At 40.5% G+C, this 144179-nt stretch overlaps 2 protein-coding genes across 2 annotated transcripts in view; both read left to right on the top strand.

Moving 5' to 3' along the window:
• LOC145397115 (ionotropic receptor 21a-like) overlaps positions 1-25374 on the top strand; it is a 114301-nt gene extending 88927 nt beyond the window's left edge. The window contains exon 11 of the mRNA XM_080270316.1: positions 25129-25374. Coding sequence (XP_080126442.1) covers positions 25129-25374 — 246 coding nt within the window. The remainder of the gene's footprint in view (positions 1-25128) is intronic.
• Positions 25375-54702: 29328 nt separating this feature from the next.
• LOC145397114 (ionotropic receptor 21a-like) lies at positions 54703-143402 on the top strand. The gene is made up of 11 exons (XM_080270315.1): positions 54703-54804; positions 74788-74931; positions 76514-76746; positions 81879-82007; positions 85257-85443; positions 88408-88590; positions 91576-91841; positions 98024-98161; positions 115496-115682; positions 122351-122551; positions 143157-143402. Exons 1-11 carry the CDS (start codon positions 54703-54705, stop codon positions 143400-143402), a joined length of 2016 nt encoding a protein of 671 aa, XP_080126441.1.
• The last annotated feature ends 777 nt before the right edge of the window (positions 143403-144179 follow it).

Below are 144179 nucleotides of genomic sequence, written 5' to 3'. Positions count from 1 at the left end.
ACATGTCGCACCACGGTCTCTCCAAAGATGATATTCAAGCTGCCCTTGATGCCTTCACAGGCGACAGTGATTTCCCAGTCGATGATGATGCAGAGGACAAAGATTACATGGTGCTGGATGAAGAAAGAAGCAGCAGTGTTGAGGAGGTCCCATCGCCAAGGAAGGTGTGGTATGTTATGTACTGTAGGGCTAGGGAAAGCCTGCCTGGACCCCAGCCATGTGCAGGCACCTTTCTCCAGCCTGCGGAAAAAGAGTCTGATGAAGACGAGGATGAGGACAGAGCCGTAGGTCTTAGTGTTCCCTTGTGGTTGGGGAGGGAGAGGATCTTGCGGTGGGGAGCTGAAGGGACGATGAAGAAAAAAATAAGTTTTGGGCCTAGTGCTTTGTCTGGGGAAGGCATGAGTGATGGGGCAGGTATGTGTGAAAGGGAGAGTGGTGGTGGCGGGGAGGCAGCTCCCGGACGAACACGTGGTGCACCTGGGGAGTAAGCAGGTGAGAAGGAGCCGTGTGCCAGCACCTCTTTCCCTCAGCAAGCTTTCCACATTTCCTCCCCACAGCCCCATGATGTGGGAAAAGGAAGGAAAGGGAATGGAAAGATGGGAATAAGGTGAGCAATGAGGAGCACGAGCAAGAGTCTCTTGTTGTGGTGTGGCAATATTTCTTTTCACCAGTACATACCCACCAAGAGACACCGTTTTGGGTTCAAGATCTTCGTTATGTGACTGTAAGACTGGTTATGTGCAAGACATAGTCTTGTACACCCCGGCAGACAGATAGACACAACAGAAGATCGGGGCCGTGATGAAGACCATGATTGAGGAGCACCTTCATCGTGGTCACGTCTTGTAGCTGGACAACTGGTACACTAGCCCCCTTCTTGCTCGGTACCTCCTCCTTCATGACACTGGAGAGTGTGGCACAGTCAAGAAAAACCGTCAGCGTGTGGCCAAGGTTGGAAGGAAGCTTGACAAGAAAGAGGCGGTTTTCTTCAAGACGAATACTATCCTAGCCACTGTATTGAACCACAACAGGGAAGTTTTCCTCCTGTCAATGGTACACCACCCCTTGATGTGCCACACTGACTCTATGGATTATCTCAGTGAGAGAAGGCTCTACTTTTGGAAACCGGAGTTAGTAATTGACTACAATGTCAATATGAGGCAAGCTGACCAGTCTGACTCCATGATATGCAGTGTGAAATGTGCTAGGACCACGTTGAAATGGTACAAAAACCTATTTTTCCCCTTGCTGGACATCACCATCCTCAATGCCCACTACCTCCACGCCTTGACTACGGATGCCTCAGAGACCTTTCAGGAGTTTGTGAAGGAGCTGTCCCAGGTAATAATCTTAAAATATGCAGAGGACAGGCCCCACCACTGCCCTTGCCCTGCCACTGCCAGCCAGACTCCCCTGCACCTCTCCAGACGCCACTTCCCCACCACCATCCCTCCTCAACCGAACCGTCCTGGACCCCAACGCTACTGTCACGTATGCAGTCACTCAAAAGTAAGACCAACCACTCGGAGAAAAGACACGAGATATGATTGTGCACACGACGAGAAAGACTACAGTGGTGGGGCCTTCTGAGTAAACTTGGAGAAGACGAGGCCAACTACAGTGTTGGGGACGTCTCAGTACAGGATGGAGATGAAGCAGACTACATTCTTGGGACCTTCTGAGACACCTTGGAGATGATGATGCCAGCTACAGTGTTGGGCCCTCCCAAAAACAACATGGAGACGAGGCAGACTACAGTGCTGGTGCATTCTGAGACAGATTGGACACGACAAGGCAGAAAACAGTGTTACGCCAAGGCCGTTTCTATTTGAAGGCCTGGGTGTTCTGGAGGCAGCTGATGATGCAAGGGGGAGTTGGTTAGTGGAAGTCAGAGGGTCACCACGCAGAGGGTGACTGCTCTGTTTTCCAGCTCCCCTATTATTACAAGTTTATAAGCAATTTTCATGGCCTGATGTGTCTCCACATATACCAGGCAATACATAAGTGACTAGTGATCGTGTTGGGCAAGAGTTTTGTCATTACTCTGGAAGTTTGTGCTCGGAGGCCGGATGCTCAAAACTGGTCATATCTCAGTCCTGCCGTCGGTGGTCGCTCCTCTAGTCCCGTCTTAAGTTATTCCCGCCTTATGACTGACCACCTCCACCAATGTTCAAACGAGAAGCGGTCAGTCGTAGGGCGGGTATAAGTGTTAGTCCCATCAAGTGTCAGAGGGCAGGCAGTTCGCCAGCTGATCTGATAGCAACCAATGAGAATCAGTGTAACAAAAAAAGGCACCCAATGAGAATCAAGGAGGTTGTTTCTAAACAGACAACTCGTGCATGCTGGTAACAACAAATATCACCGCCACAGTCAAGATACTCGCCACACGGCTCTCTGTCTGCTAATACTAACCTACTTCACAATGGAAGGTGAACCTAAAGCCAAGAGACCTCGGCGCCCAAACTTTACTGATGCAGAGCTGCTGGGTATGGCAACAAGTGTTGCAGAGAAGCAAGACTTTATATTGGGAAAATTTTCCTTTGACAGTGCCTCAACAGGAGTCGGGATGAAGGCGGCAGCTTGGCAGTATGTTACTGATGCTGTCAGTGCTGTCAGTCGAATTCAACGTGATGTTTCGGACGTAAAAACTAAATTCAACCATTCAGTTTAGTCAATAAACTGGAAATTTTTTCCTTAAGACCTGTTTTGCAATGTTTTTCTTTTCTAACTTATAATCTTTGACAGATTTTATATTTGTTAATAACCGTTAGGCCCATCCAACAAAGTTTTAGCCCCAATCTAACCTAATCTACCTAAATTAACTAACCTAACCTAAACCCCAAACCTGCTTGGAGGTTGTCAAGCCAAGGCCTCATGATTACGGTGATAAGTTGTTTTTAGGTCAGTGGGGTCCAGTTAAGTAATGTTAGATTAAATTTTTAAGCTAAGTGCAAAATGGTGGTGGGTTTTTGTTGATATCTCAAAGACTATTATTTTGCCATGGATGATTCAGAATGATTTGACGCATACATCAAGATGTATCTATTGAGCTATATCAAATTCATTACCATGAGGTAGGTGCACTTGTAAACAGTTACCCTATACTTACCTAAAGACCCTAACTTATCACTTCACAGCCCATACTGGTCATAATAAAATTTTGAGCTAATGAAAGTCCCTAAAGGAAAAAAAAAAAGGTAAATTAACAGTTTAGGACACCTCTGGAATTCAATATGCATACTCCAGAGAATGGAGGTTAAAATGTGAAATTCCAGTAGTGTCCTAAACTGTAATATACCGGAAAAAATACCAAATCTGCCCACATCTAACTTAGAACGAGGGTTTGTAGAAGAAAAGCTGTTCACATGCCATACCTAATGAAAATATATGAGTAGCCTACATTTTATAGCAAGTATGTGGCATCATAGGGAGGCTTTCACAGTCTCATGAAATAAAATTATGCTGCACATCTACAGTTCATAAGAGGCCTCCATAGCGAATCACTTAAAACTCGATAACCAAGCACAAATCATGCATGAGAGAGTTCCCTGGGATCCTTGCCATAATAAAATACCGCTATATGCTTGTATGTATTACAAACACCTTAACTAATGTTTTGAGGGGTAGATAACGCTGATGAGAGGCTCAAAGCTTCCTTACGACCGTGCTGAATGGGCTTTAGGACTGCTTGGTACCAGTCTTAAATTTTGATGGAGTTCCGACCAGAGATAGTCCCGCTGATGTCACAACATGGCGCCCATACTGTTTTGAACATCGCAGACGGCAGCCATTGTGAACACAGGTGATGACTTAGTCCCAAGCTGGCGAGCAACGACCGGGACTAAAGTTTTGAGCATCCGCACCCTGAGGTATTATTTTTGGTGAGGCGTCCCTGTCAGCTGGGCTGAGCCAGCGGAAATGGCGGACTGAATGTAAACAATGATGGGCGGCTCGTTTCCAGCTGTGACGAACTTCTGTCTCTGGCTTCCCTTGGTACGACAACCCTAAATGGAATTCCTGAGATGGTCAAACGTACTGGGTATGGAAGAAAATGAGGACGAAGTTGCAGGGTAAGATCACGGTGCAGAAGGAGGCGTTCAAAACTTCTTCTACCAATGTGTGTGTCAGGCAATGTCTGCTCAGTAAGGAATAAAGTGAATGAACTGGCGGTCCACTTCAAATGGAATTATGCATCGTGAAAAGCATCCACTATCTACTTAACAGGGACTTGGCTTGTCATAGCGAATGGCCAAGACTCTGCTTATCAAATAGGTGGCTTTGAAATAATTAGAAGTGACAGATCAACATAACGGGAAAAGCGGTGGTGGTGGTGTTTCTGCTTGTCAACAATCGATGGTGCTGGGATTTAACTTGTGAACAAGGTCTGTAATGACAATACTGAATTCATGTCATTGTCTTTGAGGCCATTCTATCTTGATAGTTGTATACATCTCATCTGGTGCTAATGTGAAAACTGCTGAAGAACACCTGTATGATGAAGAGTGCAAGATTCAATCTAGTTCTCCAGATGCAGTTAAAATAATAACAGGAAATTTTAATGGCTTACATTTTGAGAACTGTATTCCTCATTACCAACAATATATTCATTTTGCTACAAGAGGTGAGAGTAACTTGAATCACTGTTATGGGATTGGAAAACAAGGGTGTATCTAAAAAACCCAAACCATTAAGACTATCGGACCATGACATATTTCTGTTAACACCCATTTGTAAGCAAAAGCTAAAAACTTCCAAACCTGCAGTGAAATCTGTCCAGACATGGAGTGCGGATTCATGTGAAAGATTAAAAGTCTTTGGGGCTGTTCAGATCAGACTGACTGGAGTGTACTGTATGATGTAAATGCTGCTGATCACATTGTTGATGTCCTAAATTCATACATTTCTTTCTGTGCTGATATTGTGACTGCAAGTAAAACAGTGAAACGCTACCCAAATATACCCTGGATCATGTTGAGTCGAGGTCCGTCATAATGGTGGATAACAAGTACAAGGTGCGGGGAAGAGGGAAAAACGTGATCTTCCTCCGTCAACCGTTTATTCAGCAAGCTTCAAGTACACACGAATACCGACAGGGGGCAGGCGGCAACACAAACAAAAATATTAAGAGAGACATAGGTTAAACGTAAATTTATATCACTCAATAATGACTTATTTCTTTACCAAAGTCTTAAGAAACAATGATAATAATAATAATAAATTTCATATTCAATAATCCTGTAATACCTAAATAATAATAACCCGTAACTTACTTGAGTTTACTAATACAGTTTAATACACATCTTAACACCCCCTCTTAAACTCAAGTTATTGTACTGTACAGTACTGTTCCAATAGCTACTATACTGGTACTCCTCTGATAACACTAAAATCAGTTAGTTTCCTCCTTGATACAGGTTTAGTAAATAAATCAGCAATATTCTGGTCAGAAGGTACATACGTCAAATCAACAATTTTATCTTCAATTTCTGACCTAATAAAATGAAACTTAATATCTATATGTTTAGATCTTTGATGGTGTACAGGGTTCTTGGATAAGGCTATGGCACCTTTGTTGTCAACATGCAGTATTACAGTGTCCCTTTCACAATCTGTCATATCAGAGTACAGTTGTCTTAAGAAATTTGCTTCTTGCATTGCATGAGTTATTGCTACATACTCAGCTTCACATGATGATAATGCTACTACCCTTTGCTTTTTGCTCTTCCATGAAATTAATGAACCTTGGTTACTTAACTGGAAACAATAACTTGAAGTACTTCGTCTATCTTCCGATCCTCCCCAGTCTGCATCACAATAACCAATTAATTTCAATGGGTTTTCAGACTTAGAGTATCTCAAGCAATAATTCAAAGTACCCTTGATATACTTCAATACATGTTTAGACAAATTTAAGTGAGCCTTAGTAGGTTTAGCCATTGACTGTGACAATTTTGTTACAGCATAACTCAAATCTGGTCTTGTCCCAATCATGACATATATTAAACTTCCAACAATTTTCCTGTACAGTTTGGGATCCTCCAACTCAGTGGAGTCACTAGAAATTATATTGTTCACACTCATATCACATGGGATAGATTTTGGGTTACAGTCCTCCATATGAAACCTCTCAAGAATACTCTCACAGTGTTTCCTTTGATTCATACTGACACTACCATCTGGATTAAATGTAAATTCTATTCCCAGGTACCATGAAAGTTGTCCTAGATCTTTCATCTTAAATCTATCCTTGAGAGTTTTCTTTATGGACTGGAGTGCACCATCATTGCTCGCTGCTACTATTATGTCATCTACCCAAACTAGTATCATTGTTACATTGTCACCTTCAAATTTAGTATACAAGCAATTATCAGCTGCAGACTGGTTAAACTTCTGATCATTAAGAAATTCCTGCAACATACTGTTCCAATTTCTACCACTCTGTTTCAGTCCATACAATGATTTCTTAAGTTTACAAACTAAATGTTCACCCTTTTCATTCTTCTTGACAAAACCTTCTGGCTGCTCTAAATATATCTCATAATCTATCTCTGCATTTAGATAGGCTGTCTTTACATCCATTTGGTGTACCTTCATTCCTTCTTGGGCTGCTAATTGCATTAACATTCGAATAGAAGTATGACGAGCGGTTGGTGAAAATGTTTCTCCATAATCTACATCCTTAACTTGGGAATAACCTTTAGCTACATACCTCGCCTTATGTTTTTCTGTGTTGTTCGGGCCTAACTTGACAGCATATACCCATTTTCCACCAACTACTGTTCTCCCCTCAGGTAATGGTACCAGATCAAAAGTGTCATTCTCATGCAAAGCGTCCATTTCTTCCTTCATTGCTCCTTGCCATAGTTGATGCTCGGATGATGAAATAGCTTCCTCATATGTCCTTGGAATGTCAGCAACGCGATAGCAGTAATCAACCGAGTATTTTGCTGCATTTACTTCGTCTTCGTCGTCCAAGATGTAGTCTTCTAAATGCCTGGGTTTGGTCCGAAGTCTTTCAGGGTATCTTCTCTCTTCTCTTTCTTCTTTTGAATCTCTTTCTTGCTTAATATCTTGATTTCCTCTTCTTCTTTAATGTCTTGGTCTTCATCTTCTTGAGCATGTTCACCTTCTTCTATCTTAGGTACTGGCCATGCATACTCTTCTACAGCATCATTCTTCACTCCCTGTTCTTGATTGAATTTAACACATCTTACTCGCTTTATGTTGTCTTGTTCTGGAAGATATACAAGGTAGGCTGGACTCTGAGTATCATATCCAACAAATATTCCTCGTTCACATCTTGCATCCAGTTTCTTCTTTTCTTGAACATAAGCATAACATAGACTCCCAAAAATTTTCATATTCTTAAGGTTGGGTTTCTCTCCAGTCATCATCTCAAATGGCGTCTTTCCTGTCCGAGGGTTGTAACACCGATTTCTGATATATGCGGCAGTCTTCAGCGCATATGTCCACTGCTTCTTCGGTAATTTGGCTTCAAATAACATGCATCTGGCCATCTCAAATAGGGTTCTCCAGGAGCGTTCTGCAGTACCATTCTGATGGGGGGAATATGGTGCGGAAAACTCATGCTTGATACTTTTCTTCACCAAAAGAGACCTAAACTCAGCTGAGGTAAATTCTGTACCATTGTCAGTTCTCATTTTCTTAACACGACCATACGGGGCGCTGTCAGCCAAAAATCTCTCAGTGGCCGCTACTGTGTCACTCTTATGCTTCAAAAAATACACCATAATAACACCTGAGCAGTCATCTACAAAAGAGATTGCGTACTTAAATCCTTCTTTGGCAGGGGGGTCAATGGGGCCAGCTAAATCACAATGAATTAATTCAAGTTTCTTAGTTGCTTTCTTATCTGGCTCTCTGTTCCTGTATTGTGTCATCTTCCCCATTGTGCATGCTTCACAATCAAATGTCTTTTTACCAGAAATTTTCATCCCTTCTACAACATTCTCCAACCTAATGACATCCTTTAAGTTACAATGACCTAGAATCTTATGCCATTCCTCAACATTGTGGGTACCTGTATTACCTTTCACATTTACATTATTTAGGAAATATAACTTCTGATGTGTCTCGATATCAAATTTTGTACCATCTGGGGATAACAACTCTGCATTCTTTGGGGTAAATGTGACAGATGCACCCCTCTTTGTAGCTGCTTTGACAGAAAAAATATCCTGTTTATATGTAGGTATGTATAATGCATTCCTCAACTCAACATTATGATCATTGCCATTAGTGTCACATAGCTTAACACTTGCTACACCTCTGCCTAACACTACACCTGAAGTTCTACTACCATCAGCAAGTTCAATAGTATGGTTCATAGCTTCAAAATCCTCATCAAATTTTACAAATTTGGATTTGTCAATGATAATGTGGGATGTTGCACCACAGTCAACCAATAACTTACCACAGTCATCATTAATACCTAGGTTAGGCTTAGTGCAAAGTTACCTTAAATGCAAAACTATGATTAAAATTTACATCCTCTGTTACTGCTTCATCTGACTGACTCACAACTTTTGCATGATTTTTCTTCCTACAACTATTAGTGTCATGTGTATGGGATCTACAAATATCACACCAACGGTTAGGTCTTGGTTTTCTACTAAATTTAGGTTCACTGTCTTTCTTCTTCTTCTCATTACACTGGAAAGCTTTATGACCTGGTCTTCCACACACAAAACATTTTAGGTTACTGGTGCTCTCCCTAAAATTTGCTTTCATGACAGTATGATCATTATTTTCACTTGTCTTATGTGGCCTACAGGCTTTTTCTGATTCCTCAAAGCTTCTCAGTTGCACCTTGAAATCCACAAAAGTCCACTCTTTATCCCTTTGTGTAACAACTGTTGCAAACGTCTTATAACTAGGGGTAGACCTTTTAGTACCATTGCCACAAGTAAACTGTCACTAATAACCTCATTAGCATTCTTCAGGGAGGTCGCTGCTTTCTCTGCCCTAATTAGGTAGTCAGTCACACTCTCGTTTCCTTCCATCTTCAGTGACGTCAGTTCAGTGTACAAAGATATTATCCTAGGCTTGCTTGTCCCCATGTAATACTCACGAAGGATCTTCATCGCCTTCTTCCCATTATCCTTGGCTTCTCTCATTACCAAAGAAAGGCTTGTGTCATCTAGGAGTTGAACTAATTCAGCGTACACTCTGGCGTTTTTCTCGGCGTCTGGAGTTGTGGCCGTCAGGACATCGTGGAGCTTCCGTAACCTTAGGTGGCCCATAAACTTAACTTCCCACAACTCGTACTTTTCCTCATCACCATCGAAGAGTAGGCGATTCCTGGGCCCATAACCTGTTGAGTCGAGGTCCGTCATAATGGTGGATAACAAGTACAAGGTGCGGGGAAGAGGGAAAAACGTGGTCTTCCTCCGTCAACCGTTTATTCAGCAAGCTTCAAGTACACACGAATACCGACAGGGGGCAGGCGGCAACACAAAAATATTAAGAGAGACATGGGTTAAACTTAAATTTATATCACTCAATAATGACTTATTTCTTTACCAAAGTCTTAAGAAACAATGATAATAATAATAATAAATTTCATATTCAATAATCCTGTAATACCTAAATAATAATAACCCGTAACTTACTTGAGTTTACTAATACAGTTTAATACACATCTTAACAGATCACAAATGAACTTCAACAATTGCTGAATGAAAAAAAAAGTTGTGTTGTAGGCAACGATAGGACAGATTTAAAAAGTTAACAGTAAGAAATTGATATGGATGTCTAATGCAAAGAAGAGAAAAAGACACAGAGAAAATTCAAAACTTATTTAGGTATGACACAAAGGCAGCTTGGAGTGGTCTTAGGAAAATCATTGGTTTTACAAAGAAAGCAGGCATGCCAGACGTACCGAATCCAGAAAATTATTGTAATGACCTAAATAACTTCTACCGTAGGTTTGACATCCATGACTTTTCCATACACCAACACACCATCTCTGAATTCTTGAAAACCAAAATTGATGAGCAAATAGTTTTAACTCAGAATGACATCATGGACAGCTTGAAGAGGGTTGTGGTAAAGCGGCTGGACCTGATAAAATATGTGCAAAGGCGGTTTCTTTCTGTAGGGAACAACTAGCTCCAATTCTGTGTGAAGTATTCCAGTGCTCTCTAAACAAGGCATACATACCGGGACTTTGGAAAATTTCTGAGACTGCACCTGTTCCAAAAACCAGGACACCAAAATGCCATAATGATTATCTACCAGTGGCTTTCATATGCATTTTTATGAAATGTCTTGAACATGTTATCAACAAATTTTTGTATGGGCAGGTTAAGTATAATATGGATACTATACAGTTTGCTTACAGAGAGAAAAGGTGTATTGAAGATGCCACACTATCACTCATAGATTTTGTTCTAAACTTTATGGAAAATGTCAACACCAGATCAGTTAAGTACTTTGCAGAAATATTATTTGTTGGTTTTTCAAGTGCATTCAGCACCTTACAGACCCATCTTTTGATGAAGAAACTAATTTCAGTGAATGTCAACTCTTATCTTGTGGATTCATGATTTCACATACCCCTGTACAAGTATGCAAAATTTATGGGTAAAAATTCCAAACAGTCAGTTGTAAACACAGGGGCCCCCCAGGGTGGTGTGCTATCACCATTTCCAATTACTCTTATATGGTACAAGTGATTGGAGATGTGTACATGACTCCTGTAGGCATTTTAAGTACATTATGCTAATGATACTGCGTTAGTTTCATTTTGTATGAACAGTTATCTTATTTACAGGCAGGAACTAGACTGTTTTACTAAATGGCGCAAGGGCAACTGCTTGGAGCTCAATGTCTTCAAAACTAGGGAAATGGTAGTTGATTTCAGCAAGGCACTAATAGCAGAGCAACCCTTCATAATTTGTAACTATACTTACGCTGTTCACCGAGCCCAACGTAGTTATTCTGAAATACCTCATAATAAGCTGGTGGCATCCCTACACATTCTAGGTGATACCAACTTTGACATAAATTACACTATAGAAGTTGTCATTTCTTTTTGTTCTTAGTTTCTTTTCTTCCTGTCTTGTCAGAGTAAACTAGATATGACTAGACTGTTTTTGTTTTGTAAAATTCTATGTTTCTCTTCATACAGTAGTCGTACACCCTTTGCTATCACTTCTTACAATAAAAATGCTAAACTTCAGTAGCATTATTAATTTCCTTTACAGTGTCAGTATAACCTAATTTAATGAAAAGTATCATACTTGCCAAAGGTAAGTGCTGACAGAAATAATTATAAGAAAGCAGTCAATAAATGTAAGACGAAGGAATGAGATAGGTATTATGAGCCTAAGTCTACTAATACCAAGTCGGATCACTTCCACCTAAAACGGGTCCAAGCTGGCACAGGGGGCGGAGCATTGGAATGACGTCAGCTTGCACGACACTCAAGTTCAGTTGACGCCTGACCGTGGTGGTGAGTGGATGTATACTAAACTCTCCAGATCATGACACATTTTCAGTCTGAAGTGAGGGAAGGGACTGAAATCTGTGAGGGAAGGCATGGGGGTGTGAGGGAAGGCATAAGGGTGTGAGGGAACCTACTGCAATGTTATACGGTTAAACGAGTCCACACTTCTTCCCCTTCTTCTTTTTCCCTTTTTATAAATGTTTAATTTGAGTCTGCCTTTTTATACATTTTCTGTTACTTAAGTCAACTGATATCACACACAAGCCACGCTTCCCTGCGCCCTGAGGGAAAGTGAACAGACTCAGGTATGAGCAACAGGAGCAAGTGAGGGGCAGTGCGGTGGTCCGACTCATCCCTGTGATGTCACCAATCTCACACCCATGCCTTGACATAGAGACAGCCTTGGTTATGCCCAGCACCTGGCAACACTATGTTCTCAAACTTCTCGATAAGCTCGGTAACTATTGGTCGTACAAGGTTCCTTGACATACCAATCGAAAGCATGTAAAAAGTTCTATAAGGTATCCCAGGCATTCCATTCTCCTCCCCCCCCCCCCCGTTCGTGCACAGAATGTTTGCAAAGTTGGGGAAACTTTGAGGGCCGTTTTCTCAATATGTAATTTAACGACCTAACGACCTTTGAAATCGATAAGCTGATTTACTGTTGGCCATACAAGGATTCTTCATATACCAATCAAAAGCGCATAAAAAGTTCTGTCAATTCAACTCATCAGATCTTTATACTCCTCCCCGTTTGTGCACGGCATCTTTTCAAAATCTGAATACAAGAGAACTAATTTTACCTAATTTCCTCACCTAGTATCATAGTTAGATATATAAAAAACTTACGCATTTCAGTTCAAGACACATCTGAGAGTTGTGTGAACTCCAAAAATATAAGATACAAGGCATTTTTTAGACTACATAAATTTTTAGCAATGGTATTCTGTTTACCCTAATTTGGAAATAATTCGATAATCTACCGATTTTCAGTTGTGAGGTACCGATCGTTATCTTTAATAGCCCTCTGTATGTGTGCCAAATTGCATTGAAATTGGACGAAATCTATCGACACATTCAGGGCAACAACCGGACAATCCCATTAATGGTGGAAACGACTGCTGTTATTCCACCCAAATCTGAACTGAAGTGTGTTTGCCATAGTATTACGTAATACTTGGGCCGTACCACCTAGAAAATTCCTGTCTCCTGAGAACTTTCACAGAAATTCTGTTTTAAACTTCTCACATGTTATAGCTTGCAAGAACTGGTCTGATTTGAGGTAATTCCCAGCTAGGCAGTGTTCGTGATTTACTCTGGTTGATAAAGTAGCTATCTTTTCCTTCTCATATGTGATATTATTTTCTAACGAAATATTGCTGACATTCATCTATCACTGTCTGAATATCGATTCTTTCTCAGTACCTGAAAAATTTGTGAGATTTATATTTCATGGTATTATACACTGACACTGGATAAATACAGGAATTTTGTGGAGAAGGTACCACACTGCTACTTGCTCCCTCTGTGTTAGCCATCTTTACTGGATTTTCCTTGCAATTGTCATTTATAGGTACTTTATATGTTTTTTTTTTTTTTTTTTTTTCTGGCCTGAGTACTCTAGGATTTAAGTTGTCAAGATTATAATACGTGCGTGGTAAATTTATATAAATTTCACTGTCTACATCTGAAAACATTGACCAGTTATCATCATTATTTACTTCAGAATCAATTACATCTGTCTGCTGTTCTTTATCTACTCTATCAGTTTTTTTTTTTTTTTTTTTGGATTTCTGCTTGTCCCTGTGTCTCTGATTGTGTTTGGTTATTTGTGTTTTGCTGATCGTTTTCTGGTACTTGTTTTGGGCTATTCGGCGCTGCTGATGGTGTTTCTTCTTTCAGTAACTTTTGGGGGATTGAAAACATAATGATACTAAATCACATTTCCCAGTTCTCTTGATTACACACACACACACACACACACACACATCAGTGTAGTTTGTGTATAGTTGGTAATACTGAGATATAAAAGTTATATGCTGGAGAAATATAAGTGAATGGTGATGATATTATATATATATATATATATATATATATATATATATATATATATATATATATATATATATATATATATATATATATATATATATATATATATATATATATATATATATATATATACATAATGTATATGTGTGTGTGTGTGTGTGTGTGTGTGTGTGTGTAATCATCATCATCAGCCATTACAGGTACACTGATGAACAAAAGCCTCCCCCAACCTTCTGCAGGAATTACTTAACTTAGCCGATCTTTTGCCATGTTTTCCCTGCAAATATCTCTATCTCATCTCTTGACCTCCTGTCTGGTCTTTTTCTGCTATGCTTACAATCTTTTGGTGTCCAGTCAGGCAGCCTCTTGCTCCATCGGATATCTGTTATTCTTGCTACATGGCCTGCTCACCTCCATTTTTTTTTTTTTTATAACTTCCACAATACCTTTGACTTTAGTCTGCTCTCTCACCCAAGTTGATCTTTTCCTGTCTCTTAAAGTTATTCCCAACATTGACCTTTCCAATGCTCTCTGAGAACGGATTAATTTATTTTCCATTGATTTTGTCAGTTTCCAGGTCTCACAACTGTGCATCATAGGTGGACTTATACATTCGTTATAGTCTTTTTGTTTCATATAAACTGGCAAGCTACCTTTCATAATGTCTCTGTGTTTACTGAAAGCTTTCCAGACAACTGTAATGCATCTTTTTAATTCGCTACCATGATTTTTTGTTAATTTTAGTATTTGCCCGAAGTAATTGTACTCCTCAACTTTTTCAAGGATATCTTTACTAATTCTGATAACGCTTTTGGTGTATGTGGATTAAACATTAGTTTTACTCCAGTTCATCTTTAGCCCTACTTTGAGTCTTTCTCTGTTGAGGTCATTTAACACCTCTTGCAATGCCTCTGCTGTTTCTGAGATTAGGACTGTGTCATCTGTAAATCCTAAATGGTTTAGCATTCCTCCATCTGTGTTCACTCCTTTCTTTTCCCAGTCTAGCTTCCTGAAATTACTTTCTAGGCATGCTGTAAATAATTTTGGGGAAATTGGATCTCCCTGATGCACGCCCTTATCAGTCTTAAATTTTTCCGAGTCATTATGTAATTTAACTGTAGCACTTCACTCTTTATATATGTTTTTGATCAGTTTTACAATGTTCTCATTCACTCCTTGTTCTCTTTATAATTGCTCTGTGCTCCCCTGAGTCGAAAGCCTATTCGTAATCAATAAATCGATAGAGAAGTGGCCTGTGGTCCTACCGGACCCAGGTTCAAATCCCCTCTGGGGCAGGGACTAGTTTAAGGATTAGAATTTCGTTAAATCAGACTTTACTGATCTACCAGAAGACCTGCCGACATGTCGTAAAAATACCCCCGCTAATACCAATACACCGTTCCTGTATGAGACAGCCCAAGCATGTAATCAAAATGCACGGTGGGTGTTAGCGCCGAAGTGGTGACATGTAGAGGTGTATGGTATGTAGGAGAACTACTGGGCCTTGACAGAAGGCTGTGAAGCCTATGCCCAGAGTCAGACACACACACACACACACACACACACACACACACACACACAAATGTTTATTATATTCTGTAGTTTTCTCAGTTAGCTGATTCACTGTGTGTAGATGGTCAGTAGTCAAATACCCGCTTCAGAATCCTGGCTATTCACGAGGTTGGTTTCCTCCTAACTTATTATTCTGTCGGTAAAGGCTTTAGTGAAGGGTTTGTAAATGACTCATAAGAAGCTAATGGGTTGTCACAGGGTTTTTAAAGAGTATGCAGTATTAAAGAATATTATTCAATAATACTTAAGAACAGGACAATGAATTGTCTTGTGAAAATCAAGCAATGATTACTTTATGCCAGCTTACTTCGCCGATTCTCTAAGGACGAGAATTTATAAACTTTCTCAACAGTACACAGCAGAGACTAATTATTCACACGTGCTGTTTATTAATACTGTTGGCCTCTGGAGAAAATGACTCCACCCCTGACAATCAATAATGCTATTAATGATAAACAGGTTCTTGCTGGTGCAATTAACTCCTAGATGGCACAAAGGATTTAAGTTAATAAAAAGGACTGGCCTAAGTACCAGTTGTGAATAATGCAAAGCGTTTATGCAAACTAGGAGCTATAAGTGAAATAAGCATGTGGAGAAATAAAACACAAATTAACATTACATTAAGCTCAAGAAAATGAACTGTTAATTTATTGATTAGAATGAGATAAACTTACATTACATGTTTCAAAATGAATTCAAAATAAGATCACACTCACTCGGTCACTCAAAAGCTAAACTCTTAAACCTAGGAAAAACAAAAAGACATACTGGTCAGAGAGTGGACTAAGTGGATGACTGGGCGTTGTTGCTGAGGAAGGACGCTGCACACGCTAAGCCTCTCGCCAAATCACACTAGATGGGAATTCAGGAACCGGACAACGGCGGCAGCGGGAACTGGGAGGCGGCTAAGGAAGGACGCTGCCACACACACTGCTAACCTGCTTCCACGGCGCTCAAATCCTGACTGACTTCAAATCGTGAGAGAGAGGCGAGTGTTGAGCCACACTTCGTAACGGCTAGAATGAGCGAAACACACCCATAACAAATCACTCAGCGGAGGTGCTAATGTTGCACACAAAGACGATCACTTATGAAACAGTGAAAAATGGTTCTGAAAACACTCCCGATCGGGTGAATACGTGGCGGTTGACTGAGTGATACATACTGGGATTCCACTAGAATTTGTGCTTTCCCACCAAAGTTTAATGTCACTAGTTTATTTAAATACTATAGAAAATCGCGCCGACTCGTGACATTACGCCCCATCAAAATGAATTTTTTTTCTCAGGGAAAAAAAATTTCAATATACATACATATAAATCCTAACTCAGTCACACAAGATTCACAGTGTGGTGTGTGCATCCCATCCTGCTACAGGAGAAAGTCACAGTCGCCAGTGAGCGAAAAAAAAACTCTTATTTACGTTAATAGAAGCAAGCTTGAGGGAAAAACTCCGTGACGACGGTGAACAATCCTGTACTCAGGTCAAACTGAGCGAAAAATTCGCTACATTTACATTAACAACTAATTGTTATGTAGCGTGATGTATATAATACATGGTGTAGGTGTGACAGCTGTTGTTTAACTGTACCTAAGTGTAAAATCACGTAATACAAATTTATAGTAAATATTGACGACGAGGCAGAAGAGAAGAGGCGGCAGCATGCGACAGGGATGACCAGCTGATCTGCATGACAATGCTGCACCCACCAGCTGCACCTGCGAAAGGAATCGAGGTGGAGCATCAAAAGTGTCATTTCTCTCTCTCTGCCTAGCAATCAGTACTTATGTCATTATTAACCAGGAAACATAGTCTTAGGATTTACAAATCTCTCAGGACCCTTGTAGTTTACTGGTTAAGCTAACTTATTAACCAGGAAATGTGTCAGTTCTTGAATTGCTCAAATCTCTTAGAACGGGCAGTTTACTGGTTAACCTAACATTATTAACCCACCGCGTCCCGGAGACGTGAATTCACATCCTCACATGATATGCACTCATATCCCGGAGATGTATGCGGCAACATTGCAAGGTCCCTAATTTGCACAATTTTCAATTTTCACGAGTGATTTCGCGAGTGATTTTTGGCACTTATACACGGGACACCTTCCTCTATTCCTCTACAAGATGCCAAGCAGGGACAATGCCTTAAACTGCATAACCTCTCCCACCCCCTGCACGCCATTGTCTCGGCAATTCACCTGTTACCAGTGACCTGGCCAATAAAGACATTCAGGGCCAGAGTGATTCCCCAATCGATGACAATGTGGAGGACAAAGTTTACATAGCATTAGAGGAAGAAACAGTCAGAAATGATGATCAGGTAATGTGCGAAAAAAAGGTCAGGAATGGTGATGAGTTAGTGAGTGAAACAATGCATATAATGCCTATATTACTGTTTGAAAACCAATATACTCTTGTACTACATATAAATTCGTACCAAGTAAATAAATAAATACTGTTTATGAGTGGATAAAATAGTTACCCTCTCATAGAACTTTTCTTTGGTGCCAGCCTGTTAGAAAACCCAGTCAGGTAAGGAGGTATTCGTACCTGGATCGAGTATTTTAAACCTCAGGTGAGCAATTTCTCTATGGATTTTCGATGTTTCTCACCAAAAGCGGATGTTTGAACCAAAAAAAAAAAAAAAGGTCCAAAAATGTCGGGACTGGGGCGTACCACTGCCCAGAAAACGTTGGGATGGGGCGGGTTAACCAGGAAACGTGTCAGTTCTTGAATTCCTCAAATCTCTTAGAACGGGCAGTTTACTGGTTAACCTAACTCTACATTTACAATTAATGACAGGAAGCTGAGAGTCCCTATACAATCTCGGGCACGTCACATTTTAACACCCACCGTGGGTGTGAACTCTCATGTGGATAATGTGCATTCTCCGGGAATCCTGAGAGAGGCCCACAGCTCGAGACGTTCCACAAGGTAATTCATACACAGCCCCGGACTGTCTCTGCGGGGTTCTTGAACTTCCCCCTTAACTTATGGTATACATGTACGTACAGTCCCTGGACATACTGTGTCCTATGGGGCCAATGGGTGAGACGTCAGGTCTGCACCCATTTCACCACTGCCCTGTCCCTCAACTGACTCAGAGATTACAGGTGTGGCTTCAAACAGCACAGGAAGGACATGTCCCTGATTGGTGTTACATGGACACATGTTGCAGGAACGCACAAAACTATCTATCTCTCGTCCCATCCATGGCCAGAAAAAGTCAGCTCGGATACGGCCCTGGGTTTTCCTTTTGCCCAGGTGACCTCCTGAGGCTGAACAATGACCCCATTCTAACACTGCTTGGCGGTACTTGGTGGGAACGACAAACTGCAGTCGAACCTCACCCTGGGGTGTTCGTGACTCATGGTAGAGCCGTCCTTGTTTATGAAGGAACTTGGCTTGACCTCCCCGTGAATACTTTATCACTCTACCCTTTTGTTTCTCCGCACGGCAGCAAGTGTCAGGTCAGAATGTTGTTCTTGAGCAACAACTTGGCTACACATCAGATCTTGCGGCAATGTAATGGTCACAGAGGTGACACAATTTGGAGCCTCAGCGATGGCTCGTGTTACTGCAGCTGAAGTCTGAGTAGCATTATCTTCGGTGCAACTATACTTGGTACCGGGAATATTGCGTATGATAAGGTCAAATAAAGGTTCTGACGTGACAACTGCGACTGTCATGCCAGTGTAAAATGGAGATGCCACCTGGATATGTGCCTCAGGGAACAATCTCACTGATCCATCAATAAGGTTAGCTTGGATCTGTCGACCTGTGTACTCATGCCGAACTAGACTCTGCCTGACAGAGCAACCTAAAGACCCATTGTCTCTCAGGACCTTCACAGGAATGCCTCCTACAAACCCTGGCTGAACAAGGAAGGCACTGTCATCTGTGGGAGGGCCTGTGGAGGAAGCAGCTAGCCACTGATTAGGCGGCTGTATAAATGATGCGGCAAACATGGTGCCCTGAAAATTAGATACTTGAGGGTTCATACTCACTGTCGGGGGAGATGGAGCATTGACCTCCTGTGGCAGTGTTCACTATCGCTGTGGGACTAGAGAACTGTGGGGAAGTACCCATACAGGTAGGGACGACACCACTGTGCTGCTGCTGAGGAATGAAGGCTGTGTTTGCCTCCTGCCTCCGAGGGGCTGGTGCTGAAAAGCACAGTCCCGATGGTTGGTTGCATGGCTGATACTGCTGTTGGTTAGGGTACTTGTAATACCGCTTCCACTCAGGTTTCTGAGTGTTTTGCTCCTGGTCCTTCCTCTGTGGTTCTGGACCTTGGCCATTATTCAGAGAACGGCCTTGTTGCTGGGGTTCAGTCTTAGACGATTTCCCAGATTTATCAAGTCTCCTGTTCCAGGTATGCTGCTTGCAAGTTTGATACCCGTATGCAGTGAAAAATGCATTAGCCTTCTTCACCATTTGACTGGCATCCCTTACCTGGCAGATCTTAAGCTGAGCCCTAAGTTCAGTAGGCCATGACTTTTCTAGCTGCGTGCGCAGCATAAGGTCGATTATCCTCTCACGTGTGGAAGGAGTTTCATCTTTCTCCATCCACTCATCAAAATAAGCAGTAAGCCGGTCAAGAAACTGAATGGCAGTCTCTTTCTCCTGTAAACGTGCCCTCATGAACTGACTCTTGGCCTCGCCAACTGTGAGACCGTACGCTTTGACGAGTGCGGTCTTCATCATCTCATATGTGAGATTGTCTCCACGAATTCTGTGGAGAATATCGAGGGCAGGGCCCTCAAACAAGCTAAGAAACTGCAGCCTCTTAGCTGCCTCAACCAGTTGGTAAAGTTGAGCCATGTCTTCAAAACGAGCTATGTATGGCTCGATTCGCTCACCTTCCTTGTATGGAGGAAGCTTGATGTGTGGGGTCGCCATAATATGTGCAGGGATAGCGATCGTGGAGCTTGGGCCAGCTGCACCAGATGTGTCTGAAGCCAAGGAATCTCGCTTGAGCTTCAACATTTCAAGTTCATGTTTTTCGTGTGCTTCTCACTCGGCACGTTCGTGTTCTCGTTCTCTGTCTCATTGTTCACGCTCGTATTCGTGTTGTTCTCGCTCTTGTACTAATTCGAGTTCGCGTTGTTTTTGCTCGTATTCGTGTTGTTCTCGCTCGTGTTCATGTCCTCTCTCATGTTCTTCATGAGCATCTTTCTCATGTTGTTGCTCGTAATTAAACCGTGAGAGGACGTAGTTTTGAATTTTTGGGGGGTCACTAAGCCCCATATCTCTAGCTTCCTGTACATAGACGTTGGCAGCCATGATGCTAACTCAATCTAAGTGAACTAGCGACTCAGTACTGACTGCAATTTTGCAGAGAAAGATGCCAATAATCGAGAATTAAGAATATAGGCACAGGTTAGTGGTGACCAGTTTTATCTAATTAAACTGGTAAAGAAAGAAAATTAAACAAACAACTGACTGTGAAAACTATTACATAAATTAATAAAAATGAATTAATAATCACCAGTAAAATAGTGCCTCTAGACTTTAATGATAAATACCTAAGTATGAGCGAGTGAGTATTATCTCATGAATAGCTTTAGAGCTAGGAGTTAATATCCTGGTGGGGTCGCCAAATGTCATGGGGTTTTTAAAGAGTATGCAATATTAAAGAATATTATTCAATAATACTTAACCCGCAGCATCCCATCGACGTTCTTTTACGTCCACACGTTTTGTCACTGCCAATCCCATCGACGTACATAAACGCGAAAAAATTGCAAGGTCCCTAATTTGCACAATTTTCAATTTTCGCGAGTCATTTTTGGTACGTATACATGTGACACCTTCCTCAACAAGATGCCAGGCAGGGACAATGCCTTACCCAGCATGACCTCCTCCCCCCCCCCTGCATGCCATTGTCTCAGTAATTCACCTGTTATCAGTGACCTGGCCAGTATAGCCATGTCATGCCACGGTATGAAATTCAGGGCCAGAGTGATTCCCCAATCAATGACAATGTGGAGGACAAACTTTACATAGCATTAGAGGAAGAAACAGTTAGAAATGATGATCAGGTAATGTGGCAAAAAAAGGTCAGGTATTAGTGAGTAAAACAATGCTTATAATGCCTATATTACTGCTTGAAAACCAATATACTCTTGTACTACATATAAATTCTTAACAGTAAATAAATAAATACCGTTTATGAGTGGTGTGAAATAGTTATCCTCCCATAGAACTCGTTTTCTTTGGTGCCAGCCTGATAGAAAACCCAGTAAGGTAAGGAGGCTCTCCTACCTGTAATGAGTATTTTAAACCTCAGGTGAGCGATTTCTCTATGAATTTTCGATGTTTCTCACCAAAAGCGAAGGTTTGAGCCAAAAAAATTTTTTTCCTAAAATGGTCGGGATTGGGGGGAGTCAGTGGTGGAAAAGTGGTCGGGATGGGGCGGGTTAAGAACAGGACAATGAATTGTCTTGAGAAAATCAAGCAATGATTACTTTATGCCAGCTTCGCTGAGTCTCTGAGGACGAGAATTTATAAACTTTCTCAACAGTACACAGCGGAGAATAATTATTCACACGTGCTGTTTGTTAGTACTGTTGGCCTCTGGAGAAAGTGACTCCACCCCTGACAATCAATAATGCTATTAATAATAAACAGGTTCTTGCTGGTGCAATTAACTCCTAAATGGCACAAAGGATTTAAGTTAATAAAAAGGACTGGCCTAAGTACCAGTTGTGAATAATGCAAAGCGTTTATGCAAACTAGGAGCTATAAGTGAAATAAGCTTGTAGAGAAATAAAACACGAGTTTACATTACATTAAGCTCAAGAAAAAGAACTGTTAATTTATTGATTACAATGAGATAAATTTACGTTATTTGTTTCAAAATGAATTCAAAATAAAGAGATCGCACTCACTCGCTCACTCAAAAGCCAAACTCTTAAACCTCAGAAAAACAAAAAGAAATACTGGTCAGAAGGTGGACTAAGTGGATGACTGGGCGTCGTTGCTGAGGAAGGACGCTGCACACGCTGAGCCTCTCGCCAAATCACGCTAGGTGGGAATTCAGGAACTGGACAACGGCACCGGCGGGAACTGGGCAGCGGCTGAGGAAGGACGCTGCCACACACACTGCTAACCTGCTTCCACAGCGCTCAAATCCTGAGTTCAAATCGTGAGAGAGAGGCGAGTGTCGAGCCGCACTTGCTAACGGCTAGAATGAGTGAAACACGCCCATAACAAATCACTCAGCGGAGGTGCTAATGTCGCGCACAAAGACGATCACTTATGAAACAGTGAAAAATGGTTCTAAAAACACTCCCGATTGGGTGAATACATGGCGGTTGACTGAGTGATACATACTGGGATTCCATTAGAATTCACAGTTTCCCACCAAAGTTTAATTTCACGAGTTTATTTAAATAGAAATTCGCGCTGACTCGTGACATGGGTCGATAGTTACTAAGATCTTTTGAGTCACCTATTTTGTAAAGTAAAATAAATATTGCATTACACCATGTTTTGGGATTTTTTTTTTCTATATTATACATTGAGTAAATAAGTGAGCAAGCCTATTTAGTACTCCTACTCTTGCATCCAACAGTAAATCTGCTACTATTCCATCTCCTCTCCGAGCCCTCCCTCTTTTCATATTTTTAAGAGAAATATTTACTTCGTCTGGTGTTACCTAAGGTTATTCACTTGTGTCAGCTGAAGAGTTAGCTATTGGCACTATGGTCTTCGATGAATACAGTTGTTTGAAAAATGCCTCAACTCTCTTCACCATCTTATCTGCATTTTATGACTTCACCGTTTTTGTCTTCCAGTGACGTAATTTTGTTGCTTTTCTTGTGCCATTTTACTTCGGACGTGTTTCAGACTTTTTCCTGTTTTGATGGTTTATTTTATCTGGTCCATGTTTCTCCTTTTTTCTTCTCTTTGTCTTTTGTTGATAAGCTTATTTAATTCTGCTCGTTCTATTTCATCTTTGTTTTTGCTTCCATTCCTTTTTTTTTTTTTTTTTTTCCCATAAGCTCGAGTGTCTTTTCTGAACACTTCTTGGCATTGGTTGTATTAGGTTTCTCTACTACCTCTGCTGATTCTCTTAGCACTTTTGTTAGTTTATCATTCAGCTCATCAGTGTCACATTCAACATTACCTAGAGCCTGAAGTCTGTTCCTTATTTCCAACTGAAAGGCAGCTCTGTTTTCATTTATTTTTATTGGGCATATCTCTTTATATTTAATCATCTTTTTTCTTTCACTTATGAAATTCAGTCTTGCTGTGCAACCCGCCATTCTATGGTCACTTCCTATATTTACTTTGTTGATAACTGTAAAATTTGTGATTGTGTTATTCTTATCTGCTATAATGAAGTCGATTTCATCTTTTGTTTCTCCATTTGGGCCTCTCCAGGTACACTTTTTCCCTGTTCTTTTGTGAAAGAATGTGTTCATTATTCTCATGTTAAACATTTGAGCAAAATTTACCAGCATTTATCCTATTTCTTTCCTTTCTCCCACTCCAAATTTTCCCATACATGCTTATCCATTTTTCGACTTCCCGACTTTTGCATTGAAGTCTCCCATGGTTATAGTATATGTGGTATTTTCTTCTTCCATAATCTGGGAGATGCCAAAATGTTTCTATTTTGAGAAGCTGGTGCATGTTACTTTTAGGGTATATTATTTGCATACCAGTGCTGCTCTGTCAGATACACTGCTGGATTTAACAATGTTGTCTGCAAGACTTCTGTTAATTAGAAATCCTACACCAATAACTCTTTCATTTTGTCTTCCTCTGTAGTAAAATAGGTGGCCACTGTCTTCAAGCTGAATGTCTTTTTCTTCTTTTCTGTGGGACTCGCTGAAACCAACAATATCCCAACTAATGTTTTCCAATTCAGTCATTAACCCGCCGTGTCCCGGCAGATTTTTCACCAGTTTCCCTCCACAGTCACGGCAGATTTTCAAAAAGTTTTTTTTTTTTTTGGCTGAAACCTCCACTTTTTATGACAAACATTGAATATTCAGAGAGAAAGTGATCAGTTGAGTTTAGAAATACGGTAGAAGTAAGAGTACCTTTACCTTGTTACAATGTTCTCTCAGGCCAGCCTTGAGAGAAAACGTTTTCTCTGGGAGGGGTAGCTATTTCAAACCATTCATAACTGGTTAGATATTTTTTTATTTGGTACGAAATTATATGTAGTACAGGAGTATATTGGTTTTCAGACAATAATATAGGCGATATAAGAGTTGTTCACTTCCTAAAAACATCAACATATGGCACCTTCTTTTACGAAGTTACCGCCTCATCACTTCTGCTTGTTTCTTCCTCTGGCTTATTTCTTCCTTTGTCCTCTCAGGAATCACTTTCGCATTGAATTTCATCATTGGAGAGACTGTTGTGCGACATGTCTTTACTGGCCAGGTCACTGCTAACTATATATATATATATATATATATATATATATATATATATATATATATATATATATACACATATATATATATATATATATATATATATATATATATATATATATATATATATATATATATATATATATATATATATATATATATATATATATATACCCTCTCACACACGGTAAGTTTCAGTAAGTTTTCCGGCGCATGACTTCTTTATCTGCGAAGCCGCCCGGCCTGGCAAGGATGTAGAAGCCTGGCTAATTAAATGTTAGTGCAGACACTTTCATGTAGTCATATTAAATTACTCCTATTTCTGTTTCTTTACTGTGGAGAGGATGGAGATGAGAGACTGACGAGGAGAGTGTATGTGAGTGAGGTGGAAGGAGAAAGAGGGAGGGAGAGACAGAGGATGCAGTTGAGGGATCTAGTGAATATGTATATAACAGAGAGGTGTGTGAGCGACATGAAGGCGATTTGCTTGTGGCCGTCCCTTCACGAGCTTGAGGAGTCTGGTTATCGACTGATAGATAGACAGATAGAACTTTCTTATTGTACGACTAGACCAAAATATTACAGACGTATTCCAAAGGGTTTCGCATGATTTAAGTTTTTTTCTAACTCTAGGCAGGACTGTATGACAAGTGGCATGAGGATATATTGGTGTTGGCTCGGAGGCAGAGTCAGGCAAGAAGGAGGAAGGCAGAGTTACGTGGTGAGGTAGTGGAAGACCAGGATGATTCAGACTCCAGCAACACCCTCAGGCCCCTCACCCTCTCGCAGCTGCTGGCACCCATCGTCCTCTTCACTGTCGGAATGACGGTCTCAGTACTCTTATTCCTTGTAGAGCTTCAGCTGCCTAACACATTTTAACTTACAGGTAGATAACATTCCTGGCCCATTATCCCCGTTCTGCACCCTATGTTTTTAAGTTTTCCTGTCATCTGAAAAATTTAATCTTTTCAAACAGGGAAGGAGATAAAGTAGTAGAAAAGTTAAAGCTAAATCTGATCTCTCTAGTTTGGAAACCCTCTCCTAAACATATTAAAATATTCCAGCAGTAGCGAGAATATAATGCAAATGTCGTTCTGGTAGTGTCTGGTTGAACTACTACAAAATTATCCTTCCTGTCTCATCCTTTCAATAACTAATGCATTTCTTGTGTTGGACATACTTTTCTAAATACAGCTTAAGTGACACTGACGTATGTTTTAGTATCCTTCTAACGAGAGAGAGAGAGAGAGAGAGAGAGAGAGAGAGAGAGAGAGAGAGAGAGAGAGAGAGAGAGAGAGAGAGAGAGAGAGAGAGAGAGAGAGAGAGTTGAGAGGCCACACCCCTTGCGATCTTCATAAAAGGTGTGGCGTGGTGGTGGTGTGTGCAGTTGTGGTGGGTTCCAGTCACGGGGTCGCGTTAGTCACCGGCTACACAATCACCACATACAGTACAACACATTCCCTGCACATAGTAAGTATGGCATGTCAGAAAGTGACTTGGTTTATCACTGTTGTTGGTATTGTCGCTGTTGTTGTTCCTCCACCTGTTCCTCTTCTTCTTCTTCTTCTTCCTCCTCCTCCTCCTTTTCTTGTTGCATTTGGCTGATAGGAACGAAATGGATTGCAATCTCAACTTGCATTTCACCTTCAGTACATATTCCTTTGTCGGTAAGATCTGAGGGACGCTTGCATAAAAACTCTTAAGTTATATGAATGCTTCCGTTTTCAGGCACTAGATATATTATTGAGCATATGAACATCAAAAACAATATTTACCGTTTGCTGGATTTCCCGTTTTTAACTTTTTCGTGCTCTGTGGACACACTTAGGTATTATGTATAGGGTAAAACAACATTGCATTCAGCTGAAGAATTTCATAATATTGATCGAATCAGTGTTCACATTTCTGCCTATTAGAATTCCCTCTAGCTCAATAAAACTGTCTTATTGTAACGTCATAAAGCAGCTTCAAATAACTTACTAAGCGCATAATAGGCAGACGGGTTAACGAGAATTAAAAAATGACGTGATTATATCAAGCAGAAGCTAAAGCAGCCTATAAATTCTTTCCCAATCAGAATTGAAGTCAAAAGCAAGGAGAGGAAGAAAAAGACGGCACAAGTATACTGTGTACTAAATATAGTAAAATTTTGTTGAGATGAAAAAAAATCCTGAATATTATACGGCACTCATCACCATTTTCATCATTATCAGAAACTTAAAGATCACAGCAGAACTAATGTTTCTCTAGTCTCTCTCCATTCTAATATAATGCTGATTAGTCTGTTCTTTCCTTATAGATTTAGTTGTGGATTTCTTATCCCTGTCATGTCCCCCTTTATCTCTCATCTCAGCTTTGGGTTCACACTCCGCTACCTTGAAATGACTAACTGTTGTCAGCTCTGTGAAAGACCTGACTAATTTGAATATCTGACTTTTGTGGGTTCCTTTGCAAAAAATCAGTCCTTGTTTTTCCTAGTAATTAAAAAGAAAACATATTTGCTTTCACTGCTTAATGATCTTTAGCTTTGCTCTCAAAAATTATAGGCTCTATAATCTGGTTCCTTAAGTAAGAGTATGAGACATCGATGGCTTACTTTACACTTAATCACTGAGCCGTACCAAATTTGACGACTCATTTTCTTGTTCTTTGCTTGACTTCGTTGTTATGAACAGCAACTGACATGAATATACGAGTAAACTGATCAAGTATATTTCTAAACACATTTCGAAGTTTTGTTTCGTTTTCTATTTTACTGGACGAAAAGCAACAAGTTTGCTAAGCATTCATTTCCCATAACTTCTCGAATTGTAAGGGTTAAATGAAGGCAATATCATATGTCTCCAGTTCGAAAAAAAAAAAAAAAATGAGATTCAAAAAAATAATCTGGATATAAAAATAATATACTGCCACATACGATGCCGAGTGATGAGGGTAAGGAAGGCTTTGTGCTGGAGAGGTTATTTTAGCTTGCGGTAACCTTTATGCAGTTGAAGCAGCTGCAGTGATCAGAACAATTTGAGGACAAGTTGTACAAGAATCTGATGTTAAAAATATTAGATAAATTTACAGAGATAGCATGGCCATCACAAAACTCCATAAGGACAGCCAATAAATATTAATTAATAAAGATGTTAGGCAAGGAGAAAGAATGTCACCCAATTTAGTCACTGCATGCCTAGAGGACGTCTTCAGAAATTTAGACTGAGGTGACAATGGAAATTAATGGTGAGCTATTGAGCAGTCATTGATTTGCAGAAGACATAGTGCTTTTCATCGAATCTGTAGGAATTACAAGAAATGACAAGTGATTAGAGCAAATTGTGTCTAGAGGAAGGCTTCACAGTGAATATGAAGATAGAGATTATGTTTAACAGACATGTTTGATTGCATCCTGTAAAAACAGGAGATACAGAACTACAGTACTGTAGAAGGTGTTATGGAATGCTTATCTTTGGGGTAAGAACTTCAGGCAGATCCAGTACATGACAGTGAAATCAAACGAAGGATAGGAATGGGATGGAGGATTTTTGGATAAACTGTGTACTACATGAAGGATAAGCAATTACCATTATGTCAAAAGAGACAGTTGTATAATCAGTGTGTCATTCTTGTTCCAAGTTATGGATATGAAACGTGGAGTCTAAGAAAGTCCTTGGAGCGTAAACTTAGGCGTGCTCAGAGGGGAATACAAAGGACCATGTTGGGGGTTACATGGAGAGAGGAAAACTGAGCTTCCTGGATAAGAGTGCAAGCAGATGATATCATCACTACAACTTGAAGCCATCTCATAATGCGATCTCACCACCACATACCTGGAAAGTTTTACCTTGGCACATAATTTTCCTCCTCCATTTCTGATTTGATTCAAATTCAGGATGTAAAACACACAGAAACAAACCCAGCCAGCTAACCTCACAACTAAAAACATTACCACTCTGTTCGCTGTGCAACGCGGGTGGTAAGCGAGCGAAGTGGTAATGTTTTCATTTGCGAGGTTGGCTGGCTGGCTTTGTTTGTGTGTTGGTAAGCATTATATCTCATGAACGGCTTGAGCAAACAACATGAGGCTGCCAAGACACGTTTACAAATATTAAGTCATTCATGCTACCTCCACACGGTTCAGGGTATTAAGAAATGGCCAAATTCTTAGAGGAGCTCAAAAACTGGCACTTGGGGGCAAGGTCACGGTCACCAAAAGTCAATTAATTGACAACTGGCTGCCATTTTGGTGACCTTGACCTTATCCCCGAATCCCCATTTTCGAACTCGACCAAGATTTTGTTCATGTCTTGATACTTTCAAAGTTTCAAGTTAATAGCTCAAGCCATTCATCAGATATCCTGTTTACCCACACACACAAACAAAGCCAGCCATCCAACCTCACAACTGTAAACATTACCGCTCGGCTCGCTTTGCAACGCGGGTGGTAATAAAAAGCATAAACGGATGTTGCCAGGCCACGTCCTTCGTAGACAAGATAACCAGTGTTGTAGGTCTCAAGCCCGGTCTTGGTCTCGAGACCAGTTTGATGTGGTCTTGGTCTTGATATTGGTCTTGCTTGATGTGGTTTTGGTCTTGATCTTGGTCTCGAAGCTTCTTGTCTCGGAGTTTCGGCTCGAGACCAGGTCGAGACTAGCATTACAAAGTGCATCGTGGCGTGGGGAAGGTCGGAATTTATGATCAAACATAGAGAAAAATCATGATTGATTTGATTCACGGCGCGCCATACAACGTTGCACTGTCTATAGATACTGCCTGGCTAGTGCTACGGTGATGATGCATGAGCTGAGCCCTGTGAGTGCCAATAGAGTGCATGCGAGTCGAGAGAGCATGCATGACGTGGCCATTCTCATAGTGATAATATCCATTTGCATGCATGCAAGTTTGCAGCCCTGTTCACCTCTGTGTACTTCATATACGTGTATGGTGTAGGCAATACCCACGCCCTTCGTACACGTACAGCACAGGTTTAGCTAGTTCGCTCGGAAAACGTAATCACAAAAAATGTCTATTTTCCTATGCTTGTTTCTTCATGCCAACGAAGCAATGAAAGCAGTAATATATTACCTAGAACAGTTTTTCACATATACTAAATTATGTAAATATATTTCCTCCCTTACCGGGTCGTAGCTAAGATTTTGGAACGATGTGGGCCAAGTCAGACATCAGTGGCTTCCAACCTTTCGAGTTATAACCCTTCAGAGCTTCCAAATGGCTATCACAGAGGCTTGCAGTGACTTCTGTGATAAAAATCAAAATATTTTCTAGCGTTGCACAGCCACCCTCGTCTTTCATACAAATTATTCACCTATGAGCGGGGGGTCATGGTCATGTGGCCCAGAGGCGTTTCTAGGCCCACTAAAGTGGGGGGGGGGGCCACCTGGGGGCCGATAAACCATCTGTAGTAGCAAGAAGGACAGTGACCAGACTCGATTGAGAGCCTGTTTCAAGAAGGAAAGTTAGTGAAAAGTGTTGTCCTAAACAAATAGTGCACCTCTGTAGCCCGAAACCCCTTCGATCTCTTGTGTAAATATCCTGAAAAATAGGTAGTCCCCCTCGACTGTTCACGAGAAGCAAATGAACATGTTGTGTATGGAACAACACAAGAGAGAAGTGCAAAAATTAGTCTTCCAAAAACCAGCTTTCACATGAGGAAGATACAGCTCTGCATGAGTACGATGACACTGACAAAGTATGCAACACCATACACTATAATTTCCAAACCGTACTTTCAATAGTTTAAAAACTTTAAAAAACTTTCCAAAGCCGTAACGTCTGTGTGCAGGGCCGTAGAGAGCTATGACCGCGCCCTGGGATGCCTGGAAAAGGTTTGACACTGGCCAGAAAAGGAAGCAGAATTGTCACAGTCGTGGTGTGGGACCTGGTCCCTTCATATGCTTGAGTTTTGGCCCGGGGAATTATCCCCATTGCCCTCTTCTCTCTTTCATTCAACTCATGTGCGATAATCAACTTCAATTCGTTTAAAAGGTGTTGAGTATCGCATCGATACATAATCTGCAACTGGGTGATTGGGATACTAGTGCATTCACTCGAGGGGCCGAGACGCCCATGAAAACTGACCAGCAGTGTAGCATCTGCAGGCTGCAGCTGCTTTTCATTCATTCAGCAGACACATATATTCTTGGTCTTGGTCTTAGTCTTGGTCTCGGAGGGACTGGTCTTGGTCTTGGTCTCAGGATCTGGTCTTGGTCTTGGTCTTGGTCTCGAGGTGCCTGGTCTTGACTACAACACTGCAGATAACAGATGCTTAACCTTGATAACCGAGTGGCAACCCAAAGGTGGAGTGAGAGGGTCAGACATGACGAGTTATTATAGTGAAAGGAAGTATTGAGATTCGCTAGGACTGGATGGAAGAGGATAGTAGTCAATAGGTCTGAGTGAAAAAATATAGTAGAGGTCTTTGTCCTGCAGTGGACTGACTCAGGCTGCTGCTGGTGATGCTGAGGAAATCCACATTACCAAAAATCCCTCACCAGTTGAATAACAACAAAATCGTCTGATCTGAACAGGATTTGAATATAACGGAGGACGTCGTACAGAACGTAATTCATTCGATACAGTGATGTCTGTTATTAAGTTCATGCTACTGTAAGATGATTTTATTGAGCTCTCGTAGAAAAGATGTTTACAGAGCGTATTACTGTAAGAACTGCTTAACTATCAAAGGTTTCTCTTAAGGTGAATACAATAATTAACAGCAAATAAGAACAAAAACAAGAATTAACTCACAGAGAATGCAGTAACCGCATCTGCCAATTGGTTTAAGGTTAAACATTTGAATTTGCCCCGTGACATTATTCCTTCGCCGGAATTGCTTCATTTAGCCCTCAATTTTAAACGCTTCCACCATCTATGGTCCAAATCAGATAAAAAAATTAAGTGACTGTCTGTGAGCTTGATATTTGACCATTCTAATACTAACTTTTTACTGCTTATTCATAAAATCGAATTCATCTTTCCTTGCATTACCCTTAATCCTTCCACAAAGATATGCGCAGATTGGGCAAAATCTGTTTAAGTTAACATCGTCATGTCACCTTGACCATTGACATACTGTTCTAAGAAACAGCAGGTCGACTAAGTGGTTGATCCTCATCCGTTTCAAAAGTTTGACGAATTACGATATGAACTACCATACCGGTACACATTTTGGTTACAGTCAGATACACAGTTCGAGCTTTGACCTGGTTCTGTAGCCTTTAACTCTGGCTGAATCTTTTTCTTTAATCGACCCAGAGATCGTGCAACCTCTCACCGCTGGAACCAAGTTTTGTCTAAATCAGATGAAAAATGTCTAAGTTGATCTAGGAAGCACAGACTTTTGCCCGGCCCTATGCCCTTTGATCTGCTGTTCTGAAAAACATCGGATATTTTTGTACACACACACACACACACACACACACACACACACACACACACACACACACACACACACACACACACACACACACGTAGGTGAATACATAACACCTGCTCTCGCTTCAGAATTCGAGGATGTAGCAAACACACGAAAACAAGTCTTCGTACTGAACGGGTAAACTCCTTCATTTCGGTCAGATGATTATATTGATTTCTGACTTGTATTTGTGATATGGGTTCTTTTCGTTTGTGTGTGTGTGTGTGTGTGTGTGTGTGTGTGTGTGTGAAAGAGAGAGAGAGAGAGAGAGAGAGAGAGAGAGAGAGAGAGAGAGAATTTTGTAAATCATCTCATGGATCCCCTTTTTGTATTATTTCTTCCAGCTAATGAAAACGACATTCAGCTATGGTAAAGTGACAATAAATATGGCACCATTAACCATTTCACTGAAGGGGAAATATCTAGAATTTTTTTTTTAGCTTGTAGAGTTCAGGGAAATCAAAGTGAGATGGTAAAGTAGGTTAGAGAAATTTCGTGCAGCAGTAATTAAGGTCTGATCTGTGATTACTTCTTTCGGTGGCATATTTCTGCCATCTTCAGACGATTTTATATATATCAGGAGAGCTCTTTCAACTAGAGAAGTTAGACATAGCCCACATTAAGCTCTCCAAAATGACTGGGTTTCCCTAAACTGTATAATATCATTTGAAGGTGACTAGACAGATCAGGATGCTTCATGTGTTCACAGAGTTCGAACAACTAGTATATACTCGTTCCATAAGTTGACAGTGTCCTTCATTTTATTCTTTTTATCTCCCAGTTGCTTCGTATATATCAAGAGGGATATTTCCAACTCGAAGGATTAGTTAAGTTACTTCCAGTAGGGGAGATGTTGCTTATGCTGTAATCCATCGCCAGGAGGTAGAGTTGTTAAGAAGTGACTGTAGTTGCCTCGTGACGTGTCATTTAGAGGAAAACTTTGTACAAAGCCATCCAGCAATAAAAGATTTGTGGCATCAGGAGATCATAACACTCTGGGGCTGACCACATGACCTTTGGACAAGACCTGTTTTACTGAAGCGGGTTCGTACCTTAAAACAAAACAGGGGCCCGGATATAATACTACGGTCAAGTATCATATCCTACAAAATTTTTTGGATATGGCGTTTGCCATTTTTCGCTGCCTTCAAAAAACTACAAGCGCATGTTAGGTCAATCCTTGAATTTTTATCCACTGAATTTCACTTCCTCACCACTAAATTCTTCCCATTTCCCTTTCCTGCTTTTTGATTGAGTGGTAAACTCGCCACCCCCCACCCCCCTCCCCCGACTATCACCATCACTACCACCTCCACCTCCCTTGAGGTACGGAAGAACTTCGGCAGGAGCTGAGTAATCACACACATTTTTTTTGCAACTAAATTGCCTATAATATAATTACCATCTCTCCACCTTCAGTGAGGTAACAATGGATTAACACTAAAACATCATGAGCCTGTACTATGGAAATAATGTAGATCTATTCTCTCCTAGTGACCCTCAGATACAGGATAAAAGCTGCAAAATTACGAAAAGCCTGGCCAACCAAAGGTAAACAGGGCATAGTATCAGGTCCATCAAGATACCGTATTTATGGTTATGCATGATACCGGTCGGCGATTTTCTTCATATTAAGAGATACGTTTCGAAGTTATAGGACTAATACAGCATTCCTAATCCTATTCATCTCGAGAAACCTTTCCAGAATTTTGTAAAATTAAGTTTATAAAGAAGACCAGCAAGAATAAACTTTTAAAACTTTAAGTGGCAAGTATGTTTCAGCAGAAAGTTCCGGTTTACTCGTATGACAGTCTCCTTGAAAGCCCTGCGGAAAATGAGAGTGACGTTCATATGACCATGACGAGAAGACAAAAATGGGGACTACAGTCAATGTTATATCATATGTACAGACGAGTCCCCAAGTATTATACATTTTAATCCACGTTTTTCACCGTAGACTCCACTACTGACGGGATATCATCTGGTACAATGGTGATCACTGCACCAGGTAATAAGTGGAATAATTCAACATCCCATCAACAGTGGACACCACAGTATACAACGCGGGTTGCCATGTATCCCTGCTTACGGACGTGGCTGTACGTTTTAGAATGAAAGAATAAAAACGGGTAAGGAAAAAAGGCAGGAAAATAACTTCTCCGACTACAGTGAAATGTATAAACAAGTGTATTTACTCAATGGTTACCTACCTTGACCATGTAGAAATTGCCAGACCAAATCATCGCAACAAGCCTAAAGTGAATATTATAGTATGGTTGTGTTATTTTATTTTAGTTATTCATTAATTAATTTATTCATTATTTATTTTTGCGAATTCAAATCAGCATTCATCTCGGCAACGAGACACAACTAATTTTTATGTTATGGTTGTGATGATTCATGTTTTTATTTATTTTTTTAATACCAGACATATGCGGAACAGATTATCGCATTGCCCATTCTTGGATTCTAAGGAAAACCTAGAGGATGCCTTGAATGTATGTAGCATTTTCACCGGCTCAAAATTGTAAAGATTTTTTTGAGGATGTGTATAAAAACGAACTACTTATTAGTTTTCTTATTCAGTCCTATTGTGAAGGATAACATTGTTTAACAATATACTTGATATTTTGTTATTGTTGAAATTATTACTTTGAAAGAATTAGTCCTTGAGGTAGATTAGCAGGAGATGGAGACGGTTTTTCAGAAAGTGCAGCACAGTTAATTGTTCATCATACTTCATCTAATCTTTCGCTTCCTCATCAAGAGCTAGGGGCCCAAAGCTGAGGCCCTGCATTTAAGGGAAGGGTGACCAGCCTCACTCTCAGTGAACGATGTTATCTGAGCAAAAACCCACACCTTCCCTCAGGTGTAAACCTTAACGGGCTCCATCGAGTTGAAGTACCTTAGCTCACTATATCGCCAGACGATATTTGGTTATACGGTAATCTTCCACTGTAGTAACTAGTTTCAGATTAACCAGAAACCTCTTGACTTGTCCCTCAGTGCGGAGTCAATTTAAGGTTGCAGTACATCGAGTGAAGGGATGGTAAGCGTCGCCGTTTATCAATTTTTTTTCTTGTGTAAAATTCAGCCGTGAACAAACAATAAATAATGGGCCAAACGGGTGCGGACGAGGAAATACTTGGGCTCTGAGGTAAAATCTGCTTAGAGGCCCTTTTAACGTAATACACACAAACTCATAAACAGATTATTGACATGTGACATACTGTCCCAGACGATGAATAAATCATTGCCACTGTATTCTCCATTTAGTAAAACACGATGAGGGCAAAAAGTATACTGTATTATTGGAGACCCTCACTAGACTGGAACCTGAGGCTTCAGCTTCACTGGACAGTCCAGGCTGACACATGGCTTGAATGTTCAAACTGAAAAGAAACTAGACAAAACTGTGCATCTCAAGTGGCCGATATTTAACATTTTATGTGCTCTTCAGTTGTTACTGGCTATTGTAAACAGCGTTGATCGGGAAACACCCATGATCGTGCATATGAGGATTACTGATGGCCCTGGATGGCCGCTCTTCCTGTAGAAGACCCCGGGTATTTACTGTTACCCACTGAACCTTTATTCTTCCATGGGAACATTTCCCCTAGCCATTATACACCATGGACTTCTTTCTACCATGGACTAGTTTTCCCACTACCTACCCACCTATCAACCAAGCCTATCCATATCACCTGCCCTTCACACCCCAGCAGTCCGTCCACCCATCTGATCAGTTGTAGCTCATTATGATATGGTTGTCAGAGTAAAAGAAAAGCTACTTTAATATGGAGCCATGTTTCCATCATGTTCAATTGATCATATTGCTAAAAATTTCCAATCTTGAACATCAAGTGCGCCACTGTAAGTACACATTTCAATCGGTCGTAAAATGTTACAACAGTTAGAGGTGCTCAGTGAGTTGACTATCCATGCCTCTTGATTTCCAAAGAAGACAGACAGACAGACAAACATTCTCCTTTATATTTTTACATATATATTTATATATATGTATATATATATATATATATATATATATATATATATATATATATATATATATATATATATATTGTTATCGGGGAGTATATTACGGTGCACTCTAAGCCCTTAATTAATCATCAAAAAGGATAAGGTAAAGCTTGCAAGAAAACTAACTTACCTTTACTGTACACTATAAGATACACAACCTAAGAAGAAGCCAGGGTTCGTTTTACAAAAGGAGGATTCATATAGGCCTCAGGATACAAATATAAAGCAAGTTATTTCTTACCTAACCAGAATACACTCAGTGGAACCTAAGTACTCACAAAGCTCGAGGAAACGTGAAGACTTCGAAGGTTAAATCCAGATATAAATCACACACTAGTGTAAATGGAAGAGTGAAATAAAAATGGGAAATGGTGCACAAACTGTGTGTTTTGTAATCAAAGTCACGTATTAAGTTGGAAAAAAGTGCAACACGATGTGACAAGAGTGTAACGTGACAGTAATGTGTACAAATGTGTACAAAAATGTATGTACAAAAAAACGAGACAAAAATGTCTGTACAAAACGAGAAAAAATGTGTCTCTTCACATTTTCCTCGACCTTATAAAGCAGACTTACTCCACCTTTCTCAGGTAATTAATCAATAGGCTGTCTTAAAAATAATCTCTGTCCATACAGAAACAATACAGGCACCGGCTACCAATGAGGGCCTCATACACTCCACACAGAACCAACTGCGTGCCATCAAGAACGTGACAAAAGCGCCATTTAGGCTTCTACTTGGCAAACATCCCTACTTTGCTCCTCCCAATTTGTGTTACATGCAGTATTTCAAGGATAAGAGGAATTTTCTGCATAATTTGTGAGAAAAACATCTGGTGTGTTATCAGCTCAGAAGGCAAAAGTTGACGCTGGGTAAATACACGTGGGGACTAGGGTTACCCTTTACAGGCAGGAAAACTGATAAGAGAAAAGATTTAATATTCTTAACGGCTCACTTCTCTCTCCTTTCATTATCATTTATCTTCTGTTTCACCCATTCGCTACTGGGGTAACTACGCCAGTGACACCTCCCTTCCTGAGAGAAGATATTTCCCAAGGGGAAATTTCTGGATACTGTACAATCGTGTTCTGGACAGGTAATCAGCTAAAACATTACTAACACCCTTTACATGTCTTACATCAAGGGAGTATGCTTGCAAAAATAGGGCCCAGTGGGTCAATCTAAGATTTTTGTCCTTAAATCAGGAAAATTTCAGAGGGTGGTGATCAGTGTACACTACAACATCACCTGACCCTGGACCAACATATACAGAGAAGTGTTGAAGGGCAAGTATGAGTGCAAGTTCTTTCTTTCTCAATAGTTGAATAATTTCTCTGGGCCTTATTGAACTTTTTGCTAAAATAGGACACAGGCATCTCAAAGCCTTCATCATTATCGTGAAGCAAAACTGCGCCGGCGCCTAGGCCACTGGCATCAACAACTAATTTAAAGGGTTTACCAAAATTGGGAGCTTGAAGCACTGGATGACTTGACAGGATGGCTTTGACTTCAGAATAGGCTTCCTTACATTCTGCCTTCCACTCATACTTGACTCCTTTTCTTAACAAATCAGTGAGGGGAGCTACAAGATCAGAGAAGTTCAGGACAAAACTTCCGTAGCACCCTACCATATCCAAGAATCGTTGAACCTCTGTCTTATTTTTGGGACAGGGGGAATTGACTATGGCCTGAACTTTAATATCAGGTGGACTCACATGGCCTAAACCGACCACATAACCTAGATACTGCACTCGAGCCCTTACAAATTCACATTAAGCTAAATTAAGCACTAAATTAGCACAGGACAGTCTCTGAAGCAAGGCATCAGGTTAGCTCAAGTGTTGTTCCTAGGTGTTGCTAAAAATAACATCATCAATGTCTATCTATATACCTAGGCTGCTTCCCCCATGGAAAGGGAGGTAGCCGAGACAGGACGACACACTCCCCATTTACTCATCCATTCAAACACAGTCAATCGCATCTTAGCCCCAAAGGAAAGAAAGGACAGATCCTCACCGCACCACACCACACGTGGGTCAACTGCGCAGTGCAATCAGTGACATCCGCAACAGGGCCCGACAGCAGAGCTGGTTTACCCCTGCCACATCATAGTAGACCCATTGCCTTACTTGCACCTGACCTGACTAGCTAATCAGACCAAATGCGGGAGAATATCCCCTTAGGGCTGTGTCATCATTTATTCATTCACAATTTCTCTCCATTTATTTCTGTCACGCACAGCCACTCTTCCTTGCTCAACAGACATCCCTCTCGCATCCAGCACTCTCTTCACACTGTCCATCCATCCTATTCATGGTCTCCCTCTCAGCTTTACACCTCTCACATCAGATCTAGTTATCTTTTTCACCAATCACTGATTATCCATTCTCTCCATATGCCCAAATCATCGCAACACCCTCTGCTCAACTCTACCAGCCATCTCCCGAACAACTCCAGTTCTCCTTCGCACTTCATCATTTCTCACTTGATCCATACGTGTCACTTCACACATACTCCTCAGACACCTCATCTCCATTACATTCAAACTTTTCCTCTCTGCTACACCCATATTCCATGTTTCAGCCTCATATAACGCAGTCGGTACCACAACACCCTCAAAAAGCCTTCTCTTTACATCCATTCTAAGCGAACGACATCTAAACACTTTTTTCATTCCTCCCAGCACCTTTCCTACTTCATTTATTCTAAACTTCACTTCTGCATCTATTCTTCCATCCATAGGAACATGCGACCCTAAATATTTAAAACACTCCACCTCCTCAAGCAACTCACCATTCAAAACTATATTCATCCCCTTACTATCTACCAACTTCGTACACTTCATCACTTTACTCTTATTCTCATTTACTTTCAATTTCCTTCTTTCACACACCTCTACCAACTGTCTCAATCTCTCCTCTGAATCAGCCACCAGTGCAGTATCATCTGCAAACAGCAGCTGCTTAAGATTCCACTCTCCACCATCGACATTGACCAGATTCAGACCTCCACCTAAAACACTTGCATTCACCTCTCTTACAGCACCATCCATATAAATATTAAACAACCAAGGCGACATCTCACATCCCTGTCGCAGCCCCACTCTCACGGGAAACCAATCATTCACAGCATTTCACACTCTTACACACGTTCTGCTATTTAGATAAAAACTTTTCACCCCTTTTAGTAACCTACCATCAAGTCCATACAATCTTAAAACAGTCCACAAAGCCTCCCTATCAATTCTGTCATACTCTTTCTCTAAATCCATGAATGCCCAAAACACATCCTTGCCTTTCGCTAAATACTTTTCACACACTTGTCTCACAGCAAACACCTAATCCACGCATCCCCTCCCTCTCCTAAAGCCACACTGCTGATCACCAATTACTCCCTCTGTACCCTCTCTAACTCTCAAAATTAACACTCTACCATACACCTTACCTACAATACTCAACAGACTTATACCCCTAAAGCTAGTACATTCATACTTATCACCCTTGCCTTTATACAACGTGACCACACAAGCACTTGCCCAGTCAGTTGGCACAATACCTTTCACAAAGCACACATTCAACAATCTTACTAACCAGTCAACAATAGTCACTCCACCACTCTTCAGGCATTCAACAGCACACCCATCCATACCTGCAGCTTTCCCTGTTTTCATCTCCTTTACTGCCTTCTCCACGTCCTCCTTCGTGATCAAAGAATCATTCTACTCTCCCAACACATTTATTCCTTGCACCCTTCCATCTGCCACAATCTCAGCTACCCTTTCCTCCTCTACATTTAACAATCTTTCAAAATACTCTGCCCATCTCTTCCTTACTGCATCAGTCTCAATTAACATCCTTCCATCCTCTGCTTTTATTCGCTCTTCCTTCCCCGACTCTCCCTTTCACACCCTTTTCACCTCCTTCCAAAACATTTTCTTATTCTGTTGAAAATTCTCAGTCAGCCGCCTACCCCACCTCTCATCTGCTGCCACTTTAGCATCACACACAGCTCTTCTCGCCCTATTCCTCCTTTCCTTATACCTCTCATATGACACCTCATCCTTCCTCTGCAGCCACACTTCATATGCACATCTCTTCTCTGCCACAGCCATACTTACTTCCTCGCACTACCATTCACTTCCTTTTCTTACACCACCACCCACACATCTCACACCACACACCTCTTCTGCATGCCCCATGACAGCACTCTTAAACAACTGCCATTCCTCCTCCACACTGCAATTTTCCTGATCTTTCACTGCGTTCCATTCATCTTTCAATTTCTCCTGATACTTTATCATTTTCTCTCTTTTGTCCAACTCACTCACTTTCAAAACCTCCCTGCCACACCTAACCCTCCTAGCTCTCACCCATCTCATACCTACTCTTAAGTTTCCCTCCACCAGGTAGTGGTCAGACATACCTCCACCCTCCCCTCTCAGAACTCTCACATCCAACAATCTTCCTATTACATTCCTAGACATCATCAATGTAAGTAACACAATTCTCAACATCCTTGGTGAGATCATTCATCAGCCTTTGGAAGGTGGTAGGAGCATTCTTCAGACCATAGGGCATGACCTTACATTTATAAGTCCTGCCACCAACGACAAAACAGGAAATTTCTTGGGCCCTTTCTGTGAGTGGGACTTGCCAATATCCCTTCATTAAATCTAATTTTGTGATAAACTTAGCACTGCCTATTTTCGTGTCCACACAATCATCTACTCTAGGAAGTGGGTACGTATCAGTCTTGGTAAGGGAGTTGACTTTGCAAAAATCAATACAAAAGCTATGTGACCCATCGGGTTTTGGAACCACCATGACCGGGGAGCATCACTCCCTTTGACAGGACTCGATTAACCCCTGCTACAACATGTAGTTCAGTTCCTCTCGAATGATGGTCTGCTTCTGAGGACTAGCCTGGTAGGGGGACAGCTTTACAGGGGTGGCATCTCTAACGTTCACGTCGTGCTGTGCCACTTCTTTCCGTCCTGGGGTGTCCTGGAAGACATCAGGGAACTTCCTGAGAAGGGCAACAAGCTCAGCACACCACTGTGCAGTCAAGTGGGAGAGTTTATCAGTCAGTGTACTCCAAGCTTCCTGGTTTTCTCTCCAACTGGTCATCTGGTCCAAAGTCAAAGGGCAGCCCTCATCCTCCGCCAACTCGACAGCCGACACTATGCATGCAGCACTAGGTGGGTCCGCAAACTCGACAGCCAATACCATGCATGCAGTGCTAGGGGGGTCCATGTCTTGCCTGTGGTACTCCTTCAACATATTAACATGGAACAATCTTCATTCCTTCCTCCGGTCTGGGGTTAAAATGACATAATTTACTTCACCTACCCTCTTTTCCACTAGATAAGGGCCTGCAAAACTTGCCTGCAGAGGCTGACTATGAATGGGAAGCAAGACAAGAACTTGATCGCCTGGGTGAAACACTCTGTGCCTAACTTTCTTAGAGTGGTCATACCACCTCTTCATCTTCTGAGAGGACTCCAAGTGTGCCTAGCTACTTCCATACTATAGGCCAGTCTTTCTTTAAATTTTGACACGTAGTCTACAAAGTTAATTTGGTCATCATCCTTGACCCATTGTTCTTTGAGGAGTTTAAGAGGACCTCTTACTTCATGGTCAAAGATTAACTGAAATGGGGAGTAGCCCAAGGACTTGTTCGGTGCCTCTCTGGTTGCAAAAAGTAGGAAAGGCAAACATTTGTCCCATTCCTTTTCATCAACACATAGTTTTCAGAGCATACTCTTCAAAGTTTGGTGATACCTCTCTAATGCACTTGACTCTGAGGATGATATGCTGGGTAAGTGATCTAGGAGATTCCTAATTCCTTAAGGGTTTGTCTGAACAGTAACACGTTGTTTGGCCTTAAATAATAACACTCTGTCAGTTTAGACTCACATTCATCTTCCCTAACTGCTGAGTCAATTAAAGTGGCAATCACTGGATCAGATCCTTGCATATCAGCTGACTTCGCACTTGCATCAGTCTGGGGAGAATCATCAAACTCTGAGTCATTTAACTGGGCAAAAATGGTATCACCAAAACCAATATCGTCATTGGCATTCCCAGTGACATTACTGCCAACATTCTCATGGCTGGCTTTTGCCGTCATAGCTATAGTTACAGCACATGCGGGAAACAATTTAGGACACGTATCTTCCATCTCTTTAGTCCTATCATCACTCAGGGGAGTTTTTGACAAGCAGGGAACAGCACTCACCTGTCCTCCCGCCAAGTCATTCCCCAAAAGGAAAGTGACCCCTTGTACAGAGAGACTTTTCCCTCGTTTTTTTCTAGCACCAATCCTCAAAGTGCCCTATTTTCTGGCAACACTGGTAAAACCTGACACTTTTTCTTGACCCTCTGGCAACTCTGTCCTCACTTACTTTCGCAGAACTAACATGCTCTGGGGTTGCACTGTTCCCACTAGTGTCACTTGACATTAACTTGCCTTCACCGGAAAAAGGATTCTCAAAAACTGGTTGGTTCACTTTCCAACCCTTAACATATACCTGAGGCTTACGGTCATGCCTATGAATTATTCCTATAGTTATCTGCTACAACAGCAGCCTCAGCTAGGGTACCTAAATCTTTCTCCACTACGTATGTAGCCACATCCCTGTCTATCTTACCAGTGAAGTTCTCCAAGACCGTTTATTATAGAAATCATCAACTTTCTTAGAATGCAACTATTGATCAAATAAATCTGTGAGTACTCTAGCATATTCCACATGATTCTGATCTTTCTGTTTAAAGGTGGATCTACATTTAAGCTTATATTCCTCTGGCACGAGTTCATATGCTTTGAGAATGGCATCTTTTAAACAATCATAGTTGGCACTTTGATCAACAGATAAAGAAATATAAGCCTCTTGAGCCTTTCCTTTCAAAACACTCTGCACCAGTACTGTCCAAGAGTCTTTTGGCCACGAAAGACGACCTGCCACCTTTTCAAACATATGGAAATACTTAGTGATGTCTTGCTCATTAAAGGGGGGTACTAGCTTAATGTTCCTAGCAACATCAAAAGATTCCTTGGCAGATGAAATACTAGCTCTAGGTAAACTATCAGGGTGCTTCAGCCTGAATTCGTGATCCATTTCCTTTTGTCTCATTTGAGCTTGTAATTCTCTTTCCTTCATTTTGGCATTCCATTTTTGTTCTCTCATTTTTGCTTGCACTTCTAGTTCCCTCAGCTTAATTCTGGCTATTCATGTTGCACTTTGTCACCAGTATCATGAGCAGAAAGATCACTAGGGCCAGGTATCTCCGATGCCAAAGGCTCAGTGTCAACAGCTTGTGTAGTGTCAAATGGTTCAGAACTAGCTATAGAGAACTCACTTTGCTCAAACATGGTGTCCAATATTAAATCAAGTAACTTAGTGATTGAGGCAGGAAATCTCAACTGTAAAGCCTGGGCAAGCAATATGAGCTCGTGTTTTGTGAGTGTTTTCACTCTGTTTGGGGATGGCTTAGAATCCAAAAATGCTTTCACATCACTATCACTCATTAGGGCCATGATTACTGATTATAGTTAAGTGTGAAGAGAGCGCTGGATGCGAGAGGGATGTCTGTTGAGCAAGGAAGAGTGGCTGTGCGTGACAGAAATAAATGGAGAGAAATTGTGAATGAATAAGTGATGACGCAGCCCTGAGGAGATATTCTCCCGTATTTGGTCTGATCAGCTAGTTCAGGTCAGGTGCGGGTAAGGGGATGGGTCTGTTATGATGTGGCAGGGGTAAACCACTTCTGCTGTCGGGCCCTGCTGCGGATGTCACTGATTGCATTGCGCAGTTGACCCTTGTGCGGTGTGGTGCGGTGAGGATCTGTCCGTTCTCCCCTTTGGGGCTAAGATGCAAATGAAAGTGTTTGAATGGATGAGTAAATGGGGAGTGTGTCGTCCTGTCTCGGCTACCTCCCTTTCCTAGGGGGAAGCAGCCTAGGTATATAGATAGATAGATAAACAGTTAAGTAGGTAAGAGTAAGCACTGTGTATGTGGCCAAGGTTGCCAATACTATATCACAGAGCTATCCTGGCAAGGAGGTCACCAAATTGTTATGAGGGTGTATATTACGGTGCACTATTGGCCCATAATTAATCACCAAAAGGGATAAGGTAAAGCTTGCAAGAAAACTAACTTAACTTTACTGTACACTATAATATACACAACTAAAGTAGAAACCAGGGTTCGTTTTACAAAAGGAGGATTCATACAGGCCTCAGGATATAAATATAAAACAAGTTATTTCTTACCTAACCAGAATACACTCAGTGGATGCTAAGTACTCACAAAGCTCGAGGAAACGTGGAGACTTCGAAGGTTAAATCCAGATACAAATCACACACTAGTGTAAATGAAGGAGTGAACCAAAAATGGGAAATGGTACACAAACAGTGTGTTTTGTAATCAAAGTCACGTATTGAGTAATGTTGGGGAAAAATGGAACACAATGTGACAAAAGTGTAACGTGACAGTAAACGTGTACAAATGTGTACAAAAATATGTGTACAATAAAATGAGACAAAAATGTCTGCACAAAAAGAGACAAAATGTGTCTCATCACATTTTCCTCGACCTTATTAAGCAGACTTACTCCGCCTTTCTCAGCTAATTAACAACTAGGCTGTCTTAAAAGTAATCTCTGTCCATATAGAAAATTGAGGCACCTGCTACTAATGAGGGCCTCATACACTCCACACAGAACCAATTGAGTGCCACCAAGAACGTGACAAAAGCACCATTTAGGCTTCTAATTGGCAAACATCCCTACTTTGCTCCTCCCACATTATGTAAAACTCAGTATTTCAGGGACTGGAGGAATTTTCTGCGTAATTTGTGAGAAAAACATCTGGGATGTTATCAGTTCAGAAGGCAAAAGTTTACCGCTGGGTAAGTACACTAGGGGACCAGGGTTACCCTTTACAGGCAGCAAAACTGATGATAGAAAAGATTTAATGTTCTTAACGGCTCGCTTCTCTCTCATTTCATTATTGTCTTATCTTCTATTTCACCCATTCGCTACTGGGGTAACTAAGCCAGTGATTGTATATATATATATATATATATATATATATATATATATATATATATATATATAGGTCATCCCTACGTGTCAAGTGGGGTTGGTGGAGGATTAGTGCCCCTCCCTGTAAAACAGTTAACTCTAAGCCCTTGGCCACCCCATTTGGGATACATGGCGTCTGGCAATGAATGAATGAATGAATGATATATATATATACATATATATATATATATATATATATATATATATATATATATATATAGATATATATATATACATATATATATATATATATATATATATATATATATATATATATATATATATATATATATATATATATATATACAGAGTGGTGCAAAAGTAGATTGACATTTACCATTCATTCCAACACAAAAGACACACTTTTAGTTTCGTAAGTGTTCAAAGTGTCCGCCCTCATCACTGACACATTCTTGGAGTCTGTCAGCCACAGTTCGACATACAGTAATGCACAGGCCCAGGTTGGTGTTAATTTCCTGGCAGTCCTCTGTCATGTCAACGTACTTTTGCACCACCAATATATATATATATATATATATATATATATATATATATATATATATATATATATATATATATATATATATATATATATATATATATATATATATATATCTATATATATTTACAGACGCCTATATCCCGTTTGGGGTGGCCACAAACAAATCTCCTCCAAGTCACCCTGTCCCCCGCCATTTCACTGCCCTGCTCCCAACTCACAACCCCCTCTCTCATATACCTCTCCACCCCATCCCTCCATCTCATCGTCGGCCTCCCCCTCCCTCTTCCCTCCTCCACCTCACTCACATACACTCTCTTCGTCAGTCTTTCACCCTCCATCCTCTCCACATGGCCAAACCACTTCAGTGTGTTCCTCATAACGCTTCCTATCACACCCACATCCACATCACAACGCTCCTTTATATCCTCATTCGTCAGCCTGTCTCTCCATGTGACTCCACAAGCTCCTCTTAAATAACTCATTTCCACTGCTCTCACTCTTGACTTGTGTCCTTCCAAAAACGTCCAAGCTTCACTTCCATACGTTAGAGTTGGTATCACAATACTGTCATGTAGTAAATTTTTCACTTCCATGCTCACTTCCCTGTTTCTTATCACTGCTTTCAAAGAACCAGCAACCATTCTTCCCTGCTGTACCCTTTCAAGCACTTCACCCTCCAAACCTCCATCCTTACTCATCACACTACCCAAGTACTTAAACGTACTCACATTTTCCAATTCCTCACCATCCAACCTCGCTGTACATTCACTGACTTCACTTCTCTCAAAGACCATCACTTTACTCTTCCCTACATTCACCTTTAGATTCCGTTTCTTACACACTCTCCCAAACTCATCCACCAAGCCTTGCAGCTCCCCTTCTTCTTCACTCAACAACACAATATCATCTGCAAACAACAGTACAGGGAGTTTCCAAACACTATCCTCTCTCACCAGGGCCACTCCAACATCCACTACCCTACCTTGTACCTCTTTTATTACCCCATCCATGAACAGATTGAACAACCATGGAGACATGACACATCCCTGTTTCAACCCAACTTTCAAAGAGAAAATTTCACTTAGTTCACCATCCACACGCACTGCAGCCTTCGCACCATCGTACATACTCTTCACAGCAGTCAACGACTTTCCATCTACTCCATATATTCTTAACACTTTCCACAATCCTTGTCTATCCACCCTGTCATATGCTTTCTCCCAATCCATGAAAGCTGCATATAACTTCTTTCCCTTCTCTAGAAACTTTTCCACTAAAGATCTAAGAATGAATATCTGATCTACACAACCTCTTCTCTTCCTAAAGCCTCCCTGTTCTTCTCCAACTAATTTCTCTGTTCTTTCTCTAACTCTGTCAATAAGTATCCTACCATACACTTTTCCTATTATACTAAGAAGACAAATGCCCCTATGATTACCACACACTTCTTTTTCCCCATTTCCTTTGTACAAGGGATTAATTATACCTGACTTCCAATCCTCCAGGACTCAACGTTCCTCCTAGGCCAATCTGCACATCTTCCACATCCACTCTACTACTATCTCTCCCCATGCTTCAGCATTTCACCACACACTCCATCAATTCCTGGGTCTTTCCCCGATTTAACTTTCTTCATTGCTTCCACAACTTCTATCCTACTGATTTCTTCCCGTCTTCTCACCTCCCTCCGTCTCCCAGCTATTCCCCAGCCACTTATACTCGCATTACTTCCATCCTCTATGTTCAACAATTCCTTAAAGTGTTCTCTCCATCTGCTCACTTTTTCTCCCTTCTCCACTAGTAATCTACCATTTTTATCTTTCACTCCCCTGCTAACTTCACATCCACCCTGTCTTACTCTTTTCACCTCTTTCCAGAACATTTTCTTACAGTCCCTACACTTTACACTCAAATTCCTTCCAAATTCCTCATCCACTCTCTTCATACTCTCTCTTACTAACTAATCTTTTCATCTCTCTCTTTCTTTCTACATGTAACTCTCTCTTCCGCCTCTCAACTTCTTCCACGCCCCTATTTCTCATCCATTCATTGTATGCTTTCTTCTTTTGTGCCACAGCCTGTCTCACCTCTTCAGTCCACCACGCTGTTCCTTGCACCCCCCTCCGTCTTCTTTTCCTTCCACACACCACATCACATGCTGCACATATTTCTTCTGTAAATATCTTGCACACACCTTCCACGTCTCCCATCTGCTCCAATTCATATTTGCCCAATCATTCCTCCACTTCTCTCTTATACTCTGCCTTTTTCTCATCCTCTTGTAACCTTTCCACTCTCCTTGTAAGTACTCCTTCCTCTTGTCTTTCCCTTCTTCTATTCCTCCATCTTACTTGAATCCTAATTCTGGCCACCACCAAGTAGTGGTCAGAAAGTCCACTCCCCCAACCTCTATAAGCTCTTGCATCCATTACACATCTTCGCATCCTTTCATCCACACACACATAATCAATCATTGCCTTCCGTTCATTCAGTTCACCACCCACCCTTCTCATCACTCGCCATGTATACCTGTGGATCATTTTATGCCTGAAGAGGGTATTGGCTATCACCAACCCCCTCCCAGCACAAATGTCCACTAACGCACTCCCATTCTCATCTATCTCAGGAGGCACACCCCACTCACCAACTATTCCATCCACCTTCACATTCCCGACTTTTCCATTCATATCACCGATCAAAAACACTCTCTCATTCCTTCCAAACTTTTCCATGCACACTTCTACATTTGTCCAGAACTCTTCTCTCACTCTTCTAGCACGATCTTGCATTGGCGCATACACACACACAATCGCCCACATTTCTATTCCACTTTCAACTTTACCCACACAATCCTTGACCCAACTGATCCATACTGTCTTATGCTCTTCTTCCATCTTTTACTCACAACTATACATACTCCTTCCTTTGCCCTTTCATTCTCACCTACTCCTGCACATATACCCCATCCATACTCCCATTCTCTCACACTTTCTCCTCTTCATTTTGTTTCAGTTATTCCACATACATCCACTTTCGCACCCTCAAGCACCTGGACAATCTCTCTCTCTCTTTCACCTCATCATTCGCTCCTCTTACATTCCATGTATATATATATATATATATATATATATATATATATATACATATATATATATATATATATATATATATATATATATATATATATATATATATATATATATATATATATATATATAGTGGCAGAGGTTGCCAGGCCATAAAGGCAAACACTTTAATCCTACTTTTACTCTAGAAAGACCACGTACCTCTTATGCTTTTGAAGGGGGATTATAAGAGGTCCAGGAACTTTCTCTTTCAGCTTTCACAGACTAACGCACAGTATTTGTGAGCACTTGTTTACTATTACTAGTGACCTCAACTGATCTCTGACAGGTGACCTCAAATGAATTTACAGGTCAACCTCACATAACCTATGTCCGAACTGGAGGTCATGTGAGTCTCCATGCCAAAAACTGGGCTGCTGGGTCCAGTCATTCAAGTGTGTATTACTGGTGACCTAAGAAGACGACCACGGAGGTCAATCTCACAAGTCTGTGTCCGAACTGGAGGTCATATGAATCACCATGCCAAAAACGGCTGTAGGGGTACGCGGCGTTGCTGGGGCCAAAAAGTGAACACTCAAAAGACCCAGATCTGAATTTTGACCCCCCTAAAAAATTTCTTGGGTTACCCTGATTCAGAATCTCTCTCTCTCTCTCTCTCTCTCTCTCTCTCTCTCTCTCTCTCTATGTATATATATACATACATATATGTATCTATCTGTATCTATATCTATCTATCTATCTATCTATCTATCTATATATATATATATATATATATATATATATATATATATATATATATATATATATATATATATATATTGTATATAAAAAGAGAAACACCAAAGCAGCAACAAACAGCATCTTTATTTGTAGTACCAACGTTTCGGCACAGAGGCTATGCCATTTTCAAAGTTTACTGAAAGTTAAGAAAAGTGTGTCACACAAAATAAAAAACATATCATAAAAAATTATTAAAACACTGGATATTTATGCTATGTACAATGGGCAGGCTGATGTATTATTATTTAATTGGGGGGCATATTTCTTGATGTAAAGTGACTCTAAAATCCTAATGTCGGCACCGCAACAAGAATCTAAGATAGTAAAACAATCTTTTTCCGGAGGCACATCACACTCTAACAAGTGTTCCCTTACCGCAGAGTGAGGAGGGACTAGCGGAGGGCGACCGGTCCTCCTCGACTGGCCCAAGTGTTCATCTGTCCTGCTTTTATAGGCTCGCACTGTGCTGCATATATACCCCGTCTGGCAACTGGGGCAGGTGAACTTATAAATGACAGATGACATTAGGTCTGTCGGCAGGCGGTCCTTGAATTTAAAAACTGAACCTATTCTAAAATTATTGACAAAAACAAATTTAAAGTTGATCTGAAGGTAGAAAGAACTTAATTTATTACATATGCAACGTTTCATCTCCGAGGAATCATCGCCTAAATAGGGCAGCCTAAAGAACATAGATTGCTTCGGAACCCTATGAACAACAGGCTTTTGCTGGTACCTCATATTTAAAAGTTTGCAGGCTAAATTATCAAGAACATGTGTCGGAAAGGCATTTGTTAAGAAAAAAGACTAAAAATTTTTTATTTCATTGTGAAATCTGTCTTAGGTTGAAGATAGATTATAAGTTCTATGTAGCAAGGTTTTGATGACGTTTATCTTGAATTTATGACAACAATAACTAAAATAACTAATACCAAGTCCCAAGAATGTCGGTTTACGAAAATTACTAAATTCTAGTTTACCGTTACATTTTTTTATCATAAAATCCAAAAAAGATAGTTTACCATTAACTTCACTGTCTATAGTAAATTTTATATAATTATGTTGTTTATTAATATACTCCAAAAATTTCTTAGCTTGACTCTTTATTTTCAAAAATGACGAACGTATCGTCAACATATCTGCAGTAAAAAATGGTTTAAAATTATCCGAACAATTTTGTAGCCAATTCCGTTCATGAAAACCCAAAAATATATTAGCAAAAGTGGGGCCTAAGGGGGAACCCATTGCTACCCCATAAGTCTGTGAGTAAAACGTCACGCTGATGTCGTTGTTAGTAGGCATGGCGGAAGGCACCGAGAAGTGCCACCAGCTCAGCCTGAAAGGCAGATTCCCCCAAAGAGATGCGGCAGGATTCTATATGTGTTCCAGAAACAAAAGTTGCTCCCGCTGAACCATCAGACGAGACTGAGCCGTCTGTGTAGTTGACTGCTGAGGCCATAGAGGTAAGAGTAGTGATGCTGCTGAGACTCTCCTGTCGGAGGATGGCCGGAATGGAGTGGCGAGGCTTAGACTCCGAGGGATAGACGACGGTGAAAGGGGGAGGCAACCAGGGAGAAGGAGGCGCCCAAGTGTTCATCTGTCCTGCTTTTATAGGCTCGCACTGTGCTGCCTATATAGCCTGTCTGGCAACTGGGGCAGGTGAACTTATAAATGACAGATGACCTTAGGTCTGGAGTCTCTCTCCTTAGTATCCCATCGGTTCTTACTCACCGCTGTCTATACGGTCTCTTCCCTCATCCAACAGCAAGGTGGCTCAGTGGTTTTTCACTGGGTCCCAGGGCATGTTGGGATTGGAGGAAATGAACTGACGGACAGAACTGCACGTGCGACCAGCTTCCACACTGAGGTCACGTTTCCACTTCGCCTTTGTGCCTCCCGGGTTCTCTCGTTTGTGGCTAGCACTATCTCAAGGCATACCAAGGATGACCGCCAACTTTGTATTGCTGATGGCTCACGCTTGGCTGCCTGGTATGCAACGGTAACGTCATATTCTCCTCTTTCCATACCGAATGGTTTACCCAACTACATCCTAGTCAGAATCCAACATCTCCACTTGGGCTTCCTGTGCTACTGCCAGGTTGCAAGCTTGGACCCTAAACCATGCCCCCATTGCTGCACGCGGTCCGCTGAACCACTCTGTCATAATCTACTTGATGGCCATGCAAGAGTCCTACTTCGTGCAACGACTGGCGGAGCCTTTCCTCACACTGGTGATGATATCCTTGATGCAGCTCGGGTTGTTAGCAGTGCACCCTACCAGAGGCTTTTACACACAGTTCGGGATTATCCCCCTCCTTGCTAACTGCATTTCACTTTGTTATTGTCTTAAATGTCTTAGACTTTTTTTTTTCTGCCTATCTCTGACGGGCTCTCAGTTTCCCCGTGTCCCACCAGGTGTGGATGAATATCAACAAACAAATAAAGAAACACTTGGGCCAGTCGAGCAGGACCGGTCGCCCTCCGCTAGTCCCTCCTCACTCTGCAGTAAGAGAACACTTGTTAGAGTGTGATGTGCCTCCAAAAAAAGATTATTTTACTATCTTAGATTCTTGTTGCAGTGCCGACATTAGGATTTTAGAGTCACTTTACATCAAGAAATATGCCTCCAAATTAAATAATAATACATCAGCCTCCCCATTGTACATTGCATAAATTTTCAGTGTTTTAATATTTTTTTATAATATGTTTTTTATTTTGTGTTACACACTTTCCTTAACTTTCAGTAAACTTTGAAAACGGCATAGCCTCTGTGCCGAAACGTTGGTACTACAAATAAAGATGCTGTTTGTTGCTGCTTTGGTGTTTCTCTTCTTATGCAAGATCCTGTTTCCCACCGACCAGCCTAATTATATATATATATATATATGGAAGGGTGCAAGGAATAAATGTCTTGGGAGAGTTGAATGATTCTTTCATCACGAAGGAGGATGTGGAGGAGGCAGTAACGGTGATGAAAACAGGGAAAGCTGCAGGTATGCATGGGTGTGCTGTGGAATGCCTGAAAAGTGGTGGAGCGACTATTGTAGACTAGTTAGTTAGACTGCTGAATGTGGGCTTTGTGAAAGGTATGGTGCCCATTGACTGGGCAAGTGCTTGTGTGGTCCCGTTGTATAAAGGTAAGAGTGATAAGTATGACTGTACTAGCTTTAGGAGTATAAGTCTGTTGAGTGTTGTAGGTAAGGTAGAATGTTAATCAAGAGAGTTAGAGAGGGTACAGAGGGACTTTTTGGTGATGAGCAGTGTGGCTTTAGGAGAGGGAGGGCATGCGTGGATCAGGTGTTTCCTGTGAGACAGGTGTGTGAAAAGTATTTAGCAAAAGGTAAGGATGTGTTTTGGGCGTTCATGGATTTAGAGAAAGCATATGATAGAATTGATAGCGGGACCTTGTGGACTGTTTTAAGATTGTATGGACTTGATAGTAGGTTATTAAAAGGCCTGAAAAATTTTTATGTAAATAGTAGGGCGTGTGTAAAAGTGGGAAATATTGTGAGTGATTGGTTTCCAGTGAGAATGGGCCTACGGCAGGGATGTGTGATGTCACCTTCGTTGTTTAACATTTATTTGGATGATGTTGTAAGGAAGGTGAATGCAAGAGTGGTAAGTGGAGGTCTGAGTCTGGTAAATGTTGATGGTAGAGAGTGGAATCTGAAGCAGCTGCTGTTTGCAGATGATACTGCACTGGTGGCTGATTCAGAGGAGAGATGGAGGCAGTTGGTACAGGAGTTTGGAACGACGTGTGAAAGGAGGAAATTGAAAGTAAATGAGTTTAAGAGTAAAATGATGAAGTGGAAGAGGTTGGTAGATGGTAGGAGGATGGGTATAGTTTTGAATGGTTAATTGCTTGAGGAGGTGGAGAGTTTTAAGTATTTAGGGTCACATATTGCTGTGGATGGAAGAATAGATGCAGAAGTGAAGTTTAGAAAGAATGAAGTAGGAAAGGTACTGGGAGGAATGAAAAAAGGGTTTAGATGTCGTTAACTTAGAATGCATGTAAATGGAAGGCTGTATGAGGGCGTTGTGGTACCGACTGCGTTATATGGGGCTGAAACATGGAATATGAGTGTAGCAGAGAGGAAAAGTTTGAATGTAATGGAGTTGAGGTGTCTGAGGAGTATGCGTGGAGTGATGCGTATGGATCGAGTGAGAAATGATGATATGTGAAGGAGAACTGGAGTTTTTCGGGGGATGGCTGATCGAGTCGAGCACAGGGTGGTGCAATGGTTTGGGCATATGGAGAGAATGGATAATGAGCGATTGTTGGAAAAGATAACTAGGTCTGATGCAAGAGGTGTAGGGCTGAGAGGAAGACCACGAATAGGACGGATGGACAGTGTGAAGATAGCGTTAGATGCAAGAGGGATGCCTGTTGAGCAAGGAAGAGTGGCTTTGCGTGACAGAAATGAATGAAGAGAAAATGTAAATGAATAAATGATGATGCAGCCCTGAGGGGATATTCTTCCACATTTGTCTAATCAGCTGATTAGGTCAGGTGTGGGTAAGGGGATGGGTCTATTATGATGTGGCAGAGGTAAATCAGCTCTGCTATCGGGCTTTGCTGCGAATGTCACCGATTGCACTGTGCAGTTGACCCTCGTGTGGTGTGGTGCGGTGAGGATCTGTCCCTTCTCCCCTTTGGGACTAAGATGCAAATAAATGTGCTCGAGTGTATGAGTAAATCGGGAGTGTGTCGTCCTACCTCCCTTTCCTTGGGGGAAGTAGCCCAGGTATATATATATATATATATATATATATATATATATATATATATATATATATATATATATACGAATTGACTCCTAGCCCTCTGCAGGCTGACCATTCAGTGGCTGACTCCATACAAATGCTTCTTGGTGTGTGAGTGGCGGGCCAGGATTTCACATCACTAACTCGTACAAGTGGCCCATACTGGACGAAGGAGGGTGCGGATGAGAACTTTATTTTTGGTTACCATTATCTTGAACTCCCTCCCACAGCCAACTGCACCAGCAAGCATTTGGCGTGAAACTGAACTTGGGGGCATAAATCTTGGCAAGAGAAAGAGGCTGATTATTTTAATATGGTTCTAATAATTCATATTTGAATTCTTAACGAGCTCATGTGCAAATAATATCTTCATAACCTGCCTCTAGGGACACCTAGTAAAAATTTTATTACCATCTACTGTGAGGTGTGACAAGTAATTGCATATGTAGTTAAATAACTAAAGATGCCAAGCAACAGATTCCTACCGACTTTGCATACATGAGCTCCGATCCCACTCTCAGATTTTGAAAATGCCTAGGAAGGAGAGCACCAAGCCGACGTGCGCAGCTGTGCGGACCCTGATCATTCTGCTGTGGGAGCGAGGGATGCCGCCACGGATCATAGCCAGGAATGTAAACACCAGCCTTGCTACAGTTTACAGATGGCTTAGAAAGTGGCGGCGATATTGGTCGTTGCTCAACAATCCAAGTACGGGAATACCGTGGAAATATAGCAACATTCTACCACAAGAAAGTGCTATGAGCCCAACTTTGTTACTTCCATCAACTGTGTGGAATCAGCAACAGCAATACCTCTCATATGAATCACAGTTATCAGGGGAAACACGATTAAATGCATTATCACTCTTCCAACAATATATTTATCTATTACCAGCTGCCTCAATCCCATAATGAGTAGCCACAAACAAATCGCCTCCATGTCGCCCTGTCCCCAGCCATTTCACTGTCCTGCTCCCAGTTCACACCCCCACTCACATATACATCTTCACTCTATCCCTTCATCTCATCCTTGGCCTTCCCCATCCTCCTTCCCCCCTCCACTTCAATCATATACACTCCCCTCGTCAGTCTCTCGCTCTCCATCCACTCCACATGGCCAGACCACCTAAATGTGTTTCTCATAACGCTTCCTATCACATTTACATCCACATCACAACTCTCTTTCACTTCCTCATTTATCAGTCTAATCCTCTATGTGACTCGACATGCTCCTTTCATATAACTCATTTCCACTGCTCTCGCTCTTGACTTCTGTCCCTCCAGCAAGGTCCAAGCTTCACTTCCATACATTTGAATTGGTATCACAATACTGTCATGCAGCGACTTTTTTTTTTTTTTTTTTACATCTATGCCCACTTCCCTGTTCCTTATCACTGCCTTCAAAGAACCAGCAACCTTTCTTTCTTGTTGTATCCTTTCAAGTACTTCACCCTCGAAATTTCCATCCTTACTCATCACACTACCCAAGTACTTCAACATATGCACATTTTCCATTTCCTCCTCATCCAACCTCACTGTACATTCAGTGACTTCATTTATGTCGAAGACCATGAATTTACTCCTCCCTACACTCGCCTTTAGATTCTATTTCTTACACACTCTGCCAGACTCATTCGCCAAGCCTTGCAGTTTCCCTTCGTCTTTGCTAAACAACACAGTACCATCTGAAAACAACAGTACAGGAAGTTTCCACACACTGCCCTCTCTCATTAGAGCCAGGAGTGCACCCAGGAAAATTTTTTGGGGGAGGGGCCATAAAAATGAAAATTATGGCTAGAAAAAAAACATCTAATGCAAGTCACTTTTATTTATTCATTTCGTTTCTTACAAGGAAGGAAATTTCAGGGGGGGGGGCCATGGCCCCCTTCGATTCCCCCCTCCCCGGGTGTGCCCCTGATTAGAGCTGCTCCAAGACCCACTTCCCTACCTTGTATATATCTCTTTTACAACCCCATACACATACAGAGTGAACAACCATGGAGACATGACACATCCCCGTTTCAAACCAAACGTCAAATAGAAAAATTCACTCAGTTCACTGTCCACACTCACCGCAGCCTTAGCACCGTCATACTTTTTTTTTCGTGGCATTCAACAATTCTTAATTTCCACAATCATTGTCTGTTCACCCTGTCACATGCTCTCTCCAAATTCATGAAAGCTGCATACAACAACCTCTTTCCCTTCTCTAGAAACTTTTCAACTATAGACCTAAGAATGAATATCTGATCTACACAACCTCTTCTCTTTCTAAAACGTCCTTGCTCTTCTTCAGAAAATAATTCCTCTGTTAATTCCGTATCTCTGTCAAAAAGTATCCTACCATATACCTTTCCTATTACAGTAAGAAGACAAACGCCTTTGTGATTACCACACACTTCTTTTCCCTTTTTCCTTTGTACAGGGGAATAATTATACCTGACTTCTAATGCTCCGGAACTTTCTCTTCCTCCCAGGCCAATCTGCACATATTCCACATCCAGTCTACTACTGTCTTTCTCCCATGCTTCAGCATTTCATCACACACTCCATCAATTCCTGGGGCTTTCCCCATTTTGACTTTCTTCATTGCTTCCACAACTTCCATCCTGCTGATTTCTTTCTCTCTTCTCACATCCTTCCATCTCGCAGCCATTCCCCAGCCACTTATACTCGCATTATTTTCATGCTCTATGTTCAATATTTCCTTAAATGGTTCTCTCCATGTGCTCACACTTTCTCCCTTCTCCACTAGTAATCTATCATTTTTATCTTTCACTCCCCGACTAATTGCTTTAACACCCTGTCTAACTCTACAGTACCTCTTTCCAGAACATTTTCTTCCATTCCTTCCACTTTATATTCAAATTCCTTCCAAATACCGCACTACTCTCTTCTTACTCTCTCTTACTAATCTTTTCATCTCTCTCTTTCTCTTTACATTTAACTCTCTCTTCTATCTCTCAACTTCCTCCACACCCCTGTTTCCCATCCACTCACTATATGCTTTATTCTTTTATACCACAGCCTGTCTGACCTCTTCATTCCAACATGATGTTCCTTGCACCTCCTTTCGTCTTTTCTTCACCCCACACACCACCTCAAATGCTGCACAGATATCTTCTGTGAATATCTTGCACACACCTTCTAAGTCCCCCTTCTGTTCCAAGGCATATCTTTTCAATTGCTCATCCAGTTCCCTCTTATTTTTTGCCTTTTTTTCCTCCTCGTGTAACCTTTCCATCCTCCTTATAAGAATTACTTCCTCCTGTCCTTCCACTCTTCTATTCCTCTACTTCATTACAACCTTGACTTTCACAACCATATGTGGTGGTCAGAAAGTCCACTCCCCCAACGTTTATATGCTCTTGCATTCATTACACAACTTCTCATTCTATTATCTATACACACCTAATCAAAGATTGTCTTCCGTTCATTCAGCTCACTACCCACCCTTCTCATCACTCGCCACGTATACCTGTGGATCATTTTGTGTCTGAAAAGGGTCTTGGCTATAACCAACCCCCTCCAGGCACAAAGGTACACTAGAGCACTGCTCTTCTCATTCACTTGTGCAGGCACACCCCACTCACCAACTACTCCATCCACCTTCACCATCCCTACTTTTCCATTCATGTCTCCAAACAAAAACACTCTCCCATTCCTTTCAAACTTGTCCATGCATGCTTCCACATTTGTCCAGAACTCTTCTTTCACTCTGCTTTGACAATGTTGCATTGGTGCATGCACACACACAGTCGCCCACATTTGTAGTCTAACTTTCAATCTTACCCCCACAATTCTTGAGCCAACTGATCCATACTCTCTAATGCTCCCCTTCCATCTCTTGCACACAAAAATACACACTCCTCCTATTGCTCTTTCATTCTCACTATTCCAGCACATATACCCTATCCATACTGCCGTTCTCTCACACTCTCTCTCCTCATCATTTAGTTTCAGTTAATCCACATACATCCACTTTTACATCTTCAAGCACCTGGACAATATCTCTCTCTTTTTCACCTCATCATTTGTACCCCTTACATTCCATGTCGCAATCCGTACCATGTCCTTTGTTCGCTCACTACTCGTCACTTGTTGGTTAGTCCTGGTCCGAGACTTCTGGTTCCAATTTTTAGTTAGTTGTTGTTCAGGGAGGGGCACTAACCCTCCTCCATGCCACTGGTTATCACGCAGGGAACAGGTGCTGGTTAGTTATAATGTTTTTACCCTGCGTTGTAAATGATTTCCTGGTTTGCAGGAAATCATTTGGCTTGCCACTCAATGCAGTGCTCCCCTAAAAACAGAGTACCGCTACACTAAGTGGGTGGATGATGGCCCCCCCACCTTGCAACAATACAATTCAGTAATTTCCCACCTCAAAAAAAAACCTTGCTAGTATGTAAGAATATATGGGAGGGACAAATGACACACGATGGCAACAATTTCTATTCAAACATATCGATGATTCAGCAAATCATGTCTAAACACTATTCTCTGATGTTGAAGTTCTCGCCATTGAATTAGCACGGTAGCTTTTAACCTTCTGTCAGCAAAGATTATGAAATGCTGTTAAATTTAGTAGTCTCTCTCAATATGTCTTTGTGTACCGAATAAAACATAAAAAATGAAATAAATATCAATATCTATCAATCAGCCTGTGTTTAAATGGTAGAGTGATATGGATAGATATAGGGATTTATTATTCATGTTTTGCTCTCTCTCTCTCTCCACACACACACACACACAGTAAAAGTCCATTAATCCGAATGGCAGTGGACCGAGAATCATTCGGATTATCAAATTTTACGGATTTTTGGGTGGGACCCCTAAGACACTTTATTTCATGTTTATACTGAAATTTTACCGAACGGATCACTTTTCATTCATTCATAATACAATATGGCAATATTAACATTAAGTTTTACACAATTTTTTACTTAAAGTATTACTGAAGGCACGAACTGAAATTGTTAAATTAAGAGATGTTTTGGGTTGTTTAACTAGCCAGTAATGCATAGTGTTGAAAACAGCAGCTGTAGGCTGATAAATCCAACTAGAGAGAGTAAGTCCAGGGTTAATAATACTATGCATGTATTGTCAAAGCACAATTATTCTTCGTCAGACAGTTCACCATCAAAATATGGACGATTCCCCTTCTTTTATTTACATATCAGTTTATTCAGCAAGTACACTAGTTTTTGAATACTTATACCTCTTAAAAGTCATTTTAAAATATACCTAGGATGTTGTAGTTGCAATGGATATTAATGAAGACAGCTATGGGTGACGCTAGAATATAATTCAAAATCATTTAGAGAGAGGTAGAAACAAGTTAATTACTGTCTACAAATGCAACCTATAAGTGATATACAAAGCCTACGCTATTGAATGAACATAGACTTTGAAAAATCCCCCTGAATGTTAGTTATTAAAGTATCAATTAATCAGTAATAAGTATATTTATAGAATGATGGGAAATCGTCCAGGGTGCAAATGGTCCTGACAGCGAATTGTCTTGTTATTGTTGTGATGGCGAATTGACATGACGGCGAAGTGTCCCGAAACCATCAGTGGATTTATCTGGGGCTGGATACTCAAAACGAGCCTTTTGCCACGGCGCCAGTTGATGAACGGTACCTTTTTGTAAGGCAAGTCAAAGGTGCCATTGGGGACACACCCGACTCCAATACTCAAACAATTTTGAAGGCTTCTGTGGTGTGCCTTTCCATGGACAAGCGAATTTCCTCAGAAAGCACAGTTTGATACACCAGAAAATCACAGCAGCGTTATAAAAATACTCCTAGGAAGTGTCTACCAATCGCAATGCAGCATTTCCTCTCAGCTGACGGACGTAAACAAAACATTAGTGAGGGTGCAACGCAGTAGTCCCGACATATTTCCGTTTTCATAGTGATATTTTGTGGGAATGGTGAATAAACATAAGCTGGGATTCAATCGTGCTAACTTCAAAGTTATATGAGGGACACATAACTCACTGCCCAGAATAAAGATACGGTCTATTCATGTGTGTACAGTACCTTCAGTAACACCTTCCTTAACCTGCAGCGTCCTGTTCATGTATATATACGTCCACACGTATTGTCACTGTCAGTCCTGTTGAAGTATATAAACACGCATCAATTGCAAGGTCCCTAATTTGCACAATTTTCAATTTTCGCGTGTGATTTTTGGTACGTATACATGGGACACCTTCCTCTACAAGATGTCAGGCAAGGACAATGCCTTACCCCGCATGACCTCCTTCGCCCCCCCCCCCGCACGCCATTGTCTCGGCAGTTCACCTGTTATCAGTTACCTGGCCAGTAAAGACATGTCATGCCACGGTACGAATTTCAGGGCCAGAATGATTCCCTAATCGATGACAACGTGGAGGAGAAAGAGGAAGAAACAGTCAGAAATGATGATCAGGTAATGTCGCCAATAAAGGTCAGGTTTAGTGAGTGAAACAAAGCTTATATTACCTATATTACTATGTGAAAACCAATATACTCTCATACTACATATAAATTCGTACCAAATAAATAAAGAAATACCGTTTATGACTGATGTGGAATAGTTATCCTCCCATAGAACTCATTTTCTTTGGCACCATCCTAACAGAAAATCCAATAAGGTAAGGGGTACCGGTACCTGTATCGAGTACTTTAAACCTCAAGTGAGCGATTTCACTATGAATTTTCTCACAAGCGGAGGTATGAGCTAAAAATTTTTTTTTTCCAAAATTGGTCGGGATTGGGGAGAGTCAGTGGTGAAAATTGGTCGGGATGGGGTGGGTTAAATATTTAGTGCATATATATATATATATATAAATATATATATATATATATATATATATATAAATATATATATATATATATAGTATAAGGCAGGGACTTTGTGTAACCTGTGATTATATGAAATCCCTTAGGAATTTGTGAAGTTAGTTTAAATTAGGATGGGTTAATAAAGGTTAGGTTAATTTAGACTGCAGTTAGGTTAGGCTAGGACAATCTAGGTTAAGTTTAGGTTAGGCTAGGTTATTTAGGTTAGGTTAATTTAGATGAACGATTAACAACTTAGCATCTTTCTACATTAAATTTAACCTATCCTTACCTAATTAACCTTAACCTCGATTACCCAGCCTAACCAAACCACAGCCCAAATTAACTAACTGACCTAAACTTAGCCTCAATTATCCTAGCCTAACCGAACCGCTGCATAAATTATCCTAACCCTGATTGGGCCATCCTAATTTTAACTCATTTCATGATTTCCCTAGGGATTTCATGAAATCACTGGTTTAACAAATCCCCTGAAACAAGTATATATAACAAGGTATTTGTGTGGCCAGTATTCCTCTTCTCTAAGCAAGAAAAGTAGTTGCTATTTCATTTCCTAGACCTACTGGTAGAACAAGAGCTGCTATTGCAGGGAGAGATATTATGTTAAAGATGGGAGAAACACCAGCATTACTGCATTTCAGTTTGAAGCCAAATTTTCTTTTACTTTTGTCTGTCTTGTAGCGTATAGGCCCAACTACAACAGCAGATATGTCTCATCACATGCACAACATTCCCATAAAGCTATATCTTTCCTGCCATAATTGATTATTAGGTTTAGTTAGTTTAGGCTGAATTCAGTTGATATAACATAAGAGGAAATCTGAGGGGATATGTGTGTAGGTTTGGCCAACAAACCTTAATATAACCTACCAGTATCCCTACCTATCCTAACCTATCATAACATTAGCTATCCAAATCAAACCTATTGTATTCAAAATGTAATTGTGGGGAAACTCGTCGTGGGGATTTTCCTTTGTTGCATGCTACTGTAGAGGGCCTCTGCACCTCCAGGTTAGGTGCCATACCCTTAACACAACGAGGATTTGGTTTTAATGCTCAAGGGATATTATGGGGGAAAGGTGACTGACAAAAAAAAATAAAATAAAACACGTTCTAGCCAAACCATAGTTAGACTGCCATAATCATCATTCCTAACCACATACTTCACCGTACTCACTTAGCAACCACAGCAACAAAAAACAGCAGGTTATAGCCTATAATGTTACAGGAAATCTTATGAAAATAGTCATTTTGTGAAATCACTAGTCAATCTGTGAAATGGATTTTTAGACCAGGATGATTTTGGTTAGATTTCAGTTAAAATCAGGTCAGGTTTGGTTAAATATGGCCAGGTTGGATTAGATTAGATTAATTTAGATTATGCTTTGTGCAACTTACCATAACCTAGTCATAACTTTTATTAAACAAACCTATACTAACCAAACTTAACATTAACATACCTAACCTAGCCTAACCCTTCTTAAATATTGTAATTTAACCTCACCTAACTACAATCTTCATTTACACTAATATAACCATGATCAACCCAAGTTAAATTCCATTTCACAAACAAACTAGAGTTTTCATAAAATTAGATACATTTTCTACACATTCCCTGCAATATAAAATTTATCTGCAAATAGGCAACCTGACTTCTTTCAGCTCAGTAACTATTAGGGTGAAAACTTAATATATCCAAATACTATTAACTGAAGTACTGCAATACCTCAAGCTGAAGCTGGTAAGTTAGGCTTATGCTACGGGCGACAGATCCAGCAGAAATCACACTGAATTGTTAATATATTGGTGAATATAAATACCTATATGCACTGAGCAAACAACTGTAACATTAGACACACATTGGTGTAGCATGAATTATGGCTAAATGTATTGAAGAAAGAGCATTAAACAGAATGTGCCTCTACCGCCGAGTTGACTACATCCACATACCGCACATATTCCCCAGTTACATTATTATTACTAGAAAATGATATCTTGCTACCCAGTAACTACTATTGATGCAAACCATTCCATTCCAAATAATGTAATGAACCTGTAATTCATCTAAATACGAGCAAGGAGCACCACACACATCATCCTCGACTTGTTGTTGTTCAGGAAGGTGCCTTTTTATCGCTAGGGCTCCCCCGATCCTGCCGGTCCCATAAGGTGCTAATGAGCCATGTTTTCCAATATCCACGTGCAGCAATGGTTTTGAGTATGCACCTTTCACGAAAAGGCGATGTGTAATGGCGCCTTTGGCACAAAAGCTGCCGTTAAACCTTTTGAGTATCCGGCCCCTGCCTGGTTGCTCAGGCACTTCAGTCAGTCACAGATATCAGCCGGCCTGACAGCCTGCGCATGTTTCTTGTAGAACTCGTTTCGCAAGATATGGATATTGATCACCTCAGCCCCATTGTAATGATTATTTTGTTCAACGAAATTCACCAGTTTATCAAAATATACAGAAGCATCCTTCCATGAAACTTCCATGACGACACCGCTCAGCACTTCAGTGCATTTGGCACCCAGTTTGAATTTTTAAATTTGATTTTTTTATCTACTTTTGAAGTTTTTGTCAGCCTTCTTCAACAATTTGGATATTGGGATTTTCGGACTATCAGTGTTCGGATTAATGGACTTTTATTCTTTATCTATCTATCTATCTATCTATCTATATATATATACATACATACACACGATATAAGCGCTAAGATATTTTTCGTCTGTTTAAGATAGGCACGAACAAATATGATTTTTTTGGGGGGAAAAAAAGGTTTGTCATGAAATTTGTGGGACAGTAGTCTCAAAATAGTCTCAGTTTGGTCTAGTGCACTATGAAACTTGAAACAAATAGTCTCTTTCTCAATATTTCATAAGGAAAATAAAGAAATGTATAGAAATAACTCTCCACCTGGGGAGATATATTTCTGAAAAAGCACTAACGATTATGTTTTCTCGCTATGGTTCTTTATATGCGTGATCTTACTTCAAAATAATCAAGTAGTACTGTAGTATACAGTGCACGCCCTTACTGAATTTTACAACTCTCAACTCCAGGGGGGAGGTGGTGGCTCAGTCGGTAGAGAGGTGGCCTGCAGTCCTACCAGACCCAGGTTCAAGTCCCCACTGGGGCAGGGACCAGTTTAAGGATTAGAATTTCATGAAATCAGACTTTACTGATCTACCAGAAGACCTGCCGACATGTCGTAAAAACACCCCTGCTAATACCAATACATCAGTCCTGTATGAGACAGCCCTAGCATGTATTCATTATGGACGGTGAGTGTTAGCGCCGAAATGGTGACATGTAGAGAGGTGTATGGGATGTAGGAGGGCTATTGGGCCTTGAGAGCAGGCTGTGAAGCACCAGTCGAGCAGGGCAGTACTCCCAAGGTGGATGGAAAGCTGATGATAGCGAGAACTGGAGCTCACGTTTCATCAGCCCTCGGGACTAGGTCCCGACCATCCCCCTTTGCTGAACTTTATCAGTGTCTCAGTAGCACAGAGAGTAGGCCAGCATGCTCTCCAGTACAAGTTTCTCTATCAACACCAAACTACATGCACATTACACACCACACTTCCTTTTCAAAATTTAAAAAGAAAAAATGGCATCAAATAACATAGCCTCGGAGTACCCAGGGGGGGGGGACCATAAATGCCCCCACCTTCTGCCCCTCTCCCGGTGACGACTCAAGATGCCTGGAACCACTGTCTGACTCTCTTCTTCATTTCTGCAACATTCGTGGCCTTTCCTCTAACTTTCACTCTGTTGAGCACCACCTCTCCTTCTCTAAACCTCACCTTCTTTTTCTAACTGAGACTCAGCTGCCTGAGGCAACTGACAGCAGACCCTTTTCTGTATCCTCCTACTTTCTCTATACTCATTTCAAAGCCAAAGGTGGCTTGTGTGTGTATATATACGCAAAAACTTATCTTGCTTACGTGTTACTGAACTTGATTCTTCCGAATTCTCTACACTCTGGCTTCGGCTTTCCTGTCATTCACTGACTAAATATATCTGTGCTGTTTACTTGACTCCTAATTCTACTATCAAAAATTCTTTGACTATCTTACTTCTACGATGGAACACATTCTATCCATTTCTCCTTTCTCTGAAATCTCCATTCTAGGAGATTTCAATGTTCACCACCACCTTTGGCTCTCCTCTCCTTTCACTGATCCACCTGGTGAACAAGCCTACACCTTTTCCATCCTTATTGACCTAGAGCAGATTGTACATCACCCTACCCATATCCCTGATCGCCTTGGAGAGAGTTCCAACATACTTGACCTCTTCCTTACAACTAATCCTTCTGCTTACACTGTTAATCTTTTCTCTCCGTTGGGCTCCTCCGATCACAACCTTATCACCTTAACCTGTCCTACCGCTCCAGTACGGCCTGCGGACCCTCCAAAGAAAGGTCATCTGTGGCACTTTGGAGCTGCGGACTGGGAGGCCCTTAGGCGGTACTTCTTTGATTTACCCTGGAATGATTATTGCTTCCATTGCCGGGAGCCATCTGAGTGTGCCTTGCGCATTACAGAGATTATTTTTTCGGGCATGGAAGCATACATTCCTTTCTCATATCCTTTGACTAATGCACAAAAGCCCTGGTTTAATCACGCTTGTTCTAATGCTGTCCGCAACAAGGAGAGGGCCTATAAAAGGTACCGGAGCCAACCCATCCCTGAATCACATCTTTTATTCGTTTCTGCCCGGAATCGTGCTAAGTCTTTTCTTCGCTCTGCTAAAAATAATTTCACCTGTACTAAATGCTCTCAACTCTCTAACTCGAATTCTTCCCGCTTCTTCTGCCACCTTGCCAAAAATCTTTCTAACAACTTTACCTCATCATCCTTCCCTCCTCTTTTCTACTCAGATGGCTCTGTAGCTATTTCTTCTACTGATAAAGCAGATCTCTTCGCTCAGACTTTCTCCTCCAATTCCACCTTAGACGATTCCGGTGCTGTTCCTCCATCACTTCCCCCCTCTGACTTCTTCATGGCTGACATTAAAATTTCTTCAGCTGATGTATTTTCTGCTGTCACAGGCCTCAATACTAATAAGGCATATGGGCCTGATGGAGTCCCTCCTGTTGTTCTCAAGAACTGTGCTTCTGTGCTTACACCCTGCCTAGGCAAACTCTTTTGCCTTTGTCTGTCAACTTGTACCTTTCCTTCTTGCTGGAAGTTTGCTCTCATTCAGCCAGTCCCAAAGAAGGGTGACCATTCCCAACCCTCTAACTATCGTCCAATTGCTTCAACATCCTGTATCTCAAGAGTTTTCGAGTCTGTTCTTAATAAAAAAATTTTTAAAGCATCTTCCCTATCACAACCTTCTTTCTGATCATCAGTATGGGTTCCGTCAGGGACGCTCCACCGGCGATCTTCTCACCTACCTTTCAGACTCCTGGTCATCCTCCTTTCGGGACTTTGGCGAAAGCTTTGCCATTGCACTTGACATCTCTAAGTCTTTCGATCTAGTCTGGCATAAATCTTTCATTCCCAAACTGCCCTCTTATGGTTTCTATCCTTCTATCTGTGCCTTCATCTCTAGCTTCCTTTCTGGTCGTTCTATAGCTGCTGTTGTAGACGGCCATCGTTCTTCTCCTAGATCTATTAACAGTGGTGTTCCTCAGGGCTCTGTCCTATGACCAACTCTCTTCCTTTTATTCATCAATGACCTTCTAAGCTGTACATCTAACCCTATCCACTCATATGCTGATGACTCCACCCTTCACCTTTCCATTCGATTCCCGCAACGTCCATCTCAGCAGTTACTTCAACAAACAAAGGATGAGGCTATGACACACCTAATGTCTCACTTGGCTCATATCTCTAACTGGGGTAAAAATAATCTTGTTGTTTTTAATACATCAAAGACTCAGTTTTTGCACCTATCAACCCAACAGAATCTTCCAAAGGTATACCCACTAATGTTTGATAATATTCAGCTTAATCCTGCATCATCCTTGAACATGCTTGGGGTTTCATTTACTTAGGACTTGTCTTGGAAAGATCATATTATATCTCTTGTAAAATCTGCTTCCAAGAGATTGGATGTGCTAAGCCGACTCTGTTCCTTGTTTACCCCTGCACAATTGATGACTCTATACAGGGGTTTCATCCGCCCCTGTGTAGAGTACAACTGTCATGTGTGGGGAGGCTCCCCACATACGCCCTTCTCAATAGGGTGGAGTCAAAGGCTTTTCGCCTCATTAACTCTCCTCCTCTTACTGACTCCCTTCAACTTTTGTCTCTTCTCCGCACTGTTGCATCTTTATCTCTTTTCTATCGCTACTTCAATGGTCACTGCTCCTCTGAACTGTTTGCATGCATTCCTCCACCCCTACGACGGGCGCATAGCACCCGTCTAGCAGCAAACTCTCATCCCTTTTCTGTCCAACTCTCTAATGCAAGAGTTAACCGTTACTCCCAGTCCTTCATTTATGCAACAGGTCAACTCTGGAACTGTCTCCCTCTGTCTGTATTTCCTACTTCTTATGATCTCCAGTTTTTCAAACGCAGTGTGTCCAGGCATCTGGAAATGATCGGATCTTGAATTTGGCTCTCTCTTATATTTTGTTTTTCTCTTGGAAGGAATAGTATTGCAGGCTCGTTGCCTTTGGTTCCTTCTTCCTCACATAAAAAAAAAAAAATGCCCAATGTCGGACACATAAAAATAATAATAATAATATGTATTTTATCGTGCTAGGTGATTCCTACATTATGTTTACTGAACCAAAATGTAAAATGATTATAGTGTTCGAATACTTACCTCCAGGGGTGTATATTCAAATAATTATTCTTAACTTGGATAACTTTCAAATTAGCATTTTCTTTTTTTTCCTGAATTTTTCTCAATGAACACTGCATTATCTTTGCCAGCTAACCCACAATCATTCCTAAAAAATAAGGTTCTCTTTCATATATTGATATCCCCATTAATACAGGTGCCTCACCTGACAGTCAGCAGTTGATGAGTGCATGTGTGCAATGTAGAGAAGCACTACAATTGTAAAGTTGGTGGTGTTGTGTTGGGCGATATATTTCATCCATTAGTGTTAGCATAGCGAAAATTGAGGAAGGTTTAGCTCTTTGTGATTTTAGGCGGTAATGTAGGGTAGCGTTTTTTTTTTGCAGTGTTAGAAGGTTAGCTTAGTTTTACTGTTATGTACCTATGAACTTAATCCGCAAAGATCCAAATAAAATGAAAAAACACTATAAAATAAAATGTAAAACTAATATTGGCTTAATGACATGTGCCTACGGACCGGAAGCCGATAGCAAAAAAAAAAGGGGGGGGGGGAAGTGTAAGAGGGTGTTTCACTTTGAAAACAAACATTAGGAAACTTAGTTAGTGGGCATACACGGCTGGTCTGGAGAGCATAATCGAACTTATATGGGTTTTTATGAAGGCTCAAATGGGTGCCATTACATATTTTTCCCGCAAGAGGCCATGAATGACAATAATTCCAGCACATGCAACTTACCTCTCTTCCTTTGACACTTGCTATGTGAATGGCTGCAGTGGAGATATTGAAGCCTGCATCCACTACCAAAGTCCCAGGACATGAACGAATGCTCACGTGGGCGTATGCTATGATAAACAAGAAAGTTGGCAAATACTTGTTCGACAGTGTGGAGTTACACTTGGGGACGAACGTGAGCAGACATTAATAGACTCAGTATAGTCTAAGTGATATGGCTGAATACAGTATGAAGTAGAGATTGGCGACCATATGAGGCCTTGCTAAAACGAAGAACGACATGGGGCCTCGGTAGAGGAAAGTTCAAGCGTCTAAAACTGAACTATGTTGACATCATCATAATTCTCAGGATTAATTGATGAACGTGCAATAACCACTTGTTGTAGACTGACTTGACTGGCCCTGTGCGAGATGGAAGTGTATAAAATAATGAATGTACTAAAGAATCAAGTAACATACATACACGTGCAATGACTGCACAGTGTCAACTTAAAGCAGCAGTGTCAGATACCTTCACAATGCGGTATTCTGATTTTACGGATTAGGCTACCTTTTTTTTCAACTTGGTTTCAAATCAGCTGAGGAGGTAGAAGTAAGCAAATATGTAGAGATGAGAAAAGAAAACGAACCATAAGGTCACGAACAATGCAACTATTATGCAAGCCTTAACCCATACTAACCCGTTAACTTGTTCTTCATCAGTTAAAAGGGTATCGAGATAACTTTTTAAAAGGAAAAATAATTTATCGAGATATTTAATACACGACCAAGGAAGAAAAGTAAAAAAAAAAATAAAACGAGAACTGCAGTTAACCAAACAAGATGTATTTTATATATTTCTTCTTATTTCCTCGAACGCTTTTCATAAACTAAGGCTAGATTGCTTTTCTTCTTAACTGGGTAGGTTATATATATAGCACTACCCTTCAGTAATCCATGTCACTAAGACAAGTCTCTCCCAAGCTGTATACATTTATCCGGAGGTATCAATGCCATTAATACTTATGATAAATCATCGGCAGATGTTAAAATTAATCCAATAACATTCATGCTGGATATCATGTGGCAATTTCAACGAACTCTTCTGTAACAGTTAAAGCTCTGTAAGATGCTACCACACTGCTTCCCCGAGTGTATGAAGTGAGATGGATTTCCTAATATAAATGCATTTTTTTTATGGCACTGGTACTAGTTCGATATCAAATTATATTAAAAAAGTAAAAAGAAACTTTAATAAAGATTATGGAGTATGTATCACACATTATATAGCCTATTTTATATATATATATATATATATATATATATATATATATATATGGTAGTTTTTAATTATTTGTGGATTATTTTGTTTTTGAATGTAATCATTACTGACGGAACTTTATAATTAGGCAATGATTCCTTTGAATTTAAATTATCTGTGAGTTATATACGTTCACTGTTGGTATACTAGTCATTCATAACTATTTGTTCCCCTTAAACAGTTAAATAAAGCACACAAATTAAAATAATTGTGTAAGGTTTGATAAGTTATGAGAAAACCAGTACGGTTCAAAAACGTTTGACATACAAAATTCAAATTCACATCAAACAGCTAACCTAAATGAACTAATTAACCTGCCGCATGCCGGATATTTTTAGCCCTATGGGTCACCCCAGTGCCGGCCATTTTTCGACCTTTTTTTTTTTTTTTTTTTTTTTTTTTTTTTTTTTGCTAAAGTGATAAATTTTGATGTGGAAACAACGAATTTCGCTGTTAAAATGCTCACCGAGGCTCGGAAATGGGTTTTATTCAGTCAGGCATACTCGTATACAGGTATAGCCACTTTCTCACGCTCACCACGTACGTGAGAGAAAGCCGTTTTCTGTGAATGGTATACTCAGTTATTTTTGCTGGGGAATTATAGCAATGTTCAGTACACTTTTCTGATTACTTTTTACTTCAGCATCTATAACAATTTGCGAGTCTTTCTCACTATGAATGCATTATCTTACACTTACTTGAAAATAGGTACAACCTGACTTCATTACATACAGTCCTGGCACTTACAAGAAGGTATTTACAACTTGACTTCACTATATAGTCCTTACACTTACAAGAAACTATTTACAACTTAAATTTACATGAAAATATTTACGAACTGCCTTCACTATGTACAGCACTGGGTGAGGCACACAGGCAGAGTGAGGCAGAGCGAGCATGAGGGGGGGCATGAGTGACTGTATGGCCTTGACAGCCTGGGGGATGATAGAGGAGCAGTTACCTTACATGCTTGCCAATTTTTACCTGGGAATCTTGAAAAATGTGGTCACTGTGAAGTTTTTTATTTAAGACCATTTTAAAACGGCACTTTCACTGGCCGTGGAAGTATGTCAGACCGTTTTAAAATGGCACTGACACGCAGCAGTTTAAAAAATAAAATTCATGTTTATAAACTGAAAGTACTTAATTTTGTGGATGAAAAAACATTGTTTACAATATCATATTGGTTTTCTCTGTAATGCAAAAATGTACAGATCATCAAACTTAAAGTAAATTTATATTCTCCCTCACTGACAGGTAAACTTTTATTTAACCCGCCTCATCCTGACGTTCTCTGGGCAGTGGTACGCCCCAGTCCTGACATTTTTGGACCTTTTTTTTTTTTTTGGCTCAAACATCCGCTTTTGGTGAGAAACATCGAAAATACATAGAGAAATCGCTCACCTGAGGTTTAAAATACTCGATCTAGGTACGAGTACCTCCTTACCTGACTGGGTTTTCTAACAGGCTGGCACCAAAGAAAACGAGTTCTATGGGAGGGTATCTTTTTTATCCACTCATAAACAGTATTTGTTTACTTGGTACGAATTTATATGTAGTACAAGAGTATATTGGTTTTCAAACAGTAATATAGGCATTATAAGCATTGTTTCACTCACTAACTCATCACAATTCATGACCTTTTTTTCCCCACATTACCTGATCATCATTTCTGACTGTTTCTTCCTCTAATGCTATGTAAACTTTGTCCTCCACATTGTCATTGATTGGGGAATCACTCTGGCCCTGAATGTCTTTATTGGCCAGGTCACTGGTAACAGCTGAATTGCCGAGACAATGGCGTGCAGGGGGGGGGGGAGAGGTTATGTGGTGTAAAGCATTGTCTCTGCTTGGCATCTTGTAGAGGAATAGAGGAAGGTGTCCCGTGTATACATGCCAAAAATCACTCGCGAAATCACTCGCGAAAATTGAAAATTGTGCAAATTAGGGACCTTGCAATGTTGCCGCGTTAATTCACGTCTCTGGGATATGACTGCACATCATGTGAGGACGTGAATTCAATTCTCTGGGATGCGGCGGGTTAAAATGGTAATTACATAACTGACAGAAATTAAGGAGGGCAGTTAAGAACTAACTAAATGAAACAGTTGAATAACCGTCACTGGGTGAACAAAATGTGGTAATGGAAAAGGTAGCTGTGAGCTTTGGATTACTTTTCATAAGGTTTCATTTCTCAGCAGTGTGTGTGTTGCATTTTATAAACGTCAGGTCTTCAAAGTGGACATCAGCCAGTCTGCAGTGCTCAGGTGGAAGGACTTTTCCTGCAACAGAGGAAGTGTTATGACTGGAGCTGGGGAAGCTGGGATACACAGGTAGCGGAGGGCTAATGTAGTGAAGGAGAATCGTCTTGGGTGCGAATTGTCCTGACTGGGAATTGTCCATGTTTTGCCGGCAAATTGTCTTGACGGCTAATTGTCCAGGAACCGTCTACCCTCCCAGAGAGTGTCAGGGATTGCAGCGAATAAAGTAACAAGCCAGTCAGGCCCAGCTTCAAAAGAGGCAGACATGAACAGACAAGCAGCCTACCAAGCATCCTGGAACATGTTTGACTGTATGTGACTGATGCATAAAGAAGAAACTTATGTAATATATAATAATGTTACATAAAAATTATGAAAAAATAATCACAATAATCATATTTTATCATTACAGTTAAATTTTTTAAATATAATTGTATTATGATTATAGCTACTGTATAATTTTTTATTATAATATGATTATGTTTATATCAGTTTTAAATAATGATTATGATTCGATTATGATTTGATAATCACTGCCATGGATTATGATTTTCTGAATAATAATCACAATCATGGCTATGTGTAATAAGGGTATAGTGGTGTAAAACATAATGCGGAGGTTGTTTCTGATCCGTGGAGAAAGAGCAAAATCTTCATCCATTCAGCAGCCATTACCTCTCAGTCTGAGAAGTTTTTCTTTCCTCTAGCTTTTTGGGTAAGTAAGAGCACAATACTTTACAGCAGTTTCATATAGCTAGTAATCTCTTTTTAAATCTCATGGAATCCACCTGCTTAATTATACATATTTTAATAGGAGTATCGAAATAATAATTGATTTTCAGATAACAACCGGGATGATGTCCTTGTATTTCACATGGATGACTACACTTCTGATGGTTTACAAATCTTCTTCCGCCAAAATCCCACTATTCTCTGGTAAGCCACTGAAAGTTGATTGTGAAACACTTCATTACAATCAATTATACAGATTTAGGAAGTGTGACTCATACATATTTAAAAATTACAATATAAGGAAAAGCAAATACTGTATCTCATTTTACTCACTGCATTTCAGATGGAAATGAGCATTATCTAGTACCTCAGGTTCTTAATGCGGTATTGCTTCCTTTGGATTCAAGGTGTCCACTCCTCATAATGTCTAATGGCACTGCATCTTCATCATTATTTAAGGTAAATCTTATTAGTCGTTTTGAGATAGAAACTGTGTAAGTAGGTGGTGAATTGAAGAATGAGCAAGCTTTGGAATCGAGGAGTGGCTGGTTTGAGTGGTTATGTCAATGTACTAGGCTGTTCACAACAAGGTGAGAGTGAACAGAGGTTTGAGTGATGAGTTTTCCGTGATAGCTGACGTGCATCATGGGTCAATTTTAAGCCCCTATTTATTCATCATGGTGCTTGGATCTCTGTCACTTAATTTCATAAACAGATTCCCATAAGAAGTGTTATATGCTGATAACGTGCATTTGGTCGCATTCGATAGTGAATAATGAGAGGGAAGCAGAGGAAAGATTTACGATGCACAAAGGAATTGGGTACAAGGTTCTGATGATGAATGAAGATAACAGAAAAGTAATGATATTCAGGGCTACCGACGGTACTGTGTAATTAGAGGGAATGAGGCCACTTGGAATGTGCCACCGGGCTGTGGGAAATAAACCTGTCTTTTGCAGTGCATGTAATAAGTGGGCAATTAAGAAATATAGTGGTATTAATGAGAGGCTGTGAAATAATGCTGAATTTGTGTGTGTGGTGGGGACGGGGGGAGAATGCAGAGAGAGAGAGAGAGAGAGAGAGAGAGGGAGTGAGTGAGACGGTAAAGGACTGACCTTGTTGGAGTATTTCTTGGGTGTTTGGAGGAATTTTACTATTTGGGAGGCATGTTGTGTGCTGGAGGTGCGGCTAGAGATAGTTTTATGGCTAGGATAAGGAGTGCTTGGAAGAAGTTCAGGTAGCTGTTGCAAATCCTTAAACTGAGAGAGCTCTCCTTCAGTAGTAAGTGGTTCTTGTATGTGGCATGTGTTAGGAGCGTAATGATGTTCGGTAATGAGACCTGGAGAGTAAGGGAAGAAGATTTTGTAGACTTAAATACATATACAGTAGATGATAATGATTACATGGATGTGTAGTGCAACATTAAATGTCAGGACTGGAAGAGTTAGGACTGCAGATGAAGAGTTGAGAGGGAGGACGGACTTCAGTGAATTAATATTGTGATGAGAAGGGGTAGACTGAGATGGTTTTGGCATGTGGGGAGGACGGAGAATGCCAACTGGGTTCAGAGGGTGAGAGGTGTGAATCCTGAGGGTTGGGTTGCGAGAGGCAAACAAAAAGACCTGGAGCGAGACCATAGAGAGTGATCTCATGGATAAAAGACAAAATTGGGAAACTGCTGGAAGTGAGTAACATGGAGAACCACCATTACGTGATAAAGGCCAATGCATCCAAGCATGTGTGACCCTATATGAAGAAAATGAAAATGAAACGAATTGCTGAAGAATAGACACAGTTGATTAGAATAAATTAAAAAGATGTGTCTTGCAGTCAGGGTATAACCAGAATTTGTTTCAGTGATCATGATATTAGATAGTTTTCAAAGGTTTATACAGTGCTTATATTTGTTTCTGTCTCCCAAACATATCTAGTTATTAAATTTGCGATGTAGGGTTGAATATAATAATGATAATGATTTTTAGGATGTGTTTGAGCAGCTAGAGCAAAGAAGTATGGGTGTGTTCGAGGTGGACGTGGACGGCCAGGACACTAACGTGACGCAGACACAGCTCTCCCAAGTGGTCAACCGGACTCGCCGGGTAGGTCGATCTCACATTACTGCTGAGGTGGGTAGTTCACTCTCATATTATTGTTGAGGCTGGTAACTCACACTCACATTACTGCTGAGGCGGATAGGTCACTCTCACATTACTGCTGAGTTGGGCAGGTCACTCTCGCATTACTGTTGAGGTGGGCAGGTCACTCTTATATTACTGCTGAGGTGGGTAGGTCACTCTTACATAACTGCAGAGGCAGGTAGTTCACTCCTGCATTATTGTTGAGGCGGGTAAGTCACTCTCACATTATTGCTGAAGCAGGTAGGTCACTATACATTACTGTTGTGGCGGGAATGTCATGTTTCCTTCTGCACTGGACGATTATTCTAAGATGTAACAACATTTAGACTTCCTCTTAAAATAGTAATTTTACTGAAGCAATCTCTAATATTCATGTAAGATATTTTGCAGCACTTATTTAGTATTCATATGTATTGTCTGCGGACACAGGCATTCGTTGGAGCTTTAGCATTTTTTCCCTTTAATAAGAGTAACAATTTGGAGTTGAACTGACCGACATGTTGCATATAAAGTGCTTCTTAAATACACATCAAATTTTTCTTGTTGCAAAAGTAGCAAAAGTGTCTCTGGTGAGTGTCTTCAGTGCATAGACATAAAAAAAATACTTTTGTTTATTTTTTTGGAAGTATTCCAGTGCATTCTTGAAAACATTGGAATGTGAGCATAGGGGAAGAGGTTGGTTAATAATTGTAGGTGGGTGATTTTCATGTTTACCTGTACTAACAGTGAAAAGAGTGATGATTGACTTAGTTATTCGAAACCATGTCTCTATGGGGACATGAACTGTTCGAGTACGTGAGTTGGACGCTCTCTTCTAACGAGTTTTGACTTGGCTAAGTTATCAGCATGCTTCAGCAAATTGCCGATGAATAGTGAGTGGCAAAACAGAGGATGAAACCTTGTGATTTGGCATTGTTAATGATACTTTATGTCTATTTCAATTTTAATTAAGGACCTGCGATTGCCTTCCTGCAAATTATTCACGTTATGGTTGTCAGTGTGTAGTGCCATGTATTGTTTGTTAAAAAAAAGAAAAAAGAAAAAAAGAAATATCACGGTGTACTTATTGAATTTTTCGTTTCTGTTCATCCGAAACAAGTATCAAATTTTCATTGTGTGTGTGTGTGTGTGTGTGTGTGTGTGTGTGTGTGTGTGTGTGTGTGTGTGTGTGTGTGTGTGTGTGTGTGTGTGATGTTACACATTCACACTGACGCTCAGTGAGCTGAATGTCCGAAGCTGATGTTGTTAGCAATGCTATCATTCATGATATACTATTACTGAGATGAAGCTGAAGTACCTCCAGTTGCTAGGGATCCGTTGTGTAATACAAAAGGGCTGACTGTATCTGTAAAGATAATTATGGATGTTAATTAAACATGATTTACAAAAATGACTGGAATATAATTGTGGCACTGTAGATTTAGAATGTCAATTTTGCAATAACGTTACTTTTGCATAAACCAATATGTTTCCTACATTTATTGCATATTTATCCCACTTCTAAATGCGGTGGGCATGGAAGTTATGAATTAAGTTCGGTCACATTTCTCTAACAAAGTAATGTCGTCAGCTGCGGCAGATATCCTGGTGCGTGACGGTGGTATTGGTCTGTGACAACCCAGCCTTCCTCGCCACCTTTGCCGACGCATCCTTCAAGGGTCGCCTCCTGCAGTGGTCCACAAGGCTCATCATCGTCACTCGCCTAGCACTGCAGCAGCTGAGGCCACTCATGTCCACCAAATACACCTTAGCAAATATGAGTGTAGCTGTGGTGGCTCCATCTGAATCGAACAGTAATTCCGGGTATCATTAATATTTTCCTTTCTTAACATATTACGCGGATTATTAAGTGTTTCCAAAGTATTTAAATAACTAAGAGCCCCGATGCAGCAACAATTTTAAGGTTGCACACGGCGTTATTTGGATGAAGCTCACTAAGGCTGGTGTAGGATCACTCACAGGAGGCAGTCACTAAGTGTGTGTTCACACTGAGGCTGGAACCGATATTTTGCCCACACAAATTGTCTGATCAATTGTAGACTGGGAGAGAAAATGGAAAAAGGAGATACCATTTCACTGATTCACATTCTGAACATTCTTAACTGCTATCTGTATTATATCTGGTATTGAGAAACAGCGATCCCAAAACTTATTCCAGTGAAAAGAAGTGATTTGCTTTTTTTCTTCAGTTTTCATGCCTCCTTCGCATTCAGGCATTACATGCATGAATATATCCGGTTCTGTTTTCAGAATGCTGAGGCGGGTAGAAGGTGCTTTAAGCCTCGACATAGCGAATTGTGACTCGGAAATAACCACCTACTTCACAAACAATGCAAAGTTTCACGTTATCAATTGCTGTCATTGTCATGTTATTGCTATAATGTCATCTCAAGTCAGTGCTGTCATGTCTTCGGCATTTCATCGAACGTTATTTCATGTCAGTGCTGCCATTTCATACTCGTATCATGCCACGCCATGTCATGTCATTGCTTTCATGCTATATCATGCATGTCGTGTCAGTACTTCTCATAACTTATTGCTACTACGTCATATCACTTCATCCCAGTGTATTCATATCATCTCGTGCATGTCATTTCAATATTTTCATCATGTACTTTCAGTGTTGTCATATATGATGTCTTTTGGTGATATAAAGTTTTATACCATGTCAGTATTGTCATGTTAGTGCTGTTATGTATTGTTATGTCATGTTAAGTCATATCAGTCAGTCATGTCAGTAATGTCAGCCATTTATTCAGTTACTCAGCAACTTCACTTAACTGTCCACTTGCCTCTCTCCACCACTATGTCGGGCACGTAGCACCAATCTAGCAATAAAGTCTCATCTCTTATCTGCCCAACACTCTAATTCCATAGTTAACCATTAATCCCAGTCCTTCATGTATGCAACGGATCAGCTCTGGAACTGTCTTCCCCCTGTCTGTATTTCCTAATGCCTACGACCTGTCTTTCATACGCCGTGTGTTCAGGCATCTCGAAATGAACAAACCTCTAATTTGGCTCTGTTATCTTGTTTTTTTTTTTTTTCTTGGAGGGAACAATCTTGCTGGGTTCTGGCTTTTCGTTCGTTCTTCCTTGCTTTAAAAAAAAAATTATAATTTCTGGCAGACCGAGACATTTTTCACAAAGTATCACCTGTAATTAACACCTGTCATACGTACAGTAAAGGTAGTGGCAGATGCCATGAGATGTGTAGCTACGATGATCATCTCCGTAACTAAGGTCTCTCAGCCTGTAGCGAGTTATTCGGCCACTGTCCTGGTACAATATCACTACATCACGTAGGTTATCATAGTTACTTCCCCAAGGTAATACTTTAGTTACTCATTTTACCTACAAATCCACAAAGGGATGATGGGCACTCCAGTTGTGTGGTGTCAGCTGTCTGCAGTAGGATTCGTACCCCAGCGCTAATGAGTTGGCAATTCGTACATACCAACGCAAACCACTTGGCTATGATGTGATAAACCTGAGGGTGCCCTATGGTCAGGCACAGAGTAAATTTGCATTAACTTTATGGGTAGAAGTATAGCAACCTTACATTCTTCACATATGGTTGGCCTTTAGGCTACCTTCAACCGAGTGTAGTGTTTCCCAGCACAGACAAATTTTTCCATTAGTGATGCAAGGCTCAGAGTCACTTAATTATGCAGTTTTTTTTTATTTTTTATGGTGATTAGTTGTTTCATTTTGGATCAGATATTAGTCAACAATCTTGCCCTTCAACGAGCCACATTTGGGGTGCAAATTTATGATCTGAGTATCTTAAGACCACACAACATTCTCCATTTACAAGTATTTAACTTCAAAATATATAAGAGTACCTAAACACTGCTCTGGTAAATTTTATCCAGCTAGACTCTTCTAATACCATCAAGTTAACACGTCACCATTATCACCGTCACATATCCCACAGCTCACCAGGGTCGTGGGGGCACTACAATGATAACTGTTGCACAAGCTGTCTCCACCACTGACGGTTGAGGTCAACTGCCTGTGTTGCGGCAAAGCTCTTCTGGATCCACTCAGCTGTTATTCGCACACTGCTGCCTCTGTCTACCCTGTCTTCTCATAACCTTGTACTATTCCATGGAGAATGATCTTTGAGAGTCTGGATGATTTGGTCAGATGCTAATACCACTTCAGTTTTCTTTTCCTTACCATGGTCATCCAGTCTTAATAATGATTCTCATGTTGCAAGATGATTCTGTGAACGTCTTCCTTTCTGACAATGCCCCATATAGGAGATGCTGAGAAATCTTGTGAAGCATCTCATCTCCATTACTTTGATCTTCCTTTGCAGTTCTGCTGCTAGTATCTATTATTAATATGCATACAGGAAAATGGATTGTACAAGTGCATGACAAAATTTTAGTTTGGGCTGGATAGAGGTATTCCTATCTCTTCAGACTGGTTTGAGTTTTGCAATTGCTGATGATGATTCTACAGTTTGTGCTAGGACTTTAATCTTCGATTCATTTTGAATGATTATGTCAAGGTATATTGAACTAGTTCACATTATCTACAGTAGTTCTTTTCCACTGACTGTGATCTTTGTCTCATTTGGCTTTGTGCTGACCGTCACCATCTTTGTTTTTTTCTGTGCTGATTGCCATGCCATATCAGCACATGATTCATCTAGGCGATTCACCAACCAGTAGTTTTTCTCTTCATTTCCAGCCAGCCCATTGATATTATCGGCGAACCTGAGGTTTGTGGTGGTATATCCTCCAATGTTGACTGTTCCAGCATGGTCTTCCAAGGCATGTAATGTTTCGATCCAAAAATGTTGAACAGTCGATGATCAGAGACAGCCTTGGCGGACTCTTACTGCTGTATGGAACCACTCTCCTGCTGTGCGTTGAACAAGTACCACTCTGGTGGCCTTTGTGTGAAGCTGATTGATAGTTTGGATCAGCTTCTGGCCCATGTTGTACTTCTTCACTGTTGCCAACAGCACATTGTGCCACACCATGCTGAATGCTTTATTGATGTCTATGACACATGGTAGAGATCCTGTTGATGTGGACTCATTCTCACACAGAACTCGTAAATTGAAAATCTGTTCCGTTGTACTCTACTCACTACAGAATCCATCATGTTCTTCAGCAATTACTTCTTCCATGTGCAGTTTCAGCTTGTTTAAGATAACTTTCAGCATCAATTTGCCTGCTGGCTGATGAGACTAATGGTTCTGTAATTCTGTCACGTGATACTTAACAGGTAAAGGAAATGAGTGCTGAGTAAATAAATCCAGTCTCATATTTGTAATAAAAGTAATATATATTTTTATATATGATGCTTAGAGGAAAACTACAACAGCAAACAGGACTAAACCACATTAAATGAATTATCATTGTTTAACTGCAATAGGGTTTCTGTACAATATGCTTCGGAAATGGGATAGGAGCATTTCTAGAATCTGTGCAAAATAACGGTGGTTTAACCCGCCCCATCCCTACAACTTTTCCACCACTGACTCCCCCCAATCCCGACCATTTTTGGAAATTTTTTTTTTTGGCTCAAACCTTCGCTTTTGATGAGAATCATCGAAAATTCTTAGAGAAATCGCTCACCTGAGGTTTAAAATTCCCGATCCAGGTAGGAGTTCCTCCTTCCCTTACAGGGTTTTCTATCAGACTGGCTGCAAAGAAAACGAGTTCTATGGGAGGATAACTATTCCACACCACTCATAAACGGTATTTATTTATTTATTTGGTACGAATTTATATGTAGTACGAGAGTATATTGGTTTTCAAACGGTAATATAGGCATTATAAGCATTGTTTCACTCACTAACTCATCACCATTCCTGACCTTTTTTTGCCACATTACCTGATCATCATTTCTGACTGTTTCTTCCTCTAATGTTTGTCCTCCACATTGTCATCGATTGGGGAATCACTCTGGCCCTGAATTTCATACCGTAGCATGACATGGCTTTACTGGCCAGGTCACTGATAACAGGTGAATTGCTGAGAAAAGGGCATGCAGGGGAGGGAGGAGGTCATGCTGGGTAAGGCATTGTCACTGCCTGGCATCTTGTAGAGGAAGGTGTCCCGTGTATACGTGCCAAAAATCACTTGCAAAAATTGAAAATGGTGCAAATTAGGGACCTTGCAATTGATTCGTGTTTATGTACATCGACGTGATTGGCAGTGACAAAATGTGTGGACGTTAATTCACGTCGACGGGATGCCACGGGTTAACGGACCATGGACCTAGTCGTAGTCCACTAATGTTTCCATGAATGATTGTATTCTTAACTGCTTCATACAGAGAACGTCTTTTTAGTTTGCTTCTAGGTCATCCCAGACATTTTTTTTTTACTTGAGAAAATTCTCCCCGATTATGAGGAGGTTAACCAAGACTCTGTATAAACCTTCCAATTCGCAAGGTTTCTCAGGAGCTGACTTAAACGATCGGAAGAAGATAAAGTTTTCCTTGAATCATGTTTTACTTTACAGTTACATTATCATTATGGAATGTATTCTTGCCGTTGATGATTGTGCATCCCATACATAAGGATAAGTAGAACCAAATTAAAATCTCCTTCCTTTATAGACTCATCGAAATGGTATGGCAATATTATGCAGTAAGGTGTTCTAGTGCATAGTGTAAAGTAGGTTACCATATATATGGTTTATACTCACCTTTCAGGGAAGGAGAAAGCTTATTTTTTGTAATTATTTCCCATAAATTAAGGTATCTGTCATTAAGGTTATAATTTTCTAAAAAAGAAATAATAATAATGTTGGATATTTCTCTGCAGTCCCAAAGATCATTTGGAAAATTGTAATCAATAAATATATAGGCAATGATGTTGGATAATTGATTGTACTAAAATTATTTGTCTGCTTCCTATCAAACAACGATTAAAAATGTTTTGTAATGAAGCATTTTTTACGTTACAGATATAATGTTTATGCACACCTACCATTCGGACCCAACGGAGCCGAAGTTTTACAGGTGGCTTCATGGACCAGCCACGGAGGACTAACCTTTTCATCTGATTACCCTCTTTTTCCAGAGAAGTATGATAAGTAAGTATATCGCTTAGCATCGATCAGCGTAGTTTATCGTAGTTTACCGTTGTTCACTGCTGCTGCCAGTATTGATGAACTTAGCTGTAACTAGACGTACAGAGATAGGGAGGCTGGTCGTAATTATAGATTGTCGAAGCACCGACAGTATAAAGTCATGAGGTGACGTATGGCTCGAACTTCCCATTGCTTAGTAACGTGGTGCAATGTCGGGTAGAGTGAATAGGTAGGTCTCTCTTTCTCACCTTCCCCCTATGTGTATCACAAGTGAGGTGAGTTACAGAGCACTCTTGGGTTACGGAGCTTATTTTACAGAGTTATATTTAAGTGTAATTGACAGCGTCATGTAGTTTGACGGCAAACCTCCTAGCTGACCCTGTCTCCTGCCTTCTGCCCTGGATCATAGTCTCGGACTCTCTCTAACCCCTTCTGACTTGAAGGGAATCTCTCTGACATTACTGTATATACGGCTCGGAGGGGATGTCTGTGTGTGATGTAGTGTCTGGTAGATTTCCATTCACGTGCACTAATAGGCTAGAGCTGGTTGCCCCACGTGTTTGAATACGTCAGAACATTGTTTGTCGTCTGGACTACAAAGAGATTGTTTGAGATACGTCATGTGTTAAGACATTCTTCACGGTCTGGGACAACACTTTTGTGGATATACATCATGTGGATTGAGAATTCTAGTGAGAAGCTGTGTATGTCTCCAGTAGACACTACATCCTGCACATTGTGATATGACATTATATGGTAGTGCTTATAGTGCCTACATATCGCTCAATCACGCAAAGCTGTCGTGGCAACGACAGTACATATTGTCATAACATAATATGGAATATTATATACATATTACAAAGGGATTGTTTGAGATACATCATGTGTTAAGACATTCTTGATGGTCTGGGACAACAGTTTTGTGGATATACATCATGTTGATTGACATTCCTAGTGTGAAGCTGTGTGTCTCCAGCAGACACTACATCCGGCACATTGTGATATGAGATATAATAATACTTGTGCCTATATTGCCTACAATAGTACATAAGAGGAGAAGAACTGTAAGTTCAACGTTTTTCCACATTCGTTGGTACATATATTGTTCTTCCAGGTAAAAGAATGAATTTCGGTCCTCTTTTATAAAATAGTCATAGAAATACATAAAACAAGTCATAAAAATTATGGTCCTTGGTTGTAAAGAACTATTCTGAGGTAAAGGTTAAAAAGCAAAGTCAAATGTATTGTTATTTTTAATTTGGACCATACTTGATGGAATGGTTTTAGGCTAGCCAAGGATGAAGTAATTTTCATTTTAGCACAAGAAGTCCATCATAATTAGGTCCTGTTTTTGAAAGGACAAAATTTTGTACTATATTCAGTCACTCGGTAGTTTACCCTTCCAAAACTCGTAACAACCCCTGCATGTTAGACTGTAATCTTAGTTCCTGTAATGCAACGACTCAAGTGGCATTAACTACTTACAGGCCCCAAATAACGAGCAATGTAACGAGCTGTCTTATTCCTGCACGGCTTTAACAGTGCTGCGGTTCTTCTGTTATGAGCTGCCTAGAAGGCCTTATGGATGAGAAGTAAAAAAATTAGAAAAATAAAAAGTTTACTCGCTGCAACTACAATAAACTATCTAGACTAGTGCAGATGTTAATGTAACAGTCTGTGAGTTATTATCCAATTTTCACCGTCATAGTATGCGAGTGGTATTTTCAACCTACAAGCTCTTGCTGATGGATAGTTAAACAAATGAGTGTGATATAAGACAGATTATACCACAAACGAGGTCTTGTGGGTGAAGTGGTGCAGGTGATTATAATTATACAAAACTATGATTTCTTTTATAGACTTTCAATGATGCTTATGGTTCAGATAGATTCATGGTGGATACGATAACCCTTACTACCGTTAAAGACTGCATCATATATATATATATATATATATATATATATATATATATATATATATATATATATATATATTGTTACATAGCCTATATATATATATATATATATATATATATATATATATATATTGTTACATAGCCTATGAAATATATATATATATATATATATATATATATATATATATATATATATATATATATATATATATATATATATATATATATATATATATATATATTGTTACATAGCCTATGATTTCATCATCCCTTGTATAATTCTAACTTATGATACAGTTTTGTTCACGATTGCATCATCCTTTGTATGATCCTAATGTACAGTATGCTGCATGTTTGTTCACGATTCGCCACGTGGCTTCCATAGTGACCAGGCTTGTGTATTCTACCTCACTCCCCCCTTCTCCCCCTTATAGTAGAGAAAGTAGTTCTTTCAGGTTGTTCAGAGCAGGATTGTCAACTCTTTGTCCCCTATGCCTTCATTTGTGCGTCCTTCTTACAAGTTGAATCAAGCTCTGCCGGCCCCCTATATAATGAGCTCAGTCTCTGCATTAGTTGCCACTTAGATCTACTCCTCATTCTGTTCACATCTCTGTCCTCCCCTGTACAGTATATTATTATTTTTGTGAGTGCTCAGGAAGTCTCCAGCCATCTAGCTGCAGTATAATTTGAGTATAAGTGTTATTACCATTTTTCTTGTACTGTATAGCCTAAGGCGTTAATTCGTATGCCTGGTAAAGTTTTTATGATTCATATTGGTTCCATGCTGTCAGCCAGTATTAGTAATATTTTGTATCTGTAATAATATTATATCTTGCTTTAACTGAGCATTATCCGATTTTCTCATTTTATCAGGGCTGACTTAGATAAATTTGCTCTTGCTAAATTCGTGTAAATAGAGGCTATTCCAGTTAACCATATATGTAACCTGTTTTGCCATTACATTATCCTTATGAGTCCTGAATGTTTAGTTGTTAGTTTGAGCATTAAACTTTAACTTGTAATTTTACCTAAGTCTTTTGTTTTGAACCTGGAACTTTGCGGGACAGTAGTGATTTTAGTATTCTCACTTGAAGTGTTCATTATCTCTCTCTGTTCCGTAAAAATATATATATATATATATATATATATATATATATATATATATATATATATATATATATATATATATATATATATCCTCTCTTATCTGATTGAAATCTTTTGGAAGAAAGATCAAGGAAAAAATAATAACAAAAGAGCTTCATCTTAGAGAAAGGGTTAACATGGTGCACACTTGTGGTACAGGTGGTAATACAAGCCATGTTTTTCCCCAACAGTTTCCACGGTGCTAGAGCCAGAGTGGCGGCAACACCCTACAAACCCCTATGGATGGAGAGGCAGGAGATCACCCCAGATGGCCGGGTAGTGATTCACCGCTCAGGGATAGATTACTTGCTTTTTGACGCTGTGGCTCAGGCAATGAATTTTACCTTCGACGTTTTACCCATCAAAATCTGGAAGGAGGTAAAAACACACAAGCAAGATTATGGCTGTTACCATAAGCTGCTAAGACCCCCCCCCCCAAAAAAAAAAAAAAAAAGGAAAAAATAAGACGAGGCTTTTTATTTTTTTTTGGGGGGGGATAACTTTTTTAACCATTAACATGACCTGATGATACTTTGTGGAGAGAGCTTGGACTGAAGATGGTTCGGCATTTGAGATGGAAACAGGATTCCAGGGATATGAATCATGTATGTATAAATTACTATATGATCTATTCACACTGGGCATACTGTTCGCTGTGCTTCCTCTCTTGTACCTTCTCACTCCTTGTTGCTGAATCCATTCCCACCCCATTCTTTGGTGAAAAAGGTGAAAATGATGAGAAGTATACAGAGTGAACAAATGTGCTGGGGATGGTAAACTTATTTCTTGTACAAGTAAAAGGTGTTCTGAGTAATTAAAAATATCTCTTGCCTTGCGCCCATGACCTTTGGAATACTGAGCTCAAAATAGAATCACTCCATTCATACTTGACCATCCACCAAGATTGGTTTAAATTGTGTCAAAAGTGTTATATATCCCTTTATCTTATCGTCTTGATTTTGGATATTTCGTTCTAACATTAGATTTTCTTCATCCTCGGCTAGCCGTAAACCCTTCCACCAGGTTTGTCTATCTATCTATAGCCCGACGCCCTAATCCCGCAAAGGGTGGCCGCAGACAAAACGCCTCCAAGTCACTCTGTCACCCACCATATGACTCCCCTCCCCCCAACTCACCCCCCCCTCCCTCATATACCTCTCAACTCCATCCCTCCACCTCATCCTCGGTCTACCCCTCCCTCTCCCTCCCTCCACCTCACCCACATACACCCTCTTAGTCAGTCTTTCACTCTCCATCCTCTCCACATGTCCAAACCACCTCAGTGTATTTCTCCTAATCTTTTCAACCACATCCACATCTACCCCACAACGTTCCTTCACTTCTTCATTCGTCAACCTGTCCCTCCATGTCACTCCACATGCTCCTCTCAAGTAACTCATTTCCACTGCTCTCACTCTTGACTTGTTCCCCTCTTGCAAGGTCCACGCCTCGCTTCCATACGTCAGGGTAGGGATCACAATACCATCATGCAGAGACTTCTTAACTTCCATACTCACCTCCCTATTTCTCATCACTGCTTTCAGTGTGCCAACAACCTTCCCTCCCTGCTGTACCCTTTCACGTACTTCATCCCCCAAAGTTCCATCCTTACTCATCACACTACCAGGTTTGTCATTCATTAAATACATAAGAATATAATATAAAAGCCAAACATTTGATCCAACCCTGTATCCTTTATCTCAGACCAATTGTTCACAAACCTGAATCACTCCATCTCCTCCTGTCCCTCAGCTCTTCCACAAAACTTTGTCAAAATCGTATCAAAACCGACTAAGCTGAGATTGCCTTTACGCTATGACTTGGGACCTTTTTTCTGCTAAGATTTAATCATCTACGAGTATTTCTCTGATGGCCATCAGCCGATATGGTAAGTTTGGTACAATTTTGTACAATATATATTATTTTTCCTAATATGCGAAGAAACAGAAAACAAACAAGTCCCAGGAAGACTATATTCCAATTCGTTACAACGTGTAATCCTATCTGCTAAAGTAAAGCAGATATAAAGGATTTAAAGTTTCAAAACTAGAAAACTGGGTAAAATTCGGCCATCTTGGATATTTTCTAAATTTCGAAAAGACGGGTATCAGGCTCCTATATGGCCCTAAAATCATACAAACTATGAGACAGCGTAGAACGGACATACGGACTAACGGACGTAAACATGACTTAATCTAAGATTCCACTTCGTGAAAAACGAAGTGGAATAAAAACCGAGCCAAACACATAACCCCATCGCGCTTTTGTGCCCAGATGTAAAAGACAGTCAGATATGTACATATCGGTGTGTGTGTGTGTGTGTGTGTGTGTGTGTGTGTGTGTGTGTGTGTGTGTGTGTGTGTGTGTGTGTGTGTGTGTGTGTGGTTATCAGTGTTGGACCAAAGTTCGTAATCAATCTGGTGCGTTATGGAGGATGCATTCTATATTTACATAGGGTGAATTATGGCCGCTGGAGGAAAAAATAAATAAATAACCGGGAACTCAAGGGTATTCTTTTGCAGTGAGATCTTTCCAAGAGATATATTGACTCTCACGGTCGCGTTCTGTCTAGCACTGCATTCTATCTAAACCTACGATTGTTTTTATTCAGCTGGGTGAGTCACAGGTATGTGGCTGTTAATATTGTCACAATTAACATCTCATGATCATTGCACCTAAGCATTTTGTTCATGGTATTGTCAGACTTTTTTATTCAGCTAAGAGTGAATTATGACAGCCTGATTGTTAAGTTAAATACACTTCAGCACCAAACTTCCAGTAACATTAAAAAAAAAAAAGGATAGCGTGTGACTAGTTCCAGAGACATAATCAAGACCACAGATTCCTTGTTAAGTCTGTTTCCTCTTTTGTACCTGTTCGCTTGGCTAGAAGTACATTTGGAAGGCTGGACGTAAATTGACTACTGTGTGTCGTATTACATGAGGTGGTGGAAACACCAATAACTCATACTGTGTAAATAAAGCCTGTACTCTTGTTACCCATCAATCCTCAATCTTCTTCATAGCCTTCTTTAATCTCATCTAACTTGGAAGGACTCATGTGTCGACCTATGCAGGAAGTTGGAATTACCTCGCATTGTACAGCTCTACCGAGTCCAATATAACACACATCCTCTACAGCCGCTTCAATACCTTAATTTCATTGTGAATTCTAAGGAACCTACAAGTTCTAGATATGCTGAAAGATACATATAAATATAGAGGTACAAAAATACTGTACAGAGAGAGAGAGAGAGAGAGAGAGAGAGAGAGAGAGAGAGAGAGAGAGAGAGAGAGAGAAAGAGAGAGAATTCACTTCATTAAATCGTGTAATAAATGGCAGGGAGTGGATCTCACCTCTCAACGTAAGGTCCTGGCAGTCCCGGTATACCACACATTCCTCTACCATGATTTGGAGAACATTGATTTCACCGTGGGCTACACTTATGGGTTCTACTGCTTCGCTATGGCTAAGCCCAAGCTTGTCACCAACTGGCTCAATCTTTACTATCCATTCGTGGGGAAAGTGTGGGTCGCTACCTTGATCGTTCTGCTTACTATGCCAGTCATCTTATATGTAGTAAGTTAATCTTATCACTGCGATGGTAACGTCAATATTAGATTGTAGCTGTATTAAATAACATCTAGTTTGTGCAAAGCCCAAATTAGATGTTATTAGATGTTAATTAATTCCTTCGTACTGTAACATTCTTAGGTCCCCACACCACAGTAAAGAGACCTGATGTATTTACTCAGTTGCTTTTTATTGCTCTTCTTTCTTTCTTCCAAGTACTTTTCACCTTGTTGACATTCTTTTATTTCTTCACAAATTTGCTTCATACTTGGCACAGGGCATATTTGTTACTTGGGTCATTACCCGCAGACCCGATACTTTCTCTCACCTAGCGAGGCGATTATGTAACCACCCACATCCATGTGTGTGTGTGTGTGTGTGTGTGTGTGTGTGTGTGTGTGTGTGTGTGTGTGTGTGTGTGTGTGTGTGTGTGTTTGTTATCAAGATATTTCAAAATCAAGGGGGGTAATTGTATCCAAACGTTGTGGGCAGTATCATGGGAAATGTGGCTTCAGCTTATTAGATTTTGGCAAAGCTGCAATGATTTGCCTCCAGTTGCTAGAGGATTACCGATCTAGTTCATTTTTAAGACAGGAATGCAAAGAGACAGTAAAACTTGGTGGACGAGATTTATAGACTTTTTCTGATTTTGCCATAGTATTGTGTTGTCCACTTAGCGAGGTGATGATGTAATTGTCTGCGTCTGTGTGTCTCTTCCTGTTACTGAAATATCTTTGCAAATGGGCAAATTATATGCAGACTTTGTGGGCAGTATCCTTGGATATCAGGCTTGAAATGATTAGCTTGTCGAACCTCCAATGACATGCCTCCGATTGCCAGAGGATTAACGATTTTTTTTTTGAATTGATGGAGGGCGATACGACTTCGAGGGCGAATGCTTTGGGTGTCCTTATTTCTGTTATATTTTTATTTCAAACTTATAAAAGGATGTTTTGGGTCAAAGGTCACACTTCATAAATACAATAATTTGGGGACCTTCTACTTTTTTATATTTATTAACCACCATGACTGTTTGCACAGATGTATACCAGTTTCATGCGGCCGAGCCGTATAGCGACCATTCTGCTTTCTTTTTAGATTTTGGTAATCATTATTTTTTTATTTAGTCTGGATACCTCTGGATTACTTAGTGTTCACTTATGCTCTTTCAACTTTTTTTTTCACGTAAAATTACTTTCCTTCAAAAACTTAACACATATTTACTAGTAATAATTTAACATTTTACAGTATATGTATCTCATGCATCTTCAAAATCTGCAGCTCTTTACCAGCTGGCAATATTGTTATCAACTGGTCATTCAGCTTTTAATGCTAACGTTATCTTGTATTTGCAAAGTTAATTTTTGACAAGTGATCCATATTTAGTAGCGCCAACATCGGATAGCATGCAATCAAGAACAAGAGACTAGTAAATAGGGTTAAAAAAAAAAAAAAGGATATAAATCTAGGAGCTGTGATGCAAGGTTTTGATATCCAGAGATTTTTCTATGTAATTTGACCTCTTCACACCTGCGTAGGCGGTGGGGGTTGGGTGGATGTAGCAGCAAGAGGAGGGTGAGGTTTGGTGGTTATGAGTTGTGAGTCGTCTCTCACTCTTCGTTTGTTTGTTTGTTTGTTTGTTTGTTTTCTTTCTTTCTTGATGTATTCTTGGTCCTTTTTTCTTGTGATTTACTCGTTGTAGGATGAAGACTGCCGCTACTTGTAGGTGCGTGTAGAAGATTATACAGACGACTTCCGCATCAGCGTAATGATCTGGGAGACGGAGGGGGCTGGATGGAGAGAATACTGTCAGGAGCTGATGTTGTTGGTTGTTATCAATCTTGATATTTTGTAGGAATTTAATGTTGATTCGGAGGCGTGGGTTCGTATACATTCGCTGCCACCAAATGTCATAAAAACTTTGTAGTTACTTGTAGAGAAGTATATTTTAGACTTGTGGTCGAGCGGCTTTTATATCTTGTAGTAGCTTCCCCACCAAATGTCATGTAGTGACAGGAGAGGTAAAGAATAGTATGGGACTTATATTCGTTCCGTGTGAGGGACTTGTTAATATTTCCAAGACAAATAAAAATAGTCCCATACTATTCTTTACCTCTCCTGTCACTACATGACATTTGGTGGGGAAGCTACTACAAGATATAAAAGCCGCTCGACCACAAGTCTAAAATATACTTCTCTACAAGTAACTACAAAGTCTTTATGACAATGCAAGGTTTTGATATCCAGAGATTTTTCTATGTAATTTGATCTTTTTTCTTCATATTACAATATCACCTCTATATTAATGTGCATCACGAATTAAAGCACACTTTCTCTTTTTTTTATTCAGTATTTACAAGTAGTTAATCGTTATTAATATTACATATCACCTCACGGTATAAAATGGCACCTTCTTTTGGGAACTCAGTCAGTCTCCTACTAATTCAGAGTATTTATTTTAAGGTAAATTATCTATCAAAAACCAGCCATTATTAGCTGTCCCTCTTCTATAGCTCCCAAGTTGGGGACGAACTCTAACTCAGACCCTACCACACATTAAATTTCAATAAAAACTTGTCATTCACATCCAAATATATAAGCACTGAGGGAGGCTCAAATCTACTTCATTAAATAAATTTGTTAACAAGAATGAATTCTCTCACTGCCATGATTTCATTAATTTATAATGTGTTGGTTATCGATATGAATTTTCCTTTAAACACAAATTTTTTACAATAAAAAAATTCTAGATGTTGAAATACTTAAGTCCCAAGAAAGTTTCCACAGGCCCTACCACTGAATTTGACAATATTGAAAAACATCCTTCATACTAGCCTTTTTTTTTTTTTTTTTTTTTAATGAGGATGAATTGTTTATTAGGCGGATTACTCCATTGTTTTCAACTTAAATAGTATATTAATTGTGGTTTATCCATAGATGATGCGTCTTGTGGCCCAATTTGAGGAAGCTAGAAGCCTGTCTGGAGTGGACTGTGCAAACACTGTGTTAGTACTCTTGCTGGACCAGTGTGTGCTGGAAAGTTTGCCAAGACAAGACTCACCGAGGACACTAATTCTGACTTGGATGGTGGTGACATTCATTCTTGGTGCTAGCTATCGAGGGTCACTTATCGCCTCCCTCACCATGCCCAAATATCCATCACGAATAGAGACGATAAAGGATTTGGTAAACACAGTCAATAAGTAAGTGTTGCATATTATTCACCTAATAGAACGCTCCCAAAGTTTATTACCCTGGCTGGGTTCGCACCCTGCCAGGTAATAAACTTTGGGAGCGATTTTCCGGCCATCTAAGCTTTGACGGACATAAGGGGTGCTGTGGTTGAACCTGTGTCGCATACTATAAAGTATGCTTGCACCCAGTTGGCCTGCGCAGGCCGATTACACTTGGTTCACAGACTACACACACATCCAAAGCCAATCCAACACTACAATCACATTTACAAGCACTTCTCACCCTACATACACACACTACCAGACAGCCTAAGCCACTTGGTAGAGATACGTAGGCTGTATCGTCCCCACTTCAGTCATTACAGGCCGGTCTTGCAGGAGACACTCAAACGGTTGATGAGACAAGAGATGAGCCTTCTCAGCATCCACACCTGACTCCCGTTTTTGTTAGCACTCTGAGGTTCCAATGACTTACTTTTTGTTAAATAAAATGATCTGAAACTGTGTGAAATTAAATACTATTCCCAAACAAAAATATCAGTGGGATGGGTGTGCTGGATCGATGCTAAAACACGACTCACTTTGGCTACTAATGTTGTTCCGGATGGTAGACATTCCCTCTGGGTGCTCGATATTGATGGTCGCTAGTTGCCTCTTCCACGCTCTCCAAATATCTCTTCACCCTCCTCCACACACACGGTTACAAAGCGTATAGGAATTGGTAACAACACTTGATAGGTAACTTTACTGTAGTGTTTAATTTAGCTAATAGCATTTAATCGGCATCCTAATCCTGGTCCCATTTCTAGCTGCACTCTTAGGGTCTTATGTGCCACTGTCAGCTGAGATTAAATGACAGTGGGAAGAGTGTGACTGATACTGTGTCAAAGCGAGTCTCATTAGCGACACTGGGTGGTGGTTAATGTTTATGGTGCTGGGTCACTTATTGCTCTTCCAAAGTACACGCCACGAATAAGGTGACAGAGGATTTGGTTTATAATGTATACAAGCAAGTTACAGATTTTTGCTTATAGCATACCTTACCCTACCCAACTGCTCTCATACGTTAAATACTCTCAGGTGATTCACTCTCAGGTGAGTAAAATCGTATGGCGCTAGGTGGAATACAATAAAAATCAAACATGAGTTGCCCCTACCACAAGTGACTTACAGGTATATGTGAACCTCACAAAGTATCACTCTACGTAAATTCACATTAGAAAAAAGAAAAAAATGTAAATGTGTTTTTTTTATTGTTATTATGTTGTTGTCCCTGCCTCATCTGCATGCAAACCAGGTAGATTGCTACTTGAAATTTTCATTTTCTTGCACCATCGTATAGAGTACATTTTTAGACGTTAATGCCTGCGTTAACGGGAAGTGAAGCTTACCCCATACATCGGTGCCACCGAGTGAAGTCACCCATCTCTCCAACACTAATGCACTGAGGAAACAAACAATGCGTACATCTGAATAACGTGTCAAGCACATGACGTATTTTCCATTTCATTCATGTTATCATGTTATCTTAAGAGGATACTAAGACGTAATGTGGATAATAAATCACTAACGGATAACCGATAATGTAACAAAATTTTATCATTAGTCCGAGAGATGTGTTTTACTTTACACATTATTTACTGGAGGCGAGATACCTGTCACTCTCGCCTTGTATATCTGGATTCAAGTGGCCTGCCTCCTGGGTCGGAAGTATTTGAAGGATCAGTAGTGGATGAAGGAATATATAGCTGGAAAAATATACGAATTTCTTCATTCCCTGTTCAGACACTTTTAAGAATGCTACTTTTTTTTTTTTTTTAAGCCGAGTAAATCAGTTTGTCTTAATCTGAAATACTCGTTCAATGGAAATTGGGAAATTTCCAAAGAGAGAGAGAGAGAGAGAGAGAGAGAGAGAGAGATTTTTCTCATCTCCTTCCTAACCATACTGCCACCTCTGTAATTGGGGTAGGTAAGATCCAGACCCAGAGGGAGGAATAACATGCGAGTATGCTAGGAAAACTATCGCTATTGCTCTGGGTGAAAATATTCCTTACTTCTGTTTACTCATTATTCAAGCCTTGGAAATCCTTGGTGCCTTATGCTTAAACCATAATAACAAAGTGGAATGCAAACCATTTATATTGTACTGCCATTTTCGGACCGTCTGTGCTATTAAGTTCAGCCTACATCAGTTCAGCCTACATCTCACATTTCTGACTTCAGTTACCAACTATATACCTGGGCTAAATACGGTCCATTTTCCAAAATAACTTAGAAATTGCCGTAAAAAATAGGGAGCCTGCATTCCACTCACTGGCTGTTTGTAAATATACGATTATTAGTTTTACTCCACAGGCGGCACGATTCACATGAAAATCCTTCACTTAATTAACCCTCTAATGGCATTCAATTCTCTATTATTTCACCCAAAGCCACACGATAATGTTCAGCTGAGAGTGAGTCATAGGATTCTGGGAGTGGGTCAGCTCTAGTACCCTATCCCAGATAACACCAGATGATATTATTGAGCTTGGCGTGAATCAAGAGAGCATGGAGGCGTGCAGTGAATAATCCCATTTGGTTTATTGCCAGTTTACTTAAGAATCTGCAACCGCATCAGTGCATTCTTTTCCTTCGTGATGGCTGGCATACCATTGGTAGAGCTACATTGACAGAACATATGTATGAATATAATTACAAGTCTGTCTGCATACTTACATGGTTTCATGTAATACATTCTAGCGCCACTGCACTGTCAGATGTACGTTAAGGTCACAGAGGGAGAAGTAATACTTTGAACAACTTGTTCACATTGCCACACATCCACAGGTCGCCCCGTCAGTTCTTTTGCTAGTACGTTGTTCAAACTTCATTTTCTCATGCATTTCCTTTACATATCTTTTGCACTTGAAGTGACTTTAAGTACTCTGATAACAGTTCTGCCTGTCATCCTGCATTAAAATTTATAATGACAATAAACCCTACATATTCTTTTCAAAGCTTTACTTAGTAATGGGCATCATCAGCAGTGTTCTGGAGTCCCTTCTGGTGTGGACCGTAGATACTCGTATTTTATAAGAAATCCTGCACTAATTTCTGACTTGCATGATGTGTGGGGCGAGTTCATGCAAACAAGAGCCATTATTCACAGATCCTTTCCAGGGTTTGTAATTTAAAAAAATATATATATAAACGAATGCACTAATATGTAAAAACGTAATTCTGTAACTGTTGCAGGTTTTACTGTGCAGTTTTGAGGTAAGGCCCAAATTTAAGAAAAAAAAAAAAAAAAGCATTGCTACATTGTTAACCTCACCAGTCTAGGGCAGTTATTTTAAATCTTTAATCTTATTCAACTTAGGAGAGAGTTCTTGAAGTATGAGGGTTAAGTAATACCCTTCAATCTTTTCTCTAAGTTTCGCTTCTGAAGTTGAATTTAATCCTCTGGGTTTAGGGATAACAAAATAAAAACTTTGCTTCAGTACTGTAGGTTTTGAATATCATTGTTCATAACCATGTCAACCCTAACTCCATTTATGTGATTTCTAGTCATCATCATACTCTGTGCACTATAGCCTGAGCTGAAACTGTAACTTGTTTATAATTCACACTAAACCGTAAAAACTGATTACGATTAGATTTTATTTAAAGAAAATGAAAGGAGGAAGAAATACAACTTAAAACCGAAATAAATTCATGCACAAGACTACAAGTGACCTCAATTCATAAATAAAGTATCAATTGGACTTGAACTTCTCATCGTTATCGCACGGGAGGAAACAAACCTGGGGAAGTGAATGCCAAAGAGAAGTTCAGGGAATAAATTATTTCTGAAAGGCAGAAGTTGTGCAAAATGCCAATGGGTCAGTCAAGTTATGAGCGCTACCAGATGACCGTGTAGCAGTGTGGAAAGGCATGTAGAGGTGGCACAATGGATGCAACTTCATCTGAGCATTTACCATAAAAGTATCTGTAAAAATAATGCAAAGGAAACAAGAAGACAGCATATAGTGAGTGGATGAGAAACAGGGGCGTGGAGGAAGTTGAGAGACAGAAGAGATATTTATATGAGGAGAGGAAGACAGAGGTGAAAAGTTTAGTAAAAGAGAATAAGAAGAGAGTGAATGAGGAATTTCGAAGGAATTTCCGCGTAAAGTAAGAAAATATTCTGGGATGAGGTAAAGGGAATTAGACAAAGTGTTAAAGAAGTTAGTCGGTGAGTAAAAGGTAATAATGGTAGATTACTAGTGAAGAAGAGAGAAAAACCGAGCAGGTGGAAAGAACACTTTAAGGAATTGTTGAACATTAAGAATGAAAGTAAAGCGAATATAAGTGGCTGGGGAATGGCTGGAGAAAGGAGGGATGTGAGAAGAGAGGAAGGAATTAGTAGGATGGAAGTTATGGAAGCAATGAAGAAAGTCAAAATGGGGAAAGCCCAGGAATTAATGGAGTGTGTGGTGAAATGCTGAAGCATGGGGGAGAGATAGTAGTTGACTGGATGTGGAAGATTTGCAGATTGGCCTGGGAGGAAGATGGAGTCCCGGAGGATTGGAAGTGAGATATAATTATTCCCCTGTACAAATGAAAAGTGGAAAAAGAAATGTGTGGTATTCATCAGGAAGGCTTGGTGAATGAGTTTGGGAGAGGGTGTAAGAAATGGAAAATAAAGGTGAGTGTAGGGAAGAGAAAAGTTATGGTCTTCGAGAGAAATTAACTCACTGAATGTGCAGTGAGGTTGGATGAGGAGCAAATGGAAAACGTGAGTGCATTTAACTACTTGAGTAATGTCATGAGTAAGGATGAAAGTTTAGAGGATGAAGTGCTTGAGAGGGTACAATAAGGAAGAAAGTTTGCTGGTTCTTTGAAAGCAATGATAAGAAACTGGGAAGTGAGCATGGATGTAAAAAAGTTATTACATGACAATATTGTGATATCTACTCTGACATATGGAAGGGAAGAGTGGACCTTGTTGGAGGGAAACAAATCAAGAATGAGAGCAGTAGAACTGAGTTATTTGAGAGGAGCATGGGGAGTCACATGGAGAAACAGACTGACAAATGAGGATGTAAAGGAGCGTTGTGGTCTGGATGTGAATGTGACAAGTGTTAGGAGAAACAAATTGAAATGGTTTGGCAATGTGCAGAGGATACAGAGCAAGAGACTGACAAGGAGACTGTATGTGAATTAAGTGGAGGTGGGGAGAGGAAGAGGGAGGCCAAGGATGAGGTGGAGGGATGAAGTGAGATATGTGATAGAGGGGATGTGAGCTAGGAGCAAGCTAGTAAAATGGTGGGGAACAGGGCCACATGGAAGCAATTTGTTTGTGGCCATCCCTTACGGGATAAAGGCGTCTGGTAATAGACAGATATCAAACAACATTCCTTCTTACTTGAAGGCGAGGTAGGTCGTTTGTAATGGCTGAGTAATTTATTACACTTTTAGCTCCGTTTTGAATTTTCTCATGTTGTTTTCGTGCAACCGCTCCACATGCTCTCCACAAAAGTGAACAATATTCGCGCTGAGAACACACGACAAATAAATCATAGCTAACTGCTCGTCAGTGAAGAAGTTAGGGACGCTCTTCAATAGTCTAAGTTTCTCTGAATTAGTTTTAACAAGTGATCTAGCCTGAGAAGTCCAACTGACAGTAGTGTTAAGCGAAACACCAAGAATATCATTACTGATTGAGATAGGAATATTAGTTGCATTAATGTGGGAATCACGCTAATAATGAAGGTGTGTCAGGGAAAAGGATAAAAAAGCACCATTTGTGTGTTCCTTTGCGAGCGATATGTAACGAGAGTTTATCGTTGGAAACTTGCTTCGTTCATGAAAAAGCGTTGGGAAATGGACGTATCGCTTTAGTATTGTCTTACATTGTCGCTGAGGAAGCGAAAATGAGCTGCAAAACAAAGAAAAAAAACTGCCAAGTCAAAAATCTTAGGCTTCAATGATATAAACAGCTTAAATGTTAGTTAAAATAGAATAGAAAGTTGACCCGAAAACGACTGAGTCATCAGAGACAGTATTGCCAGATTAAGTCTTCTATGACTAACTCGTAGGTGAATAAAATACTGTAGTTGGAAATTGACAGAAATTAAACGCAGGCAAGAATGTCAGCACGAGAGAGTTACGGTGGACAGACTGCATTAGAATATATCGTTCTGTATTTCTCGCAAATTTTCCTGCAGAATGACGGTGTTGCCTTGGGGCGCTGCCTTCGTCGAGGATTTTAGAAGGTCGGGGTCACCGCTTTTCAAACGAGTGGCAGACCTGATGGCGCCCGGGTTGATCACCGTTGAAGGAATCCGTCAGACACTATATAAGAAGTACGTACAAACTTATATATATATATATATATATATATATATATATATATATATATATATATATATATATATTGTTACGGAACCGAGAAAGATAATGTACACTTTAAGTGAGAATACTAAAAATCACTACTGTCCCGTAAAGTTCCAGGTTCAAAACAAAAGAGTTAGGTAAAACTACAAGTTAAAGTTTAATGCTCAAACTAACAACAAAACATTCAGGACTCATAAGGATAATGTAATGGCAAAAAACAGGTTAAATATATGGTTAACTGCAATTGCCTCTATTAACACGAAATTAGCAAGAGTAAATTTATCTAAGTCAGCCCTGATAAAAGAGAATACCAGATAATACTCAGTGAATGCAAGATATATTATTACAGATACAAAATAATATTAATAAGGGCTGACACCCAAAACACATGAATCACAAAAACCTTACTAGGTATAAGAATTAACACCTTACGCTACACAGTACAAGAAAAAATGCAACAACACTTATACTCAAATTACACAGCTGCTAGATGGTTGGAGACTTCCTGAGCACTCACAATAATAACAACTGTACAGGGGAGGACAGAGATACGAACAAAATGAGGAGTAGATCTAAGTGGCCATAATGCAGAGACTGAGCTCATTATATAGGGGCCAGCAGAGCTTGATACAACTTGTAAGAAGGATGCGCAAATGAAGCCAGAGGGGACAAAGAGTTGACACTCCTGCTCTGAACAACAGAAAGAACGACTTACTCTACTATAAGGGAGGAGGGGGGGAGTGAGGTAGAACACGCTCGTGATCAAACATGCAGCATACTGTACGTTAGAATTACACAAAGGATGATGAAATCATAGGCTATGTAACACCTCCCCACAAAGAAAAAGAAATTTACAAAGGAAATTTCTTATTACTCTAAAACATTCTGTCTAAAGTCTAGATAAGCAATCTGCAATAACATTTTCTTTCCCCTTTACATGTTGTATGTCTAATGAATACTCCTGAAGAAGTAAACTCCATCTAGTCAATCTCTGATTTTTATCTTTAAACTTACTAAGGAATTTCAGTGGGTTATGATCGGTATAAATGACTATGGGGTCAAAACCAGAACACAAATAAAATAAAAAATGCTGTAAACCCAAAATCAAGGCCAAAAGCTCTTTCTCAATAGTTGAGTAGTTCTTTTGAGGTGGAGTGAACTTCTTACTGTAATAAGATACAGGATGTTCAATACCCTGATCATCCTCTTGCAGCAAAAGAGCCCCAGCTCCTGTTTCACTTGCATCAACAGCCATCTTAAAAGGCTTAGCAAAATTTGGAGTAGCGAGCACTGGCTGACTTAATAGGATAGCTTTAAGTTTGCTGAAAGAGGATTCACAGTCATCGGTCCAGACAAATTTAACTCCCTTTTTCAGTAGGTCTGTAAGTGGTGATACAAGAATTGAAAAGTTAAGAACAAATCTCCTGTAATAACCTACCATTCCCAAAAATCTTTGTAGCTCTTTCCTACTTTTAGGTCTGGGAAGATCACTTATAACCTGAACCTTAGCTCCTGGTGGTGCAACATGTCCATCACCAATTACATACCCAAGGTACTGAACTTTAGCTTGACCAAACTCACACTTTGATAAATTAGCTACAAGATTAGCCTGAACCAAACGCTCAAGAAATTTACTGACATGGCATAGGTGATCTTTCCAGTTGTCACTGAAGATTAATACATCATCAATATAAACAACACACCCTGCCAAACCCTCTGTTACAACATTCATGAGCTTCTGAAATGTGGCTGGTGCATTCTTCATACCATATGGCATTACAGAACATGCAAAAGTCTTTCCTAGTGTTATAAAACATGAGATCTCCCAAGCACGTTCAGTCATAGGTACTTGCCAGTATCCCTTTAACAAATCAAACTTACTTATGTACCTAGCCTTTCCGATCTTGTCTATGCAATCTTCCACGCGAGGGAGAGGGTAAGTGTCTGTTTTGGTTATCTGATTAACACGTCTGTAGTCGATGCAAAGCCGCTGTGACCCACCTGGCTTAGGGACTAGAGTGACAGGAGAACTCCACTCGCTCTGACAGGGCTCAATCATCTTGTGGTCCAACAGGACGCCAAGCTCCTTCTGGATGAGAGGAACTTTCAACGGGTTCACACGGTAAGGAGGCAATTTAATTGGCCTTGCGTCTCCACCATCGACATCATGCAACAACACAGTGGTTCTTCCTGGAGTGGCACGGAACGCTTGCGGGTACTCCTGCAGTAATGCCGAAAACTCCTGTCTTTCCTCGGGAGGTAGATGAGAAAGCTTAGTCTGGAGATCATTCATGATATCAGGATTCTTCCCCAAACTATCACTCAGGCTCATGCTGCATGGGAGAACTTCACTTGCAGACTCGAGTGGAACAGCTACAGTACAGACTGGATTATTTTCGTCCCGCCTGTGATATAACTTTAGCACATTGATGTGACAAAGTTGCTTGTTCTTTCTACGATCTGGTGTGGCGATGACATAGTTGACATCACTGAGTTTCTTCTCCACGAAATAAGGACCACTACACTTGGCTTGAAGAGGTTGCCCATGCACCGGTAGCAGAATCAAAACCTGATCTCCTGGCTGAAAGTGGCGTAACCTGGACGTCTTATCATACCAAATCTTCATCTTCTCCTGAGCAGCTCCTAAATTCTCTCTCACCAGCTGTAAAGCAGTGGACAGCCGTTCTTTGAACTTCATCACATACTCCAGCAGGTTGACGTCATCTTCCTCCGACAGCCAGCATTCCTTGAGTAGCTTAAGGGGTCCTCTTACTTCATGGCCAAACAGTAGTTCAAAAGGTGAGAAGCCCAGTGATTCATTTGGAGATTCTCTTGCGGCAAATACAACAAATGGAAGACCTTTATCCCAGTTTCTGATGTTCCAAACAGTAGTTCTTGAGCATCGATCTGAGTGTCTGATGATATCTCTCCAACGCTCCTTGGGTCTGGGGATGGTAAGCTGAAGACGTGATCTGGGTGATGCCCAACTCTTTCAGAGACTGCTTGAAAACATTTGACATGAAATTACTTCCCCGGTCTGACTGTACCTCCTTGGGCAGACCAAACTTGGTGAAGAACCCTAGCATTTCCTTAACCATGTTCTTTGCTGAGATATTTCTAAGTGGAATGGCTTCAGGATAAGGAGTAGCCATATCAATCAGGGTCAACACATACGAAAATCCTGAAGAAGTCTTAGGACGAGGGCCCACAATATCCACCAACACACGGGTGAATGGCGCCTCAAAAGGAGGAATGGGAACTAGAGGTGCAACCTTTTCGGTCTAATTACACTTCCCCACAACTTGACAGGTGTGACAAGACTTACAATACCAGGAAACATCCCTGAAGATACCTGGCCAGTAGAAGTGTTTCAAAATGCGTGCCACAGTCTTCCTCACTCCAAGGTGTCCTGCCAAACTGGAATCATGAGCCACTCTAATGATATCCTGCCTACAAACACGAGGGATGACAACTTGATGTACAACCTCCCATTCACAGTCGGGTGATGCTGTTGGGGGTCTCCACTTCCTCATAAGTACTCCTGACTTTATATAATAACAAGTAGAAGCACCAGCTGACTCTTCCTCACTGCAAGCAGAGTTAGCTAGACCTTTCAACTAAGGGTCAGCAACCTGCAACTCAACCAACTCTTGACGAGACAATCTGTCAACACTACGGGGTACTGCCTCATCTGGTGAGTGGTCCAAATTAGCAAGAAAAGTGTCAGCTAGGATAACATCATCATCATCATCATTATCCTCTAAGTCACCAGTAACTTTAGACTTAGCCCTAGTGACAGCACATGCAGAGAACACATCAGGGACATCACAATCCTGGGACGCAGTTACTGGCTCACTAGGCAACTGAGGAGCTGGACACACCTGACTTCCACCAATATCATTTCCAAGTAAGAAAGTTACACCTGACATTGGGAGTGTCTCAACCAAGCCAACCATAACGGAACCATTAACAAAACCAGACTCTAAATTCACTCTTCACAGAGGGACAGAGAAGTAATTATTCCCTACACCTTGTAAGATTACAGTTTCATCAGAGGAATTAACATTAGAGCCTAGAACACTGGTCAGCATAAGGGATTGGCAAGCACCTGTATCATGATTTACTTTAACTGATTTCCTGTCATTACTGTCCAGAGGACTGACAAAACCATCAGACAGGAAATTAGCACATGAACTCTTGAGAGTGTCACCCACGTTACTGCTCAAAAGAGGAGCTTCATCATGAGAATTTAATTTACCCCTCAAAGCAGGTTCAGTTAACTCAGTTAAAGAATTCTGGGAACTCTCAAGGGTGGACACTAGACCAATTGACTGAATATTTAAAGACTCCTTTTTGTTCACATCACGCTGTCTCCTGAAACATTTCTCCGTAGTATGACCAAGCTTACTACAATAAGTACATTTACTTTTCTGAAATCTAGAGGTGAAGCTGGTATTTACTTCCTGAGAAACATCATCTTTATTCTCTTTCCTGTTACCTGTACTCTGAGTAGAGGCAACGTACTTACTCTCAGCTTTCCTTTTTTCTCTAGAATATCCCTTGTGAGTGAGAACATATTCATCAGCTAAAACTGCAGCATCAGACAAATTATCTATTCTTTTCTCATCAAGATATAGGCTTACATCTTTATAAATACACCTTTTGAAGTCCTCCAGCAAAATCATCTGCTTAAATTTGTCAAAATCAGAATCCACATTCTTAGAATTTAACCACTGCTCTAACAGATCTTCTTTGATTTTTGCATACTCAACATGGGATTGCTTATCTTTCCTATAAGTTGTCATAAATTTTACTCTATAGGCTTCAGGAACAAGCTCATAGGCCTTAAGAATCAAGCTCTTAACTACATCATAATTATCACATTGATCCTGAGGCAAAGATGCATAAGTTACTTGAGCTTCACTGGTGAGAACAGTTTGAAGGAGTACTGGCCAATACTTTTTGGGCCAATTAAAACCTGTAGCTACCCTCTCAAACAACTGAAAATACTTTGTTAAATCAGATTCATTAAAAGGAGGGACAAGTTTAACATTTTTAGCCACATCAAAATCATCAGAGCTAGATGATCCAGTTCCACCTTGTTTCATGCAATATTCATGGTCTGCCTGAATCCTAGCAAGTTCAATTTGTGCCTGAGCCTGTGCCTCCTGAATACGAGCCTGAGATTCAGCCTCGTTAGCATTTGCCTGAAATTCAGCCTCCTTAGCACGAGCCTCCTTCAGGGCTAGCTGTAATTTAGCTAATTCAATCTGCGTTTGCTCATTTGGAGGAGTTACATTAAACAAGCTTTCATTAATCATATCAACAATTTGATCTTTAGAATGATGAGAGCGAACAGCAATTACCAATTGTTGAGCAACAAGCTTAAGTTCATTCTTTGTTCTGTTTTCTACATCACACACTGTTTTCACATTTGACAAAAAATCTTTGGCTTCATCAAGAGTAGTAATAGTAGACATCATGAATAAATCACAGTCACAAATATCAAGCAATATCCTTATGATAATATCCTGAATATCCTGATAAGAGGTCGCCAAATTTATGTTACGGAACAGAGAAAGATAATGTACACTTTAAGTGAGAATACTAAAAATCACTACTGTCCCGTAAAGTTCCAGGTTCAAAACAAAAGAGTTAGGTAAAACTACAAGTTAAAGTTTAATGCTCAAACTAACAACAAAATATTCAGGACTCATAAGGATAATGTAATGGCAAAAAACAGGTTAAATATATGGTTAACTGCAATAGCCTCTATTAACACGAAATTAGCAAGAGTAAATTTATCTAAGTCAGCCCTGATAAAAGAGAATACCAGATAATACTCAGTGAATGCAAGATATATTATTACAGATACAAAATATTATTAATAAGGGCTGACACCCAAAACACATGAATCACAAAAACCTTACTAGGCCTAAGAATTAACACCTTACACTACACAGTACAAGAAAAAATGCAACAACACTTATACTCAAATTACACAGCTGCTAGATGGTTGGAGACTTCCTGAGCACTCACAAGAATAACAACTGTACAGGGGAGGACAGAGATGTGAACAAAATGAAGAGTAGATCTAAGTAGCCATAATGCAGAGACTAAGCTCATTATATAAGGGCCAGCAGAGCTTGATACAACTTGTAAGAAGGACACGCAAATGAAGCCAGAGGGGACAAAGAGTTGACACTCCTGCTCTGAACAACAGAAAGAACGACTTACTCTACTATAAGGGAGGAGGGGGGGAGTGAGGCAGAACACGCTCGTGATCAAACATGCAGCATACTGTACATTAGAATTACACAAAGGATGATGAAATCATAGGCTATGTAACAATATATAAATATATATATATATATATATATATATATATATATATATACTGGGTGGACCATAGATAACACTCCTCTTCCACTCTGCCGGAAGATTTCCCGTATGCTGTGGGGACGGCTCAGTGGAGGTTATGATTGTCTATTGTGCATCATTTATTAATTTACAACCCCCACAATCGTACCCAAGCACACACCAGCAAACTGACCTTTCCTCAAAACAGCTAAGATACTACCAGGTCAGTTTCTAGCTAAGCGATATTATGGACCATCCTTAACGTCTATCAGCTTGTATAGTGTTCGGCTGTAAAAAGTTTAACCATGAGGAAATTGCAGTTTCTCTTGCTATTTATTTTCCTCAAGAAATTACGACCTGCAGGAGATATATATAATATTTCTTCACCCACAACATGCCAAGAGTGAGAGTTTTGGATATGAATTATCTGAGAGGAATATGTGGAGTTACTCTCTGAGACAGAAAGATGAAGATATGATATAACGCTTTAGTGTTAGTGCTGTTACGCTAGAAAGCATGAAAATAAATACTCTTAGATGGCTTGGCCATGTAGACAGAACGAAAAATGAGGGAGTATATAAGTAAGATGGAGGGAGACAGGGGAGGGGTAGACCAAGATGAGATGGAGGGATGGGGTGGAGAGGTGTAAGAGGGAGGCAGGTGTGAGTTCCAGAGAATGCAGCCAATTGGTAGAGGCCAGGATGAATTGGATGCATTTCGTTTGTGGTGACCACTTACAGGATTAACCCCTACACTGCGGGCATGTTTACCAATGTTTTGTGTGTGCCGCGGGGTTATTCGGGCTCCGACAGACTCTCAAAAAATATTTGCCAAAAATCAGTTATTAGTCCTAGAATATTAAAATTACATATGCTTATGGAACATACATTCAGCTTTGTCCTGGAATGTTTGTTGAGCCTTCGTCGTTACCGTAGGACTTGTGGAGACCTCTGAAGTTGGGTAACGAAGTCTCCACTTTACACTTCCCGACAACCCGTAATATGATTACCACAGCCAGATATTAACACTATAAACACTACTCTATGATTTTCAAGTAGTTTGGGATCCATACTCCAAAAAAAAAAAACACTGTGAAAGCAATGAAAATTACGAGCGCGTCTGACCGTCGCACTTGCGCTAGTTCGCTTTTGGTACTCTGTCATTTATTATTCATAAAACCCCTCACACTTTATATTTCTATTACTATATAACACTTATATATATATCTACAGTCTTTATCCATAAGTTTCCTTCAGTAGTATTAGTTTATTGTTACTGTAGGGATTCAATTTCTTTCAGTAAAATACGTAGCATTCACTTTCTCGTCCTGTATACTAGCATTGAGAGTGAATCTGTCACTTTCAGTTTCACTCTCATAACTCATAGTATTCAGACATGCTAGAGTGAAACTTTCACTTTCATTACTCCTAGGGTATATACTCGTATTCTTATAATACTACTCATTTACATTTCTATTTACGTTCTCTATTTTATTTACGTTATTTACATTTCTATTTTATTTACACTGTTATGCACTGTCACTTGGAGTAACTTATAAAACTATTTTCCACTGTTCACGTATATTCACATTCATTACTTTCACTTGCTGTTTACACATTATTTACACATTATTTACAATTCCACTTGCACTATTTTACTCAATAGAAAGATCGTAGCCACTCTTTTATCAATTGTCAGCCCTTTACCTCTTTCCACACGAAGTTTAGTAGGGGTAAAGGTCATAGGGCCCTTTGCATGGGGGTGAAAAGTCCCTGAAGCTAGCAAGAACGAACAGACGTACCTCCACACTGGAAGATGAGAGTGAACTGATAAGGGTGGGCCGGGGTGGTGGCCTACCTAGGGAGATCAGTACTCCCAACGTTAGCCTTTTGACACAGCTAATTTATAGCAGTGAAATGATTGGCAGGAAATCTAGACAATACATTATAAATAAGGTAGTTCCAGGTGAATGTAAATATCACTTAGGCTTCTCCCTTCCCTCCTTATATGTATATTTATTACGAAAATAGATTATACGGCATATTTCAAGGGGAAATAAACAGCGAAAATTAGCGAACGATTGCACGTGAGATGTTGTCAGGTGATAATTAGCCAATTCCAGGTGTATAGCACTCTCACTTACCTTATTTCTTTCTTGTATATATTATTTGGCATAAGAATAGGGCATAGGGCTTATTTCAATGGATGAAATCAGTGAAAAATTCCAGGGAAGATTCATTTAGCATAGCACAGCAGGGCAGGCGAGAGGATAGGGTAATGGAGGAGGGGTAGGGAGGGGAGTCAAGAATGGGGAGAAATGGCTAAATTGTCAACAATGGATGGGAGTACAGATGAGATTAGGAGTGCTGACTAGTGTTGGACATTGGCAGTACTGATAGGTGATACAAGTCTCCACTTGGAAGCCCAGGTGAATTCAAAATAACACAGAATCACAAAAGCGACGCCCCGCGGTATGATCCCTTGCTCCCAAGCGTCACGAAAGTGACATCCCGCGGTTAAGGGGTTAAGGCACCTGGTAATATCCAGACAGAATTATCAAAATATACCAGTCCAGTGCGAGAGTTATTTCTTGAACGAATAAAATCACGTGAAGATTGCATGAATTCCAAAATTCATCATCATCCAGGAGAGCATAAATCACCAAGGAGAGGTCAAACACCTGTAATTGTGAGGCAAATGGAATGTGTCTGATATATATATGTACTGCAAATAATTACACTGTGTAACACGGGATTCAAAAAGCCTTGCAGGCTGTCTATTAATTTTATTTGATCTTTTAGCTTTCTGGGAGATTGTTCCGTATTTTATAACAGCACTCATGATGCAAGAGCAGTTGAGTGTGTGTGTAATTCACCGGGTCGGTCAGGATCACTTGATGGTCGTGATCGTCAGCTTTTGCCCTCCCGGAAGGGAGCTGAGAGCTCATATAGTCCAATCTAAGGGCAAGGCTGTGACCTTCACACAAGCACATACCCGTCCCCTTGCTCAAGGGGGACAGTAACCACCCACTTCGTCAGTGAAACTTTTCGCAACCTGAGCGAGGCGAGAACTCCCGTCCATCAGTTGGCAAGCGAGAACGTTACCACTGCACCAGCGTGTGTGTGTGTGTGTGCGTGTGTGTGTGCCAACAAAATAAACACTTATATTTCTCCCATTTTACTCAATTTTGGTGGAACGATTCAAGGCAAACGAGGTGGTAAAGTTACTTTTATTTCCTTAATAATGGGTCAAAAGTTAAAGTCACTGGGTGAGATCAAACAATGATCTTGCAAAATCAGCTTGAGCATTTATTATCCAATTTAGACCAACCTTAGGAGAACGGTTGAGGGTTAAGGGAATAATAAAGTGATTCATCTTTGAAAGAAATCAGTCAGAGGTCAAGACCTTAGGGCATGGCAAAAGTTCCATGTGTGTGTGTTTAACAAAATAACTTAATTTTGTTCTGCTTATAACCAAGTATGGTGGAAAGGTTGAGGCTCTGAAAAAGAATAAATCAGTCTATTTAACAACACATCAAACGTCATGGTCTCTGGGCAAGGTCAACATCAACATCAAAATCCAGTTTAGATAAAATTTTGTGTAACGGTGAAATTAAAGTGTGGAATAAAAGGTTTAAATTTTGAGAACAATCTGTCAAAAGTCAGGGTCACAGGGAAGGTCAAAAGCCAAGGTCACAAGACAAAGTTAATTCTGTTTTGATCTGTTTTCAATCAAACTCCGTGGAAGTGTAACGCGACATGCAAGAAAGAAGTTATTCAAATTTACTCACCATCGGTAAAGATCCAAGTCACAAGAAAATCCAAATTTTGACCAATGTGTCTCTGTGTGTAGAAAATTATTAAAACAAATTTGATCTGATTTGGATCAAACTTGATGAGTAATCTGAGAATCATATATATATATATATATATATATATATATATATATATATATATATATATATATATATATATATATATATATATATATATATATATATATATATATATATATATATATATATATATATATATACAGGGTGGTGCAAAAGTAAGTTGACTTTATAATGTTGACTATTATGTACCCACCAACCAGGACCTGTGCATTATTGTGTGTCAAAGTGTGGCTGACAGACTCCAGGAATGTGTCAGTGGTGAGGGCGGACACTTGAACACTTATGAGACAAAGTGTCTCTTTTGTGTTGGAATAAATGGTAAATGTCTACCTACTTTTGCACCACCCTGTATATATAAAGAGAGAGAGAGAGAGAGAGAGAGAGAGACAGACAGACAGACAGACAGAGAGAGAGAGAGAGAGAGAGAGAGAGAGAGAGAGAGAGACACACACACACACATATATATATATATATATATATATATATATATATATGTGTGTGTGTGTGTGTGTATCTCTCTCTCTCTCTCTCTCTCTCTCTCTCTCTCTCTCTCTCTCTCTCTCTCTGTATATATACAGGGTGGTGTAAAAGTAGGTAGACATTTACAATTTATTCCAACACAAAAGAGACACTTTTAGTCTCCCAAGTGGCTTACGCTGTCTAGTGGAGATTGTATGTAGGGTGAGAAGTGCTTGGAAGTGTAATTGTAGTGTTGGAGTGGCTTTGGATGTATGTTGTCTGTGAACCAAGTGTAATCGGCCTGCGCAAGCCGACTGGGTCCATGTATATTTTTACAGTGTACGACACTGGTTGAATCACAGCACCCCTTTTGTCCACCATTGCTGTAGGTGGCCGGGTGAACACTCCCAGACTTTATTACCCTTGCAAGGCACAACCCCTGCTTGTTCCGTGTACGAAATGCACACTGTACCACTGTACCACAGAGGCTCCGTATATTTATATATACTATATATATATATATATATATATATTTATATTTATATTTATATATATGTATATATTTATATATATATTTATATATATAATATATATATATTTAACCTGTCACATCCCAATGACATATATATAAGTCCACACGTTTTGTCACTGTCTGTTCCGTTGACGTTTATAAACATGCATCAATTACAAGGTCCTTGATTTGCACAATTTTCAATTTTCGCAAGTGATTTTTGGTACGTATACACTGGACACCGTCCTCTATAAGATGCCAGAGAGAGACAATGTCTTACCCTGCATGGCTCCCCTCCCCCTCGCATGCCATTGTCTCGGCAATTTACTTGTTACCAGAGTAAAGACATGTCGTGCCATGGTACGAAATTCAGGGCCAGAGTGATTCTCCAATCGATCACAATGTGGAGGACAAAGTTTACGTAGCACTAGAGGAAGAAACAGTCAGAAATGATGATCACGTAATATCTCCAAATAAGGTCAGGTATGCTGATGTGTTTGGTGAGTGAAACAATGCTTATATTGCCTATATTACTGTGTGAAAAACAATATACTCTCGTACTACATATAAATTTGTATCAAATAAAAAAATTTATACCATTTATGAGTAGTGTGGCATAGTTACCATCCCATAGAACTCGCTTTCTTTGGAGCCAGCCTGATAGAAAACTCAGTAAGGTAAGGAGTACTGCTACCTGTATCGAGTATTTAAAACCTCAGGTGAGCAATTTCTCAATGAATTTTCGATGTTTCTCACCAAAAGCGGAGGATTGAGCCAAAAGAAAATTTTTCCAAATTTGGTCAGGATTGGGGGGAGTCAGTGGTGGAAAATCGGTCGGGTCAGGGCGGGTTAAGAACAATATGTCAAAGGCCAAGGCCCTGTGGAAAGGTCACCTTATGCCACTTGTATATTTTATACAATGTAGAAAAGACTTTGTGGCAATGCTGAGGTGAAAATTATAATAAATAGATCCGACTTTGAGAACAAATCTACAAAGAAGACCACAGGGAAAGGTCAAAAGTCAGTGAAACTGGACAAATACACTCGTGTAATTTTAACCTGATCTAAACCAAAATTGAGGAAGGGTCGAGGGCTAGGCAGGAATGAAATAACTTGATTGTGAGTGCAATTTGTCGATGGTCTAGCATAGGTCACAGGGTAAAGTTTAATCATCTGCCCTGAGACCAGTTCATGTGTGGATATGTTATACTCCCTGAATACTCATTCTTGTATTAGGATGTTGAATATCACTCTAATAATACTACAAAAATGGTTGTTCTTCACAATTTCACACCATAGTTCAGTGTTTTATACTTTGACAGACTAAGACAACATTGAAAGTGAATTCCATTTGTAATATTTTTTCTGGGTCATTTTGTCATGCAGAGTCTTTTGGTTTCTCGTTTTCAGTGTCAACATCAAAACTTTAGTATATATCAGAATTAAAATGTGCTCATATTGTTTTAGCAAGTATATATTATGTGATTTCAGTTTTAATAAGGGTATTAATAAGTACAGTACTTAAAAAAAAAAAACCTGGGGGTAGGGGGGGTTCAAGAATACTCCTCCAGTATCCCTGCTTGTCGTACAAGGCGACTAATAGGGTTGGTGGTGGGTTAGTGCCCCACCACGTAAAAAGAACTAACTAAAAAAGTGAATAAAGCGCCTCGGACCCAGACGGACCATACGTTGACGACTAAGGAATGGACAAAGGACATTCTTAGGGTGGGAACATGGAATGTGACAGGAGTGAATGATGAAGTGAAAGAGAGCGAGATTGTTCAGGTGCTTTAGGATGCAAAAGTGGATATATGTGGATTGACTGAAACTAAATGGAGAGTTGAAAGGGTGAGAGAATGGGAATATGGTTTAGGTATATGTGCGGGAGTCAATGAAAATGAGAGGGCAGGAGAGGGAGTATGTCTGATGATAAGCAAGAAGTGGAAGGAGAATATAAGAGGGTATGGAACAGTGGGTGCAACGATTGTATGGATGAGGATGAAAGTATGTACACAAGCGTGGGCGATTGTATGTGTATATGCCCCGACAGAGGATTGAGTGGCAAGAATGAAAGATGAGTTTTGGGCGTGAATGGACAAGTTTGAGAGGAGCGAGAGAGTGCTGTTGATTGGAGACATGACTGGCAAAGTTGGGAATGTACGAGTGGATGGAGTGGTTGGTCAGTGGGGTGTGCCAGCTGAAGTAGACGGAAATGGTAGTGCTTTGGTGGACATCTGTGCTTGTAAGGGGTTGGCAATAGCCAACACCTACTTTCGTCATAAGATGATCCACCGGTATACATGGAGTGTAATGAGGAGGATGGATGGTGAACTTGTTGAACGAAAGGCAATGATAGACTATGTGTGTGTGGATGAACGAATGAGAAGACAAGTGTTGGATGCAAGAGTGTGGAGAGGGTGGGGGAATGGAGTCTCGGACCATCACTTAGTGATGGCCAAGGTTGAGCTGCAAAGAAAATGGTTGAGGAGACGAAGGGGAAGACAGGAAGAAGCAGCTCCTGTGAGAAGAGTGGAGAAATTGCAAGATAGTGAGAAAATGACAGAGTATAAGAGCATAGTGGAAGAAAGATTGGGAAGGTATGGGCTAGAGCAGATGGAAGGGGTGGAAGAAGTATGTAAGATATTCACGGATGAGATAGGCGCAGCATGTGAGGCGGTTTGTGGAGTGAGGAGGAGATGCAAGAGTGTGCAAGGGACAGCATGGTGGAAAGATGAGGTGAAACGAGCTGTGGAACAAAAGAAGAAGGCATATAGTGAATGGTTAGCGTGAAGAGGTAGGGGAAAAGATGAGAGAAGAAAGAGGTATATGTGAGCAGGAGAAGGGAGGTTAAGAGACTGGTGAAGGAGAGTAAGAAGAACGTGGATGAAGCGTTTGGGAGGAATCTGAGTGTGAAATGGAGGGAGAGTAAGAAATTGTTTTGGAAGGAGGTAAAGAAAATAAGGCAGTGTGAAAGGGGAAATAGTAAGGGTGTGAAAGATAGGAATAATAGATTGTTCGTGGAGAAGAGAGAGAAATTGAGGAGGTGGAAGGAGCACTTTGAGGATTTGGAGAATGTAGAGAGTGAGAGCAGTGCGAGTATAAGTGGTTGGGGAATGGCTGGGAGAAGAAGAGATAAGAGGAGGGAGGAAGAGATCAGTAGGGCGGAAGTAGTGGAAGCAATGAAGAAGATTAAGTTGGGAAAGGCCCCAGGAATTGATGGAGTGTGTGGTGAAATGCTTAGGTATGGGGGTGAGATTGTTGTGGAGTGGATGTGGAAGTTGTGTAGAATGGCTTGGGTAGAGGGAAGGGTTCCAGAGGACTGGAAATCAGGTATAACTGTTCCATTATACAAAGGAAAAGGGGAGAGAGAATTATGTGGTAACCATAGGGGTATTTGCCTTCTTAGTGTGACTGGTAAAATATATGGTAGAATACTCATTGATAGGGTTAGGCACATGACAGAGGAGCTAGTTGGAGAAGAACAAGGGGGATTTAGGAAGGGAAAAGGGTGTGTAGATCAGATATTTGTTCTAAGATGTTTAGTGGAGAAGTATCTAGAGAAGGGAAGGAAAGTGTATGCTGGCTCCATGGATTTGGAGAAAGCTTATGACAGAATAGATAGGCAAAGTATGTGGAAGGTATTAAGAATATATAGAGTAGATGGGAAATTGTTGAGTGCTGTGAAGAGTATGTTCGAGGGAGCTAGGGCTACTGTGCGAGTGGATGGTGAGCTGAGTGAGTTCTTTGATCTCAGTGTGGGACTGAAACAGGGTTGTGTGATGTCTCCAAGGCTGTTTAATATATACATGGATGGGGTTGTAAATGAGGTGCAAGGTAGGACAGTGGATGTGGGGGTGGCTCTAATGAATGAGGGTGAGATTTGGAAGATTCCGGTGTTGCTGTTTGCTGATGATACAGTATTGTTGAGTGAAGATGAATGGGAGTTGCAAGGTTTGGTGAATGAATTTGGGACAGTGTGTAGGAGGAGGAATCTGAACGTTAATGTAAACAAAAGTAAAGTTATGGTGTTTGAGAGGAATGAAGTCACAGAGTGTGCAGTGAGGTTGGATGGTGAGGATATGGAGAATGTGAGTGCATTCAAGTACTTGAGTAGTGTGATGAGTAAGGATGGAACTTTGGGGGATGAAGTGCGTGTAAGGGTACAGCAGGGAAGGAAGGTTGTTGGTACATTGAAAGCAGTGATGAGAAATAGGGAGGTGAGTATGGAAGTTAAGAAGTCACTGCATGATAGTATTGTGATCCCTATCCTGACGTATGGAAGCGAGGCGTGGACCTTGCAAGAGGGGAACAAGTCAAGAGTGAGAGCAGTGGAAATGAGTTACTTAAGAGGAGCATGTGGAGTGACGTGGAAGGACAGGTTGACGAATGAAGAAGTGAAGGAACGTTGTGGGGTGGATGTGGATGTGGATGTGGTTGAGCAGATTAGGAGAAATACACTGAGGTGATTTGGACATGTGAAGAGAATGGAGAATGAAAGACTAAGAGGGTGTATGTAGGTGAGGTGAAGGGAGGGAGAGGGAGGGGTAGACCGAGGATGAGGTGGAGGGATGGAGTTGAGAGGTATATGAGGGAGGGAGGGGTGAGTTGGGGGGAGGATAGTCAAATGGTGGGTGACAGAGCAACTTGGAGGCGTTTTGTCTGCGGCCACCCGTTGCGGGATTAGGGCGTCGGGCTATAGATAGATAGATAGATAGACTTTTAAAAATGGATTTTATCTCCCTATCCATCTATCTAGATATCTAGGTACAGGGTAGACAGAAAAAGACATATGAAACCCCAGTTTTTCCTGATTTTTTGTAATCATAAAAATACATAGATTAACCCTGGAACACATTCGAGGACACTATTGTGGCCCACGTTAACTTTGGCCCCGTGGCCCTTGCTTCCCATGTGACCCAAGTGGGTGGTGTTCCCGGTAGCTTCATTAAATGATGCGCTGTGTCGGTTGAAGGTAGTTGATGCACACTCCTTGGCTAGGTTTTTCATATAACACAGGTGTGGGCTATAAAAGTGTCCACGAATGTGTTACAGTACTAGACATTTTTAGTGCAGGGAAAAAATCGATGTTTTGCTGCCAGGAGACTGGAAGTCGGCCTGCTGCCCCCCCCCCCCTCCCCACACACACACACATCCCACTGGTCAACGGACATCGGGATCCATCCATTATAATCGTACGACTTAATTTTTTTAATAGTTGTCTTTAGGTACCCATGGAGAATTACACTATTTTTTTTTTTTTCGTTCAGACTGTAGTGTTAAGATTATATTTTAAGTCCATACCTTGTAAACAACGCCAGGTATTTTTTTTTTTTTTTTTTCAAAAACTGGTACACATTAGTGACCACGAATGTGGTAGCGTACAAAAAAAAATGAATGTTTACCAGGGTTGATTGACAGATTCATTGATTCTATAGATAGATAGATATACAGGTAGATAGATAGATAGGTAGATGGATAGACAGAGATGGATAGATAGATATAGATGTAGACAGGCAGATAGGCATGTTAATCTCGGTCTTCCTGATTTTTTTCGCAGTCGAAATAAGAGATAGATATGGATGACAGACAGACAGACAGAGAGAAAGATACATTTGTATGAAATTTCAGTTCCTTCTTTTTCTGTTCAACAGAAATTTCTTAACTTCTACAACTCGAGTACATTTATTTATATTATAGTCTACCTACCACCAGATAGTGTTACAGTACTTAATTTAAAATATCTTAGGAAAGAAAGGCTTACTGAAGGTTATATCCATTCATTCCAGAACAATGTCTCTCTAAGTTGAAATGCAGTCGTCTGGTAGTAGCAAATATTTGGAAATGTGTACAAGAAATGATACGATGTTTAAAAATATGTATCTACACTTCCTGGAGGCGATTTATTTGTGGCCACCCCTTACGGGTTTAAGGCGTCTGGCAATAGATAGATAGACTTCCTGGAGACTTAGTAGTAGCAAGAAAAAGAAAAAACGTCCAAGTAGTTAGGAGGTTAAAAAAAGATATATTAAAATTTTTGATGATTTAGTTGTTGTTCTCACTTTTGTGCATTTGCTACAGCCAGGCTCACATGGAGACCATCCACAAGATGCAGCAGGACATCGCTGACCACTTCACCAGGGCTGACGGCACCACCAGTGTCTACATCGCCAGAGAGAAACTGATGTCAGGTCTGTCTGGCTGGCCCATCCCACACGACGCACCGTACCGACCCCAGCTGGACAGACACATTACCTCAGTTATCACGGTGAGTATGTGTTTCTTTATGCACTGTAGCTCGAAGAAGCATTTTCATTCTATTATTCTTACTTACAGATAACTGTAGAGGATGTACCTGGAAATGTATGAGAAACTTTAGGTTGTTCCTGGACTAATTTTGAGCATTAATGCTTTATTAACATGGGGTCGTTCTCAGTCGATCAAAACAACAAAAACTGATGACCATTCTCTCCAATATATTTTCCGTATTTGTAGCTCCGTAACGACTGACACTTGGACCTAAGTTGTTTCAGCACTTCCTACTCATATTTAACTAAAGAATATCCTCCTGATGTTGTATTTGTACTGTAAACAGTAGCCTGGACTGTAGGGCTGCACATTTTTCATGACGGCCTATCCATACCCTAACTTGAGAATCATATCTGTGCAATTATTAGGGTGAATATGTGCGGATATTTATTCTACCCCTTCTGTCTGAGAGCGTATTTTCTAGTGTGTACTTGTTTTCTGTCGATGTTGGTGGATGAGGTTGCCCATCCTCCACTCACTCAATGTAGGGATGCCTCATGGTCTCTATGCTGAGGAACAAGCCAAATGGTTTCCTATACCCAGGAAACCATTTACTACACTGGCTGGTAACTATATAACCGTGGTTTTTCCCCGGGTTAAGTGTCCGCCAGTTTCCCCTATTTAAAATTGCTTAATCATCGCAGTTGTTTCAGATTCTTGGAGGGCCCAGTACCTGCCTAAGGCCCTAGTCAAATGGGCAGATTTGCGTAGCCATGTGGAATGTGAGAGGTGCGAAAGAAGAGATCAAGAGAGTGGAAGTGGTGAATTTTTTTTCTTTTTTAATGTGTCCGACTCTGGGCAATGGCTTCAGGGCCTATATCTCGGGGGAAGTATCCTATCCCAAGGCGCGGTAGTGCTCCTACACCTCCACATGTCACCACTTCGGCGCTAACACCCACCGTCCATAATGAATACATGCTAGGGCTGTCTCATACAGGACTGTTGTATTGGTATTAGCAGGGGGACTTTTATGACATGTCGGCGGGTCATCTAGTAGTCCAGGAAAGTCCGCTTTTATGACATTCAAATCCTTAACCTGTTCCCTGCCCTAGCTGGGATTCGAACCTGGGTCCATCAGGACAGCAGGCCGCCTCTTTACCGATTCAGCCACCGCCTCCCCCAAGAGTGCAAGATATGCCGTGATGGCATTGTGTAAAACAAAGATGAAAGAATGTGAAGTACAAGAGTGAGAGAGTGAACTGTGTAAGACTGGCATGAATGGGTGCGGAGGGTACAAGGAAAGAGTTGCTTTGTTGATGAATGAGGGGTTGCAGAGTGGAATAAGAGATTAGAAGTGTGTCAGCTCGAGGTGTATGTATATCAAGTTCAAGTTCGAGGAGATGAAAATGGCGGTGATTGTAGCATATGCACCGTGTGAGGACAGGAATGAGAGAAAGACAGGTTTTGGGATGAGCTGGATGAAGCAGTGGGAGAAATGCCCAGAAGCTATAATGTGATCATAATGGGCGCTATGAATGGAAGAGCAGGCACTGGTCCTGAGGATAACATAATGGGTTGTAATGGAGTACCAGGCGAAAATGATAATGGGACGCAAATCAAGGACATGTGTCAGAAAAGGAGGTTGTGCATTTGTAACTCGTATTTCAAACACAAAGACACAAAGAAAGTATCCATGGTTCATAGGGAACGGGGATCGTGTTGAAAGGAGCCTGATTATGTGCTTGTAGATAGGTCGATGCTGGAAATGGTTGCTCATATGAGGGCCGAGAGAGGACGATGTGGAAGCCTGTCAGATCATATCATTATGGTATGCAAGATCAAGCTGAGAGGAGTGAGGTGGACCAAGAGTGAGAGAGGAGCAGTCAGGGAGAAAGACTGAAAGTTGAGCATCTGAGGATCAAAGAAATGGCAAATGAATGCAGGTTTCAAAGTAGGGGAGGAGTTAGAATCAGTGAATTGGAGTGAAGTGGATCTGGACAGCATGTAAAATGCATATAGGGAATGCTTAGTTAGAAATGCTAAAGCGGCATGTGGTGTGGCAAGTAACAACAAAGAAGTAAGGAATGGCATGGTGGGATGAAGAGGTAAGAGAGCAGTGGAGGAAAAGAGGAAGAAGTGGCTAGAGTGGATACAGGGGAGAGGGATCGATTGAAATAATAGCCGAATATATCGAGAACAAGAGGCACGTAAAGAGAATAGTGAAGAGAAAAAAGGAGGAAGAAAATTGAATGCAAACTCCTCTGAAAAAATGAAGTTATTCTGGAAAGAGGTGCGGAAATGTCGATATGAAAGCGGAAAGAATTGTGAAGGAGTGAAGGACCTCATTAATCCATGATTATGCAGTAAGGATCAGATGGAAAGAATATTTTGAAAGCCTGATGAATGGGAATAGAGAGATCAGAACCACTGTAAACATGATTGGTTTGGGGGAAGTGCAGAGAAGGAACGCAGTGGCAGGAAACATGACACTCGCGCGGGTGAAGTGTGCTGTGAAGCTGCTGAAAATGGGAAAGCAGCTGGGGTTGATGAGCTGTATGCAGAGACTAGTATTAAGTGTAGTGGAGAGAGACGAATGAAGTGGTTGTTGGAGATATGTTAGAAAGCACTGATCAGTGAAACTGCCAGTAGAGTGGAAAACGGCTGTGATTGTACCCCCGTATAAAAATAAAGGTGAGCTAAGTAAGTGCAAGAATTATCGTGGCATACGTTTATTGAGTGTGGCAGGGAAGGTATCTCGAAGAATTATTAGAGAAAAAGTATGAGAGATATCAGAAGTCCTTGTGAGTGATGAACAGGGTGGCTTTAGGAGTGCCAGAGGATGTGTGGACAGATAGTTGAGAAGACTTGTGGGAATGACTATAATGTGTATATGGCATTCATGGATCTGTAGAAAGCATGCTACAAAGTACACAGAGAAGGATTGTGGAAGGTTCTGTGTATGTACGATGTAGATGGTAAGCTGGTAGGTGCCGTCAAAAGTTTTTATGATGGTAGTGAGGCATATCTAAGGGTTAATAGGCATCTAAGTGAATGGTTCATGATCGGTGTGGGCGTGTGACAAGGTTGTGTGATGTCCCTATGGTTGTTCAATATATAAATGGATAGGGTGATGAGAGACGTGAAAACACGAGTAATGAAGAGTGGGATGGCACTGGTAATGAATGATGATGGATGGAATATCTTGAATTTGTTGTATGATGATGATGCTGTACAACTTGTAAATACGGCAAATGAACTTGGTAGACTAGTGTAGAGTTTTGCTGATGACTGTGAGCATTGTCCCTTGTGAGTAAATGCAGAAACGAGTAAAGTGGTGATTACTGAGAGAGAAGGTGACTTCCAGTGCAATGTTACAGTGAATGGAGAGAGTCTGCAATTGGTGAGAGAGTTCAAATGCCTGGGTATAGCGACAGAAAAGAGAGGAAAATATGCAACAGACATGGAAAGTAGAGTGACACAAGGAAGGAAGGTAGCTGGTGCAATGAAGGCCTTGAAAAGAAACAGAGGCTTGAGTGTTGCAGCTGCATGAGACTTACATTAAAGAGTGTTAGTGCCAACTTTAACATATGGATGTGAGACTATGGTGTGATATGGAAATGGAAAGTCATGAGTGAGAGCAATGGTGATGGAACTGCTGAGGAATGTATGTGAAGTGCTGAGAGTGAATAGGATACGAAATAATGTGATTCATGAAAGATGTGGAATGAGGAAGTCTGCCGACACCACAATCGACGTACAGAGATGGTATGGTCATGTGGAGAGAATGGATAACAAAAGAATGGTGAAAAAGGTATATCTGAGCAAATTTGAAGGAGGGAGTAGGTGAGTAGGCCAAGGAGATGGTGGAGGGATATGGTGGATAAGTGTGTGAGGAAGAGAGGTGTGGATGTCGGTAAGGCTAGGGAACTGACAAGAGATCGAGGAGAATCTTGTGAGGAGAAGCGCATGATCAGGGATTTGCCACCCTTTTTTAACGTGAGAGCTTCTGGACTGACTCTGTCGGATACGTTTATGTGAAGTTACAGAACGTGATGAATGTATTTAGCGTATCCAAAAGAGGCAGGATTCCGGGGGCGTGAATGGAAGCGTGGCAAATTTGGGCAAATTTGGGCGATCTTGACATTGTTACTCCTCACCTTGCCCTAAGATGGGAATGGTGGTCCAGATGATGATGATGATGATGATGATGACCACATCTGATGCGGTTGCCAAGAATGTCCGGCTGACCCATCCGGTATGACGTCCTGGTAACATTTGCAGTTTCATATGATGCCGTGACTACTGTACAATAACGTATATATTATTACCACACACTCCTTTAATAATCTGTATAACCCCACTGCGTTACATCTGAGGCATTTATAGTAATGACTTTCAATAACTGCTCATTGTGTCCTAAATTCCAGTAATGGATGAAAGATACTTGGGGCATATACATTATTCTCTATTTACATATATTTCGTTTACGGCTGAAATAAGCAATGGGAAATTCAACCCGAATATTATGTTTGCCGAATCTAACCGCTTATTTACAGGTGAACACAGTATTCTGCTCCAGCTCCAGCAGCACGATTATATCAGTGATCATTATCACTCATTCTTCAGATGTTCATAACTGCTGCTGTGTTTGTATTAAAGCCAGTAAATGTTAGCACTTGTCAATTATTTCAAAAGGAATAAAAACTGCAGCATACAAAATATTATTAATTAAGATATATAACCTCAATGAACCAGTGCCACTAATTATCACGCGTGATGCAGTTAATACACACTAACTTAATTAACAATTCCACCACTCTTGAACAAGAATATGGATACCTGCCTAATTAAATTTTGGTGCAGACACCTTCAGGTAAATGTCAGATTAAAACACTCCTATTACACTCCTCTCATTACGCAGGACCTTCCTCCATTATCAGTACATAGAGATGTTGCATCTTTAGCATTATGTTACCGAGATTATTACCGTACAAGCTCTGACGAACTTGCTTCAACTGTGCCTTCCCTTCTTATTCTCTCCTGAAATAGACGGGCAGTTGGGAGCGCCCATGAACTCACACTCTCTCGCCCACAGTGCAGAACCTCTGCTTATCAAAATTCATTGATCCCCAGAAATACTACTCTCTGGAATTCACTTCCTGGGAGTTCCTTCCCACAAATATTTATTTCACTTTTATTTAAATCCAGTTGTTATAAATATTTTACGAATGAAGAATGCTTTTAGGCTCATGGAGTTGTTTTTTCCTTTGTTTTCTCTTCCTCCATTCACTGTCTCTTTAAAATAATGTTCAAATACCTCTTTAGTGTACATCAAAAGTAGCTCAAAGTTTAACTTTGCACTCTGTAATCATTCATTTATCTTATAAAACAGTGCCACTTCTTATATCAGACTGTTCCAGGCATTATATATTTTAAGTTTAAAATCGAGGATGAACGTTAGCAATCATTACATCAATTGTTACATCGCCGTTAATGTGTGAGACTAGATGCCCTCGGTGTTGAAATTAACCAGACACCGCATTTTGGGAATCCTTTTTGTAGGTAGCTGACCAAGACGCCTACTTGATGTTTTTAAAGTCCGTTTTTCCTGGCTTTCAGTGTCAAAGCAAGGCAATAAAATGACCAGTTTCTGAGATCAGAAAACAAATAAAGTGCATAAAATTTAAGCCCTCCAGTAACCTGATGTTCTTCTACTTTTTATTGTTGGTTTTCTTATCATAATAATATTTTTTAATTTATACATTAATTACTTTTTTGCTACATAAGTACTCAGCTTAATGCAGACCATACACTATGAAGAGAATACTGAGGGTTTCAGTTTGAAAGGGTTCTCCGACGCTGAAAAATAATATTGTGTACTCAGAGGTATGTCACCATATTGAAAAGCTTAAGCTCAGTAGCCTATAGCCTTCCGTCCAAAATCACACTTGGTTAATTCGTCTCTAAGTCTTGCACCCTCAACTTAGATTATACACCTTAGCTGTGCTGTAGTGTGTGTGTGTGTGTGTGTGTGTGTGTGTGAGGGGGGAAGGGTTAATTTTTCCGTGCAAGCAGATACAGTACGTTTTTATCTTTTCAGATGCAAGCACACATATATCTGTTCAACTTATCAAGCAAACATGTTTTGTCACTGACATTGATTATCAGCATGAATATAATTTATACGAATGAATTTCCGTTGTACAAAATTCTCTTTTTATGCTCTGGAACTTTGAGAGGAACATGTGGAGTCACATGGAGAGACAGACTAACAAATGAGGACGTGAAGGAGCGTTGTGGTGTGGAAGTGGGTGTGATAGGAAGCGTTAGGAGAAATACATTGAGGTATATTGGTCATGTGGAATGGATGGAGGGAGAGAAACTAACGAGGAGAGTGTATGTGAGTGAGGTGAAGGGAGGAAGAGCGAAGGGGAGACCGAGGATGAGATGGAGGGATGGAATGGAGATATGACAGAGGGTTGTGTGACTTGGGGGGAGGACAAGGAAATCGCAGAGGACAGGGGGACATGGAGGCGATTTGTTTGTGGCCTCACTTTACGGGATTGAGGCGGCTGGTTATAGACAGATAGGTAGACAGATAGATATGTCTTAATATTCGACTAGATCAAAATATTACAGATGTATTCCAAAGGGTTTCGGATGTTTCATGTATATTTGTAACTCTAGGCAGGACTGTATGACAAGTGGCATGAGGATATATTGGTGTTGGCTCGGAGGCAGAGTCAGGCAAGAAGGAGGAAGGCAGAGTTACGTGGTGAGGTAGTGGAAGACCAGGATGATTCAGACTCCAGCAACACCCTCAGGCCCCTCACCCTCTCGCAGCTGCTGGCACCCATCGTCCTCTTCACTGTCGGAATGACGGTCTCAGTACTCTTATTCCTTGTAGAGCTTCAGCTGCCTAACACATTTTAACTTACAAGTAGATAACATTCCTGGCCCATTATCCCCGTTCTGCACCCTAGGTTTTTAAGTTTTCCTGTCATCTGAAAAATTTAATTTTTTCAAACAGGGAAGGAGATAAAGTAGTAGAAAAGTTAAAGCTAAATTTGATCTCTCTAGTTTGGATACCCTCTCCTAAACATATTAAAATATTCCAGCAGTAGCGAGAATATAATCCAAATGTCGTTCTGGTAGTGTCTGGTTGAACTACTACAAAATTATCTTTCCTGTCTCATCTTTTAAATAACTAATGCATTTCTTGTGTTGGACATAATTTTCAAAATACAGCTTAAGTGACACTGGCGTATGTTTTAGTATCCTTCTCACGAGAGAGAGAGAGAGAGAGAGAGAGAGAGAGAGAGAGAGGGGCCACACCCCTTGCGATCTTCATAAAAGGTGTGGCGTGGTGGTGGTGTGTGCAGTTGTGGTGGGTTCCAGTCACGGGGTCGCGTTAGTCACCGGCTACACAATCACCACATACAGTACGACACATTCCCTGCACATAGTAAGTATGGCATGTCAGACAGTGACTTGGTTTATCACCGTTGTTGGTATTGTCGCTGTTGTTGTTCCTCCACCTGTTCCTCTTCTTCTTCCTCTTCTTCTTCTTCTTCCTCCTCCTCCTCCTCCTCCTCCTCCTCCTCTACTCTTTTTTTTTTTTTTTTATGTGTCCGACTCTGGGCATAGGCTTCACAGCCTACTTTCAAGGCCCAGTAGCCCTCGTACGTACCGCATACCTCTGTCTTCTCGCATTTGGCTGATAGGAACGAAATGGATTGCAATCTCAACTTGCATTTCACCTTCAGCACATATTCCTTTGTCGGTAAGGTCTGAGGAACGCTTGCATAAAAACTCTTAAGTTATATGAATGCTTCCATCTTCAGGCACTAGATACATTATTGAGCACATGAACATCAAAAACAATATTTACCGTTTGCTGGATTTCCCGTTTTTAACTCTCCGTGCTCTGTGGACACACTTGGGTATTTTGTACATGGTAAAACAACATTGCATTCAGCTGAAGAATTTCATAACATTAATCGAATCAGTGTTCACATTTCTGACTATCATAATTCCCTCTAACTCAATAAAATTATCTTACTGTAACGTCAGAAAGCAGCCTCAATAAACTTACCAAGCGCCAATTAGGCAGACGGGTTAACGAGAATTAAGAAATGACGAATGTGATTATATCAACCAGAAGCTAAAGCAGCCTTTAAATTATGTGCAAATCAGAATTGAAGTCAAAAGCAAGGAGAGGAAGAAAAAGACGGCACAAGTATACTGTGTACTAAATACAGAGAAATTTAGTTGAGATGAAAAAAAATCCTGAATATTATACGGCACTCATCACCATTTTCATCATTATCAGAAACTTAAAGATCACAGCAGAATTACTGTTTCTCCAGTCTCTCTCCATTCTAATATAATGCTGATTAGTCTGTTCTTTCCTTATCGTTTTGGTTCTGGATTTCTTATCCCAGTCATGTCCCCCATTATCTCCCATATCAGCTTCGGGTTCACACTCCGCTACCTTGAAATGACTAACTGTTGTCAGCTTTGTGAAAGACCTGACTAATTTGAATATGTGACTTTTGTGGGTTCCTTTGAAAAAAATCAGTCCTTGTTTTTCCTAGTAATAAAAAAAAAAAAAATATTTGCTTTCACTGCTTAATGATCCTTAGCTTTGCTCTCAAAAATTATAGGCTCTATAATCTGGTTCCTTAAGGAAGAGTATGAGACATCGATGGCTTACTTTACACTTAATCACTGAGCCGTACCAAATTTGACGACTCATTTTCTTGTTCTTTCCTTGACTTCGTTGTTATGAACAGCAACTGACTTGAATATACGAGTAAACTGTTTAAGTATATTTCTAAACATATTTCAAAGTTTTGTTTCGTTTTCTATTTTACTGGACGAAAAGCAACAAGTTTGCTAAGCTTTCATTTCCTATAATTTGTCGAATTGTAAGGGTTAAATGAAGGCAGTGTCAAATGTCTCCAGTTGGAAAAAAAATGAGATTCATAACAATAATCTGGATATAAAAATAATATACTGCCACATACGTGGCCGAGTGATGACGGTAAGGAAGGCTTTGTGCTGGAGAGGTTATTTTAGCTTGCAGTAACCTTTATGCAGTTGAAGCAGCTGCAGTGATCAGAGCAATTTGAGGAAAAGTTGTACAAGAATCTGGTGTTAAAAGTATTAGAAAACTTTACAGAGATAGCATGGCCATCACAAAACTCCATAAGGACAGCCAATAAATATTAATTAATAAAGATGTTAGGCAAGGAGAAAGAATTTCACCCAAGTTATTCACTGCATGCCTAGAGGACATCTTCAGAAATTTAGACTGAGGTGACAATGGAAATTAATGGTGAGCTATTGAGCAGTCATAGGTTTGCAGAAGACATAGTGCTTTTCATTGAATCTGTAGGAATTACAAGAAATGACAAGTGATTAGAGCAAATTGTGTCTAGAGGAGGGCTTCACAGTGAATATGAAGATAGAGATTATGTTTAACAGACATGTTTGATTGCATCCTGTAAAAACAGGAGATACAGAACTACAGTACTGTAGAAGGTGTTATGGAATGCTTATCTTTGGGGTAAGCACTTCAGGCAGATCCAGTACATGACAGTGAAATCAAACGAAGGATAGGAATGGGATGGAGGATTTTTGGATAAACTGTGTACTACATGAAGGATAAGCAATTACCATTATGTCAAAAGAGACAGTTGTATAATCAGTGTGTCATTTTTGTTCCAAGTTATGGATATGAGACGTAGTGTATAAGAAAGTCCTTGGAGCGTAAACTTAGGTGTGCTTAGAGGGGAATACAAAGGACCATGTTGGGGGTTACATGGAGAGAGGAAAAGAGAGCTTCCTGGATAACAGTGCAAGCAGATGATATCATCACTACAACTTGAAGCCATCTCATAATGCGATCTCACCACCACATAGGTGGAAAGTTTTACCTTGGCACATAATTTTCCTCCTCCATTTCTGATTTGACTCAAATTCAGGATGTAAAACACACAGAAACAAACCCAGCCAGCTAACCTCAACTAAAAACATTACCACTCCGCTCGCTTTGCAACGCGGGTGGTAAGCGAGCGAAGTGGTAATGTTTTCATTTGCGAGGTTGGCTGGCTGGCTTTGTTTGTGTGTTGGTAAATATCTCATGAACGGCTTGAGCAAACAACATGAGGATGCCATGACACGTTTTCAAATATTAAGTCATTCACGCTACCTTCAGACGATTCAGGGTATTAAGATATGGCCAAATTCTTAGAGGAGCTCAAAAATAGGCACTTGGGGACAAGGTCACGGTCACCAAAGGTCAATTAATTGACATTTGGCCGCCATTGTGGTGACACTGACCTTGTCCCCGAATACCCATTTTCGAACTCGTCCAAGATTTTGGTCATATCTTGATACTTTCAAAGTCTCAAGTTAATAGCTCAAGCCATTCATTAGATATTATGTTTACCTACACACACAAACAAAGCCGGTCATCCAACCTCACAACTGTAAACATTACCGCTCGGCTCGCTTCGCAACGCGGGTGGAAATAAAAAGCATAAACGGATGTTGGCAGGCCACGTCCTTCGTAGACCAGATAACCAGTGTTGTAGGTCTCAAGACCGGTCTTGGTCTCGAGACTTGTCTCGAGACCAGTTTGATGTGGTCTTGGTCTTGATCTTGGTCTTGAAGCTTCTGGTCTCGGAGTTTTGGCTCGAGACCAGGTCGAGACCAGCATTACAAAGTGCATCGTGGCGTGGGGAAGGTCGGAATTTATTATTAAACACAGAGAAGAATCATGGCTGATTTGATTCACGGTGCGCCATACAACGTTGTACTGTCTATAGATAGTGCCTGGCTAGTGCTACGGTGATGATGCATGAGCTGAGCCCTGTGAGTGCCAATAGAGTGCATGGGAGTCGATAGAGCATGCATGACGTGGCCATTCTCACAGTGATAATCTCCGTTTCCACGCACGCATGTTTTGCAGCTCTGTTCGCCTCTGTGTACTTCTATACGTGTTTAGTGAATGCAATCCTCGTGCCCTTCATACATGTACACAATAGGTTTAGCTAGTTCACTTGGAAAACGTAACCACAAAAATGTCTATTTTCCTATGTTTGTTTCTTCATGCCAATGAAGCAATGAGTGGATGGAGTGGTTGGTCAGTGGGGTGTGCCAGCTGAAGTAGATGGGAATGGTGGTGCTTTGGTGGACATCTGTGCTGGTAAGGGGTTGGCAATAGCCAACACCTACTTTCGTCATAAGATGATCCACCGGTATACATGGAGAGTAATGAGGAGGATGGATGGTGAACTTGTTGAACGAAAGGCAATGATAGACTACGTGTGTGTGGATGAGCGAATGAGAAGACAAGTGTTGGATGCAAGGGTGTGGAGAGGGTGGGGGAATGGAGTCTCGGACTATCACTTAGTGATGGCCAAGGTAGAGCTGCAAAGAAAGTGGTTGAGGAGACGAAGGGGAAGACAGGAGGAAGCAGCTCCTGTGAGAAGAGTGGAGAAATTGCAAGATAGTGAGAAAAGGACAGAGTATAAGAGCATAGTGGAAGAAAGATTGGGAAGGTATGAGCTAGAGCAGATGGAAGGGGTGGAAGACGTATGTAAGATATTCACGGAAGAGATAAGCGCAGCGTGTGAGGCGGTTTGTGGAGTGAGGAGGAGATGCAAGGGTGTGCAAGGGACAGCATGCTGGAATGATGAGGTGAAACGAGCTGTGGAACAAAAGAAGAAGGCATATGGTGAATGGTTGGCGAGTAGAGGTAGGGAAGAAGATGAGAGAGAGAAGAAAGAGGTATATGTGAGCAGGAGAAGGGAGGTTAAGAGACTGGTGAAGGAGAGTAAGAAGAAAGTGGATGAAGAGTTTGGGAGGAATCTGAGTGTGAAATGGAGGGAGAGTAAGAAATTGTTTTGGAAGGAGGTAAAGAAAGTAAGGCAGTGTGAAAGGGGAAATAGTAGGGGAGTGAAAGATAGGAATAATAGATTGTTGGTGGAGAAGAGAGAGAAATTGAGGAGATGGAAGGAGCACTTTGAGGATTTGTTGAATGTAGAGAGTGAGAGCAGTGTGAGTATAAGTGGTTGGGGAATGGCTGGGAGAAGAAGAGATGCGAGGAGGGAGGAAGAGATCAGTAGGTCGGAAGTAGTGGAAGCGATGAAGAAGATTAAGCTGGGAAAGGCCCCAGGAATTGATGGAGTGTGTGGTGAATTGCTTAGGTATGGGGGTGAGATTGTTGTGGAGTGGATATGGAAGTTGTGTAGATTGGCTTGGGAAGAGGGAAGGGTTCCAGAGGACTGGAAATCAGGTATAATTGTTCCTCTGTACAAAGGAAAAGGGGAGAGAGAAGTATGTGGTAACCATAGGGGTATTTGCCTTCTTAGTGTGACTGGTAAAATATATGGTAGAATACTCATTGATAGGGTTAGGCATATGACAGAGGAGCTAGTTGGAGAAGAACAAGGGGGATTTAGGAAGGGAAAAGGGTGTGTAGATCAGATATTTGTTCTAAGATGTTTAGTGGAGAAGTATCTAGAGAAGGGAAGGAAAGTGTATGCTGCCTTCATGGACTTGGAGAAAGCTTATGACAGAATAGATAGGCAAGGTATGTGGAAGGTATTAAGAATATATGGAGTGGAGGGGAAATTGTTGAGTGCTGTGAAGAGTATGTACGTGGGAGCTAGGGCTACGGTGCGAGTGGATGGTGAGATGAGTGAGTTCTTTGATCTCAATGTGGGACTGAAACAGGGGTGTGTGATGTCTCCATGGCTGTTTAATATATATATGGATGGGGTTGTAAAGGAGGTGCAAGGTAGGGCAGTGGATGTGGGGGTGGCCCTAATGAATGAGGGTGAGATTTGGAAGCTTCCGGTGTTGCTGTTTGCTGATGATACAGTATTGTTGAGTGAAGATGAATGGGAGTTGCAAGGTTTGGTGAATGAATTTGGGACAGTGTGTAGGAGGAGGAAGCTGAAAGTTAATGTAAACAAAAGTAAAGTTATGGTGTTTGAGAGGAATGAAGTCACAGAGTGTGCAGTGAGGTTGGATGGTGAGGATGGAGAATGTGAGTGCATTCAAGTACTTGGGTAGTGTGATGAGTAAGGATGGAACTTTGGGGGATGAAGTACGTGAAAGGGTACAGCAGGGAAGAAAGGTTGTTGGTACACTGAAAGCAGTAATGAGATATAGGGAGGTGAGTATGGAAGTTAAGAAGTCACTGCATGATGGTATTGTGATCCCTACCCTGACGTATGGAAGAGAGGCGTGGACCTTGCAAGAGGGGAACAAGTCAAGAGTGAGAGCAGTGGAAATGAGTTACCTGAGAGGAGCATGTGGAGTGACGTGGAGGGACAGGTTGACGAATGAAGAAGTGAAGGAACGTTGTGGGGTAGATGTGGATGTGGTTGAAAAGATTAGGAGAAATACACTGAGGTGGTTTGGACATGTGGAGAGAATGGAGAATGAAAGACTGACTAAGAGGGTGTATGTAGGTGAGGTGGAGGGAGGGAGAGGGAGAGGTAGACCGAGGATGAGGAGGAGGGATGGAGTTGAGAGGTATATGAGGGAGGGGGGGGTGAGCTGGGGGGAGGGTAGTCAAATGGTGGGTGACAGAGTGACTTGGAGGCGTTTTGTCTGCGGCCACCCTTTGCGGGATTAGGGCGTCGGGCTATAGATAGATAGATAGATAGATTGTTTCTTCATGCCAATGAAGCAATGAAAGCAGTAATATTTTACCGAGTTGTTTAGGTCTTCACATATATTAAATTTTGTAAATAATTCCTCCCTTACCTGGGGCGTAGCCAGGATTTTGAAGCGATGGGGGCCAAGTCAGACAGTGGCTTCCAGCCTTTCGAGGTATAACCCTTCAGTGCTTCCAAATGGCTATCGCGGAGGCTTGCAGTGACTTCTGTGATAAAAATCAGAATATTTTCTAGCGTTTCACAGCCACCCTCGAATTTCATACAACTTATTCACCTATGAGCGGGGGGCCATGGTCATGTGGCCCAAAGGAGTTTCTCGCCCCACTAAAGTGGGGGGGTCACCTGGGGGCCGATAAACCATCAGTAGTAGCAAGAAGGACAATGAACAGACTCGAGCGAGAGCCTCTTTCAAGAAGGAAAGTTAGTGAAAAGTGTTGTCTTAAACAAATAGTGGATACGACCGTTAGAAGTATTTGGAACACTTATGAAAGTAAATTATATATTTTATAATTATATGTTTTACATCCCACCTCTGTAGCCCAAAACCCCTTCGGTCTCTTGTGTAAATATCCTGAAAAATAGGTAGTCCCCCTCGACTGTTCACGAGAAACGAAATATGAATATGTTGTGTATGGAACGTTTGGGGAAGTGTAAAGCTCGGAGAGAAGTGCGAAAATTAGTCTTTCAAAAACCAGCTTTCGCATGAGGAAGATACAGCTCTCCATGAGTACGATGACACTGACAAAGTATGCAACACCATACACTATAAGTTCAAAACTGTACTTTCAAAAGTTTAAAAACTTAAAAAACATTCAAAAGCCGTAACGTCGGTGTGCAGGGCCGTAGAGAGCTATGACCGAGCCCTGGGGTGCCTGGAAAACGTTTGACATGGGCCAGAAAAGGAAGCAGAATTGTCACAGTCGTGGTGTGGGCCCTGGTCCCTTCATATTCTTGAGTTTTGGCCCGGGGAATTATCCCCATTGCCCTCTTCTCTCTTTCATTCAACTCATGTGCGATAATCAACTTAAATTCGTTTAAAAGGTGTTGAGTATCGCATCGATACATAATCTGCAACTGGGTAATTGGGGCACTAGTGCATTCACTCGAGGGGCCGAGACGCCCGTGAAAACTGACCAGCAGTGTAGCATCTGCAGGCTGCAGCTGCTTTTCATTCATTCAGCAGACACATAAATTCTTGGTCTTGGTCTTGGTCTCGGAGGATCTGGTCTTGGTCTTGGTCTTGGTCTTGGTCTCGGAGGATCTGGTCTTGGTCTTGGTCTTGGTCTTGGTCTTGAAGGGTCTGATCTTGACTACAACACTGCAGATAACAGATGCTTAACCTGGGTAACCGAGTGGCAGCCCAAAGGTGGAGTGAGAGGGTCAGACATGACGAGCTATTATAGTGAAAGGAAGTTCTGAGATTCGCTAGGGCTGGATGAAAGAGGATAGTAGCCAATAGGTCTGAGTGAAAAAATATGGTAGAGGTCTTTGTCCTGCAGTGGACTGACTCAGGCTGCTGCTGGTGATGATGAGGAAGTCCACATTACCAAAAATCCCTCACCAGCTGAATAACAACAAAATCGTCTGATCTGAACAGGATTTGAATATAACGGAAGACGTCGTACAGAAAGTAATTCATTCGATACAGTGACGTCTGTTAGTATGTTCATGCTACTATAAGATTATTTTATTGAGCTCTCATAGAAAAGGTGTTTACAGAGCATATTACCGTAAGAACTGCTTAACTATCAAAGGTTTCTCTTAAGGTGAATATAATTAACAGCAAATAAGAACAAAAACAAGAATTAACTCTCAGAGAATGCAATGACCGCATCCACCAATTGGTTTAAGGTTAAACATTTGAATTTGCTCCGTGACATTATACCTTCGCCGGAATTGCTTCATTTAGCCCTCAATTTTAAACGCTTCCACCATCTATGGTCCAAATCAAATAAACAATGAAGTGACTGTCTGTGAGCTTGATATTTGACCATTCTAACACTGACTTTTTACTGATTATTCACAAAATCGAATTCATCTTTCCTTGCATTACCTTGAATCCTTCCACAAAGATTTGCGCACGTTGGGCAGACTCTGTTTAAGTTAACATTGCCATGTCACCTTGACCATTGACATACCATTCTAAGAAACAGTAGGTCGACTACGTGGTTGATCCTCATCCGTTTCAAAAGTTTGACGAATTACCATATGAACTACCATACCAGTACTCATTTTGGTTACAGTCAGACACAGTTCGAGCTTTGACCTGGTTCTGTAGCATTTAACTCTGGCTGTTTCTTTTTCTTCAATCGACCCAGAGTTCGTACAACTTCTCACTGCTGGAACCAAGTTTTGTCTCAATCAGATGAAAAATGTCTAAGTTGATATAACTAGCAGACTTTTACCCTGCCCTATGCCCTTTGATCTGCTGTTCTGAAAAACATCGGATATTATGTCCACACAGACACACACACACACACACACAGTGAGAGTCACAGATAACAGACGTGCGACCTCGGCGCTCCCAACCAGCACGGCCAGTGGCATTACCTAAATTAGTATCTTTATATGACTCAAGCTCTGTACCAGGTGAGACCAAATGATTTTCCATTATTAAAAGAAAAAAAATAATAAGAAGTTTAAACAAGACTTGTTCAAACAGAAAATAGAACCAAGAGGCGAAAGAATGCGCTCAGTCAGCTGAGGTTTGTTTAGACTACAGCTGCACGGGGTATGTAAGTACATGTACTCTGTGCTTTTAGTATTGCAAAATGGACACATACTTTAGGAAAGCAAATTTGGAAAAGAAAAGGGATAAAGGTAGAAAGCAAGATGATGATTTCTACCAAGAACTGGTTGAAGTGGACACGCACAATAGACTGGTTGAACGTGTACACAAACTAGAAATGGCTTTCAAAAATGAAATTGATGAAATAAAGAAGCAGATGCACTTGCAAAAGGAAGAAATAGAAAAACTAGGAAGGGAGGCCAACAAGAAAGAAACAACCATCAGTGAACTAACAGTGGAATTAAGTACACTTAGGAAGAAAATGAGTGAAATGGCAAGTACAGTAGTCAATCACGAGAGTGTTATGGACGAGTTCAAAAATGATACAGAGACAATTAGGCAAGTAAGCAGTCTGATAGACCAAAGCAGTGATATTGAGGAGAAGATAACACAGGTGAATGAAGCTGTGCAAAGCTACAAAAATGATGTGGAAACCACGTATGCTGAAATGGTGAAAGTAAAGGAAGACTTAGAAACAAGAGTGGAGGAAAAAAGCATTAAACAGGAAGTGAAAAGAATAATCCAAAATCCAAAGTTAGTCAGAGATTCAATAGATATAAACAAATCTATAGTAATCACTGGTATAGAAGAGGAAGAAGTAAAAAACAAGATCACAAGAGACAAAAAGGAGATGGCAAATGTAATGAGCTTACTGAAAGAAGTATCAGAGGAAATCTGTAGTAAAGACATAGAGGAACACAAAAGGTTAGGGAAATACGAGAAAAGCAAGACAAGACCTCTAAAAGTGACTTTCCAGAGTGTAAACACTTTGGAGGAGATACTAAAAAATGCAAAGAATCTTATGGAAAAAGAGGAGTTCAAAAATGTATGGATAAAAAGATGCCTAACACAAGAGGAACTGGAACTACTGAAAGAGAAGAGGGAGGAAGCAAAAACAAAAAATGAGGGAAGATCAGAAGAGGAGAAGAACAATTTCTTTTTTTTTACAAAGTAATAGGATTGCAGGTACGAAAGTGGTACATAAACAGGATGGAATAAAAAGGAGGAAGGTAGTAAAACCATGCCATGACAAGTATGTAAACAAGAGGATAAAGTTGATGTACACAAATGTGGATGGAATGGTATCTAAATTACTAGAGATGAATGATTATGTCAGAGAAAATGAACCACAAATAATATGCCTAACTAAAACAAAATTAACACCAAGGATATCCAATGACATACTAAACTTAGAGGAATACCATATGTGGAGAAGATACAAAAATTTTTAAAAAGGAGGAGGAATTATAATATTAACTAAGAAAAATTTAAAAGTCAATGAAATAAAACTAGATATACCATCACAAGTAGAACTGATTGCAGTAGAGATCAACACATCTGAAGGGAAAGTAATTGTAGCCAATTTGTACATGCGACCCAGATCAAACACATGGGAAAGAGACGAATATGAGGACCTGGCAGAGAGTACAATTCAGAGTTTAAGATCATTACTACATAAAATGGAAGAGAAATCGGAAAGAATCATACTAACTGGAGATTTTAATACAAATATAAATTGGAATACTCTAGATATAATTAGGCAAGAAAGCTGTTGGGATCAAAAGGTCCTGGATCTCGTGCAAGAGTTTTTCCTAACGCAACATGTGAGGGAAAACATCAGAAAAAGAGGACTCGATGTACCTTCAGTGCTATATCTAATATTTACTAGGCAAGAAAATGATATTGACAGTTTAATATATCACCCTCCACTCGGCAAAAGCGATCATGCAGTACTAAATTACAGCTTCAGGATAGCATATGACATAGTTAACAACAATGAAAGTTACAAAAAGAGCCTAAACTATAAAAGGGGAAATTATTAAGACCTAAAGAAGTATTTCTTAGAAGTTGATTGGGAAAATGAGCTTAGAGGACAAGATTTAAATGCTGTATATAAAAAATTCTGTGAATATTATGAAATAGGAGTCCAGAAGTACATCCCACAGCACAAAGAAGCAGATAAGAAAATACAGAAATGGTTCAATACAGAATGTAAAAAATCAAAAGAAAGAAGAGATTTGTTGTGGAATAGATACAGAAGACACAATAGTGAAAGGGCGTATAATAATTACAAACAGGCAAGAAACGATTATACAAGAATAAGGAGGGAAGCCCAAAAACAGTTTGAGGAGGATATAATAAATAAAAGTAGTGATCAACCAAAGCTGTTTTACAGCTACATCAGAAGCAAAACCAAAGTAAAAGATATAATACAATCCATTACGGACGAGGGAATCACTTATACGCAAGAGAAAGATATTTGTGAAGCACTAAATAAGAGTTTCCAATTAGTTTTTACCATAGAAAAAAATTTTGAAAGGGACTATGTGGAACATGCATGTCCACACATACTATCAGATATACAAATAGCAGAAAAAGTAATACAGGAGGAGTTAAGTAAATTAGACAGAGGAAAAGCAAGTGGTCCTGATGAAATTTCATGTTGGGTACTACGAGAATGTACAAAGGAGTTAAGTAAACCATTATTGTTAATTTTCAAGAAATCCTTGAGTCAAGGTAAACTACCTGATATTTGGAAGAAAGCAAATATTGTCCCCTTATTCAAGAAAGGAAATAGACAAAATCCACTCAACTACAGACCAATATCACCGACCAGTGTTGTAAGCAAGGTATTAGAAAAGCTTATAAGAAAAGCTTGGGTAAATCATCTAGAAGAACACAGTATGATAACAGAAAGACAGTTTGGTTTCAGAAAAGGAAAATCATGTGTTACTAATCTGTTGAGCTACTATGACAGAGTAACAAACACAATACAGGAAAGAGAAGGATGGGTGGACAGTATCTATTTAGATTTCAAGAAAGCTTTTGACACAGTACCTCACCAAAGACTTTTATGGAAACTGTACCATCAAGGAGGAATTCGAGGCAAACTGTTTTGTTGGATCCAAGTTTTTCTCATAAAAAGAGAAATCAGAACAGTACTAAGAGGAAACTACTCATCATGGAAAGAAGTGACTAGTGGAGTACCAGAGGGTTCAGTGCTGGCACCAATGGTTACCTACCTTGAACATGTAGAAGTTGCCAGACCAAATCATTTAACAAGACTGAAGTGAATATTATAGTACTGCTGTGTCATTTTATTTTATTTATACATTAATTTATTTCTTTATTATTTATTTTTGCGAATTCAAATCAGCATTCATCTCGGCAACGAGACATAAATGATTTTTATGTTATGGTTGTGATGATTCATGTTGTATTTATTTATATATTTTTTTAATACCAGACATTTGCGGAAGAGATTTTCGTATTACCCATTCCTGGATTTCAAGGAAAACCTAGAGGATGCCTTGAATGTTTGTAGAATTTTCACCGGCTCAAAATTGTAAAGATTTTTTTGAAGGTGTGTATAAGAACGAACCGTAATCGTAGTTAAGGGGATAATTAGCCACCTGCAAGTTTTGAGATAGAAAGAAGTTTAAACAATTGACATTAATAACTTTCTTAGTTATAATATACACGGCGTTTAAAACAGAAAAATGCGGCGAGAAAATAGTTTTAAAAAAACATGTGTTGAACAGTGTTTAGATTCCATTATACCAAAAACAAAAAGAGTACGATATCAACGACTGTCCATCTTTTCTGCGTTTACGTAACAACTTATTAGTTTTCTTATTCAGTCCTATTGTGAAGGATAACATTGTTCAACAAAGTACTTGATAATTTGTTATTATTGATATATATATATATATATATATATATATATATATATATATATATATATATATATATATATATATATAAATTTCTGATATTTTTGTTTTTCTCCATATCTCAAGTTTATATTTTGTTATGATAATCCTGCCTATCTTGTAGCATAATGAAAGGGAAGATGCTTTTCTTCTTGGATTTAGTTACTGTAGACAGTGCTCACTTTGGTAGAGGTCCTTCAACTTTCGGTTGGACAGCAAAGCCATTCACTCTGTGGGATGTACCACCACCACCACCACAGAGTGTTTGACTGTTTGTTCAAGTCTGTCCATGTTGTTCCATGCAACAGTTGTAAACACATGAGGATGTTAATTTGGAAAAACTGTATTTTCATTTGCAAGTTCTAGCATCTGAAGACAGTGCTGTGTCAGTCTCCTCCGGCTGTAAGACACATTGTGGCCAAGTCTATTCATGATCTGCATCAGTTCCTTGTTTCCTGTCAAAGACGTAATTGCAAAAGGGAGAAGAACATGCGTAGGCAGCTTTGTCCTGCCAGTTGTAACAACAAATACCAGATCACTGCCAAATGAAGTTACCAGACGTTGGACTCTTGGTGAAGGATTGTCACACTTATTCTCGCCAGTCAGCAGTGTCTTCAGGAATTTCAGGAATAATGCATTTTTCTATGTCAGGTGGCCATGTTTGGGGTACATCTTGCTTACGGATGATGTTTCTCAACTCCATGATCACTTTGTGATCACATCCTCTTCTCTGACAGCTCTGGCAGCCATGAGTTCCTGTTTAAACTTGTGGGCTTGTTTGACAAGAGCTCATATTGATAAACTGTCTCGATAGCCAAGAACCTTACCCTTCTCATCAGAGACAAAGTTGAGTGATGCATTGAACTCACTCTCCAACTTTCGACAGATGTGTTTTTGGGTTGATGGTTTAACTAGTGCAATGCCAAGAGATTCTGGGGATTATTCAAGCTTTGATATGAGGTCCGTCAATAATCTGGATGTGGTAAAAGATCATTCCTGATGTACATGATAAGCTGCTCATATGCATGTTTCACCGCTATCTCGTGCTTTGGATGTTCTTCAAGGACTTCTTTCGTACTATATGTGACTGTAGTCTCTTTCTTGTGTGTGTGTGTGTGTGTGTGTGTGTGTGTGTGTGTGTGTACAGTCTATAACATGATAATTTATGTGGTAATGTCCCTCTGCTGCAGCAAGGTTTCGACATACTGCTGGATTCATCAAGTTTCCTTGTAACTACTTCACTAACCTTGACAACTGCTCTTCACTCCACTGTAAGATCTTCGTCACAACTTGGTAGATTGATTGTACATATCTTACTTCTTCACCAATCTACTGCACACACACATACCTGCAAGGCCCAAGATATATGTATCTCAAGTAGCATTATTAGTCAAAATATTTAATATAATACATCAAGCATTTTAAGGCCTATGTCAGTAATCAATGCCCCAGTTCAAGTATACTAGAAGTCATGTGTGTGATTAAGGTATCTTTACGTCTAAACTATTTGCTACATAGCCTCCAGAACATGGGTTATTTTTCACTCCCTCATCAGCTGTCAGCAAATGTGTGTTCAGGTTACTTTTATGTGTACATGTTTTGTTACACACATGACACTGATATATCTTTTCTCCTGTGTAAATGACAAGTAAAGTGCAATTTTGAATTTTCCCTTAAAAAAGTCATTAAGCACCAAGGCTGGAGAGGGTACAATATATTAATGTATTCATATTGACCATATGAGCATTCTGGTACCATTGTTTTGCCACCTAAGGTGGTACCAATATCTGGATTTGCCCCTGGATTATAATGCTTGACAGCGTATTTTCTAGTGTGTATTTAATCTCCCTCAATGACTATTTGAAGCGGCCGATAAGAATGTCTGGCTGTCCCATCTGGTATAACGCCCAGGGGATATTTTAAATTTAACAAGATGCTATAATTACATTAAGCTATATATTATTACCAAACACTCCTTGAATAACATGTATAACTCTCCTGCATTAAATTTGAAGCATTGATAATAATAACTTCCCATTTTTTGTCACTGTCCGAAATTCCGGTACTGGATGAGAGAGGTAATTAGGTCATATGGATTTTTTCCTAGTTACATATATATTTTGTTTATGATTGAAATAGGCATTGGGGATTTCAATCCTTATATTATCCTTGCCAAATCCAGTCGCTTCTTACAGATGGACACAAGCTACTATTCTGCTCTAGCTCCCGCAGGACAATTTTCTCTGTGTTCATTGACCCCTTAACCGCGGGGCGTCACTTTCGTGACGCTTGGCCACAATGGATCATACTGCGGGGCGTCACTTTTGTGATTCTGTGTTATTTTGAATTATCCCGGGCTCTCAAGTGGTGGCTTGTATCATCTATCAGTACTGCCAATGTCCAACACTAGTCAGCACTCCAAATCTCATCTGTACACCCATCCATTGTTGACAATTTAGCGATTTTACCCCCTTCGTGACTCCCGTCCCTACCTGCCCTCCATTACCCTGTCCTCTCACCTCCCACGCCGCGCTGCGCTACGCAAATTTCCCCCGGATTTTTCCACAGATTTCATCCATCGAAATAAGTCCTATGCCCTATACTTATACAAAATAATATATACCGAAAAAAAAACAGGTAAGTGATAGTGTTATACAAAAGAAATTGGCTAATTATCACCTGACAAAACCTCACGTGCATTCATTCGCTACATTACCACGGTAATTTCCCCTTTGAATTATGCCTTGTAATCGATGTCTGTAATAAAAATATATATCAGAAAGGAAGGGAGAATCCTAATTGACAATTACATTCACCTGGAACTACCTATTTCTTTATGTATTGCCGAGATTTTCTACCTATAAAAAATTAGCATGTAAGTTAGCATCAGTCAGCCAAAAGTGTCATTGTCAACCCCTCCCTTCTCAGATAAGCTGCGGCATTTAGTTCCTTGTCCTCCGCTGCAGAGAAACGATGTCGCACTCGCGCCCCGCCATTCCTGCCGCTTCTGCGCCCATTGCAAAGGGCCCTGTGACCTCTACTCCTAAGAAAAGTAGTGAGGCAAGCAGGAAAGGCCTTAGTGAGTCTGCAGTGACACGTGAACTGGAAGAATTGTCCATGATTATGATGGACAGTGACTATGACGATTCGGGTGAATCTTGTGATGAGCCGGGTGAGGTTATCGTGCCAGAAACAGCAACAACGAGTGCTACAGTGTGTGAATCAGTGTCTAGCTCCAAGGGAAAGGAGCCTTTAGTGCAGCAAGAACAGGAATTTGGGAAGGGAGTGAAAAGGCGGCGTGTTAGCCCCAGAACAATGCCCCCACGTGACCCAGCCCGCCATGAGTCACGAGTGCATTCACCTCCCCGTTCCCCAAGTCCCACTTCACTCATTTCTTCATCATCGTCGGCTGAGTTATCTCCGGGGTCTTCATCGTCGGAGTCACCACCAACATCAACAGTGAAGGCAGGCCGTAGAGGTAGAGGTAAATCAAGGAGAGTGAAAAGTAGTGTAGCTAGTAGGGTAAGGGCTGCTAGTGCTGTACGGCAACCTAGGGTCAGTGCGAGTGACCTTGACATACATAAACCTCCCTCACAGCCAACCTCCACCACCACCACCACCACCCGCCCTACACCGCCACGACAGGGAATCCTGGACGCCTTTGCGTGGACGGAAGGGTCAGATTTTGTGCCAGAAAATCTAGTTTTTGATGAGAGCTCCTCAGGAGTTCAGCCTGCCTTCACTATGGACAAAAATGCTGAGTGTGTCGACTACCTTTTGGCCTTCCTAGATGACGAAGTCATGCAGCACATATGTGATGAGACCAACAGGTATGAATCACAACGTGCTGCAACTGGTACAGGTGCAGCCAAGATGCAACAGTGGTCCATGCTGGGAGAGCAGGAGCTGTATGTGTTCTTTGCCCTCATGCTTCTCATGCCACACTCCAAGAAGCATGAGTTGGAAGAATACTGGTCCATGGACCCCTTACTACCCTCTCTCACCTTCAATAAGTACATGGCCAGAGATCGCTTCCAGAACATCATGGGAAATCTGCACTTTGCCGACAATGATGTACCTTCCCAAACTGACCCACTCTGGAAGATCCGGGAGATTCTGAGCAGAATGAAGGATAAGTTTATGTCATTCTTCCACCCCTTTCAGAAGGTTGTCATTGACGAATCCTTGGTTTTGTTCAGAGGACGTCTTCGGTTTGTTCAGTACATTCCAAGCAAACGCCATCGCTTTGGAATTAAGTTCTTTGTACTGTGCGACTGTAAGACGGGGTACATCCTTGACTTCGTCATATATTCAGCCAGCACTGTCGATCTCGATAAAACACACCCCCTTGGCTTCTCAGGCTGTGTAGTGAAAGTGCTCCTAGAAAAGTGTTTTGGTGGGAATCATGTGCTGTATACAGACAACTACTATACAGCACCGAAACTTGTCAAATACCTTTCTGAGCAGGGCATTGGCTCCTGCGGCACTGTGAAAAGTAATCGTGCCCACTTCCCCAAATTCCCAGAGGCGGGAACCTCGCAGCGAGGAGACGTGCACCTACGCAAGTCTGAGAAGATGCTGGCAATACGGTGGCATGACAAGAGGGTCGTGCACATGCTCACCACCGTACATAAGGGGGAGATGAGAGACAGTGGGAAGGTCGACCGTAGGACAGGCGAACCTGTGATGAAACCTGATGCTGTGTTGGACTATAATATCAACATGCGGCTGGTGGACAAGTCCGACATGATGATTGGTGAGATCGACTGCCTCAGGAAGAATACTAGGTGGTACAGGAAAGTTTTTCTGCATCTGATAGATATGACGATGCTGAACGCCTTCATCCTGTACAAGATGAAGGTCAAGCCACCCAAGTCCTTCTCCCTGAGGTTGTTCGCCAGGACTTGTGTCCAGCAGCTGCTGAAAAGATATGGTAGGGTGACAGCAGCAACTCCAAGGCACCATCCAGTAACACTTCCCGACCGACTTGAACAGAGGGCGTATATGGATCGGCACAGACTTGAGCTTATGCCTGCCACAGGGAAAAGGAAGGCTGCGATTCGCAGGTGTCAGGTATGTGCGCATACCACCCACCACACACCTGAGCACAAACGCATCTCTTGGCAGTGCGCTGAGTGCCAGGTTCCCCTCTGTGTTACCTGCTTCTTCGATTACCAAAGCCAGAAGCAGTTCTAACAGTGCAAGTGTGGAAGCAGAATGATTTGGAAATAATGTGTAAATAATGTGTAAATAGCAGGTGAAGGAAATAGACGTTCAGTACATATGATTGAACAGTGTATTATAATTTTGTATTACTGAAAGTGACAGTGAATAACATAGTGTAAGTAAAATAGAAGGGTAAATATTGAAAAGAGAGTAGAAAATGTAAATAGTAATGTAAGTAATTAGTAATATAAGAATATGAGTACAAATAATTTATGTTATAACAGTGAAAGTGAATCCGTGGCTCTCTACGTATTTTACTGAATGGAAAATTGAATTACTTCAGTGACAATAAACTAATACGACTGAAGGAAACTTATGTAGAAAGACTCCAGATATATATAAGTGTGATATAGTAATAGAAATATAAAGTGTGAGGGGTTTTATGAATAATAAATGACAGAGTACCAAGAGCGAACTAGCACAAGTGCAACGATCAGACGCGCTCGTAATTTCCATTGCTTTCACAGTGGGTTTTTTTTGGAGTATGGATCCCAAACTACTTGAAAATTATAGAATAGTGTTTATAGCGTTTATATCTGGCTGTGGTAATCATATTACGGGTTGTCGGGAAGTGTAAAGTGGAGACTTCGTTACCCTACTTCAGAGGTCTCCACAAGTGCTACGGTAACCGAAGAAGGCTCAACAAACATTCCAGGAGAAAGCTGAAGGTATGTGCAATAAGCATATATAATTTTATTATTCTAGGACTAATAACTGATTTTTGGCAAATATTTTTTGAGAGTCTGTCGGAGCCCGAATAACCCCGCGGGACACGCAAAACATTGGTAAAAAAGCCCGCGGTGTAGGGGTTAACACTCTTTCTTCAATCGATAATAACTGCTGATGCATTCATATTAAGTCCATGATATTAAAACCGGTTCAGTAAAGTTACGACTTGTCGATGATTTCAAAAAGAATAAGAACTGCAGCATACAGAGGATGATTAATTATAATATGTTACGTCCCCACCCCACACTGCCACAGGCTCCAACAACAGTTGTACAGTACAAGAAGGACGTTGCCCAGTGAGTTGTTCTTCCTATTGTCAGACTCTACAAACTTTACTAGCTGCAATTACACTAAATGCATGACAACACTTCACTATTTTCACAGGTACCGATGATATACTAACTTCAGTAATACTTCACTGTTTTCACAAGTACTGAAAATATACAAACTTCACTGCCCTGACACTGCACTGCACTCAAACTGAACAAAACCCGACTGAACTTGCTTTAGTCTCTTATCTATCCTTATAAACTTGCATTACTCGAGAAACTTCTAGCACAAATTCTATGGGGCAATAGCTAACAGTTACCAACTAGGAGACATCAAAACATGCCAGAGTTTTCTTACATTACATAACATTGTAAATTATTTAGCACAGAAACTTATTTCAGTTACATAATTTAACAATCACGTAAATAAAACATAAAAAAAAGAGCATAAATATTAATGCATAACTTACGAAATAACCACGCTTACAAACAGCAGGCAAACTGGCAACTCTGACTCGTATCGAAACCACTGTAAATATTGGGAAGCAGCGAGAACCCTCTCGAAACACCCAACTGGCAAATCTCACTTCTTAACAGATATAAAACCTTCATAAACCAGTAATACTAATTATCACTTGTGATGCAGTTAATACACATTAACTTAACAAATCCACTACTGCTGAGCAAGGATGTAGAAGCCTGGCTAATTAAATGTTAGTGCAACCACTTTCATTTAGTCATATTACATTACTCCTATTTCTGTTTCTTTACTGTGGAGAGCATGGAGAGTGAGAGACTGACGAGGAGAGTGTATGTGAGTGAGGTGGAAGGAGAAAGAGGGAGGGAGAGACAGAGGATGCAGTTGAGGGATCTAGTGAATATGTATATAACAGACGGGTGTGTGAGTGACAAGGCGATTTGCTTGTGGCCGCCCCTTTATGGGCTTGAGGAGTCTCGTTATCAACTGACAGATAGACAGATAGAACTTTCTTATTGTACGACTAGACCAAAATATTACAGACGTATTCCAAAAGGTTTCGCATGATTTAAGTTTATTTCTAACTCTAGGCAGGACTGTATGACAAGTGGCATGAGGATATATTGGTGTTGGCTCGGAGGCAGAGTCAGGCAAGAAGGAGGAAGGCAGAGTTACGTGGTGAGGTAGTGGAAGACCAGGATGATTCAGACTCCAGCAACACCCTCGGGCCCCTCACCCTCTCGCAGCTGCTGGCACCCATCGTCCTCTTCACTGTCGGAATGACGGTCTCAGTACTCTTATTCCTTGTAGAGCTTCAGCTGCCTAACACATTTTAACTTACAAGTAGATAACATTCCTGGCCCATTATCCCCGTTCTGCACCCTATGTTTTTAAGTTTTCCTGTCATCTGAAAAATTTAATCTTTTCAAACAGGGAAGGAGATACAGTAGTAGAAAAGTTAAAACTAAATCTGATCTCTCTAGTTTGGAAACTCTCTCCTGAACATATTAAAATATTCCAGCAGTAGCGAGAATATAATGCAAATGTCGTTCTGGTAGTGTCTGGTTGAACTACTACAAAATTATCCTTCCTGTCTCATCTTTTAAATAACTAATGCATTTCTTGTGTTGGACATGCTTTTCAAAATACAGCTTCAGTGACACTGGCGTATGTTTTAGTATCCTTCTCACGAGAGAGAGAGAGAGAGAGAGAGAGAGAGAGAGAGAGAGAGTTGAGAGGCCACACCCCTTGCGATCTTCATAAAAGGTGTGGCGTGGTGGTGGTGTGTGCAGTTGTGGTGGGTTCCAGTCACGGGGTCGCATTAGTCACCGGCTACACAATCACCACATACAGTACAACACATTCCCTGCACATAGTAAGTATGGCATGTCGGAAAGTGACTTGGTTTATCACTGTTGTTGGTATTGTCGCTGTTGTTGTTCCTCCACCTGTTCCTCTTCTTCTTCTTCTTCCTCTTCTCCTCCTCCTCCTCCTCCTCTACTCTTTCTTTTCTTGTTGCATTTGGCTGATCGGAACGAATTGGATTGCAATCTCAACTTGCATTTCACCTTCAGTATATATTCTTTTATCGGAAAGGTTTGAGGGATGCTTAC

The sequence above is a fragment of the Coenobita brevimanus genome, chromosome 40 (genome assembly GCF_032717465.1).
Source record: "Coenobita brevimanus isolate Jiangsu-jjx chromosome 40, ASM3271746v2, whole genome shotgun sequence".
Taxonomy (NCBI): Eukaryota; Metazoa; Arthropoda; class Malacostraca; order Decapoda; family Coenobitidae; genus Coenobita; species Coenobita brevimanus.
This window is presented reverse-complemented; position numbering and strand designations above follow the sequence as displayed.

Excerpts from the sequence above, each read along its gene's own strand:
- LOC145397114 (XM_080270315.1), top strand. The coding sequence starts at position 54,703 with ATGCCTAGGAAGGAGAGCACCAAGCCGACGTGCGCAGCTGTGCGGACC. Across the intron at positions 54,805-74,787 it reads CACGGATCATAGCCAGGAAT|GATGTGTTTGAGCAGCTAGA; the intron begins GTAAACACCAGC and ends AATGATTTTTAG. Across the intron at positions 85,444-88,407 it reads CCATCAAAATCTGGAAGGAG|GGAGTGGATCTCACCTCTCA; the intron begins GTAAAAACACAC and ends AATAAATGGCAG.